At 42.7% G+C, this 144,179-nt stretch overlaps 3 protein-coding genes and 1 pseudogene across 6 annotated transcripts; 3 read left to right on the top strand and 1 right to left on the bottom strand.

Annotated features, from left to right (window-relative positions):
- Nucleotides 1-35,769: 35,769 nt before the first annotated feature.
- LOC147438542 (protein PHR1-LIKE 2-like) lies at nt 35,770-88,644 on the bottom strand. 4 transcript variants are annotated; one of them, XM_086484636.1, is made up of 8 exons: nt 88,409-88,644; nt 87,115-87,189; nt 86,832-87,050; nt 64,924-65,000; nt 64,774-64,831; nt 64,565-64,625; nt 64,404-64,473; nt 35,770-36,427 (listed from the first exon to the last, which is right to left on the bottom strand). In XM_086484636.1, the coding sequence occupies exons 3-8, from the start codon at nt 87,037-87,039 to the stop codon at nt 35,855-35,857; spliced, it is 1,047 nt and encodes a 348-aa protein (XP_086340762.1). In that variant the 5' UTR covers nt 87,040-87,050; nt 87,115-87,189; nt 88,409-88,644; the 3' UTR covers nt 35,770-35,854. The 4 variants fall into 4 exon arrangements, with proteins under 4 accessions (XP_086340762.1, XP_086340763.1, XP_086340761.1 ...); XM_086484637.1 differs by having other exon boundaries at nt 86,832-87,017; nt 88,409-88,643; XM_086484635.1 differs by having other exon boundaries at nt 86,832-87,189; nt 88,409-88,642.
- On the top strand, nt 40,812-41,599 carry LOC147438543 (uncharacterized; annotated as a pseudogene).
- Nucleotides 88,645-100,347: 11,703 nt separating the features above from the next.
- Nucleotides 100,348-100,671, top strand: LOC147438541 (uncharacterized). The gene has a single exon (XM_086484522.1). The coding sequence runs from the start codon at nt 100,348-100,350 to the stop codon at nt 100,669-100,671; it is 324 nt and encodes a 107-aa protein (XP_086340648.1).
- A 123-nt stretch (nt 100,672-100,794) lies between these two features.
- LOC147438540 (uncharacterized) lies at nt 100,795-104,635 on the top strand. Its single transcript, XM_086484521.1, has 6 exons — nt 100,795-101,277; nt 101,587-101,745; nt 102,035-102,688; nt 102,784-102,979; nt 103,393-103,568; nt 104,276-104,635. The coding sequence occupies exons 1-6, from the start codon at nt 100,795-100,797 to the stop codon at nt 104,633-104,635; spliced, it is 2,028 nt and encodes a 675-aa protein (XP_086340647.1).
- The last annotated feature ends 39,544 nt before the right edge of the window (nt 104,636-144,179 follow it).

Here is a 144,179-nt window from a genome sequence, read left to right as displayed (position 1 = left end):
TCAAGCAAGAAAGGGTCTAGATCTAGGCACGGGTTTTTTTTAGGAATGGTCTTTAAGGTAGAGTCTAATTTGTTCAAGAATCCTTGCATGTTTCTCTAGGTCTTGGATGACTCATGCGAGCAATCATTTTAAAGTGAGTGTGATCCCGAAAGATTATATATATAAAAAAGGGTTAGTATATGTGGATTATCCAACAATCCTAAAATTGGCAAAGTCAAAAAGACTACGATATCCATGAGCAAGAATCTAGAATTATAGTCTAAGAGGGATCCCCTAGCACCAGCCAACCTAAACAGGCTTTTTAGACGGTGGGTCTGACTTAGCTCTATAGTGCAAAAAAATCCCTAAAGCCAGCGTCCCAGTTCTCCCAAAAAAATTGATAGAGCCTTGTGTTTAGGATGTGTGCGTTGCTATTTTAGATTAATAAACTAGTTATACACAAACTAGTATGGGGCAGTTAGCTATTGTTTGAGTGTAAAGTGGTTGTCTAGGGTTAGGGTTAGCTTTGCCTCTCGATCTTGACAGGTCAATTGTAAGAAAAATGGGTAGTGCAAGGGATGCTCTTGAGGCTGCACCGGGCCATCCTATCCTAGAGTGCAAAGGCATGGTCTTAAAAGACTTGTATACCCAAAAGATGAACAACTCGGATTTAATGTATTTGATTGAGCAACCAGAAGCAGATTGTGGCAGATGTTAAACCCACTCATAGTAAAACCTCTAAGTATGAATTAGATAAACGTTTGCTAAGCGTAAATTAGGGAACAACCTACTCCTCGCATACTTAGGGTTGAGTCCCAATGCTATGTTCCCATTGGATACTGCCCAACTATCCCTGGCCTTATAATTCTAGCTGTGGAATAGCTGTCAAGTGACCAGCTCGGTCCACTGAGCTTCTTCAGACGAGTTGCATTCTTGTCAATAAGCTCAAAATCTAGCTTTCATCATGCTCAAACAATACTAGAAGTTGGCATCTGTGACACAATCCTTCACATTTCTAATACGGTATGGCTACACCATACTTAGTCAGAAACATTCGTACATTTTGTCGTTTTGAGATATGTGTGTGCATCCCTAATAAGACCCAACAATTGATGGCTATCTCGGTGTACCTCGACACTTGTTGTACTTGTAGTACTACCGCAAAAAGGAGTCTTGTTAGACCCAAAATTTGGCGCAATTTGCAGGCGCCATGCATTGTAATTACCAAAGCATCACAAAGCAACCTTCAGTATTAATAACCGACCTACGTGAGGTTTCTAAAACCATCTTCGATAATCCAAAACATATCGCATCTAATCGTAATTGATCTTGTAGCATATTCCAGGCGCTCATCAAAACAAGCACCTTCAAGCTCAGAATAACCAGTATCGTCAGCCTCATCCGGCTTTCCAATGTCCATAGGGTCCTCATTGACCATCATGCACCTTTGCACATACATGAGCCTCTACTCTCTTTAGCTACTCATTATCCCTATTCCAAACGACCTCGACAGGTCAACACAAAGCATATTCCTCTGGCCATACATTTCCTTTAACGTCACTCATGATGTAAGGTGCAGCGGAAGTGAATGTTGAACTTTGCTCAAGATGAGTGCTTCGAACTGTGCTCAAGGGTTCCTTTTACTTACGGAAGGGAGAGCCTTCCGTTCCTTTGGTGAGAGAGTGCAAATGATCACAAGCAAAGTGAATAAACACTGTGAATGAAGGTGCTGAGATTGAGAGATAGAGGTAGAAGAATACGACACCAGAATGTTTTCAAACCCTCCTCCGAAGGCCCCACTCTCTATGGCGAGAGCGGTCTACTATTGATTGCACAAATCTCTACAAGGCAATGGACTTGCCGACGATGTCGACGACGACGAGACGGGCTGGAATCTAAAATCGCTACGGGCTGAAATCTGCAAATCTTGTATCTGATAAATTTTGACTCTATGTCGATAACGACGGCGATGACGACGACGCGTTGAAAACGCAGATGCTGAAATCTGCGAATAACGGGCTGAATCTACAAACTCTGGCTGATTTGACCGTGCGACGAGGATCCATTGTGGGAAGGTGAGATCTGCGAGGTTTGGGGGCTACTCTGCAGTGTCTATATGCTGAAAACTGAAAACGTTGAAGCTACTGGGTGTTCTATCGCGGAGAATCTGCAAAACGCAAGGGGGATCTACAAGTTGCAAAAACACTAGGGATGTAGCTGCAAAAATGCTAGGCTGAATACTGGGATCTGCTAACGCCAAGGCTGATCTGCAACTACAAAACGCCAAGCTGAATCTTGTAGCAAAACGCTAGGCTTGATCTGATGAAGAAACACTAGTTGTCTTTCCAGGGAGTCTTGCTGAGAAGGTGCATTGTTGGACACTTGGCTCCTGCTGCCTCTTCTGCCAGAAAGTACTAGCGCTAGCTTTTCTTATATACGGACTTACTAGAATTTCCCTACCCATTTTCCCAACAAAGTCACTTATTTATAATAAGTGAAAAATGGCTAAATTAGGGAAAATAGGTTTTGTGCACTGTAAACTGCGTCTGATGGATTCTGATGGTAATGCTGATGATCATGCTATGTGCAACCAAAGGATATGCATCTACTCTAAGTGCCTGGACATGCACGGTCTGCGAACAGACTCACAAAAGTGCCAGAACAATTCCTAGGCTAGGCTAACTGAACCCCTGTCATGAAGTAGCTTGCCCACATGCACATAGGATTAGATGTGCATGTGACATGTGATACCTAGTGTGTTGTAAGGGATGCCATTCTGGAGAGAGAGCTTTCTGAAGTACACCACAACTGACATAAACGTCCATCAAGGTATTCCATCTCCAGCTCTTTCAAAGCACCTACGGCACCAATAGAGACTCCTTGTTTGATCTAGGACCGTCACCCCATGCATTCAAGATGCAAACGTAGGTGATTGCATTTGGAAATACACCCTCACTTTGCATCCACCGAAAACAACCCACAATTGGAGAGAGGCTCTCGTTTTGCATCAAGTAAAAACAACCCAGAGCGGGGACGCTTTGCCTAACTTAGGCATATGCCATAATCAATGTCCTCCAAGAGATGGCATTCTAAGCAAAAGAACTCCTTAATCATTCTTTTTCCGAGATCATCATGGTGTGTCTTGCCGCATGCCTTCAAGATGCAAGCATAGGTAATTGTTGCCAAAGAGATGCCCTTGCTTCACATCCGCTATCCTCACTTTGTGTCAGATGTTGTTCATTGTTGGGCATATCTTGCAATCAATGCACTCCAAGAGATGGAAGTACACCACATTTGGCGTAAAACATGTTGACCAAGGTAGTCTCAAGCACAACGTTTTCTTTCAACAGCCCCTGGAGAGACACCCTCGCTTCGCATTTGCTCAAAATAGCACCGAGGTTCATGGCCTTGCCCCTTTTGGGCTTTCTGAAGTACAACACATTTTTTGCACATGTTGACCAAGGCATTACAAATGACAACCTCTTTCTTCACTAGCATATGACTAACAATGTCATCGTGAAATTTTTTGCCCATATCAGCATTTTGTGTAGTGCCACATGCTTTGAAGATGCAAGCGTAGGTGATTTCATCTGAAAAGACACCCTTGCTTTTGCACTCACTGAAAATGGCCGAGGGCTTCCGGCCCTGCCTCTGTTGGGCATTTTCCACAATCAATGTACTTCAAGAGTCAAAGAACAAATCGGCAACAATATCGACAAAGGCATTGCCAAGGATGGCCTCTTTTTTCAACAACCCATGACTAACAATATCACCATCGTGAATTGTTTTGCTTATAGGAGCATCTTGCAAAAAACAAATGACTACATCTAGAGAGACACCCTCACTTTGCATCGGTGAAAACAGCACTGCCCCTATTGGTTGGTCAAATACCGCAATCAGTGCATCTAGTGATCATGACATGGTATTGAACTCAAGTAGTGCAGCTGCATCATTGACTTCAAATCAAGGTACAACTCCAAATTTTGGTAGATCAGGTTTTGTCCCAAAAGACCTATAGATCCCCTGGAGCAGCTTGGGATTTAAATCAGGTTGATGGAGTAGTAGGAGAGAGCCAAGCAAGGACAGATTTTGATTGAATTGAAGATCGGTGTTGCAAGATAGTGATGATGTTGTACTGTCAGGTAAGCATCATGGGAATCAGGCTCCATTTGTTTCTAATGTCTCAAAAACAGGTGCAGCAAATAGGGTGCCTTCTCACCCTCTTCATTCTACTACACCCATCATGATGCTTGCATTTGCCATGACCAAATTCTGGATTCTCTTACCATCTAGGAGTTGATGCTCCTTGGTCAAACTCAATTTTATTTCCCAGATCAGCGTTTTGCCTAGTACCACATGCCTTCAAGATGAAATTGCAGGTGATTGCATCTAGAGAGTTTCCCTCGCTTTGCAAAGCCTAGAGCTTGTGTAGTGCCACATGCCTTGAAGATGCAAGCGTATGTGATTGCATTTGAAGAGCGCTCTGCACTCACTGAAAATGGCCGAGCGCTTCCTGGCCCTGCCTCTGTTGGGCATTTCCCACAATCAATGCACTTCAAGATACAAAAGAACAAATCAACAAACATATCGACGAAGGCATTGCCAAGCATGACCTCTTTTTTCAACAGCCCATGACTAACATTAGCATCCTGCAAAACACAAATGATTACATCTGGACAGACATCCTCACTTTGCATCGGCAGAAACAACCCGACGCCTATTGGCAATGCCCCTATTGGGAAAATCCCGTAATCAGTGCATCTACTGATCATGACACATCCCGGTGGAAATAGCCCGACACCTACTGGCATTGCCCCTATGGGAAAAATCCAGCAATCAATGCACCTGCCCAGAGTGTGCTGGCCTTGCCCTTGTTGGGCAAATCCCGCAATCAGTGTGCATTCCAATAAAGGACATGCAGTCAATTACACTCGCCCATGGTAAAATCTTGCAAGCAAATAATATTGGATCAAATGCGAGCCTTGCAATAATTTGTGTCCAAGAGACCACATTTTGAACAAAAAGAAAGCTCATCAACAACTTTCTGCTCCTTCATAAAGGCACCACATCTGATAGACATCTCGACCTTAGGCCTTCAAGGTGCAACCATAGGTTATAGCATCAAGTAGGAAGCATAGGTAATTGCATCTGGAGAGAGACCTTCCGTTCGCAGCCGGTGAAATTAGCAAAGAGCTTCCTTCTTAGAGCCAATTTGGGGATAATTGCAAGCATAGGTGATAGCATCTGGATAAAGTTCTTCCCTTTGCATCCGGTGAAAACAGCGTTGAGCTTCCTTGCCACGGCCACGTTGGGCATATCCTATAATCAGCAGGAGACACTTCGGATATAAAGCTCATCAACAAGTTTGTGTTCTCATTAGGGCACCATATTTGGCATACATATCAATTATGCAGTGGAAAACACACCATAATTCTCCAACAGCCCCCCGACTAGCATCTCAACCTGAATTCTCTTACCCATGTCAAGGTCTTGCATACGGCCTTAGAGAGAGGCCTTGCTTTTGAACACGCTTAAAATATTCCAGAGCTTCCTTGCCACAACATGCTCAGTAGCATAAGGACACGTGCCTTCAAGGTGAAAGCATAGGTAATTGCATCTGCCACCTTTGGCATACATATAGAGCAAGGCATTGCCAAGCACAACTTGTTTTGCCAACAACCCTTGATTAACAATCTCATCATGAATTTTCTCACTCATGTGAAGGTCTATGTAGGGCCGGCCACATACATTTCAAGGTGCAAGCATAGGTGATTTCATTTGGAGAAAGTTCTTCCCTTTGCATCCGATTAAAACATCCTGGAGCTTCTTTGCAACAACTGTGTTGTACATATCCTGCTGCAATGAATGTATTCCAACAGACACAATTATGGACAGAAAGCTCATCAACAAGACTTTCCATGCTTTGATAGCGGCACCACATTTGGCATTTTTTTTGGTTCAGAGAAGTTTCCTTGTCACACCATGTTGGGCAACATAAGGGCACATGCCTTGAAGTTGCAAGCATAGGTGATTGTATCTATAGAGAGGCTCTCCCTTCGCATCTGCCAATGAAAGCAGCACATAGCTTTCTTGCCATAATCATGTTGGGCATATCCTGTGTTCCTAGACACAATATTTTGTACAAAGAGCTCATCAAGTTCTTTCACAAGGGCACTACATTTGGCACATGTGTTTCCAACACCCATTGGCTAGCAATCTAATCATGAGTTCTCTCACCCATGTGAAGATCTTGTGTAGGGCCACACTCCTTCAAGGTGATTGCATTTGAAGAAAGGTCTCACCTTCAGATCTGGTTAAAACAGCCTAGTGCTTCCTTGCAATAACCATGTTGGGCATATCCTACAATGAACACATTCCAAGAGAAGAGATTTTCAATAGACAGCTCATCAAGAAGTTTTGATGCTTTGATAAGGGGACCACATTTGGCATTTGCATCCCGTTAAAAAAGATCCCTGCCACACCATGTTAGGCAGCATAAGGCCACATGCCTCCAATGCGCAAACATACGTGATTGCATCCAAACAGAGCCTTTTTTTTCGCATCTAGTGAAAATGGCACAGACCTTCCTTGCCACAACCATGTTGGGCCAACAAAAGCTCACCAACAACTTTTCATTCTTTGTAAAGGCACCACATGTGGCATACAAAGTGAACAATGCATTTCCAAGCATGAGTTTTTCCAATAGCCCCTACCTAGCATTCTCCTCATGAATTCTCTCAACCACATGAAAGAGCCACATGCCTTCAAGGTTCAAGCATAGGTGATTGCATTTGGAAAAAGTTCTTCCCTTCGCCTCTACTTTAAGCAAACCAGGGCTTCCTTGCCCCTACTGGCACTGCCCCTCTTGGGCAAGTCTAGCAATCAGTGCATCTGCTGATCATGACACAGCCCGACAAAAATAACTCGGCGCCTACTGGCACTGCCCCTATTGGGCAAATCCGAAACTCACTGCATCTGCCCAGAGTGTGCTGGCCGTGCCCCTATTGGGAAATTCCCACAATCATTGTGCATCCCAACAAAGGACATCCCGTTGATTATACTCGCCTATGGTAAAATCTTGCAAGCAAATAATCCTAGATTAACTGCGAGCCTTGCAAGCACCATGCATCGTAACCACCAAACCATACCCCAAGCAACCTTCAGTACTAATCACCGAGCCACGCGAGGTTCCTAAAACCATCTTCGATAATTCAAATCATATCGCATTTGGTCGTAACGGACCTTGCAGCATATTCTAGTCACCCATCAAAATGAGCACCTTGTATTGGTTGGGCATAGCCGGCTATCTTGTTGTCACCAACATCTGATGCATTCTAGTCAATTTAATCCTTTGCTTTCCCGTATGCCGGGCCTTGTATCAACCACTCATTGCATGCATCGCATCATCATGTTGCCCACCTCATCGAGGGGGGATCCATTGGCCAACTACAGCCACTATCCACTCGAGTCCTTGCTGATAGGTATTGTCGCACCACTTGTAGTATTTTCCAAGTACTACACGCCTCTGATCGCCGACTAGCCATCTTCATCAAGGGAGCATACATCTCCTATCCAAGGCTTGCATAAGCATCAATCTTAGTTGCGTTCCATTTCACGTGGCCTGCATCAATACATAACATGCTCCGAACAACAGGGGGGCTGATTTGATCTCCCCAGCTTAATCTTCCTTTGACTGCAACTATATAGATGAACTGTTACTTCCATCTCTTCATACGTCTTGGTCACTTTGTATTCCACTATAGCTATATCGCCAATCCAAACCTGAGCCCCTTTTCCCAGGTCCCATACCAAGCCATTATGCCCATTGACTTTCCCGTATAATTAAGCTTGAGAAGTAATTGTCTCAACTCTGAGACCCTTGATATCACGCATCAAGTCCTTGCTGACATACATCAGAAAAGCCTCGCTTGTTCGGCCCTGTATTGTCCATTACAAGTGTGCATCGCATTATCATCCTGATCTCGTTGTCGAGCAAGGACCCATCGGTCATCTATGGCCCGCATTAGTAACATACTCTGATGTTCCATTTGGCATGACCTACCTCGACCCAAGCTCCAATTTGCCTAGCTTAGCCCTGCTTCAACTGATCATGCTTAGTGGCCCTTTTTCTTCCATTTCCTCATACATCCTGGTCGCTTTGTATTGTATTATCACTGTACCCACAATCCGATCATAGGTCCCTTTCCTTGGGTCCTATATTAGGCCTTTATGCCCATTGTCTTTCCCACATAACCCATCTCGAGGAGTCACTGTCTCAACTCCAAGACTCCCACTATCACACACCAGATCCTTGAGATCATACATCGGACAAACCTCGCATACATCCACCATCATTAGGCCTCTCTCAGCCCTATTGCATGCTCGTTTGGTGAGCTCATTAGCCGAAAGAAGAGCCAGCCCTGGCCGCCACTCTTAATCCCGATAGCACCTATCTCGAAACCTATCACAAACCCTCTATTTGGGGCTCAAAAAAGGGCTCCTGGCCCATCAGAGTTCATAATCAAGTGGGTCCAAAAATTGGTTCTTCCGTCCCTGCGACCTCAACTTCACCTTTAGTTTTGCTTCGAGAAAGCATCAGCTTCCAATACAACAAAACAAGCATACCCGAGGCTCCAAATCTATCGCTCAAAGCAGGCAAAACAATACATTTGCGAAAAAAAAATCAATTGCTCAGATCCGATACTTTCAAACCGCATATATACATCCCTAATAAGAACCAACAGCTGCTGGCTACCTTGGTGCACCTCGACACCTGTTGTACTTGCAATACTATTGCAAAAAGGGAGTTTTGTTGGACCCAAAATTGGGTGCAACTCGCAAGCACCATGCATCGTAACCGCCAAACTGTACCCCAAGCAATTTAGTATTAATGACCGACCCACGCGAGGTTCCTAAAACCATCTTTGATAATCCAAAACATATCGCATCTGGTCGTAACTGAGCTTGCAACAAATTCCAGTCACCCATCAAAACGAGCACCTTCAAGCTCGGAAAAACTAGTATCGTCATAGTACATTTCGATACATTTTCAGCCATAGCCAGAAATTGTTTGAAGCACATAAAAACTTCGGACTTCGCTTTAAGCGGAAATACCCATGCATGCCTAGAGTAATCGTCAGTGAAAGTCACGAAGTACAGGTAATTACCCAAGGATGGAGTTTGCATGGGCCCACAAAAATCACTATGCACAAGCTGCAACCTGCATGCGGCCCTAATTGAACCATCCTTTGGAAACTTAGAACGCTGCATTTTACCCAAAATACAGCCTTCACAAACATGTTTGACAGGTACTTCAAGAGGCGGCAAAGAAGCAACCATATCAGATTTCTGCAAACGCAGCAAACTGGCAAAATTCAGATGACCAAAACGTGCATGTCAAAGTTTTGCATCTGAAATAGCCCTTGCATCTGCAACTAGATTTGCAAAATTTTGTCCACACTTGTCATACAAAGTGAGCTTATACAGCCCACGGCACAAAAGGCCAGATGCAACAATTTCATCACCAAAACTAAGATCATGAACTGTACGTCTGTCATCCACAATTTGACTACAAGTCCAACTCTAGCAAGTGCAGATACAGACAAAAGATTCTTCTTGATCCCAGGTACATAAAGTGCATCAACAAGTGTGAAAGAACTGCCATTTGCAGCAGTAAGCACAATCTTTCCAACTCCCTGAACCGGATAAGAGGCATTGTTGGCACAAGTGACTAGATTCCCATGAGGGACAGACTCGAGAGAGGTGAACAATTCACGATGTGAGGTAATGTGCTTTGTAGCACCACTGTCGAAATACCACACATGTGAATCTGCAGCAACTAACAAGCATGCATCATGGACAGCAGGATTGTAAGTACACTCTGCACTAAAATCCCATTCTGCATCAACATCAGCAACACAGTCTCCTTTCACAGAAGACTCAACAATGGTTGCATTCGTAGTGGAACCAGCATTTGCATTGGAATCACCCTCTTTCTTCTTAGCCTCTTTGGCCTTCAACTTAGGACATTGTTTGATCAAGTGATCATTAGCTTTACAATAATTGCAACGCATCTTCTTTTTGCCCTTATCACCAGAATTTCTAGACAAATTACTACCAGCAGAAGCATTAGGAACAGAAGTTTTGCCACTCGTAGCAAAACCATAAGAAGTGGTTGCATTGCTGCTACCACCCTTTTTTTGAGAAGCAATAAAAGCCTGTTCAACTGCACGCTGCCTAGTTCTGTTTTTTCTGGAAAATGACTCTTGCAACAACAATGTGCATAATACATCAAACTTGCAACTTCAAGATCTCCTTGGGTCATAAGTCTCCAAGTACTAGCAAAAGTCTGGTAAGAATCTGGTAAGGCATCAAAACAGTCTGCACAAGGGAACTGTCTGAAATGACTTCACCTGCAGAAATAAGTTGCTCATTGATATCCTTGACACCTGCAAGGAAAGTGACCATATCATCTTCCTCATGCATAATCTTCGATTCCAGCTCCTTACGTAGCAAAGCAATTTTAGCCTCATTGCGGCTTGCATAAAGACCTGCTAGAATATCCCAAGCCTGTTTTGCAGATTTTGCTTAACGAATGTGAGGAACAATGGTGCGCTTCACAAACAACGCAATCAATGCATGAGCCTGCGCATCCTTTACATCCCAACGATCTTGTTCTGCCGTAGGCAAAACAACTCTAATAGCAGCAATCCTTGCAGCAAGACCTGCAACATCCTCAACATCACCTACATCTTCAGAACCAGGACGTACATCAATGCCCTGCACAATATTCCAGACGCCCTTTGACACAAGAACGTGTTGCATCATATAAGCCCACATAGGGTAATTGTCCCCATCCAACCTGTCCTCAGCAACAAACATCTTGAACACATCTGTGTTGTTGTCAACCATGGTAAATGCTACACCTGATGTGAAAACTGCCCGAAAATAGGAGAAACAGAGCGGGAACAACACGTGCTATATAGCACAAACCATAGAAGACTGTAAGATACCTGTTATACAAAAAACGGCACTGACAAAAATTCTGCACAAAATGACGAAATTGCCTGTGCAGACTTGCCTGTAGTGGAAACAGAGGCCGAAATAAGCCCGAATCAAAAATCTGAGCAGACTGAGCTCTATGAGTTCAACCCGAATATTTGTCGACCTACGAATGCTCGCCAAACCTCACTGAAATGGGAGAAAGCAAGCAGGCGTGTGCTGGAGCAGCTGGCGACTAAACCCGAGAGGACACAACCTACTCTGATACCAATTGTTGGAATTAGGGTTGCAGAGAAACGCACACAACTTGGAGAAGACGCAGGAAGCTCAAGGCACACAATGTAGAGTGTGTTACTTAGTGTGCAATGGAAAGATAGATAGCCCTAGAGTGATGGACGTATATACAATGCACGGGGAAAAAACCTCCTAAAGAGGGAAAAAATGCCCCGACGGTCCTAGTGTGTACACACACATCACTACCACATGTATATGGTAACAACTTGAGCCGAACATGGAGGGACCTCCAAGACTTCCACCTTATCACACATTAACTGGCAACTTAAATTCTTGCATATGGCTTTGAGATGTACAATACCCTAGTAGAGAGAGGAACATCTGCAATACAAACAATCTAGAGCAAGCTAAGCTGTCCCTAGACATCTATCAAGAAATAACACTATAGTCCACAAGAAACTAGTGCCATCGCCTACAAAGGGCTTATGAATGTGAAGCCGCCTGGTCTCCATAGAGCCAGAGCATGTTGTGCCATTGAGGAGTTTTGAAGGTCCTTTTTGCCATTCTCTGTCATCTGGGCAAGTACCAAGTTCACGTAATTCGTAGGGCCTTCTTACTATTTCCCAACTTTGCGTGTGCATATATAATTGTACTCCAAGAAACACAAGTCCACAAGGGAGGGTTAAATGTATCAAAACCATAAGCTTGACCCCTCGCCTGAACTGAATTACCTCAAACATTCTCAACATTCTCTGATACAAAATGCAAGCTCTCAGCCCCAAGGAAACGTGATGGTTTATTAACAGTCCTCCATGCATTGGACGTGACCAACTAGCATATAAGATGTTTTGTTGGTATCAACAACATAGGTACAAGGTCATAATAGATCCAGTGACACTCTAAAAGCTATACATTTCATCTAACCTCCTAGCTATGCAGATTATCTGGTCCTTTTTGAGAGTTAAAATTCAAACTTGAATAGAGAAAAGTGTCATGGGATCTCCTTATCACTCTGCCTAGAACAGATATTTAAAAATACAAAGCATTCCATTCAGTGGTAGAAATGCATACTAATCAGTAGTGGTTATGTGCATACAAAGCACCTGATAGGTAGACATACACACCCAAACAATTGTCCAGCTGCTTGTGACAATTGGTTTATGTCGGAAGTCAATGCAGTAACACATAATGCTCCTTCAGATATAACACCATCTTTTCATTTGCGATTTGGAGAAATTCAGCTCTACTCCAAGCAAAAACATTCGGGTGTTGCAATTGAAAAACACTTTCTGAGATTCATGTAAACTAGGTTTCCATGCCTAAATGATCCTTAACTGCCCTAACAAGCTCTTTTGTAGATCCATTAAGTAACAAAATATCCCACTACACAACACATGGAAGTTATCAAAATACACACAAGCCCTAAGCTTATGGTATACGAAAGTTAAATTCAGTAAGAGGTTATCAAAAGCAAAAATGCAATATGTAAGCATGTCTTAAGGTTGTATGGGTTCTAGATATGTTAAAGAGGGTTCTTCAGTGAATATGGTCTTTGAACATGCATTCTACGACTACCAATATAGACCACCACGATATGCACTCTTGAAACACCGTTTTACTTGCCTCTTTGCGTCTATCAGGGTTGGACATAAACTCAAACATGACATGCGGTAGAACAGGCAGCTAGAACGATGATGCGGCATTGAGGACCATGTTGAAAGTGTTATTAGGGTTCATAAGAGCAGCAATTTCTCTCATCATTATTCTTTCCTCAGTTTTGCCTTTGAAATAGCCCATCAAATTAACCCACAGCTTACATTGTAGCAGAGTTGCAACCTGTGGATAGTGTGGGCGTCCTGGTCATGTTGAGAGAGAGTGCTATACTAAGCGTTGCGAGCATCAACAAAATGATCGGCGTCCGCGAGCCCACTTGCAACAAGTGGAGGAACCTGCACCCAGCCAGTATGGTATGGAGACACTTCAAATAATTACTCTCTTCACACCTTAATAGCGCAATAGCGCGCGCCGATGCGTGCTCTCTCAGATAGTTTTTGAGAGTGAGTGAGAAATAGCGAGACATAGAGATCAAGTTCACATGCTTCAGACTCAGCGTTCGGGAAAAATCAATTTCACAAACATACACGATTTCCTTTAGGATAGATCCAAAGAAGAAAATATTCAAAATAACGAGCATCTTCTACAATTTAACTCTATTTTCTTGAATTTTCAAAGCAGATTTTTCCTTCTTTTCCTCCCTTCAACCTGAGGTTTTGATTTTTCAACCGGCTCAATGCTAAGCTGAGGCACACTTTTCCTGAACAATAGCTTCAATGGTTGAGCAAGGCCTTTGTCCCAACAATGTTTCAATGGCTTCCCTCCATCGTCCCAAAATATCCGTGTCGACACGGTAAGTTTCAAACAGATGTAGACTCGGTTTTATTTAGATATTATACTCTTGCAAATTGTCACAATGGCTAGTACTGCAAAGTGACTTAACAAGCACAAATGAGCAAGGCCTTTGTCCCAGCACAGTTTCAATGGCTTCTTTCAATCGTCCCAAAGTATCCATGTCAACATGGCAAGTTTAAGACAAATTTAGACTCGATTTTATTTAGATATTAGCTTTATCCATTTTGTTTCAACCACCCATCCCAAACCTTCATTGTCAACATGGCCACTTTCAGGCGGCTTTGACTAGGCTAAAAAAGAGACCAAACCTTCAAGAGCATGATTCCTTTATTAACATAAACCTTCATTTATGCCTTGGGGAGAAAAAGATTAGAAGGCATGTAGATGGCAGGAGTCGGGCAACAGCACGAGCAGGCAGGACAATAATTAGGTGGCACAGGAGCAAAGCAAGGATCTAGGAGTCAAGAGAGTTTGGTAAAGATCGCCATGCTATTTTTTTTAAGTGGTTGCACCATTGACACAACAAGGAGAAAGGGATGGGATGGTCAGACTAGCAAGTGTATCTTTAATCATGCACACCCAAGTTTGACTCGCATATTATTTTAGCTGTTTTTAGCTCCATGGACTATTGCCTGCAAATTTGAGAAGGGAATTTTTGGAGATTCTAGGTAATAAATATGAATATGATCTAGTAGGTCTCACTTCAAACCCTGTTCTTCTAAAAATTTCATATGGTACATTGTTCGACATCCGGATTGTTTAAAAATTGCAAATAACAAATGATCTAGAGAAAATGTCAATGCTCTTAACACTTGCTAGGTACTCGAGTACACAAAGGATGAGAATCGAAATTGAACTCTACTATACGAAAAAGTACAAAATATTTTGATTGATCAAAGATGAATACATTATTTCATAATTCTTAACATAAGAACTTGTATGACAAGAATGTAAATGTAGAGGCAATGATGTTTATCTCTGCAAGAAAAAGACGTCGGGAGAGTTGAGGGCTATCAATCACATCCATGCTTCTACCCACAAAGCTCCTCTGTTGGAAATTGTGTTGTTTTTTTTGAAACGGCATACATTTTGATACTGCACTCTATGGAGCCATTGTGATAGAATTTTATGTATATTGGTTGTGTCCTTGGTCCTTTTTTAGAATTAGAGTTTAGGATCAGGAGTTCTTTCTTTCAAATAGAGTTTAATGGTCATGGTTGCCCTTTCCCTGAGAGGTGCTATAAAGGATGCAAGGCTAAGAGAAAGAGGAAAAGGGAGGGGGGGGGGGGGGGGGGGGGGGGGGGTGGGGGGGGGTGGGGGGGGGGGGGGGGGGAGGGGGATCAATGTTTCTTTGCACTCCTATCCAACTTCCCCAATTGGCAAGGGTAATTTGAAATGGTATTGGAGAGTATTGAGAGTATTGAGGAGCGTATTGCAGTATTTTTAGTTTCCATGGGTGGATGTGTGCTTGTAATTTCCCTAGGGATCATGTGCCTGCCTTTGAGTTGTAGTTTTGTGGGAATTATTTTAATATGGTTTGTGGTGTTGATTTTATGTGTTGAAAACTATTGAGAGACATTGCTATGGAGGTGTCCCTTGTTCCAAGATAGTCTCAATAATACTAGTTATGAATCCCCTAGGTTCTTGATAGCTATGAATACTTTTGTGTTATGTCACAATCTTAATTTTCTGTATGTTTTTTCTTGAAAATTATTATGATGACATTTCCTACTTCATATGTGTCTTTGCCAAAAATTAAATGGGATGTTGCTTTCTAGTATATAATTTTTGGCCTTCCAAAGGAAAGAGTGTGCGAAGTGATTATTGTTTTTAAATAATTGAAAAAAATATGATGAGGTCTTGTTATAAGTTGAGAGAGTAATGATCCATGGAGCTTAAGCTACATATACATAATCAATACCATTGGCTAGAGGTGCAAACTAACTATAAGTTTTTGGCACAAGAAAAACTCCAGCTAATTCTTCTCATTCATTTGCTTGGATTTTTTCTCGCTCGTCACACAGTAGGACTCCCCCCCCCCCCCCCCCCCCCCCCCCCCCCCCCCCCCCCCCCCCTCTCACCTCTCTCTTTCCAATCCCTCCTTGTTACTATTCTCTCTCTCCTCTCACCTCACCTCTCTCTTCCAATCCCTCCTTGTTACTATTCTCTCTCTCTCTCTCTTGGGCACCCTCCTACCCCCATTCCTTCGTCCTCCCCTCCCCCCCCTCCTCCACCCCCCCCCCCCCCCCCCTCCCCTCCACCCCCCTCCCACCCCCTCCCCCCCCCCCCCCCCCCTCTCACATTATTTTATTTTATTTAGAAGTCGCGCAGGTGGTTAGGTCTCATAGCCCTCTCACTATATATTCCTCTCCCAACCTCTCTCTCTCTCTCTCTCTCTCTCTCTCTCTCTCTCTCTCTCTCTCTACAAGCACCCCCCCTCTCACCCCTCTCTCTTTCCAGTCCCCTCCTTACTATTATTCTCTCTCTCTCTCTCTCTCTCTCTCTCTCTCTCTCTCTCTCTGGCACCCGCGTACCCCATATTCCTCCGTCTCTCTCCTCTCTCCTCTCTCTCTCTCTCTCTCTCTCTCTCTCTCTCTCTCTCTCTCGCACCCGCGTACCCCCATATTCCTCCGTCCTCTCTCTCTCTCTCTCTCTCTCTCTCTCTCTCTCTCTCACACACACACACACACACTTACACCACCCATATTGCCCCGAACTACAAAACTATGTTCTTCTCTAGAGAAAGGAAACCGTACTCCCTCTAATATCCTTGAGACTATCCCCTTGTCGATGATACACACTATCTCAATCATTTGGTTTGGCTCCCACGCCCTATAAGATTTTCAACTTCTGCAATTAAGAAAAAAAAAGGTACAAAGCCTATTTAAAGAAACTCGATTTGAAAATCAATGATAACTTGCCCAATTATAGAAATGGTTGGTATTTTTTGAATCCTAATCACGACAATACTATAGCTAGAAATTTTCAGAACTGAATTCGGGTAAAACCCAACCCCGCTATTCCCTCTGGAATTTTTCATAGTTACTTTAATTTACTAAAAATTTTGAAAGCTTTTAGTAGCCATTAAAGCACAAGACTTTTACCATAACCTCCTAGATATTTTACAAATATTTACCACCAATAAAGGAGAAAATAGGCTTAAAAATTAGCACAGTTGAAATTAAAGTAGTTGAGAAGGGCCATCACTAACCTGTCAAGGATTGATTTAGCAGCATGTAGCGCTACCTAGAGCTGGAGGCATGCTTGAGCTGCAAGAAACTGCTAAAACACTGCCCTTTGTGCCTGGAAAAACTATAAATAGATCTTTAGGCTTCACAAATGTATTAAAACTCAGAGTCCTGACCAAAAATCTCTCGTGCTAAAGAGATACTTCATAAAAACCACTAAGAGAGTAAAAATTCTAGTGGTTAAGAAGGGTAATTAGTGCTAATCTCAGTTAATTAGTTAATTAGTTAATGACATTAATTTATGTCTAATTTTTCTAATTATCTTATTAATTAGAGAAGATTAGAAATTTATCTACTATTAATTACTCTCTTATATATTATTAGATTGATGATTACTTAATCCTTAGTCATGATTAATAATATAACTAATTATTGACATATCATGACTAAAATCGATTAATTTTGACCTTAATCTAGGAGAAATATAGTAATTAAGCTTAGTTAATTACAAATTAATTTTTCGAGCTTATTCACAATCATAAAAAGCTGTGGGAATTATGTCATAGCTTTTTAATTAATCTAATATTTAATTAAGCAAAATTTGTCTATTTTTAAGATTAAAATTGATGGGAAAATCAAAATATAGTTTATTAATTTATTAAAATTATTTAAGATATACTAGTATGTTAGAAACCGAGGATAAATATATCTTAAGTAGTTAATTAGTTTTATTAATTATCTTGGCTTAAAAACCTATTTTTTTTCAAAACAAAATCAAGATAATTAGAAAACAAGTTAATGAGATATTTATCAAAGAAATATCTAAATGCAAATAATTGTGGTAATTAGCTCATAAATAATTAATTATTTCTAGTAATTATATTGGCTTACAAACCTTGTTTTTGGCTAAAACTAATGGGGATAATTAGCAAACACGTTTAAAAATTAATGAGAAATTTATCGACAAATATTTAGGTGTTAATAACTTGATAAAATTAGCTCATAAATAATTAGTTTGTTTTAGTAATTATACTGGCCCTAAAATCATTTTTTTGATTGAAAATTAAAAAGGATAATTAGCAAACATACTTAAAAGATAATGATAAATTTATCCAAAAAATATCTAAGTGCAAAAAACTTGATATAATTATCTCACAATTAGTTAATTAGTTTTAGTAGCTATCTTGGCCTAAAATCCTTATTTTTGGTTGAAAATTAATCCAAATAATTAGCAATCATGTTTAAAAGTTAATGAGATATTTATTGGAGAAAGATCTAGATGTAAATAGTTTGTAACAATTAACTCATAATTAGTTAATTTGTCTTAGTGATTATCTTGGTTTAATCGAGATAAATAGTAAACCCGTTTTAAAAGTTTTTAAGATAATTACTACAGGTATAATACATTGTTATAAATTTGAGATAAATAAATCTTCATGAGATAATTCCTATAATAAATATCAAGCCAAAAATAATTCATTTTTAGATTTAATTGTTAAAGAAAAAATATATTATCTATTTAATCAATTAGGAATTAACTATATCTAGAAGTTACTATTTTTTACTATAGTTTAAAGAAAAAGATAGCAAGTTAGTTTCCAAACGTTAATCATGAAATTCTTATGGTTAAACTAAGGTATAAAGAGTTATGGGAATGATATTAAACCACAAGAATCTTCTGTGACAAATTAAAGTACCTCTGGGGTCTAGAAATTAGGTTAAGTCATGGAAGTACGTATAGAATGGAAAAATCTAATTTTAATAACTTACATAATAAATAGACGTCCTTTTTATAAGGATAGAATTCATAGCTTCCAAGAGGACTCAGGCAAACCAACTAACTGAAGAAGATGATAGTATTACAAAGAGGGGCCGTTAACGAGTGGATAAGGATTTAGGAAATGATAAAATTGGCCGAAAATCAGAAGGATATCTTCCAAGAAACAAATCGTACAATTGTTGTAAGGTAGGAAAGAAATGTTTTTGGTTAGATTGATTGAATTAAGAAAGTTATGATTGATCATCCTTAAGGCAGCTTATCTCAAGACACCTCCGACTCCTTCGTATATTTTGATGAATAATGATGGTTATAAGGCCACTAATAAGTCAATTACCCCCATGAACGATGAGTTTCTATTATGTCATGTCTTGATGTTTCTACATTAGGATATCGTTTCTTATCATAGGGGAGCCGCCCAATTGTATGGGCAATTGGTTTGGTGTATGGGCACCCCAAACTTTTGGTGATATATTCACCCCAAATTATGAATAACGAATGAGTGCCGTTTTTCACCCTTAGGTGATGTTGAAACAAGAAGAGTATTGGTCATGGTTATTATGGTAAATGTTTTTGATTGACCGTACCATGTTTTAAGTTTAAAGATGCTTGTTTGCTAAAATATGTTTTTGGATATTGATTTCAATACTTGTTTTAAGGAATCATTCTGCTAGAAACTTAAAATGAACTATTATTTTAAATATTGAAAAAAGGTGGTAATAATTAAATAACAAAGAAGCATGTGTGAGTGTGGGGTGGTAAGTGGAGATCGAATAAGGTTGTCGATCATGGACAAGTGGACTTGATCAGTCAAGTAACTTCCATCCCCGTGCAGTAACGTTAGAAGACTTCTTCAATGAAAGAAGAGTCCACCAACGGTTGTGCCCTCACTTATGTAGAGGGAAAAAATCGTTAGACGAGGATACCTTATCCCATTTTCAGAGTTGATAGGGCCAAAAAAGTATTGGGTCTTTTAGATTTTGTTCCGTTTTCACTTGCGAGATGGGACTAGGTCTTTTCCTAGGGCTATAGTCCCAAGCCATTGCCAATGGCAAAGGTCTATTCCCCGGATTGTTCTTACTCAACGACGGAAACAACATAACAACCAGAAGGGAGTATCTGCCCTTGTAAATGGGCTAAGTTGTAGTTCTTGTCAAATTGTCCATATCCAATTGCATCACCGTTGCAAATACATCTGATATATGCACCAACATTAACTTTCTTTCCAAGGGTCGTTGTAAATATCTTTGAAATTGAATCTACAAAACTTGCCAATTTCAGCAATGTCTAATATCCTTATTAGTCGCTTTATCTGTATGTCTAAACAACACTCTCACTCCATGTCCCCCATCGTAGAGTCTTTTTACCTCAATGTGTATCCTCTATATTTCACACTCACTCTCTACCTCTGACAAAGCTTTGTAAAGGGATCAAGGAGCCCACTTATGTAAATCTACAGATGGTAGAGTGCAAGAGCTATAACTACGTATGAAATTTTATTTCCTCTCAAACCTCAATAGCTTTTTTTCCTCTCTATCTCTTTGCAACCCTATCTCTCGCCCTCCTCTCTCTCTCTCTCTCTCTCTCTCTCTCTCTCCCCAAGGTAAGTGGGCACTTAGCACCCACTTAACATGGGGGGGGGGGGGGAGAGAGATCATCAGTTTTTGCATTACATTATAGAATATGAAAGACTATGAAAAAGGAATGCAATGTGTCAAGTGCTCATGCTCGTTCCATATCCACCCCCTTCAATGCACAAGATAGGATACGAGAGAGCGAGAGAGAGAGAGAGAGAGAAGAGAGAAGAGAGAGAGAGAGAGAGAGAGGGGGGGGGGGGGGGGGGGGGGGGGTTGTATAGAAAAAGTGGGTGAGAAAAGAGAAAAAGAGAAAGGAGGAGGAGGAAAGACGCATAAAAAGAGATAGTGTGTTTATTTATTATACTTAATACATATACACAAAAGAACATAACGTTCAAAAGACAATTGGCTTTAGATAAGAGATGTGTACAAAAAAGACTCAGTCTTAGATTCATTTTTATACAACATAATAAGAATGAGGCATCATCTCAATGATCCTATTTTAAAAATAAAAATAAAAACTAAAGAGTTGTGGATGTCATCCAGGTTGAATAGGCACAATTCTTCAAAGTCGGATAGCAGCAAAGCCAAAAAGATCTTAAGTAAAGATAGAATTCTCACCCGCATCCATATAAATAAAACAATAGATTCGTTAGCCTTGAATACATACTATAAGTGTCAACGAACCTATCAGTTGTTATCCATGTCCTACTTAAAAACTTTTTAGTGTAAAGTTTTTAGGAGATATATAACCTTTCCAAAAGTAAGTACATAAACATAAAGAAGTATATTTCCACATGAAAGAAGTGTATTGCCACATGTTTTCATTGATCAAAAGGCCACCACCCCTTCATATCCAAGTGTCCAAAGATCCCTCTAATATTTCTTCTTTTTGAAGTGTGGTGTATTCAAGAAAAGATATAATATTTTGAATTACAACCCCATTACAAGGGCATCAAAAGGTCATTACCCCTTTTGATGCATGTGTCTTAATAAATATTCTTTCCAAGTAGTCAAATTAAGATTATATATAGTCAACCCTTTTAATTGAGCCATAGCAAGGCCCCAGAGTTTTTAAAAAATTATGTAAGGTTTTAAGCAAAGCTTAAGAATTGAAAGATAACTTATGAGTTTCAAAATTTAATGTAATTGACCAAACTCTCAAGCTTTATAACATTAACAGTACATAGATAAGTGCTTGCTTTTCCTCATACAGCATTGCCCAAGTTTTGTCTTTGAAAAATCCTATCCAACACTACTCCAAAACCTTGATGTGGAGAGAGAGGGTGGAGAACGAAAAGGTGGGAGGAGTGGTGGGCTAGGAGGAGGAAGGGCGGAGAATGAGAGGAAAGAGCGAAGTTAGCAGTTTGAAGTCTCTGCCATGGCCATGGGCTCAATATAGAGCAAGGCAATTTCCTTTAGCCTGGCACCCATATTCTTCACCCACCTTCCCAAGCTCTCGATAATTATCTGAATGCCCGGATCATCTGGCCCCCATTGAGACTATCGCAGCTCAACGCGGCTTAAATAATTAGCTTTGCTTGTCTCCTCTTCTCTGTGAAGCTCCCTCGTAGCCAAGTGTGCAAGCACAGACTACCGCTCTCTAGTTTATAGACTTCGCTACCTGCCACTCTCCAGCTAGACTTCGTTGCGGGTTGTTCCCTCCTGAAACCTATCGAAACCGGTTTGCATCGACGCGGACTGGTTCGAGTAGGTTTTACTCATGCTTATATGGCCGATATATATCTTCTCCACAATAGGTCAGACACATTGTGAAAAAGGCTTAGTAAGCGGAATCTCGCAAGGTACTGCATTCGAGAGGTAGTAGGTGGCGGAGTAGCCACTAGCAAACAAATGGCGTAGATGAGGCTCTAGAGAGGTCGCAGGTGGTAACGCTTTTGTGAGCAGCTACCAAGAGCAGGAGGTGCACAAATGTGTGCTAGTGAAAACAATAGGGCAGGCCACGGCGTGTTTCTTGAGCACCTTCGCCCTCATTTGGCCACCCACCACCGACGCAAGCTCGACGTCGTCGTCATCGTTGTAATGTCGCGGTTGTTGCAACCAGCTTGAGACACAAGGGGACGATGACTCATGCATGCTTACCTGGTCCCTCTACAAATTGTCGCATGGACCCCTTTCTCTGCAGCTCCTTGGTCTACTGTTGCAACCAGTCCGCATCGGGGTGGAATGGTTGCAGCAGTAAACCAGGGAGCTTTTGTAGCATGCGGCTAGGGTAATCTTTTAAGAAAGAAATCGTTAGGATGATATCAAAGCTCACAAAATCAGTAATCTTAGAGCCAAGTCTCACCACAAGGTTGCAGACAATGTTCGGAAAAAATCATTTTCTGAAACATACAAAATTCCTTTCGTTGGATTTTTCAAGAGAAAATCAAAAAAATAATAAAGCTATTGTTTGGATTTTTAGAGTATTTTTCTCTATTTTGAGGTGGAATTTATCCTTTTCCTTGCCCTCAAACAGCGTTTCTAAAATTGAAAATGGCACGACATTAAGCTAAGACACAATTTTTCTGAACACTGGTTGCAAGAAATGCAAGCCATCCTCTATAATTAAAGAGGCTCGAGATGTTGGGAGACGCTCAAATATAGCTGATTTTTCAACATCATTTGTGAAGCACTGTGGAGCGTTGGAAGTTTTGCCTATTTTTGCAAATTTTATGCGAGTTGTAGTGCTTCAAGAAGCCCCTGTAACCATTGCATGAAATCCACGGGATCACAATGCTTTAGTGGCTCCAACCCCCATAGCTCCTGCAAAAGTGTTGGGCGAGACGGGGCTCTTATAAATTTCTTTTATCCAACTTGTCTACAAATGACAAGGAAAGCTCTCGAATGCTAGGTACTCTTAAGTGCTAATTGATTACGTTTTTCTCATTAATGCTTAGGTCCTTGGTTGGGGTTGGTCACCTGCTACTCTCAGACACCTTTTTACACTTTGATGAACTGCTACCTATAGGAGGGTGAATGCTAGAGCCCTACGCTAATGGTATAGATCACTATGTTGTATGCACTTTGGAGTCATTTGATAGGTGATAGGTTGGGAAAGTGCCCTTGGAAGAATTTTGGAGACTATATATGGAAATGTATTCCAAGTAGATAATACAGGTGGACAATGCTAGAACAGTAGACATAGATGCCTTCGGCTTGTTGCAAATATTGACAGCCCTACCATAACAATCCCACGTTGACGTGGATTGGTTCCAAAAATTGTCCAACAATTGCAGCAAGCCGGGGCCTTTCTTTTGTTCCATGATTACAGGGATTCGGACATTTTTTTGTTCCATTGAATAGATTTCTCTCATGTGATGAATGCTATTATTTTATTCTCACAGCTTTATAGCTAGACTTTACCTCAGTGTTCACAGAAAATGCCATATGAACCAATGGAAAAACCCTCTTCGAATCAGCCGAGATTTTCTCAAAGTAGCCGGTTGAGAAAGACTAGCCATAATTGGTCCTTTTTTTCAAGGCAATTCTAGGACGTAAATCATGTTTACAAGTCGCCAATTTTTTTGAAACGAGAGAGTAATCAAAACATTAACAGTGAAAACCCATTTTTAGAGAGACTCACACGAGTAGTACATAAAAACAGTGTAACACAAAAAAGGTAGTACACTTTGCACTCAAATGGGTGAACAAGGGACATGAATCGTCTTTTGAATAAGTTTTAACTATCACCAATGTTGAGATGATTTTCCTTTTAAAAAATGTACATAGCTCAATTCAACAAAGTTGAAGAAATAATTTTCTTTGTGAAAGAAACTCTAACGATGAGTTGTGCCACCATCGAACTCTCACTCATTTTGCAAAAATACTCCATGATTCATTCCATGTTATTCACCCTACAAGGTACTTAAAGCTAAAGCAAAATCACATAGATGATCCAAAGTCACAAATCTACATTTTAAACTAACCTTAGAGTATCACCATAGAGGTGTTTGCTCGTCTTTGTACCCTGATGCCACATCTTGATTGCATCTGAGAAATCAAAGCTTCGTAGTGGAGGACCTTCTATGGATATCCTCATCAAAGACTCAAGATTCCTTACATTCAAGTGATTGTGTAGCTTCAACTTAATCGAATTTTGTTTACTAAAACCTCTTTCTCAAGAAGTTATACTACAACACTGTAGTAAAGCAATATTGGCCAAGGTTAGCAACATGGGGTACTTTTCACGCATGGTAGAATTTCTAGCGATCGCGACCCATGTGTCTTTTAAACTCCACTCACTCCATTCATATTGGGCTTGAAGCTTGAAATATTGAAATTCTCGCTTTGTGTCATACTTTGTGACTAGTGCCCCATACTTCACTCCACTAGTACTCATTCTCTGCATGCCATAAAAGTTAAGTAAGCTCTCCACTTCCTCGTTTCCAAAGTCTTTAAAAATTTCCTTTTTTTTGGGAAAAGAGCATGGTGATAATGCTTTGAAGCAACTCAAGACATTATTGTCACAAAACCTTTCCCTTAAGTTTTTTATGATGCACCTCACAAAAGATTTTTGAAAAGTAATGCAATTGTCTAAGTCAGTGCCATCATGTTTTCTAGATATGGTAATGCTTCTAAATTCATGGCCTCTGATGGAAGTTCTGAAAGCATGCATTTGACCCCCTACATGCCCATACTCAGGAATGATGTGATAACTATGTCTATCTTGGATTGATGCATTCATATCTACTATAGGATCATCAAGAAAAAACATTTCCAATGCTCTTATTTCAATATGTATAAAACTAGTCACAGCGGTAACATCAACATATTCACTTTGAAAAACTCTACTTAGCATACCAAGACGATCCAAGACATCTAATAAAAAGTGTAAATTATACATGAACTCAAATTTTGAAAGCTTGTCAAAGAAAGTAGTGTTCTCAGTTTTAGTATACGCCAAAACTGCTTCATAAGTCACACACTTTCTTCACAACCATTTGTCTGCTCAACCAACGCACGGCATGGATGCGACTAAGATGCAACACAGTCCCATTACACTCTACTTGCAAAGCCTCTAGTGCTTTTGTCTTTATAGCACTTCGGGAGAAAATAGAGGCAATTGAATTCATGCATGCATCTATGCCTTGAGCCACTAGAAATTGTTTGACTGTATCATCCAAGCACAAGCTTGTCCTATGGGCAATACAATGAATGCTTGTCATGAAAGGGTTCAATCTTTTGAAGCGAGTAGCAACCCCAACATGACAACCAGTCATTGTTGCTACACCATCAGACCCAAAACACGTCATCTTACTGACATCAAGATCATACTTGGTCATAAAAGCCATACATGAATCAAATATACAAGATGTTGTCCCATTGTCTATTTCTATGAGTCCTAAGAACATGGTGACAGGATCACAATTCTCTATAAATGAGACATATACAATCATGTTCTGCTTATTCCCAACATATGTTGATTCCTCAAGCATAAGACTAAAGAAAGGAGACAACTTGATCCTAGATATTTGAGCCTTTAGAACAGGCTCACTTATATATTGCACAAACATAGCACAAGCTTTATCATTCCTATACATTTCTAATGGCACACATTCACAATCAACAACCTCTAATAGTTATAAATGGTGCTCATAGGAGCAAAAAGATGAATCATGCTTGGCCGCTTGATAAACTGAAGCAAAAAGAATTTTAGATGCACGATCTGCCTTGTCTTTTGTTTTTTCTAAAGTTTCAATAATTAGAATTTTGATTGCCCCACACTGATAGGCAGCCAGTTTATTTTAGCATGGTCAAATAATGCACTAATTTGAATGTTTACAGATCCCGATTTTCCAAACTCGCTCTTTGTTTTTGGGTCTTGTTTACAAAAATCACAAAACATACGAGCTCCTTCATGATCAAAAAGAGCCCAATCAAAGGTTCTAACCCATGCTTCATTCCATTCAGCTCTAGCACGTTGCCTTCTTAGCATTTCCCATCACCCGCAAGAAAATCTTTCTCCTTAAATTCATCATTAACCAAATCAACAACTTCGTTTTCACAAACGGTAGATACCTGGCTTTTAGAGCTTACCTTCCTACGCTTTGAGTTGGAGGCCCCACTTGATTTGGATTGTGTTTCATGAACAAAGCCTCACATCCCAAGCAAGGAAGATTGAACAAAGTTCCACATCCTACATGGAATATACAAGACTTTCTATCATTTGAAATTGAGCACGAAAAGCACGCATAAATTATTTTTCTTGTGTAAGTCTTACTTGGAATATTATGGTGTAACTTCCCAAGCTCTGATCACAAAACAATTCTTCAATATAACCTGCAAAACAACAAAATAGAGGTTTTCTCAAATGTGTAAAACTTTATGTCATATCAAACCTATGAAAGACAGAAGGATTTATTTGAAAAAAAACATATGGTGCACAAGAGGTTTTCTCATATACATGTGTGAAACTTAACATTAGGATAAACCTATGGAAGACATAAATAATTTGTTGGAAAGAAACCTATGGTGACTGGTCCACAAAAACAAAACAAATGCTAAAACTAAAGTGCTTAAATTTGAATGCATATGCCATGAAGTTTGAACCATGAACGTACATACTACATGTTTGTACGTATGTAATTTGTAACAATCTAAATACGATGCAATGTTGAATCATCTTCCAATGATAAAGGACTTGACACTTAAGACTCTACAGACATGTGATAGTTACCACATGGTACACACGATTATCAAAGTCCACAGTCCACACTCTAGCACTCATGTATGCAGGTACTGTGGTACACACGTCACTTTTCTCCCTTTAGGTTTTCCTTTTCTTAAGCTTTTGTTATACACACTACAGAGAAAACATTTTTGACAAATCCTTAACACACATAAGCAATTCATACCATGTGTCAGTTGAACATCGATTCTCGAAGCAAGAAAGGTGCATGTGAACTTGAAAAACTCCTCTTTCGATCACGATAAAACTCCTCGAAGGCTGACTCGCACAAACTTTTCAGGAAGGTTGAGATTCTCGACTCTCAAGCTTCCACTCTCAAGTCTCGAGTGTCGTGCTTCACAGCTGAAAATCGAAGGCTACAGGCCCAAATCCAACAAAGGTTGAAGCTTCAACTGTGAGGGTCGAGATTAGAAACAAGGAGACAAAAACCTTGCCAAAAATTGTAGCCCATGAACATTGAAAGTGAGTTCAAAAAAGGAGTTGCCCACTGCCATACACTCGCTACCCAATCGGAAATGTTAGTTGTGAAAAGAAAGAGGCCAACGGATTTATAAAAAAGTAGTCCTAGGTGCTGCAATCTGCAACGACTTTCTTTTCTTTTCGGACTGTTGGAGATAAAACGTTCACATGTGACATTCAGATCTCTTTATCTTTATATATATAGATCTATCATCTAAGATACATATATGATTAGATATGCCTGCAGCCACATTACCTATATATATTATATATATATATATAATATACCTAATATGTATAATGTATGTGTCCAAGTAAAAGGGACCCTTGTGTGGGCTCCTTTGATATAAGGATTTTTTTTTTAACCTTTTTTTTCCGGGCTTCAAAATACTAAGCCTTGAAAACAAAGAATAGCTCTTCACTTTAGACCTTTGGTAAAAAGGACACGTCTCCATGGGCACCCTTAAATTTCATTTTTAGCCTTGAAAAAATACACTAAAGGACGGTTTTTCGTGAACACTGCAAGTTTACCTCATGCTTGGCTTTCAACGTAGGATGAGTGTTTTATTACAATGAGTGTATTGATTATATTATTGTCCTTAGTGATTGTGCAGTGATTGAAGGAGTTGTTTATTTTTTTGAAAACTTTGGTGTAGTCCTTCAATTAGGAGGGTCTCTCAAAGAAAAGGAAGAGGGTCTAGGGCTCATGATCCTCTATGCAATGATCAAGTTAGCATTGTGTCAATCACAAAGTACTTTGATGACAATGATCTTCATGGTGATGAGAGCAAGCATGTAGACTTTGGCTTGAGGTCATTGAATGAAGTAGATGCTCACATAGCTAGGCAAGAGGCAACCTTGAAATTTGCTCCAATTTTGGTTCCATGGAATTAGTCACCATGGGATTTGAGTTTAGTTGTGGGATTAGTTTTCAACACTGGAAAACTCTCTTGCACTTTTGCAATTTTCCCTAAGTAATAAAGAATGTTTGAATGGACTTGCTTGATTATTTTGTTGCTCAAAAATACTCGCTAGTCAATTTGTATAACCCAGCCAATCAAATATAAAGTGGGTTTCTTTTTTTTCTGTCGTCTCGCTTGCGCGAAGTAGTTTTACAGGATTGCATCCACTTACCCACACCATGTCCGCAGGGGTTGAACCATAGTGGATTTCTAACATGTATTGATAACCATCGGCGAAGTAATGAATAGCAATGAGGGGCATGGTTTATATGTACTAGATTAATGCTTTCGATTATCCATGCCAAAGGAGATCAATACTCAAATTGCTTAGAGAAATAAACTATTTCCCAAATAACTAGCATCTTGGGACAAGCAAAGCATTAAGTAACTCACACAAATACTGACTTTGTTTATGAGAAAGCCTAATGTTCGATCTAACTCAAGGGCCAATTCAAAGTCAGCTAAAAGTACCACACAACAAACACTTTAAAAATTCTAGGAGCCCATCTGATCCGACATTGTTTAGAAGATACCAATGTAAATTAGGATAAAGATTTATCTTAACTTGTTACAAACCTAGCACTAGCCAAGGTCCAATATATCTATCTCTAAAGTAGGCTCACACGCCAGAACTTAAGCCATTAGTCAAAAAGGTTTATCAACAAGAAACAACCATCCGGAGTATTGTCCCCCATGGAAGTAAGTGTACCCAAAAATCTATAACCTAAACAGCTTCAAGGTAGAGCAGATCAAACATTTATAGGCCATACTCCAATAGTATATGCTGAAAATATCTGTAAAATGTAACTCAAGGATGTAAAATCTCAAAATTAGTAAAAATGGCATGAGAACTCTGTCCTCAAAGATCAACGGAACCATCAATATGCTAGTACAATTCATGAGAAATTAATCAAAAGTAAATCAGTAACCAAATGGTATCAAAATAGTATTAAAAATGTTTCCTCTTACAAAATACATGTGTCTTCTCAACTTACAGATTGTGGGTTTAAATCCCCCGTTGGGTCGTCTCTAGATGTGCTCACCTGGTGTTCACGTTGCTAGGGCTTTTTCCCTTGAACACTCTAGAGGGACACCTTGTGCTCACCTAGTGTTCACGTTGCTAGGGCTCTTGCCCTTGAACACTCAAGTGCATCCTCCTCCTAAGGTGGGTCACCCGAGGAGGAGGAGGTGAGCACAAGGTGTCCCCTCCAGAGGGAGACCTTGTGCTCACGTGGTGTTCACATTGCTAGGGCTCTTGCCCTTGAACACTCGAATGCATCCTCCTTGGGTGGGTCACCCGAGGAGGAGGAGGAGGAGGTGAGCACAAGGTGTCCCCTCTAGAGGGACACATTGTGCTCACCTAGTATTCACGTTGCTAGGGCTTTTTCCCTTGAGCACTCGAGTGCATCCTCCTCCTGGGGTGGGTCACCCGAAGAGGCGGTTCCTAGCTTGTTGCTACGGGTTCTCTCCGTTGTTCCCAGTACATGTGGTGCATCAATTAGGTGGCCGTGGTGATGCTACATATGGCTCTTGCCCGACCATGTTTCATGGCTAATATTTGGAAGGGATAATAGATGTGTCTGCTCAGCTTCTAGATTGAGTTGAACAAAGGTTATGATCCAAATTTTGTGATACAACAAATTGTCTACGTGGTTACACCTCCTCGTCATGATAACTACTCGTCTGCTTTCAATTGCCTTCGTTGCATTCATCATACCAGTGCATTTAAGCCCTTATGTCTAGCCACTTGTATCCCACTAAAGCAAAAAAGACGGACCTGAAAATAGTCATCAATTAATATGATGGCCATTCCAAATTGATGATATGGCACATAATCACGTGATCTTCACACCCACTTTGACTAGAAATTTAATCTTGTGATTGAAAAGTAGCGTTTGGTAAACTTAAGGGCATTCCTAACTAAATTAGGAATGTTTAAATTACTTAAATAGGGCCCACTACTAAGAATGTGTGTGTGTGTGTGTGTGTGTGTGTGTGTGTGTGTGTGTGTGTGTGTGTGTGAGAGAGAGAGAGAGAGAGAGAGAGAGAGAGAGAGAGAGAGAGTGTGCCCACAGAAATGAACCATGCAAGTAAAATTGTATTAAATAGTACATCCAATACTATAGTAGGGAGGTGCAATTTGGAAAACAGGCTGATTAGGGCGAATCTAGGGAGATGCCCGATAACCTTCTACTAATACTTAATTTGACAAATAGAATACATAAACAGTTGAAATATATTTATATTTTAAGAACTGAGTTATGAAATCAACTACATGGATCACTTACAAATCCCATGTACCCACTTCTTGTTCTACAATGACTACGTATATGAGGACAATGCCTACAGGTTTTAGAACCTAAATATCTTGCTTCTGAAAATAACCAAATTTGTTTTTCAAACCTAGCAGAAATGTAGAGCCTTGCAAATCAGGTAATGGATCCTTTAGCTACTCAGTTGAGAAATACTGAGTGCTTTGTTTCTAAATCAAGAGAGAGAAACTTATGCGCATGTGTGTGTGCACGCACATGGCACGTGCACGTGCATGTGTTTGGGGTGTGGGTGTGCCTTAGGACTAAAGAACACGACCGCACAATGGGATCCACGGCGACGAGCAATGCGCGCAAAATCGAGGTAGACTCGGCCGTCCGATTTTAAATGGACGTGTTTGAGTTTACCTTTTTTGTCTTAGTTTACTTTACCTGCATGCGTTTACTTTATAATATGTTGTTTGGCCTTAGTGGACAACCAAACGTACGTGCATGGGTGGTTAACTCGTCACCATAACCTACGTGATGGGTTAAAATCCCAGGTGGGCTTTGACTGTTGCCTTTTTGGTAGACGTCTGTTGTTCTCGAGATGTGTGCGTATGTTTGCCCATCGTAGATCCCATGGCAAGATCTTCATTGAAGATCCCATGTTCTTTCGTCACGTGGGTATGTGTGTGTGTGCATGCGTGCATGCATGAATCTCTATGCAATTCTAGTTATCATAAGGTGGGACATAGGTTTAAGTAGGTGCACAATGTGGCACATAATCTAACCAAAGCATTACAACTCCTTAAAGGGTAACACACTCTCATGGTTGTGAGGTCATCATTTATGCTATTGTTTTTGTGGAGGGAATGGTCCCCTGCTAACCATTCTCTGTTTTCAGGGCGATCGCATGGCGACTGGCGGATGCCAGGTGGCTTTGGCGGGAGCGCTAAAAACAGGGAATGGTCAGCAGTATACCAGGAGCCATTGGTGAGAGCGCTGAAAACAGGGAAAGGTCAGCAAGGGATTGATCCTGGCCGTCAAATGTTTAGGGGAGGGAGGCGAGAGTTGCGCAAACAGGCAGCCTCGTCACTATATGGCATGGTTCTAGGCCAGAGGGGATCTAGGGCCCAAATTTGGGGGCGCGAGACGACTTTAATCTCCGCCGTCGGATCACAAAGTGAACTAGTGGTGAACTAGGGATGGGTGAATTGGGGGTAAACTGAGGGTGGGGGTGGGTGAACTGAGGGTGAACTAGGGACGCTTAAACTAGGGTGTGATCCATGTGTCATGCCAACATGGACAACGACGTGCGCTAGCGTGGTGGTAGAGCGACCATCAAGTGACCTTTCTGCGGGCGACTGCATGGAGACCAGGCGGAGGCCGGGAGCGGGCGATTGCATGGAGACCGGGCGGAGGCCGGGAGCCATGCGGGAGCACGCATTGCAGTGGAAAGGTCACTTGGTGACCTTTCCGGACCGTCATGTGTCGGGGGGAGGGGGGCCAAGATGGCAGTCAGCGCACGCAAGCTCTTTGTTTTGGTTTGAGCGTAACCGGCAGATGGCAGTGAGGTTGACGTTTGAACAGCACTGCATGACTGCAGTCACAACTACGCTGACACCCTGACAGTGGCGAGACGGCAGTGTTGCAACTGCGCTGACACTGGCAATTTTGATTGGGCAATAGAGCTAATATTCCAAGGGATGACGTGTCGATGATCCAGCAGCTGCATGCAGCAGTGGATTCCGCAGAGGAAAGCTTAGCAGATGGACGGCTGTGGTGCGTAGCCCCCTGACCCCCGACCATGACGGTTTGCAAACTTCAGCCTACAACAAATACCGTCTGATAATATCAAAATTCCCATAGCTATGAATTCAAATTGGTTGATGAAAAATGGTGTAAAGCAATATTACTATGCCTGCACTTAGAAGAAAGAACAATATTACTGATATACAAGCAGGGCTCGCACCCCAAGATAAGGGCTGAGATAGCATCAACATAAGGGCTTTCTCATAAGGGTCTCCAGGTTTCAAGGAGCTTGTGCATAATTAAGAGGGGTAGGCATTTTCGATCCCTCAAATCACATGCTCCAAAATAGGCAACCTTAAACATGTTTTGAGGTGACCTTAAACATGTTTTGAGGGGGCCATACATGAGTAGATAAACTTGTCTAGATATTATGCTGGGAGCGCATGAAAGATTTTTTTTTATTTTTTATTTGTTTATTTATTTATTTTTATTTTTATTTTTTTTATTTTTTTTGGGGGGGGGGGGGGGGGGGGGGGAGTTGGCTCCTTTTGGGATTGTTTCTACGACGTTAACCCCTCTCTCTCTCTCTCTCTCTCTCTCTCTCTCTCATATACACACACGATATAAATTTTTGGCATCAAAACATCCCAAGAGGTCTCAAAAATCTACAAACGGGGAAGGAGGGAGAGAGAAGGAATGAAGAGGCTACCTTCTAGGTGTGAGCTAGTTGGAAGGCCGAAGCAAGTTGTCACACCCTAATAATACAAAGTGGATGGGTCTTCCTTGGTGAACTACATAGGAGATGCTTACACCCTAAGTCAATTATATGAAATAGTCATTCAAATTTTGTTTAGATAGAAATGAATACAATATCAAGATTATGGTGAGAAGTTCTAAGATGAAAAATTATACAACTTTAGTGCAATTTTGACAAAATTCTCATAATATGGTTATAATTCCTTATTAAAATAGGTTCTTCATAGTTTTAAAGATTTATGGATAGAGAAACAATTGTTATGACAAGAACTTATTCTTCACAACTTAATTCTTTCATCAAATATGCGCTATAAGCAAAAAAAAACGTGATTTCTTAAAAATACTAAAAAGAAGGTAAAATTTGGGCTTTCAAAGGCTCTTTCCTCAACAATATAAGGTCATGGGAAAAAAGTTAAGGTCTATGTCATATCTATATCCCAAGACCAATCAATTAGGCATATTTCAAGGGTTCAATCTCACAAGAATCTTGTAATTTAAGCTCAGTTGAAAGGTTTTGCGCCATGAAATTACTTCAAAAACCGATTATGGAAAACATATGAAAGTAAGCTTATAAGTTCCACCATTGTATCCATATGAAGTATTTATATACAAATGACTAATGTACATGAGAATATCTAAATCAGAAGTCATCTTTCATAGATGGAAATGAGAATTTCAACATTCACAGTTGGAAAATTGACACAATTCACTGATGTAGCTTGCATAAACATCAAATGATATCATCATTAGTAATGAATTGGTAAAGCTAGTACACACGTAGCATAAGGTAGCTTAAATGAGCATGAAGCACATGTTTTACTTTGCCATAAGTTGAATCTGTAAAGTTGCATATTGGACCCAAGCATTGCTACATATTTAAATCTTGTCACTTTTTTTTTGGTTTCATGTAAACCTTGCAAAAAAGTGAAGCACACACATAAATGGCTACCATAAATTATTGCATGCATCCTGTTCGTTTTTTTTACACTAGGGGACGCTTTTCGAGAAATGTCAACTGTTGTTTTGCATAGGTGCTTTAAATGTGTAGTTCTATTTGATTACTTGAGATGTTTAGTAGAATTCATGTGGCATTTTAGGAAATTTTGCACCGGGTTATCATGTTCAGCCAGAACAGAGATGTGGATGGCTATGTGTTGAATGCCAAATTTAGCCTAGAGGTAGCTCTGCAAAGTCTAGAGGCCTGTTGCACTTAGTGGTGCTCTACCTCATGGGCCGGCAAATGACTACCCAAAGCTTATAGGAGTGGGCGTATGCAGCGCTTAACAATAGAAACGCAATAAATCTCTTCACAGCAATGGACAAAGGCTTCAATGTGGCAGAATGTGCCTCTAAGTTGGGGGTGTTCTTATTTTGCGTATGCCATGCCGTGGATGCCACAATTCTATCCGCATGAAGAGTTTATAGATTTCTAAACCTCCCCGCTTTGGGTGCATAATCATGTGAACTCCATTGCCTCTCTGATGGGCCTTATGTTGTTCATATCGAAGCTGCAGCGGGTCAGACCTGGCTTGGATGTAAAGGTCTGCATTTAGAGCTGGCATTGCCTCCTTCCCCAACGCCTACTACAAATGCCGCAAAATTTGGTCATTATGCTTGGAACTGCCCTGAGGTGGTGGTGTGTAACAAATCGGTGGTCGAGTCCACGTGGAGGCGTGTCTCTAGAGATGGCAAGTCACCTACAAATAGAAGCATGCCAAAAGAAGATGGATATCATCGGGATGTGGAGCACGAAACGAGAGGAAGATGTTCAACCTACAGCAGGAACACATGAGGAAACAAGCCCACCAATGGGATCTATGGCTAAGGTTTTGACAGTTGTTGAAATCACAAACCACGGTACCAGAGCCGAAGACATCCAGGGGATGGGAAAGAGTGAGCCAGATGATTTCTCACATGAGATCGTATTGTATGATGGAACCCGAATCCATTAAGTCACGAATGAAGACAATCGTGGGCGCACAGCTTGTGGACGTCTCTGAGCCGTCCCACAGCACCAGTCTGCTAAAAAAGAAGAAGAAAAAAATAAGTGTCCCGATTCGACAATCTAAGCTACTGGGGGGTTGAGGGGGTTTTTACCAAAAACTGACGGTAGATGCATCACATCAAGCTAGGTATTTTGTTACTTGCATTTATAGCTTATCCGATACTTAATGCTGGTTTAAAAACTCTTAAAACACTAGTTTTTCCAAGCACCAGAACTGTGCCACTTTGAACCACTCAAATTCAATAAATTAGTTTCTGTACTAATCACTCTAGTCTTGCTTTACCACGACAAGGTTCTTCATTTCAATCTCTTAGCTGCAGAAAAGCCATCCTTACAGGTGGATCTCAATCTCCTATGAGTTGCTACACAAAAGGTAAGCTAGGTGAAAGAGAATGGAAGACCAGACAGAATGTTCGAGATTCCTCTGGAGGGTTGCCTCACAAAATCCAGCTTAATATGGACTGGTTTAAGCATTTATACATTCCCGTTCCCGCCCCATTAGTGATGATCAGCAAGGCTGCTTCCAAACTTGCGGGAGCTATGACATTCCATCACGTTCATAAGTGCCGTGATAGACTTCAACTAGAAACATACCATCACACACCTATTAGAGCTGAAGGGCAACTTTTTACGTGTTTGATGCTCATAACAATCTTCACATTCCAAGTTGTGCCCTACTCCATGGGGGAATGGAGTTTGATGTTGAGCAAACTAACCCGGTCATTAATTGATCAAGATCTCAACATTAAGATTGATTTGAAAATGAATACATCACAGTTTGGGAACCACAAATCTGATGCTTCATTTGACATTTATTTTGGGCAGCTGCTTGAAATGTCTTTCCAAGCTAGTCGACTTTGAGGAACCGTGCGCATATTACTGGGTATTTCAACTGTCCTAGTACAACTTCCTTGTGATTCATCTGCATTGCAACTGTGAGCAACACCCTTGAATCCGGCTTGCTCATTTGACCAAAACACAGGCATACCATCCCTTATATGTGATTGCAACCTTCCATTTCGAAAGGACCCTTCATCATTTCGCCCACTTGTTGAATTTTGTGAAAACGCGACACTAGGGCTTCGGTTTTCTGCCGCCGTTGCTTGCAGATTTGCAGCCACATTGTCATCCCCCCCACCACTCGTACAAACCATCTCAAGCTGCTGGGCTAAGACGGCGGTGGGTGACAACAGGGGGAAAGCCCCATATGGAGCTATTTCACATTCATTGGTGACATTTGAAGCTAGATCAGCAAGTTCCGCCCGAACTGTTTTCAGCTCTGCTGAAGCAGTTGCCTCATAAGCAAAGGCCGCCTCTGCCTTTTCCAGAATGGACTGCAAGTACCTGCTTTGGGCTTCTATGCGCATTTGCAGCCGCTTCTGGACCTGGGCAATATTGAAAACTCGGGTTATCGTTACGAATTCCAATTCTTGTATAAATTCAGTACTGCAAAATAACAGAGAGACCTCTTTGAGCAGTTATCTTCTGCTCCCTTTTTGCTGGTCTTCCATTCAAAAAAAAAAAGAGCCCCCCCCCCCTCTCTCTCTCTCTCTCTCTCTCTCTCTCTCTCTCAAATTTTGTTGTCTATAGCACCATGGAGCACATATGGCATGCACAGATAGGTGGGTAGAGCACATTGTGTATGCAAAGCTCGGGGGTGGAATCTACACAGGATTTGAGGAGGCCTAGATGGCGTCATGTTTGTCCAAGTGTGAACGCCCAGGCCAAGATTATACAAGCATGGGACTCCTATGGTTGGGTGGACAGTTCTTGGTAGTGCTCCCAAGGTAGAGAGCTCAAAGGAGAGCTCTTCCAAGGGATTTCCGCTACAAAGTTCTTATATTGGTATCAGAACAGCGACAACTCCTTGGATTCTTTCCGCAACGATGATTTTTCCTAGGAAATTAAGTCCATTCTAATTTGTATAATCACTGGTATTTTTATGTCATGAAAAAGTACTTCTGTTCCATTGCCATTTGGGAGGAGTTGTTATCTGTAGATTGTTTGAATTTGACTGTTATTTAGTTTGCTGCATATGTTTTCAAGTTGCTGCAAGAGTTATAAACGGGAAAAAGTTTTAAGAAATTGCTGTGAATTTGTATGAGAAAAGAAAGTTTCGTTGTGCTTGGTATTGAAGAAAGAGAAAGTCAATCGTCTATATGTAATTAAAGCTTGGAGCATGATAGGAGAATTCGAATTAATCAGTCTGAATGTGGCTAAGCGTCTCTCTAGTGTCAACCTCACACTCTCCTAGGAACTCGACAGGCCTCATCGCCGCTCGATAGCTGTCTGTCTGCAAGCCTGGGAAGACACATTGATGCATGTAGCCAGATGGTATGCGCGATCTGCAGAACCAGAACGTGTCCAAACATCTTGAATCAACTAAGACAATGAAGGTTCATTTAACACCAAGGCGGGTATGCGCGATCCTCGTCTAGGCATAGAGGAAGTCTCAGATCTCAAATGCAAAGAAATTGGAGCATGATCAGAGAGCACTTGCCTAGGCCAAATAATTGTCCCACCGTGAGATGCTGCCAAGGTATCCACATAAAATCTATCTAGTCCCTTGAGAAGACGACCGGACTGTCTTCGAAAACTCCACGAAAATTCCAATGACTGTGGAGTGCGAGCCATAGATGAAGTTTGCCAACGTCTGTACCGGAAACTGCAAAAACGAATTTGTCCCAAGCATCTCGCTCACCCAATGCTGTGCTGACATCGCACACTCACTTGTAGATTCCCAACATCAACTTCTCCAAAAGATAGCGCTGGCAATTCTGTGTGGTTGAGAGAGAAGGCTGGCTGAATTTATAGACACCTGGAACCGGTAGGAATAGCCGGTGCCGTGCCAGCCAAGTTACGTGTAGAGGTAGCACTAGTAGAAAGAGAGGGGTGGCAGCTGTTTTTGGAGAGAGAGAGAGAGAGAGAGAGAGAGAGAGAGAGAGAGAGAGAGAGAGCACGGTAAACCAGCCCAATAGCTAGCGCTAGTGTTTTATTTTTAAAGCCTCACCTTATTTCAATCATTGGCTGGCTGCACACCTAATACCGGTCAATGTTTAAAAATTGTGTATACCTATTTAAAAACTCGATAAAACTCAGTGAGCTGAAAACTGATGCCACAAAACACTTCCCAGGTATCCCCGGAGGCAATTCTCAGGCACAGATGCTATGCAGACACAAATTCCTCACCCAAAAGCATCTACCTTTCCCTCAAAACACTTAAAAATATTCCGCTTTTTAGAAAAAGCCTCTCAGGAACCGATCTTTATTCTTGTGCTTGCGTCTTTAAACATATTCCTTTTTTCAGTTCGGATTTCCTCCATACCAATGGAATATTCCCTTTCTAGTGCTCTCGTCACCCATCATGTGACCCATCAAGAATATCCACTTCCGGTCTCTCCCACCGAACTAACGGTACAACCCCTTAACGATGCTTAATGTCACCCATCACATGACACATCAGAGTTGTCCGTGCCTAATGGCATTTTATTTTCCAAAAGATCTACAGTTCTTGACCTTTAATGTTAAAGTGCACACATTTAAATATCCTAACTTTAATAAATAGAAATTACTCAAAAAAATAAGAAAATAGTCCATTTAGCAACAGTACTAGCCACAGAAAGCCCTTACACTCCCTCTCCTCAGCCTTCAAGATTCGTCCCCCTAACAACCAAAAGATATGGTAAAGATGGAAACTGAATGGTGCGCCAGTCCTCGTTGGTCTTTGCATTGTTGAAATCACAACCAACAACCCACAGATCCCTAGCATGCAATACATTGACAATCTACTGCCAAAACTTGGCTCTCGCTTGAGCTAAAGTGGGGGAATAGATGCACATCACACCAACCAAGGTATCGTCAATCTCTAGAGTAAGTCACGTCGCTCTACCATGCACTAAAGTACCATGGTCGCGTACACAATGGCACCAACGGTGTCCCATAGAAATGCATACACCACTACTAGAATATTGTTGTCCAATTGCAGTTTCCAGAAATGTATGGGAATCCCCAGGTAACAACTTGCCACAACTGCGATAATTGTCTATATATAACTTGAGCTCCTGCACAAGGAGTATATTCACATCTTTGTCTACATGAGAACGCAAATCTCTACGAAGGAAATTCTATCTGGGACCACTGATGCTAGTGTGATGCAAGCCATTGACATTCCAAGAGACAATATGTAAATCCATGTGTTAACCAATGATGAGTCAAGAATCTCAAAGGCATCATAACCGCGTCAACGGCTACAAGACTATTGATCACAAGACTATTGATCAATGTCGAGCTCTCTCGATCCCTGGCCAAAGCCGTGGAACAAGAGCCAATGGAAGCGCATCCTCATCATGTGGTAGTGGTCGTAGAAGATGTCCCGGGGCAAAGGAGCGAGCAGCTCAAAAGAGCATCGTAGTGTGGAGACTATTGCCGACTCCGACCATACTCGCATGGTGCGAGGGATCCGGGTGTTATGGTCCACTGACAGAACCAGTGGTAAACAATAGCAGTCCTATATGTGTAGCCACTATATAGCTCATATGCTCTGTATCTATAGAAATGCATGATGGAATGCCCAAGTTTGGATAGGTTGCAAGGTGTGGCGAAGAACAAAATCCATCACTAACACTTCTGTCCAAGTCTCCATGCCAGCAAAAGGTAGGGAGAGGGAGAGCATGGGACTTTGCCGACTACCTAGAAGAGAGAGTGCCTTCTGTGCACACCATAAAATGTGTACAGCCTAACCAATAACGAACCAAAGTTATCACCCTTGTACTCGACTCTAAAAAACTATCTAGCTGGCGGCGTGGAAGCTGTGAAGGATCAAGGAACATGAGGGGCTGGTGGGCCGCAGAGGAGAGGTGGAGTTGAGATGGAGGCAGTGGCGATAGAGCTGTAGTGGAAGTGGGTGGGGGGCTGTATGGGAGAAGGGGCTGGTGAAGATAAGATGGCAGAGGAGGCAAGTTAGTCTCCATAGCCAAATGCGACGTAGTCCTGGGTGGATGCCGGGAAGTATAGGGCATGTCCAGTAACGCAACTTGAAAGATGGATTGGGGCGATGGAAAGGAGAGAGTGACCACAGAACAAGGGATCCCTGCTGGCAGTTGAGATGGAGGCAGTGGCGATAGAGCTGTAGTGGAAGTGGGTGGGGGGCTGTATGGGAGAAGGGGCTGGTGAAGATAAGATGGCAGAGGAGGCAAGTTAGTCTCCATAGCCAAATGCGACGTAGTCCTGGGTGGATGCCGGGAAGTACAGGGCATGTCCAGTAACGCAACTTGAAAGATGGATTGGGGCGATGGAAAGGAGAGAGTGACCACAGAACAAGGGATCCCTGCTGGCAATCAAACTCCTCAACATCAAAGTCTGGTGTCCAGCGCTCTAAACCAACAGCCGGGTTCCTGCAACAATAGAAGAGCGACCGTAGAGAGACTCAGCACAACAGTCGTCTGAAAGCTGCACAAGAGATATACCACAGCCTAGCATGATGAGCTCCAAGATGCTGCCTTCGGATCCACCAAGGGCAGACTGGAGCCACTCCTGAGATGTGCCGCGTGAAGGGAAAGGCCCACCATGCAACTAGCCAATGTCCAGCCTAGGTAATGTCTGGTGGCTGCCTCAATTACTAGCTAGGTCCTCTGAAGTCAGGTCATATGTCCAAGTGAGGGGTGCATGGGCAGTTGTTGTGACGCCCTAAGCAGGTGTAGTGGTCACCATGGAGCAAGAACTGACCAAGGGTAGAAGTAAGAAATGCTCTCTCTCTGTATGTGTGTGTGTGTGTGTGTGTGTGTGTGTGTGTGTGTGTGGAAAAAATGGAGCATCGGGCCGAAATTGAAGACCTAAAGAATCAGATTTCAGCCCTCAAGAGAGACCTAGCCGAGGCAAGAGCCAATGGTGGACTAGAAGAGGGAGAAATCCAACCCTCAGTGATAGAAGAACTTAAGGTAATCAAAGAGCAAATGCAAGCCATTAAGGAAGAGGAGAAACAACAGGAAGCAAAAACGTCTTCATGGACAGATATGATTACCAAAACCCATAGGAAAGTGGAGGAGGCGGAGAAGTGGATTTCGGTCGCAAAGAAGGGCAAAGGCAAGGAGGTATCAATCCCCACTCCCGCCATCATCAACATGACACTTGAGGAGGAACAACAAAGAAGTATGAGGGCCTTGCATGTGAGGGTTACCGGCCTCAACGATCGGGACAAAATTGATGAGGAAGTACAAGAGCTCATGATACTAATGGGGATGCAAAAAGCGACACACACAAGAGCATGGAGAGTTGGTAAGAAAAGTGGAGGCACGGGGGAAACATCGAGACGAAGAGCTCTCACAGTGCGCTTCCCCTCTATTGAGGAGAAGAAGGGACTTTTTGAGGAGGAGACCCACTCTCAAAAAGACTGGTATCTTCCTTGGTGACGATCTCACCCTCTCACAGCTTGCCCACATGCAGGAAGTCATGCCAGAGATTAGGGCCGCAAGAGAAAAGGGGAAGACAGCTTTTTACAGAGAAGGAAGAGTGGTCATTATGGAGAGACGCCCTACATGACGGTGCGAGACCTATGGAACCACACTCAAGATGGCGGTTTGGAACTGTAATGGTTCGTATAGACTTGATGTGGGGGCCTTTGAGGACAGCTTCAGAGACAGAGACATTGTTTTCTACTCAGAGACTCATCAGGCTCCAGGACAGTTAATGCCACATATATCAGGATACATATGGGAGACACCTTGCCGAACATGCACCAGATCTGAGCATGGGACTAGAGGATCAGGAGGTGTAGCAGTTCTTTTCAGAGAGGAGCTCCAACCACTACTGCACATAGTTCAGAGAGATGATCAGGCGAGATACATGTGGGTGAGGCTAAGGACAGAGACTAGAAGTTTCTTGTACATCGCCATATGCTATTTTCCTCCCAGCACTTCAGTATATGCTTCACCCAGAGGACAGTCTCCTTACTCTGTACTTGATGATGATATTTGGGAGTTCTCCGGGGATGGAGACATCATACTATTGGGGGATTTCAATGCCCGTACAGGCAGTTCACAGACGGTTTTCTATGACACCTCAGAGGAAATGGGGCTTGAGAGATGCTCACATGTCAGAGAGTATACAGAGTATGGGAGATACCTCAGGGAGATGACGACTACTCACAGTTTAGCCATACTGAATGGCTTACCGACCTTCCTATCATCTACAGGTTTTACTTGTTTTCTACACAGACATGGGGCCAGTACTGTAGACTATGTTCTGACACATCCGAGCTTTATCTCTCACATTCAGGATTTTATAGTGGGGCCCAGGCCTGTTGGGATAGCAGTAGATCATGCACTTTTGACATTATCAGTCTCCTTTGAGTACAATACATCTCAGGCCTCACGTGGTGGTAGACATCCACGCTATATTTTTACACCAGAGACTAACTCCGTCTATGCAGAGGAGATACCTAGGCTTTTATGCACATCAGAGCCAGTATACACAGTGGAGGACATCACATCTATGCTAACAGTGACATTACATGGGGCAACGACAGAGGCATAACCCACACACTTAGCCTAGTCAGAGACGTCGTTCTGGGCAAATGCCTCAGAACTGCTATGATGAGGAGTGTCGACAGAGGAGAGCTCAGATCCAGCGAGAGCTTGCATTGGGAGTGATCACCTATAGACAGTCTCGTATAGACACAACGACGACTAGTACGACGGAGGAAGCGAGCTTTCTTGGCCCAAATGGGGCAGGATTTATATCAGCTCTTCCTTAGTAGAGATTCAGGAGAGGCTTGGCCTCTATTCCATGAGCAGTCTCCCCCATTAGTGATTACTTCTACGGAGATATGGGGACAGTATGCAGCATCATAATACACTGTACGTGGACAGCCACCAGTACCATATCCACCACAACCATGTCCGGCTACAAGCACCTTCTTTACCACTGAGATGGTAAAGGAGGCCATTGATAGGATGCAGACCAGACGGACACAGGATCATGAGGGTTTGGTAGCAGAGCACATTATACATGCTGGGGACTTGTCCGCAGAGATGCTTGCACGGTTGTTCAACCGTGTCATGTGCGAGGGCTTTCCTGAGTCTTGGAGATTGTCTACTATTGTACCTATCTTCAAGACAGGAGACCCCACAGTGCCGAGGAATTACCGTACTATCATGGTAGGACACACATTGGCACGGTTGTATGCATCCATCCTTCAGCATAGGCTGAGAAATTGGGCAGAGATTATGGCCATACGGGCACCTGGACACGCTGGTTTCAGGAGGGGTTTCTCCACACTAGATGAAACCGGCCTGTTCAATCCAAAAAAGGCGGTAGACTTTAAACTTAAACCTTATTTGCTTTCACCCATTTAATTTGTCGCCCACTTTACCTGTACTTTCAAGACACAACAAAGGGGAAAGGGATACAGGCTGCTAGATTGCACCTGTATGAGTAGACCGACACCAGATTGGCCCCTAACTTAGGCGCCCCTTTCGGTATTTCTTTATTGTTCAAAAGAGGGAATAAACGATGTGGTTCCTTACAAGCGCCCCGCACAAACTTGGCTGAATTTCAACTATTCCGGCCCGATTTCGACAACATAACTGTACTAGGACCCTTCACAGTCAGTATTCCCACGCATTGAGTGACTCTCCCGACGCATAACAGGCACTTTGCAAGACCTGGCAAGAATCTGCAGCACGCTGAATTCTCTGTTTTCAGCCCCGAAAATGCGCCAGATTACCTGTACAGCGGTCCCCTCGCGTCCCCGAACCTCCTGGGGGTATTAGGGACCGTTTAGGGCCAAAACCCTAAACCTGCAAAAATACACAGCAGGCTGTAATTTACTATTTCAGGCTCCGTTTCGCGTGCCGGTCACATCCGTAGCAAGTCCTCGAGCTCCCGCACCTGTAGGGCTACTTGCCCTTTGAATTGGACGAGATTTATGGCATGAAACCTCTCCGAATTCACCTGTACCTGCGGGGAATTAGCCGCTAGCTAATCCAGTACCTGTGCAAGAGGCTCTTGCCTCGGCAATCGCGCATGAACCCACACAACTGTACATTGGTCAATTGAAAAGCCCACTAGTGGGGCATAACATACTGCCATAGGAGAGAGAGAGGGCAGTGCGTAGCGTGCAGGGCATCACTCCTGGCACCGCACTGTGCATAAGAGGGAAAGCAAGCACTCCATAGCTCTTAACCTGTGACAAATTCTGCAAAACAGCCCCTCCTCCCTTCAAATTCAGCGCCAACTCTTGTTGCATGAGGAAAGTGAACCAGAAGGTGCCACTTGGCACATTTACAAGCATTTTCCCGTCTCGGGGTTGCCGCCTAAAAATCTCCCAACCGGCTGCCCAGTTGACTCCACGGCAGAGTAAGAAAATGTTCCCCTCGTCATTCCGGAGGTAATGACGCAAACACATTTTAGGTCCCACAATAGCACTTCCCTAAATTTTAGGAGATGTTGCCATTGTATCTTTCTAGGTCATCCGACCCTCTTTGTACATTGTGGCCACATCCAGAAGTGAAATGTAGCCTCTGTAGCAAAGGATTCGCTTTGGCTAGTCAATGATCCCACTTTGGCTAACCATAGTCCTTGTCCAACCTTAGTGCTCTCTTGCCCTCAGGCCTGGACTCCCTCTGGACAGTTCCACACTAGCTATGCAATGCAGGGCAGTTAGATTTCCCGAGGGGTGTTTCCAAAAAGTGAAAGTAAATAAATAATAAGAAAGAAATCAACAAAAAGGATAGATAGTAGTCACACGCTGGTGACATACCCCCCTCTTGAAATCTCAAATGTCCTCGTTTGCATCTATGTCGTACATGCTCACAGTCAACACTAATGTATTCAACACCTGTTGACACATGTACGACACATACATGCTCATTGTCAACCCTGGTGTATTCAACACCTTGTCGACTCATGTATTGCCTGCGTGTGAACCCTATCCCAATGACATAGTGGTAGCTTCACACTCTGCCATTGCTTTGAGTCACTAACTTTCCAATGACAAAATGGTAGCGACACATTTTGCCAATGTCTTATAGTACACGTTGGATCCCGTAACACTTTCGAGCATACCCAAACCGGCAGTTTAAGAATGCAGTTACACATGTACTCTTCAATAGAAGCAATTACTGTATCCTTGACAAACTGACAAGAAATACTCACTTCTATAGCACTAAGCACACTTTTGGACATTCCATAAGAGCAATTGCCAAACTGACAATCTGTACAGCTCTAACATTCATGTAACAGGTATTTCATTTGAGCTCACTTTAAATACCATGTACATCATTTCTTTCAGAAGCCATTGTCACATTGACAATCCATGTAGCTTTGAAACTCAAGGGGTCAAGGTAGGTTGCAAATCAAAGGCTTCAAGGTAAAGTGATAACACAATTGGTGACTCTGCAAGTTCACCTTCTTCCATCCACTTAGCATCCATTGGTGGATAGTTTCTGAACTTTACCAAGTAACACCTAGCAACCTTGCCTTTCACTTTTCTTTCCTTATGTGCCAAAATCTGTTCCGGGACCAAGATCTCGTCAAGTTCCTCGACTTCCGGCTGATCTTCAGCTGGCATATCTTCTGGCACATCACCCACATAGGGTTTGAGAAGACTCACATGAAACGCATTGTGAATCTTCCAACTGTCAGGCAATTTCAGCCTATATGCAACATCATTGATTATGTCGCACACTTGAAAAGGCCCATGGTAACGCATGCTGAGCTTTGGAAACACTCTTTCCTTGCCCTTCATCTTCTTTAACCTTGCCTTTTCAAAGCGCAAAAGCACCCAATCACCAAGTGAATATACCACTTCACGACGGTGACGATCACCTGCTTTCTTTTGCTTTGCCTGAGTCTTTTCTAAGGCCACTTTGACCTTCTTGTACATTTCATCCATGTCCTGAACATACTTATCTGCTTCAAATATCTTGTCCTTCGTATGCAGTATGGGAGGAACTTTCTTGCCACCTTCAACTATCTCAAAAGGTGCCTTGCAAGTTGATAAATGCATTGTATTATTGTATACATACTCCACCAATGGCAAATACTGTTCCCACTTTCCTTTATGCTCTGACACATAACACTTTAGCAGATCTAGGACAGTAGAATTTGCCTCTTCTGACTGCCCATCTGTTTGAGGATGAAATGACGAAGAGAATTTGAGCGTGGTGCCCATATTCTCAAACAAGCCTCTCCAGAATAAACTTGTCATGCGTGGATCACGGTCGCTAACAATCGACTGTGGCATGCCATGATACTTGAAAATATTGCTCATAAACAAGCGTGCCATCTGATCTGGTTTTATCTTCTTCCTGACAGGAATAAAATGAGCCTGTTTGCTAAATCTGCAAATAATGGTCCAAATACCATCGTTTCCTGTCTACGTTCTCGGAAGATCAAAGATAAAATCCATAGCAATACTTTCCCATGGTTTATCTGGAATAGGTAGTGGTTGCAATAACCATGGTGCCTTTTGCCTGTCAAACTTGACCTTTTGGCATATTATGCATTCTCGCACAAAGGCATCCACATCTCTTCTCAATGTAGGCCAATAGAAGAATGTCTCAACCGCTTTAACTGTAGCATCAATACCACCATGCCCTGCATACGGTGGGACATGACTCTCTTCCATAACTTTGCGTCGCAATGGCTTTGTGACACACAATCTGCCATGCATCATCATGAACCCATCTTTCAGAAGATAGTGTTCATGACGTTGTCCATCCATTAGCTGCTCGAAGACCCTTGCAAAATCTTCATCATTTTCAGACTCTTCCCTCATATCATCAAGTGCATGATGATAAGGAATCGACACAACTGAAATTTGTGGCTTCCTTGACAAGGCATCAGCCCACAACGTTCTTCTTGCCTTCCACATGCACAATCTGAAAATGGAACATGGACAAGATATTTGCCCATCGCATATGCTTCTCATATAACTTTGTCAGTGTCAAGAAGTATCGCAAGGTCTGATGGTCCGTTTGGACAACGAAATCTGCACCTAGCAGGTAGTGTTTCCAACTTAAGAGCGCATGAATCACAGCCAGTAACTCTTTCTCATAGACCTGCATGGTCATCTCTGGCCCTTGCAAAATTCTGCTCTCATAGGCTACTACCCTGCCATCTTGCATTAGCACTGCACCAATGCTACTACCACAGGCGTCACACTGGACCACAAATGACTTCCTAAGATCTGGCAACACAATGACTGGATCTGAAGTCAACTTTTCCTTTAAGAGATTAAAAGCTGAAATCTCTTTCTGTGTCCATCTAAAGGTGACTGCCTTCTTTTGAAGAGCATGTAAAGGTGAAGCAATCTCAGCGAAATTTCGGATAAACCTTCTGTAAAAGGAGCATAGTCCCAAGAAACTTCGGACATCGTGCACCGTCTTCAAATCTGGCCATGACTTGATCGCTTCAACTTTAGCAGGATCCATTCTGACACCATCCTTTGAGACGATGTGTCCGAGAAAATGAATCTCTTCCAAAAAAAATTCACTTTTCTTTGCATTGATGAGCAACCTATGACTGCGTAGCTCTTTGAACACAATGGCCAAGTGATGCCTATGCTCCTCTTCATTCTTTGAGTAGACTATCATGTCATCAAAGAATGTACCAACAAACTGCTGGTGTGGACGGAAAATTCTGTCCATCATTCTATTGAACGTAGCAGGAGCATTTGTGAGACCAAAGGGCATCACTAAAAATACGTAAAGGCCAAACGTTGTTCTAAAAGCAATCTTGTGCACATCCTCTGATCTAATGCGGATCTGATGATACCCACTCTTTAGATCTATCCTGCTAAACATAGCTGCTCCTTCTAATTTGTCCATAATATCATCAATTCTAGGTATAGGGAACCTATTCTTGATGGTATTCTTGTTCAGTGCACGGTAGTCGATGCACATACGCCATGAGCCATCCTTTTTCTGCACCAACAACACTGGAGAACAGAATGGAGATGAACTGGGCTGAATCAGCCCCTTTTCTAACAGCTCATGTACTTGGCCCATTATCTCTTTCTGCTGAGCCGCACTAACCCTGTACGGAGGCTTATTTGGTGGGCTACTGCCTGGCACCAAATCTATCGTCGGGTCTCTCTGGCGGTAATTGAGACGGTAATGAATCGGAAAAACAGTCACTATACTGTTGTAAAAACATTGACCTTTCTTTATCTAGCACAGATAAATTTGATTCATCACAATCTGACACTTCACGTGCAAAAACCAAGTACGCAGAAAGATGCTTTTTCATTATAGAAGTAATAGCAGAAGCTGATTCAGTGAGAATAGACTCCCCTTTAAGCTTTACATCCAGAATGTGAGTCTTTCCCCTGCTCTGTACAGTGATCTTTTTGTTGTAGGCATCCATGATTCCCTGTACACGAAACAACCAAGGAATACCTAACAACACATCACATCCGTCCAGTGGCATGATGTAAAATTCTTCAGCATCTACATAGGACTGAATATGTAGGCGCAACTTTCCAATGATGGGTGTCACAGCCTCTGTATGGCCAGGACATGCCAAACCTGCCTCTGCTGTATACCCCATCTCTTCAGGTCTGATTCCCAACTTTGAAGCCAATTCTGGGGAAATAAAGTTGGCTTTGGCACCTGGATCAAAGAAGATAAGCATTGTTTGATCCCTGACCTTTCCCCATGCTCTGCAAAGCTCACTTGCATCTGAATTTGGCTTGTCACCCACCATATCTGGCACTAGACCAGTGATGGGCTTCTTTCCTTTCCTGTCCTTCTTGTCTTCAGAATCAGCTGGCCTTTTCTTTGTAGGACAATTGTAAGCAATATGGCCAGGCTGCTGTAACTAAGTCAGACTTTGTAAATAATTAATTTATTTACGAGAAAAGAATTATCTAATTAGTTGTGTGCACACCAGAATAGACCTAGCAGTTCCAAGGCCTCAGGTGAGCCTAAATGCGGGCTAGAACACCTCAGAGGGACCTTAGCAGAAATTACCCTGAAGCCCTAGTGATTGGGAAATCGGGTCTTCAGAAAGGGGTAAGCAGTAGCCTCAGATTTAAGGCTCAGAAAAATACGCGCGTCAGTACAAGCACATGAATGAGATGGGGTCCTTAGAACAGTGACCCTAAGGCTAATAAAGCTAATAAAGCCTTAGGGTAAGTTTCGTTAAATTAAATTTAAGGGTCCGTGCCCGGGCGGGCGGCCAGACAAGTGTGAACAGGTAAAGGCGGTGCAGTGCCGGTGCGGCATAGCGCCGACAGACCTTTGGTGTTCTCATAAAAGAATCATTGGTAGCAGTTGTTAGTTAATTGCACATTTTTTAATTAATGAGCTAGAAGTTTTTAAAGTCAAAAGTTGAATGGTTTTTAAGTTTTTAAAGTAAGTGTGCCAAGTGGCACACTTACCAATGCAAACTAACTCTCTCACTCTCACTCTCACCCTCTCTCTCTTCCTAGCGCCCCCTCTCCCTGATGGCTATTTAGGAGCCCCCCCTCCCCCATTTTCAGGGCTGGCAGTGCACCTGCCCCCCCTAATGTGAGCGTGCTCTACGCGGTGGAGCCCTCCATTGAAGCTTGAGAGCAGCCCCTTGCGACATATGTGGTAGCCTTGTGCTCCCATTGTCAAGAACAAGGGATCTCACAGTCATAGACACCTTCTGGTGAAGTTTCATCGCGAGAAGCTGCCGTAGACGCTCTCTTAGCAGAGTGCGGCTGCTGTAATTCTCTGTTTTCAGCCCCTAATCACCTCGATTAGGGCTGTTTTCAGCAAATCAGCCATAGAAATTCTCTTCTCTTTCCTTATCCTAAGTCTACACCAAGTTTGGCGCGATTCCATCGCGAAGAAGACCTCTGTTTCGGCGTAGGGGTGTGCACAGGTAAGAATTTCAGGTTATGTACAGAAAATTACAGCAAGCATGTGCGTGTGCATTTTGCTTGTTTTCTCTTTTGTGTTCGATGCATGAATGAATGAGCATGAAGGCAATACATAACGGAAGATGGACTCTCCTCTGTGAGAGCTTCCGATGAGCTGTTTTGGAAGATAGACTCTCTTTTCGAGAGCTTCCAACCAGTCTCGCAGAAGATGGGAAATCCCCTAAGCAGAAAGAAAGTGGAAACACTTTCTCAGTCAGTAGTCAGAACAGAGCAGAAGAAAGAATAGAGGACGGGCGTATGCCCCGTTCCTGTGCTTGTAAAGATTCTCCCTTAGTAATAAAGATATTCTCTTTATGGGGGGGGACCAGCCCATCTTCCGGTCCCCAATGAAGTGTCAAGTTTTCTCGCTCCCTCTAATTCTCTTGAGTATTTGAAGTGCAATTAAACGTCAGTTTACGCTTCCGTATTTTTGTGACAGTGGTATCAGAGCAAGGTCCTCTCTCTCTTCCTGAAGGGATTGACGACTCTTGGCAGACTGCAGAAATGGAAGGACGCGAGATAGAGTTCTCTCTCCTTCAACAGCAGGTGGAAGAGTTGCAGAAAGCTCTCTCCCATCCAGAAGTCCAAAAGATTCTCCATACTCTTGAAAAAGGGAAGGAGAAAATGCCGATGGGGTCGGGAGAAATTCCGCAGAACCCAAAGGCGCCACAACCAAGAAAAGATCCTTTGATTGGAACTTCCCGCATGCACGAGAGGCAAAAGAAATCTCCAGAACGTCATGTGCGGTTTAATCCAAAAGTTCAAGAGCAGGATCCCCCTGATTCTCCTCAGTTCTCTTTCATGAAGGATCTGGAAGACATAGTTTCTCCGGAAGACATGTTTCTGGACGATCCGTCGCAGCAAGAAGTACATTCAAGGGAAAGGACTGCTGTCCCCAAGGAGTCTAAGCATCGAAAGAAGGAGCACCATAAGAAGAAGCACCACAGGCAGAAAACATTCAAGTCGGGAGATAAAGATGTGAAATTCGACACCTACAATGGACGGCGTGATAATGACAAAGCTTTGGCTTTCATCCGCCAATTTGAAGTTGCATTTGCTGAAGGGAATTTTAAAGAAAGATCCAAGCTTCGCCATGTTAGTTTGTACCTGAAAGGCACCGCAAGCAATTGGTGGTTAACCCTTATCCTGGAAGAGCGCAAACCCCAAGATTGGACCGCTTTCAAGAAGGAGTTCTACGCACAGTTCCTTCCTCCAGACTATGAGGAAGAGGTAAAGAAAGAATGGGATCGACTTTCACAGTCAGAGAACGAAACTGTTCCACGCTATGTGGATAGGTTTTGGGACGTTCTCTTGAAAGTCACTCCATTCAAGAAGATTGACGATTCGGAGAAGATGCGCAAGTTTGAAGCAGGTTTGCATGAAGCCTTGCAAAAGGCTATGAAGCTTTACCCTCGAGGTAACTTGCAGATACTTATGGAATCAGCCCGCATAGCTGATGGAATACATGACAAGGGTACTCCAAGGAAGATGGAGCAAAGCACTTACCATGCCAAGCAGAAGGCTCTCCATGAGCAACCTACCTCTTCTACTTCTTCTCAAAAGAAGAAAAGAACCGCCTCCAAAGCAGAAGCAAAGCCAAATCAGCCCAAGAAAGGGAGATATCTCTCTCCTGCTGAGTTGCGAACCTACATTAGTGAAGGAAGATGCTTCAAGTGCGGACAAGTTGGTCATATGAAGGGTGACTGTCCAACCAAACCTCCACAACCACCCTCCTCCAATGCAGTCCCAGATGTACAGAGAAATACAACCAAGGATGGAAAAGAAAGAGCTCTTCTCAAAGCATGGGGTAGTATCAACAACCAGCGGGCTCTTATTTTGTTTGACCCTGGTAGTACAGACAACTTCATCTCTACTCAGCTAGCTGACGACCTGAACTTGCAGCCCAATCGTTTTGGAGTCTCTATTCAAGCGCAATCTGCTTTCAAAGGGCAGAACTCAAACTCTACCCCAATCATAGGGAAGTTGAATCTAAAGGTCGACGACTACAAGGATCAAGAGTCTTTTTTACTAGCTTCACTTGAAGGATGCGATGTTATCTTGGGAATGCCTTGGCACTACAAGATGCATCCCATTCCTGACTATGTTCAGAAAACCTTATCTTTTGCTCATAAAGGAAAGGAGTATCTTGTACTTGCAGATGCAGGTGATTGGCGTATTCCTATCGCCAACCACATTGCCATCAAGAAAGAAATGAAAAAGTGTGTTTCAGCGTACTTGATTTTTGCAAGAGAGAGAGATGTGTCTGTTTCACAACTTTCTTCCTCTTTAGAGCAAAAAAGACTTAAGTTAATAGAAAGATATAAAGATTGTTTTGCAGATGAACTTCCAAATGAACTCCCACCTTCGCGACCTGAGGATCATACCATTGATTTGATCCCAGGAAGTTCTCCTCCAAATCAGCCCCCTTATCGAGTTAGTCTAATGCAGCAAGAAGAAATTCTCAAGAACTTTTGGAGAAGCTTAATAAGGCCTAGTACTTCTCCATATTGTTCACCTGTCTTGCTAGTACAGAAAAAGGATGGCACATTCCGCATGTGCATAGACTATAGATCTCTAAACAAGATCACAATCAAGAATCGATTTCCAATCCCTCGGATTGACGACATTCTTGACAAGTTACAAGGAGCAAGTGTCTTTAGTCGTATAGACTTGAAGAGCGGTTATCATCAAATCCGCATAGCTCCTCAGGATGTGCATAAGACTTCATTTAGAACAACCTTCGGGTTGTATGAATTCTTAGTGATGCCTTTTGGACTCACTAATGCACCAGCTACATTCAACAGAATGATGGATAGAATCTTCCACTCATATAGAAGTTTTACAGGCGTTTTCTTTGATGACGTCTTAATCTTCTCAACGACGGAAGACGAACACTATAAGCATCTCGCCTTAGTGTTTGAAGAATTACGCAAACACAAATTATTTGTGAATGCTAAGAAGAGTGAGTTCTTTTTAAAAGAAATCCACTATTTGGGCCATATAGTATCTCACAACCAGGTGAGAATGGACCCTGAAAAGATTCAAGCAGTTGTAGAATGGCCTACGCCAACTACAGTACATGATGTACGAAGTTTCCTTGGCCTCTGTTCTTATTATCGGCGTTTCATTCGAGCTTTTGCCGCGATAGCAAGTCCCCTCCATGACCTGACAAAGAAGCGGATTCCATTCCATTGGGGGTCTGGACAAAAACAAGCTTTCGAAAAGCTTAAGTATCTACTCAGTCACGGACCTGTTCTCACCGTCCCTGATCTTCGCAAACCTTTCGAGGTATACTGCGATGCATCTGGAGATTGTGTAGGAGCAGTTCTGAACCAAGAGGGTCACGCGATAGCCTATGAAAGTAGGCGCCTTAAAGATGCAGAGTTGCATGCCTCCATATACGAAAAAGAGCTACTGGCAGTAATTCATGCTCTTTCCATTTGGAAACACTATCTATTAGGAGCTGATTTTATTATCAAGACAGATCATCAAAGTCTTCGCTACTTTCTCACACAGAGAAAGTTATCAGAAAAGCAGATGAGATGGCCAAACTTTCTTTCAATGTTTCATTTTCAGATTTTACACACGTCTGGAACAAAGAATGCAGTTGCAGATGCTCTCTCCAGGCGTCCAAAGATCAATGCACTAACAACAATTTATCATGAGGAACTAGAATCTCTCAGCGAGATGTATCCTCAAGATCCAGACTTTGCCACAATTTGGGCAGATCTTCAAGCTGGTCACTCAAAGCCACCTTATTCTATCAGAGATAATACACTCTATCGTCAACAAGCAATATGCATAGCTCAGCCCTTACGACAAAAGGTGATGGATGAAGCACATAATTCTCCTTATGCCGGGCATCGGGGAATTGCTTCCACCACTAGTGCCCTCGAAAGGTATTTCTTTTGGCCAACACTCCGTGCGGACATTGAAAAACATGTACGTGAGTGTTTAGTATGCCAAAAAGTGAAATATGACAGACATAAAGTTTATGGCAAGCTTCAACCGCTCCCTGTGCCTAACACGCCATGGGAAAGTATTGCCATGGATTTTATTACGGATCTTCCTCGATCCAAGAATGGAAATGATGCAATCTGGACTATAGTAGACAGATTCAGTAAGCAAGCCCATTTCCTTCCAGTAAAGAAGACGATCAAAGCTGATCACATGGCTAGAATATTTCTAGCTCAGATTTTTAAACACCATGGATTGGCAAAGACTATTGTGAGCGACAGAGATCCCCGCATGACTAGTCTATTTTGGCAGGCATTGTTTGAAAACTTGGGAACTAAGCTTGATTTTTCATCAGCTTATCATCCTCAAACAGATGGTCAAAGCGAAATCGCTAATGCCACTGTTTTAGATCTCCTCAAGTGCTATGTTTCGGAACGACAATCCGAATGGGAACAGTACTTACCGATAGTTGAGTTTGCGTATAATAATACCATACATTCCTCAACTGGTAAAGCTCCCTTTGAAATTATTTATGGGAAGCCACTCTTACTTCCTATTATGGTGACCAAAGAAAACATCTTCGCCGCAGATGAATTTGTGCGCAATATTGATATTGCCCATCAACAAGTAAAGCAAGCGATTCTTCGAACTCAAGAGCAACAGAAGAGAAAAGCAGACAAGCACAGAAGGAATCTCAATCTTGAAAAAGGACAATATGTCCTGCTTCGGTTTGAGAAAGCTAGATTGAAAAAGCGGGTCGGCAAAGGGAAAGTTGTCAAACTTTCCCATAGATTTTACGGCCCTTTCAAAATTACAGATAAAGTCAATGATGTGACTTTCAGATTGGATTTGCCTTCTAACTGGCGCATCCACAATGCTTTTCATGTCAGTCTCCTCCGACCATATGTTGGACCTCCTCCAGTGACGCCCGTACAAGAAGATCCTCCAGAAATCGAAGAGACTGAGGAAATCCTTCAACCTGAACAGATAATACACCACTCGGAGAGACAACTCAAGTCGGGGAGTCTACATCGAAAGTATTTAGTTAAGTTCAAGAATTACACTCCTTTAGATGCAAAGTGGATGACTGAGTCCGATCTCAAGGACTACCCTGACATCTTGCACAGTTATGTTGACGCTCTACAGTTGAGGTCAACTGTTTAAAACCAAGAGGGATGTAACTAAGTCAGACTTTGTAAATAATTAATTTATTTACGAGAAAAGAATTATCTAATTAGTTGTGTGCACACCAGAATAGACCTAGCAGTTCCAAGGCCTCAGGTGAGCCTAAATGCGGGCTAGAACACCTCAGAGGGACCTTAGCAGAAATTACCCTGAAGCCCTAGTGATTGGGAAATCGGGTCTTCAGAAAGGGGTAAGCAGTAGCCTCAGATTTAAGGCTCAGAAAAATACGCGCGTCAATACAAGCACATGAATGAGATGGGGTCCTTAGAACAGTGACCCTAAGGCTAATAAAGCTAATAAAGCCTTAGGGTAAGTTTCGTTAAATTAAATTTAAGGGTCCGTGCCCGGGCGGGCGGCCAGACAAGTGTGAACAGGTAAAGGCGGTGCAGTGCCGGTGCGGCATAGCGCCGACAGACCTTTGGTGTTCTCATAAAAGAATCATTGGTAGCAGTTGTTAGTTAATTGCACATTTTTTAATTAATGAGCTAGAAGTTTTTAAAGTCAAAAGTTGAATGGTTTTTAAGTTTTTAAAGTAAGTGTGCCAAGTGGCACACTTACCAATGCAAACTAACTCTCTCACTCTCACTCTCACCCTCTCTCTCTTCCTAGCGCCCCCTCTCCCTGATGGCTATTTAGGAGCCCCCCCTCCCCCATTTTCAGGGCTGGCAGTGCACCTACCCCCCCTAATGTGAGCGTGCTCTACGCGGTGGAGCCCTCCATTGAAGCTTGAGAGCAGCCCCTTGCGACATATGTGGTAGCCTTGTGCTCCCATTGTCAAGAACAAGGGATCTCACAGTCATAGACACCTTCTGGTGAAGTTTCATCGCGAGAAGCTGCCGTAGACGCTCTCTTAGCAGAGTGCGGCTGCTGTAATTCTCTGTTTTCAGCCCCTAATCACCTCGATTAGGGCTGTTTTCAGCAAATCAGCCATAGAAATTCTCTTCTCTTTCCTTATCCTAAGTCTACACCAAGTTTGGCGCGATTCCATCGCGAAGAAGACCTCTGTTTCGGCGTAGGGGTGTGCACAGGTAAGAATTTCAGGTTATGTACAGAAAATTACAGCAAGCATGTGCGTGTGCATTTTGCTTGTTTTCTCTTTTGTGTTCGATGCATGAATGAATGAGCATGAAGGCAATACATAACGGAAGATGGACTCTCCTCTGTGAGAGCTTCCGATGAGCTGTTTTGGAAGATAGACTCTCTTTTCGAGAGCTTCCAACCAGTCTCGCAGAAGATGGGAAATCCCCTAAGCAGAAAGAAAGTGGAAACACTTTCTCAGTCAGTAGTCAGAACAGAGCAGAAGAAAGAATAGAGGACGGGCGTATGCCCCGTTCCTGTGCTTGTAAAGATTCTCCCTTAGTAATAAAGATATTCTCTTTATGGGGGGGGACCAGCCCATCTTCCGGTCCCCAATGAAGTGTCAAGTTTTCTCGCTCCCTCTAATTCTCTTGAGTATTTGAAGTGCAATTAAACGTCAGTTTACGCTTCCGTATTTTTGTGACAGCTGCTCACAAATAAAGCATTTGTTCTATGACCTCATGACCTTCTTTTGCTCCTCCGACTTGCGAGGAAATCGTCTTTCCCATTTCTTCGCTGGTCCCTTTTCTGATTCAGCCGTAGCTTTGTCTTTCCCTGCATTGGCTGGCTCCTGAGTCCCTTTCGGAGCCTCCTTGGGAGAGGACTCATGATGCTCGAGGGAAAGCCCATGCGGTTGAGCAACTAGCGGTGTCCAATGATCCAAAGCAACTTGCTTTAGCTGGACAGGAACCGTTTGTGAATGGTCAAGGGAGCAATGAACAGGCTATGCGTCAGACCCTTCCATTACCTAATACTTATTCTGGTTATTTTGGAGGTGGTTCAGTGTTTCAAGCTATGGCTGGACCTTCCACAGGTTATATGCCAGGGAATGTGTTCGGGACAATGCAAACAGGCATGGGTAACCCTATGTACGCGAACATGGGTGTCCAACCAAGTTTTCAGGGTGCCTATGGCCAGTTTCGAGTGCCTGGAACACAATTTGATATGGCTGGTTTTTCGCAGCCATACGTACAAAATGCAGATATGACAGGGAAAACAGTTGATGCGAGTGCTGGAATGAACACTCATGGAGCACCCCTGTTACAAGCACCTGTTTATGATAATGTGGCTCCTTTGAGTCAGCCTAAGGATTACAAGGAAGGTGGGCAGGGAGTGAAGTTTGAAACTTTCAGAGGAACTGAGGACCAATTAAAGGCTTTGACCTTCATACAGCAGTTCGATGCAGCTTATGCTGTAGGCAACTTCACGGAATCTTCAAAGATACGCAAGGCTGCCACTTTCTTGAAAGGGAATGAGCTTCAATGGTGGACCGCATTGTTGAACCAAGGTCAAGCCCCAACAACGTGGGTCCAATTCAAACAGCTTTTTGCGCCTGCATGGTTGACAAACACTTTTGAAGTGCATGTGATGACAGAATGGCACGAGTTGAATGCTAAACAGTGTGCGAACTTGGAAGAGTACAATAAACAGTTTTGGGCCGCACTGTTGCCAGTCACCTCTTACAGGTTTGTGCCTTTGTCAGAACAAATTGAGAAGTACTGTTGCGGATTGCCCAAGAAAATCAAGGACTACTGCACAAAGACTACTGTCATGAATATGTTTCAATTGATAGAGAATGCAAGAGTGGCCAACAATCTGTCGAAGGGAGATTCCAATGGATTTAATAGCCACAAGAAAGGGGCCCAAGGCAAACAGTTTTCAGCCAAGGGCAATGTTGCAGCAAAGCCTTCTGAGTCTCCTGCAAAGAAGCCCTCCACTGAAGAAGGTGATAACTCCAAGAAGCAATCTAAATCTTCTTCGCGACGAGGACAAGGACAAAAAAGGCATTTCTCTGGCAAAACTTTTGAAGAAAGGAAAGCTCTTAGGGAGGCCAAGAAATGCTACATTTGTGAACAGGAAGGACACTTTGCAAATGAGTGCCCACAGAAGAAGTCACAGGATAAGGATGACAAGTCAGACCATAAAGGGAAGAAGCCAAATCGAAGTGCAGGACTTGTTCCAGATTTGGTTGGAGACCAGCCAAACACAGATGCCACGGAGCTGTGCAGAGCTTGGAGCAAAGTTAGAGACCAGACAGTGCTGGTTTTCTTTGATCCAGGAGCCCGTGCAAATTTCATGTCACCAAAATTGGCATCAAAGTTGGGCATTCCTGCAGAGGAGATGGGTATGACAGGCGAAGCAGGTTTGGCATGCCCAGGACATTCAGAGCCTGTTACTCCCATTCTCGGAAAGCTTCATCTACACATTCAGAGCTATGTGGATGCGGAAGAATTTCATATTATGCCGCTTGAGGGCTGTGATGTGTTACTGGGTATCCCATGGTGTTACAGGTTGCATGCTATGGTGGATACTTACAACAAAAAGATTACCCTTGTACATAGAGGAAAGACTCATGTCCTTGAAGTAAAGCTTAAAGGCGAGTCTGTTCCAGTTGTTTCTGCTTCTGCTATTTCATCTGTAATAAAGAATCATCTTTCTACGTACTTGATCTTTGCAAAAGAAGTACCTCAAGTTGTATCTAAATTGTCTACCTTAGATAAAGACAGGTCAACTTTTTTGAGTGGTTTCAGTGATTGTTTTTCGGACTCTTTGCCAGGGGAGTTACCTCCTGAGAGACCTGAGGATCATACTATAGATCTTGTGCCAGGTTCTAGTCCACCGTAATTCTTGTTCTGTAAACATCCTTGGTGAAGGAGGTTTCTTGATTGCCAGTTTGATGAATGGTTCTGTGGCTTTCTGCCACTGAGTGTGCACTTCTGCAATGGATTGCTGAGACAAAAATTTTGTAAACTGAGGGTCCTTCGCAAATTTTATCATCTGCTTTGTGCACTCGTCAACCTGCTGTCGACGTTCCATCTCTTGAAGTTCGTACTAAGTAGGCCGAGGTGGCTCGTACTCTTCCTCTGTTAAGTCATTAAAATCTTCTTCGTAATCGCCTTCCGCATCAGCAGATGCAAAAAAGTCGACTGATCCTTCTTGGAATCCATAAGTGTCGCGAAATAAGGATCGGATTTCCCGATAGAAGAGAAATCGGCCACGATCTGATACCACTGTAACAAACTTTGACAGCCCAAGTCAAGATTCTACCGCGACACAACAGAGATTCCTTTAAAACGGTTCTCACAAAAGACTACACGGCCCTGCTGAGTTCGGTGCCAAGAGGTACTGGCCCCAAAGACTTGGGTCCCTTTCGGTATTTCTTTTTTTATTAATCTGTGTGCAAAGTACAAGAGAGTCCGCGGGAACCCACACTCACACTCTGCGTCCAGATGCTCTGAGTAAGAAGCCCAAAAGACTTATTTATTCTTACAAGGGATGCCCAAGAGCAGAGCCCCAAAAAGTTTAAACTCAAAAGCAACTGTAACCCAAAAGCTGCCAAAATCAGCCAGCGTAACTTTCGAAAATCCGTACGTTCTGCCACGTCAGCAACTCAAAAGAAATTGCGGAGAATCTGCCACGCTAGCAATCAGCGGAATTTGCGAGCGTCTGTACAGTTTTCCATGTCAACCTATTGGCGCATTTTACCGAGCCTATCTGCTATGTGTGTGTGTGTGTCTCCGAGGGCCTGCCACGTCACCAGTTTGTGACAAATGGCCTTGATCTTGAGAGCCTGCCACCTTTCCAATATGACCCTGACTCACCCCAAGTTCATCTCTCACGCAGTGAGAGAAACATAGTGCTCTAACAAGATCTCTAGCAACTATATATCAAACAGAGTTGAATCACATCTCCCCTTCAACGGAAGATGTCACACTATAGAGATCATTTCCTTACCATATTAGAGGATGGGTTCGTACAGCAACCACGCTATATGGACATCAACATACCACACAACTCACAAGTGGCGATTGGCCAGCTCAAAGTATCATCACACAGGCTGGAGATAGAGGTGGGGCGAGAGAGTCTGCCGAGTATGCAGAGAGGAGGTGGAGAGCGAGGAGCACTTTGTTTGCAGATGCAGTGCTTATGATGATATTAGAGGCGAATACGAGTCACTCTTCAGAGGGTAACCTACCCTCCGTGAGACCATGCACTCTCAAGATCAGAGACAATTTGGGAGTGACCTGTTGAAGATACAGAGGCACAAAGATCCACTTCTACATCCACCTATAGAGACGCGAGGGGGCCGGGGGGGGGAAACAGTCATAGTTTACAGATTTTTTCCAGAGAACCACACCCCCCCCCCCCCCCCTCCACTCCCAGATCCACCGAGGGGAGTGACTCCCCAGCAGCATGATACGAGCCGGGCCAAACGACACCCACGTGTTACTGGATGTCGGGCCCCACGACTCCACTGCAGACAGATTGAGGAGATCAAGACCCGAGCACATCGAGCAGCTGAGGAGAGACGAGCCCATCTGATGGCTCATCCAATTGCGCTCATCCGAGCAGCCCTTGCTCACGATCCTCCCATGAACCACATGTTACACCCTCCTATTGACACGCGATCAAGCAGCTGAGGAGAGACGAGCCCATATGATGGCTCATCCAATTGCGCTCATCCGAGCAGCCCTTGCTCACGATCCTCCCATGCACCACATTTTACACCCTCCTATTTACACGGGATGGAGCTAGCTAGCTTGATGCATTTGCATGGTTGTACTACCTGAGCATATAGACATGCACATAACCCTAGTACTAGAGCTCCATTTCCCCCATAAATCCCATCACAAACCAAGGTTTCTATCCTTATCCTTATCCTTAATCAATACCAGTTTGGATTGTTTTTTCTTTTCCGATAGATGGAGGACATACACACATGTATACTTGATTTGTCTCATAGGCCAACTTCGGCCTCACATAGACATTAAAACTAACTCTCTCTCTCTCTCTCTCTCTCTCTCTCTCTCTCTCTCTCTCTCTCTCTCTCTCTCTCTCTCTCTCTCTCTCTCTCTCTCTCTCTCTCTCAGAATTTGTAAAGGATGTAAGCCCAACACGCTTTTGATGTTTAGCTTTATCAAGCTAGGTAACAAGGAACCGGTAAGACGCGGTCTCAATGTTCAGAAACAGCGTTGCGCATGGGTCCAGCTCTTGAAACGGAGTCGGGAACGAAACGCCATTCCAGAACGGGGTGTAACTAAAACGGTGACCCGGAACTGGGTGGAACGGCGTCCACAACGGCAGAATGGGCATCCGGAATGGTCACTAAAAAAGTCAAAGTTTTTTTTAACTAGCCATTTGGGGCATATTTGGGGCTGTTTGAAGGGTAGATTTGGGGTTGTTTGGGGGCCAGTGGACCGATGTTTTCATTGGGGAGAGCAACAGAGAGTAGATTAATGAGAGCTTCCACAACCTTGGGATGATTGTAGTAGATGTGTTCGCACGTTCAGTTTCAGGAACCTTGAACAAAGCTGTGGCTTTACGGGGTTCAGATTTGGGGACCCTCGATGGACCACCATGGCAGATCTGGTACCACTGATGGATGGAGATGTATGGAGAGGCCTCTAGTCTCTATGATCTCACGGATGATTAGGGCTAAGGCCTCAATGCCACATGAGATTATTCGAGCCGAGCTAGCTGCCCCCCCTCTCGTGGTCGAGGCCCTTACTAGATCAGTATCCTTCATGCATAATTTATGGGACCTCCCCAGAGATAAATATGCTCGGCTAGCCCTTGAGTCATCCAAACAACTAGCGCTACAGGGGGACACAGCATGTTGGTATGGACAGATGACATCATGGTTTGAGTCACATGGCTTCAACATGGATAGACTGTCTCCGTTCCCGTACTCCTTGGATGCACCCTCCCTATCTCTCACACAAACAAAGATCACTAGACTCGTACGTCAGGATCTGATTAAGCTAGAGACCAGGAGCACATGGATACAACCGACACACGAGTTGGGCACGTAGATGGCTTTCTATACAGAGCATCTTCTCCAACTAACAGAGAATGGATATGTGATCAGACCTGCCTCAATGGATACTCATTCATCCCATGCGATACAATGTGCTATTGGTCAAATGCACACACCATCACATCAGCTAAAGATTGAGATTGGCAAGGTTCTCTCTCTCTCTCTCTCTCTCTCTCTCTCTCTCTCTCTCTCTCTCTCTCTCTCTCTCTCTCTCTCTCTCTCTCTCTCTCTCTCTCTCTCTCATAACAGGTCTTGAGTTCAACTCTCCTCGTCAGATAGATCTTTAAGGTCTCTTGGGATAGTTTCCTACGATGCTAGAACAATCTTCTTCACGGGTGTGTGTGTGTGTGTGTGTGTGTGTGTGGGTGTGTGTGTGCGCTAATAAAAAGAGGAAAATGGTATAACCTTTCTATCACCCAAGTGTGGTAGATTGGTTATGCCATTTCCCTCTTGAATAACAGGTCTTGAGTTCAACTCTCCTCGTCGGATAGATCTTTAAGGTCTCTTGGGATGGTTTCCTACGACGTTAAAACATTCTTCTTCTCGGGTGTGTGTGGGTGTGCGTGGGTGTGGGTGTATGTGTGTGTGTGTGCGCGCGCGCTAATAAAAAGAGGAAAATGGTATAACCTTTCTATCACCCAAGTGTGGTAGATTGGTTATGCCATTTCCCTCTTGAATAACAGGTCTTGAGTTCAACTCTCCTCGTCGGATAGATCTTTAAGGTCTCTTGGGATGGTTTCCTACGACGTTAAAACATTCTTCTTCTCGGGTGTGTGTGGGTGTGCGTGGGTGTGGGTGTACGTGTGTGTGTGTGCGCGCGCGCACTAATAAAAAGAGGAAAATGGTACAACCTTTCTATCACCCAAGTGTGGTAGATTGGTTATGCCATTTCCCTCTTGAATATAACAGGTCTTGACTCTCCTCGTCGATAGATCTTTAAGGTCTCTTGGAATAGTTTCCTACGACGTTAAAACAATCTTCTTATCAGGTGTGTGTGTGGGTGTGGGTGCTAATAAAAAGAGGAAAATGGTATAACCTTTCTATCACCCAAGTGTGGTAGATTGGTTATGCCATTTCCCTCTTGATAACAGGTCTTGAGTTCAACTCTCCTCGTCGGATAGATCTTTAAGGTCTCTTAGGATAGTTTCCTACAACGTTAAAACGATCTTCTTCTTCTTCTTCTTCTTCTTCTTCTTCTCTCTCTCTCTCTCTCTCTCTCTCTCTCTCTCTCTCTCTCTCTCTCTCTCTCTCTCTCTCTGTGTGTGTGTGTGTGTGTGCGCGCGCGCGCGCGTGCCAGATACAGCCAACACACGAGTTGGCCACAAAGATGGCTTTCTATAGAGAGCATCTTCTCGAACTAATAGAGGATGGATATGTGATCAAACCTACCTATATGGATACTCATTCATCCCATGCGATACGATGTGCTATTGGTCAAATGCACACATCATCGCATCAGCTAAAGATTGAGATTGGCTAGGTTCTCTCTCTCTCTCTCTCTCTCTCTCTCTCTCTCTCTCTCTCTCTCTCTCTCTCTCTCTCTCTCTCTCTCTCTCTCTCTCTCTCTCTCTCTCTCTCTCTCTGTGTCTGTGTGTGTGTGTGTGTGTGTGTGTGTGTGTGTGTGTGTGTGTGTGTGTGTGTGTGTGTACCTATAGTAGCCATGAAGTTTCGAAGCACTTTGTATGAAGCGTTTTTATGAAACGAGTTTATGAAATGCCACAATAGAAGTTTCGTCAAAATTTTTGAGTGGCAAGCCATAAATATGTATGCTTAAGAGCTTAACATTCATAACACATGTACACTGTAGCAGACTTGGTCACCCCAAGTCGAGAATCTGACCGCGAGTCGAGAATCTGACCCCTTTCGGGATTTCTTTTTATATTAATTCTTGGCAAAGTACAATGTCCGAGGAACCTCTCTTTGCTCAATGCTCCCAAGCCAATCTAAGAGAGAATGAGGCCCTGGAAATCTTTTTAAAGGCTCTTGGCCTTCCAAAAGCAGTTACATGAAAAGCTTCAGGTCCAAAAGCATCTGGTCTCAATTCCCTAGCGCCAAAAGCACACGGACAGACGATTAAGAGCCTTTCTCTGTGAAGACTCAGCGGTACATGTTGATATATACCATCTTAGCCATCCACAACATTAAATTTCTATCAGCTCCATCATGCAAACTATTGACCAAATACTGCATCCCCACTAACATCCTCAGCGCAGATATGTATTCTCGAAGCATTTGAGCTGTCTATTATCAGCAGTTCGTGCCTCATACCCAATTTGAAGCATACTAACCCAGTGTTTACAACCCCCCATACCACTTACACCCATTTTCACCAAGAGAATGGAAGCAGTTCGAGGAGGGCTCAAAGTCACAACCTGCGGCTCCATGGAAAAAAAAGGAGAACATACAAGTTCACTTGAATTTCGGATCTGCATGATACCTCGAGTTGTTCCTGAAGCTGTTTTTGCAAGTCCATCTGTGCTTTTAGAGCATTGGTTATCTCTGCTCCTCTGCAAAACATGGCAATTGAAATTGTAACAAAAAGCACCAACAGGTATCTTGTTGATGGACATTGAGTTCAGACAAAAAAAGTATGCTCACTCATTTGATTTTTGAGCTCCAAGAGCAGACTTAATCACATGCGCATCCTCTGATGTTCCAGCTGATGAAAACCCAGTCAGAACAACAGATTTAGACAAAAGTGCCGAGTTTTTCAATGAATCACACAAAGTTTGTCGCGGTTGCAACTGTTGGTTAAACAGATTATCAACCTATCCTTATTAGAATAGTGCACAAAGTAACACACCAACCTTCTTTCGTAGCCTCTCTACTTGGATCTTTTTGAGGCTGCTTACTGAGCCTGTACTTCTGTACTCACATCAGCGTGCACTTTAGATCTTCTTCAGGAGAAAAAAAAGAATCAACGGAGGGCTCATGATATATATTTCCAATTTACACACCTGCAGATGACTTTTGAGATGGTATAGGGTAAGCCCTTTTACATTCATTATCTTCATCACCGACTTCGGAGTGGCCTCTATATCAAAGAATCCAAATCATAAACCGGTAAAATAATCATGTCAGTTTCCAACAACACCATGAACACAAGCACAGATGCTTCAAGAAATGCTACAACCACTATATGGCCATTCTAGAATTGTAGGAAAGCCTGTCTAAACTTTATATTTGCGATGCAAAAGTACACACCTCTGCAGTCTGCACAGCGTGGCAGCAATTGCGCACAAAGCATAAAGCACAGGTGAACGGTTACAGCCCCCCCCCCCCCCCCCCCCCCCACACACACACAGACGTACGATGAGCAGCTCAACACAACGTGTAACCTCTATAGCGTACGATTTCATTAATTTGTAATGTGAGGAGGATTTTAACCAGAAGCAGAGAGACAGCTTCAAGCAGAGGGCTTGCTTGCTTGCTTAGCTTAAGCAAGGGACCTCCTTGACCAAGGGGTCTCCTTATCGAGCAAAGGCAAGCTTTCTGCAGTTCCAGGCTTTCATTCCCGTGCACACTTCCTCATGCTCACGTATGATAGAGGGAGGTCACTTCAATCGAACACTCGCATGAAATCAAGCAAGAGATGGCAAAGGACGATAGGATGACGAGGGATGAGGTTGACAAGGACGTCAAGCAAGCCATTTTGGCACACAAGAAAGAGACGGATAGTGGGAGCCGAATATATTAAGGCGCAAGTGCTCATCATCCAAGTGGAGGAGGAGAAGAAGGCAGGGGAAGGAAAACTCTTCATTGGTAGAGGTACTCACCCACACCAAGAAGCAGGTATAAGAAGTGGACCAATGGATCCAAGTGGCCAAAAAAGGTAAACATGAAACCCCTACTCCCACCTCTATCATCAACATGACAATGACAAAGAGCAAAGGAGGAAAGCACGCGCTTTACATGTACGAGTCACTGGTGTCAAAGACGCCAACAATGTGGAAGAGGAAGTGAAAAGCCTCTATTCATGTATGGGAATCATGGAGCCAAGGCCCAAAACACACCGGAGTATGGAGTGTCACAAACAGCTGACGTGTGGACCAAGGAAACCAAGAGGGTTAGGACTCCCTGAGCCTAACCCTAGCCAACCTGCAAATCTCGGCCGAGAGGCCTAAACTATAATAGGAGCAGCAAAAGAAGAAGTCCTCACCAACTTACAGATTCCTGTTGAGTAGCCAAAAGATACGAAAGGGGATCGGATGTAAAAATCCTAACCCAACCCAACCTATAGGAACCGGACGAGGAGCCTAACCTTAAAAAAGCGCGCGTGCACACACACTGCACAGTTTGCATAAAAACTGTTGATCTAGCATGTTGTATGAAATTCCGCGATTTGCGTTGCAGGCTGATGACATGGCAACGCTGTACGGAAAGCCCTTTGGGCACTAGGTGGTGCCGTCCCGTTACAGTGGTATTAGAGCTTCAGTCATGTGTTTTTCTGAAAGTATACCGGTCCTTCAAAAACAGACAGAGCAAGTTGGAGTTTCTTGATTCTACAGTGTACCTGCAAATTCTCCTCGACGAGCTTCGCAATATTTTCTTGAAGCATCCTTTGCAAAATCTCCCGGTTCCGCAAAGCTACTTGAATTACATGTTGCCTCCTCTGTTGCCTAAAAATGTTCCTCCTCCTCTAGCACCAGAAAGCACAAGGACTTCAAACCGACAACCTAGTCACTCCTTGATTCCGATCAGGGGAGTTTTCAAGAACATGGTTCAATCACCTCATCTCTACCTAGTGCAACCGTCCCTTCCACCGCCCTTGCCACCACCTCAGCCGCAGTAGGAGGCCTCACAGATAAAATCCCCATGCAAAAGGTGACTTCCCCAGCGCATATGAACACTTTCCCAAACCAGGCAAGACTCTGCAACACGGTGAATTTTCTGTTTTCGCCTCGAAATTGCATCAGATCACCCATACAGCGATCCCATCGCTTCCTTGAAGCTCTTGGGGGTATTAGGAATCAATTAGGGTCAAAACCCTAAACCTGCAAAAATACACAGCAGGCTGTATTTTACTGTTTTGGGCTCCATTTCGCGTGCCGGTCGAATCCGTGGCAAGCCCTCGTACTCCCGCACCTGTAGGGCTACTTGCCCTTTAAATCCGACGAGATTTCTCGTGTGAAATCTCTCCAGATTCACCTGTACCTACGAGGGATTAGCAATTAGCTAATCCAGTACCTGGACAAGAGGCTCTTGCCTCGGCATACACGCATGAACCCACACAATTGTACATACAGATGGAAAGCCCTTGAGCTAAGGATTACAATTCTGTATTCAAAGGGGGAGAGAGGTGCATGAGAGAGGAATCATCGTGCTACATAAGACAAGGGAGAAGGCAAGCTTTCCATTAAAGCTGTCATCACCTGCACCCACTGCTCACACACTCTTGAGTTCACTTCTCTAGTCAAAAATCAGCCCCCTCTCTCAAAATGGGCGCCCCCTCTTGGGATGAGCCTAGCAAGTGCAATCGGAGCCACCATGTGTCTAGTTTGCCTCTTTTAAGTTAATTCCTAGTACCCACCAACTTATAAAGTGTAGCAAGGAGCCTAAATGACTCTAAACTGAGCCTAGACACCCTTTTACTGCTCAGATTTCAGTGTCGACTCTCTCGACCATCTCGTGGCCACCTGCCCTTCCCGACTACGGCTGAAACTCTCGGCCATCGGCCATTTCACACTAGCCACACAATGTCTGGCCATTTGTGACTTCAAAAAGAGGGTCCCTAAAATTAAAGAAAAATCAAGGGAAAGAAACCAACAACTAAGTTTAGTGCTTTCCACAGCCTCATGACAGATACAGAGTGAAGAGACGGATGTAGGCTATTCCATGCGGGACGACTATTTGATGCAGAATACGATGTATGTTACACAGCCTTTGAGGGAAAAGGTTTTGACAGAGTGCCATCGTCCACCTTTTTTGGGCCACCGCGGCATACATACCACTTTGAAGGGTGTTGAACGTTACTTTTATTGGCCGAGGCTCAAAAACGATGTGGACAAGTTTGTTTGCAGTTGCTTGGTATGCCAAAATGTCACGTGACACATCCAACCCTATGTGTCCGTGGACAAGCTCCAGCATGATCAGGGTTCAGTCAATCCAGTCAAGTCTAGATTAGAAGTGATCTGGCACTTTTGTAAGTCTATTCGTACACCGTGCATGCCCAGTCACTTAGCATAGATGCATATCCTCTAGTTGCACACAGCATGATCATCGATATTCCCATCAGAATCCATTAGAATCAATTAGGGGATTTCTCCAGTGATTTTAGCCTATTTTTCCTATTTTTGACATTTTTCACTTATTAATTTAAGTGACTTCCCAGCAAAAGTAGGTAGTGCAATTTTGCTAAGTTTGCATATAAGCAAACCCAAGTTAGCACTAAATGGCAGAAGAGGCAGCACGAGCTTCCCGCTCAACAGGCATCTTCTCAACAAGAACCCCTCAAGCACCTTCCCGCACCAACACCTAGCCCTAGCGTTTTGGTTTTTCCTCTCATCCCTGCCGTTTTTGCATATCCTCAGCACCTCCCACAATTCCTTGGCGTTTTCAGCTTGCATCATCTCCACAGTCCCAGATTTGACTAGCGTTTTTGCAAACGCTACCCCATTCTGCCAGCGTTTCCATTTTCAGCCATAAATGGAGCAAATGGACGGCATTTTCAGCATGCATGATTTGCATCAGATTTAGCCATAAAGACTTGCAGATATCCCCATTTTCAGCCCTCGAAAACGCAGCCAAAACAGAGATTTTCAGCCACCGAAACAGTCCCGAAATTCAGCAATTAGAAGACAGATTTCAGCCCTAAAGTCGTCGTCGTCATCACCGTCGTCGTCATCGGCATAGTCACAGATTCCATCAGTCCATTGCATCGTCATTGTACCACTTTGTGCAATCAAAAGTAGACCACTCTCACCGACGAGAGTGGGGCCTTCGGAGGAGGGTTTTACAACGTCTCTGGTGTCGTATCTCTCTTCTCTCTCTATCTCTCAGTCTCATACACGCACGCACAGTGTCCATTCACTTTGTTTGTGATCATAGCACTTTCCATTAAGAGCGGAAAGCTCTCCCTTCCATAAGAACTAAAAGGAACCTTGAGCACAGTTCGGAGCACTCATCTTGAGCAAAGCGCAAACAATCACTCCGCTGCACCTAACATTGGTATCAGAGCTTTGGCAGTGTTCTATACCACTCAAGGAAAGAACCACAAGAATCACAAGAATTTTTTTGCTTGTTGAGGTCGCACGAACCCACGTTCGCTTGGGCGTGTCGATTCCTAATCGTGTTTTTTGAAGAGTGACAGGAATCCCAAGAAAGAAGGGCTTGTCCAACCTCCCCTTGTGTCTCTTTTCACTCATTGAGAGCGGACCATGCACTTAGCGGCCAGCCAATCGACGTGAGGTGGGAAAAAGCAACCTTGGTGTGAGCGCAAGGCCGCCAAGGGGTGCGCCCGCAGAAAGGAGAAGAACTCGGGTGAAGAGAAGATCCTTCTCGAACACGATTTGCAAGAGAAAAAAAACCCTCAAGAACCTCAAGAACCCCAAGAACCAAAGTTCCTCGTGAACTTAAGAACCCACAAGAACCCACGACTTCAGAATGGTCATCACTCCAAGCGGAATGAATACTTCGCTTAGAGGTGGTGAGCATGAGAGAGGCGAAGAAGAATTTTTCCCACCAGGTGGTTTTTCGGACCCTCCCCCTTCCCCATCTACGACAAAGATTGCACTAACTCCTATGGAGGAGTTAAAGCACTTGTTTATGGAAAGGAAGTTAGAACGCGAAGAAAGAAAAGCAGAAAGAAAAGCAGAAAGAAAGGCCTACGAAGAACGAAGGGCAACCATAGATCGTGACTACAAAGAAGAAATGGCAGCCATAAAGCGTCAGTACGACTTGGAAGAAAAAGAAAGTCAAGCCAAATTTGATCGCGAGAACAAAGCAACACAAGCAGAATTTGATCGCCAGAACATAGCCCTCAAAAAAAAGAGCGACCAACACATGAAAGAGTTCTTGCGACTCTTTTCTCAAGTTCAAGCACAGATGCAAGAGATCCAGGAAAAGGAGACTCTCCGTCTCTTCTTCTCCAAAGCATGACACACAGGATTTGCATGATTATGAGAAGCATGATGAATTGAATGACAATGATTTGCATGATGATTTGAATGACAAGCATGATGATTTGGATGACAAAGATAAGCATGATGATTTGAATGATATTGCTAAGCATGATGATTTGGATGCCAATGACAAGCATGATGATTTGCATGATCAAGATGTGATTTCTCACAAGCCTGATGAGTTGTATGAAGATGATATGATTGTTCACAAGGATGATGTGTTAGTAGATGCTTTTTCTAGCGAAGCTAACCTCGTTGCAGATTCGATCAATCACGCAGAACCGATCTTGGCTTTCGAGTCGAGGTCCAAAGAACCCCCACAGGACGAATCGATCATTCAGGAAGCACCGATCTTGGCTCTCAAGCCTAGGTCCAAAGAACCCTTACAGGAAGTATTATGTGTTCGCATGATTGATACGCACGCATTGTTCGAGTGTTTCATTCGTGATCGTTTCCTGTATTTTAGTCAGCGTCTTTATGTGATCCCTTTTCCTAGGCATGACATATTGTACATTGAGCACGTTTCACTCATGAATGAGCACGAATGTATGCAGATTTTTCATGAAAAGCTGAAAAGTATGCCTTCACATTCCATGTCTCTTCCTTGGCATGACACATTCGTAGAACAAGCACATGAAAGTATGAGCACCAAGCGTGGGCATTTCCATTGTGTTTTGCCACAGTTGATTGCTCTAGATCAATGGAGAGAGATTGGATCTCATTGTTTGCATGTATGTGGTGAACGGTTTAGCACTCCATCTATTGGTTCATTTACATTGCATGCACAGGCTTTGAGGAAGACACGATTTTTTCCATTCACTTTACATGGAATAGGTATGTTCATGGTTTTGTGTTGGAAATGGTTTCAGGAATTTTCAGCCATGGAGATTCTTGAAGAAGAAAGAAGCATGACTCTCGACGAAGTTGAAGCAAGGAAGGAAACTCAGAAGACTTTGTGTCGCTTTCGGCGCCGCCCAAAGAAGCAAGCATTGCAGACCTTTATGAAGTTCAAGTACCGCACGACCCACACATCACAATGGGCCGGCGAAGAGTCCCTTCCAGAATTCCGGATGCTATTGGCGATCTCCCTCGACGCCATACAGTTCGGTACCAGTACCTCACTTTAAAAAGGAGGGGATGTCACGGTGACACATCCAACCCTATGTGTCCGTGGACAAGCTACAGCATGATCAGGGTTCAGTCAATCCAGTCAAGTCTAGATTAGAAGTGATCCGGCACTATTGTGAGTCTATTCGTAGACCATGCATGCCCAATCACTTAGCATAGATGCATATCCTCTAGTTGCACCCAACATGATCATCAGTATTCCCATCAGAATCCATTAGAATCAATTAGGGGATTTTTCCAGTGATTTTAGCCTATTTTTCCTATTTTTGAAATTTTTCACTTATTAATTTAAGTGAGTCCCCAACAAAAGTAGGTAGTGCAATTTTGCTAAGTTTGTATATAAGCAAACCCAAGTTAGCACTAAATGGCAGAAGAGCCAACAGGAGCTTTCCGCTCAACAGGCATCTTCTCAACAAGAACCCCTCAAGCACCTTCCCGCACCAACACCTAGCCCTAGCGTTTTGGTTTTTCCTCTCATCCCTGCCGTTTTTGCATATCCTCAGCACCTCCCACAGTTCCCTGGCGTTTTCAGCTTGCATCATCGCCACAGTCCCAAATTTGACTAGCGTTTTTGCAAACGCTACCCCATTCTGCCAGCGTTTCCATTTTCAGCCATAAATGGAGCAAATGGACAGCGTTTTCAGCATGCATGATTTGCATCAGATTCAGCCATAAAGACTTGCAGATATCCCCATTTTCAGCCCTCGAAAACGCAGCCAAAACAGAGATTTCCAGCCACCGAAACAGTCCCGAAATTCAGCAATTAGAAGACACAGATTTCAGCCCTAAAGTCGTAATCGTCATCACCGTCGTCGTCATCGGCATAGTCACAGATTGCATCAGTCCATTGCATCGTCATTGTACCACTTTGCGCAATCAAATGTAGACCACTCTCGCCGACGAGAGTGGGGCCTTCGGAGGAGGGTTTTACAACGTCTCTGGTGTCGTATCTCTCTTCTCTCTCTATCTCTCAGTCTCATACACGCACGCACAGTGTCCATTCACTTTGTTTGTGATCATAGCACTTTCCATTAAGAGCGGAAGGCTCTCCCTTCCATAAGAACTAAAAGGAACCTTGAGCACAGTTCGGAGCACTCATCTTGAGCAAAGAGCAAACAATCATTCCGCTACACCTAACACAAAAGGTCAAGTTTGACAGGCATAAGACACCACAACTTTTACAGCCTTTATCCATACCCTCTCGCCCATGGCATAGCGTTGCTATGGATTTCATTTTTGATCTTCCCAAGACCCAAAGTGGGCATGATGAGATCTGGACAATCATTGACAGATTTAGCAAGCAGGCTCACTTCATTCCGCTAAAGAAGACAGTTAAGCCTAACCATTTGGCAAGACTATTCGTCTCACGAATTTTTCGGTTACATGGCAGGCCCGAGTCTATAGTATCGGACAGAGATCCTTGATTCACGAGTTTGTTTTAGCGGGCAATTTGGGAGAACATTGGCACGCGGTTGCAGTTCTCATCCTTATTCCACCCACAAACAGATTGGCAATCTGAGATAGCCAATTCAGTGGTTTTGGATTTATTACATTTCACATCAGAAAAAGTACTTGCCCTCGGTGGAATTTGACTACAACAACACGGTTCATTCATCGACAAGGAAGGCACCATTTGAAGTAATCGAGGGTTGCTAAGAAGGTTCCTTCATTTCTAAGCACCAAAAGATACGATTTTTGAAGCACATCAGTATACAAGAGATTTGGACACTGCTTTTGCCGAGGTTTGTGAGGCTCTTGAGAAGTCTCAAGCACGGCATAGGAAGACAGCTAATAAACATCGATGAGACTTGCAGTTGAAGGAAGATAATTGGGTGCTTTTACAATTTGAGAAGGCACGCCTCAGGAAAAGAAAGGGAAAGGAGCGGCTTTTTCCCAAGCTAAGTATGAGACATTATGGCTCTTTACAGATTCAAGAAAAGATAAATCCTTCAGACTGAAGTTGCTAGATACTTGGAAGATTCACAATGCATTTCGTGTAAGTCTCTTGAAACCTTTCAAGGTGAAGTGCCAGTCGACAAGGAGCCTGACGAGCAACCTGAAGTAGAAGAGAGCAAGGAGACTCGTTCCTGAACAGATACTAGCTCAAAAGGAAAGGAAAGTGAAAGGTAAAGTAATACGACGGTTCTTGGTGATATTCAAGAGTTATCCGGCATTGGATGCAAAATGAATGGAGGAGGAGGACTTGGCAGATACTCCTCAGATATTGGAACTTACCTTGAGGCTTTCGATCTAGCTGCGTCTATTCCGAGAGACCCCACAGATTAGCAACGTTGAAATTGATGCAGACCGGACTACACAAGAGGGGAGTTACTCCGCTCCTTTGTCACAGATTACCCGGATGGAATAAAGTCACTGATTTTCCTTTGGATTTCATGATACTGATGTGCTTACATTATTCTCCTGTATGACTTTATGAATAAAGAACTTGGACATGGGAATCCCCGAAAATGAATCTGATTTAGAAGTACTCTCTCTCATTTTGTTTGAGTGCAGATTTGAAAGACGAAATAACTGCAGCATTTCAGTCTTGAGATTATGTGGATATGATCGTAATAAGAATTAGTTTATCCGACATCAGTAATGTCCGGTGTGGATCTAGATGTGATTTGCTAAACACATTGCCAGGAATCATGGTCCTAGATCTCAATGGATTCTATGTGATTTGATGATTAGTGATTGTTGTCTTTGTGGAAGTGTTGAATGTGTCGTCTAGTGAGTCGATACTTAAGAGTCAATGTCTACTGAACTGGTTTATGGCTTAAGTCTGTTTTTGCAGGCGTAAACGAGGGCGACTACAATTCTTTCAAGAGGGGGGTATGTCACAAACAGATGATGTGGCAGTCTTGCCCGATGACGTGGACAGTTGTAAAGAGAGAAAGGAGGGCAGCAAAAGAAAAATTCAGCGAAGAAGCCGTTTGCGAAAACGGCTCCTGAAGCGTCACAGGGGTCAGAAAAGGCCACCAAAGACAAGGATTCAACCGAGACTTCTGGAGCGCAGGCAAAGAAACAGAAAAGGAAGCCTTTTGTGCGTAAGTCGCTCAAGAAAAGAAGGTCCTAATGGCTGAAAACAAATGCTTTATATGCGAGCAGACTGGTCACTTTGGTACCAATTGTCCACAAAGGAAAAGACAAGCTAACTCAGATGATAAAGAGGACCAGAGAGGCAAGAAGCCTAAACCCACGACAGGTTTGGTGTCAGATATGGTGGGTGATAGGCCCAGTACAGATGCCAGTGAGTTATGCAGGGCATAAGGTAAAGCTAGAGATCAGACGGGACTCATCTTCTTTGATCCAGGTGCCAAAGCAAACTTTATCTCACCAAAGTTGCTATGAAGCTGGGCATCAGAGCTGAAGAGATGGGGTACACAGCAGCGGCAGGGTTGGCATGTCCTGGCCACTCAGAGTGTTACTCCCATTATTGGAAAGCTCATCTGCATATTCAGTCATATGTAGACACAGAAGAGTTCTATATCATGCCATTGGAAGGTGGGTGAGATGCGTTACTTAGAATTCCGTGGATGTTCAGAGTACATGGCGTGCTGGATGCCTTCGGCAAGACGATCACCTTCAACATAGGGGCAAAACTCATGTTTTGGATGTAAAGCTCAAAGGGGACTCTGTCCCTATTGTATCTGCTTCCGCTATCACTTCTGTAGTAAAGAATCATGTTTCTGTGTACTTGATTTTTGCAAGTGATGTCTCAGATAATTGTCAGTCAAATTTATCTGTGTTAGATAAAGAAAGGTCAGCAGTTTTGCAAGAGTTTAGTGACTGTTTTTCTAATTCATTACCGTCGCAATTGCCGCCAGAGAGACCTGAGGACCATCAGATAGATTTGGTGCCAGGGTGTAGCCCACCATATAGACCTCCCTACAGGGTTAGTGCGGCGCAGCAGAAAGAGATTATGGGCCAGGTTGAGGAGTTATTAGAGAAGGGGTTGATTCAGCCTAGTTCTTCACTCTTTTGCTCCCCAATGCTCCTAGTGCAGAAAAAGGATGGCTCATGGCGCATGTGTATTGATTACCGTGTGTTGAATAAGAATACCATCAAGAATAGGTTTCCTATTCCTAGAATTGATGATATTCTCGATCATTTAGAGGCTGCTGCAATTTTCAGCAGGATAGACCTTAAGAGTGGGTACCATCAGATTCGTATGAGGCCAGAGGATGTGCACAAGATTGCGTTTAGAACGACATTTGGTCTTTATCAATTTCTAGTGATGCCGTTTAAGCTAACAAATGCTCCTACCACGTTCAACAGAATGATGGACTGGATTTTTCACTCGCATCAACAGTTTCTTGGGACGTTCTTCAATGACATGATAGTCTATTTGAAGAATGAAGAGAAACATAGGCGTCACTTTACCATTGTGTTCGAAGAGCTGCGCAGTCACAAGCTACTTGTCAATCCTAAGAAAAGTGAATTCTTCCTGGAAGAGATCCACTTTCTTGGCCACATAGTCTCAAAGGATGGTGTTAGAATGGGTACCGCAAAGGTGGAAGCTATTAAGACATGGCCAAACTTGAAGATTATGCACAACGTCAGAAGCTTCTTGGGATTGTGTTCCTACTATAGAAGGTTTATCAGGAATTTTGAAGAGATAGCATCGCCTCTTTACGCTTTGCAAAAGAAAGAGGTCACTTTCAGATGGACCCAAAAAGAGATTTCAGCTTTTAGTCTCTTAAAGGAAAAGTTGACTTCAGATCCGATAATTGTTTTGCCAGATCTCAGGAAGTCATTTGTGGTCCAGTGTGACGCGTGTGGCAGTAGCATTGGAGCAGTGCTAAGGCAAGATGAACGGGTAGTAGCTTATGAAAGCCGAATTTTGCAAGGGCAAGAAAAGACTATGCAAGTCTATGAGAAAGAGCTCTTGGCCATGATTCATCCGCTTTCTAGCTAGGTGTTGATTTTGTTGTACAAACACACCATCAGACCTTGCGATACTTCTTGAAACAATCAAAGCTATCCGAAAAGCATATGCAATGGGCAAACATTCTTTCTATGTTCCACTTCCAGATTATGCATGTGGAAGGCAATAACAATGTTGTGGCTAATGCGTTATCAAGGAAGCCACAAATTTCAACTGTGTCAATTCCTTATCATCATGAGTTGGATGACATGAAGGGACAGTATGCTACTGATGAAGATTTTGCAAGGATCTTTGAACCATTGCAAGACGGGCAGCATCATGAGCACTACCTCCTCAAAGATGGTTTTATGATGATGCATGGCAGACTTTGTGTCGCAAGGCCATTGCGACATAAGGTCATGGAAGAGAGTCGTGTCACACCGTATGCAGGGCATCGTTGTATTGTTGCGACAGTTAAAGCGGTAGAGACATTCTTCTATTGGCTTACCTTGAGGAGAGATGTGGATGCCTTTGTGCAAGCATGGGTGATTTGCCAAAGGTCAAGTTTGACAAGCAAAAGGCACCACGGCTGTTACAACCACTGCCGATTCCGGATAAGCCATGGGAAAGCATTGCTATGGACTTTATATTTGATCTTCCAAGAACGCCAATAAGGAATGATGGTATATAGACCATTATCTGCATGTTCAGCAAGCAAGCCCAATTTATCCCTGTCAGGAAGAAGATAAATCTGATCAGATGGCACGCTTGTTCATGTACAATGTGTTGAAGTACCATGGTATGCCACAATCAATTATCAGTGATCGTGATCCTCGCATGAACAGTTTGTTCTGGAGAGGATTATTTGAGAACATGGGCACTACGCGGCACTACGCTCAAGTTCTCGTCTTCATTTCATCCACAAACTGATGGACAGTCAGAACAAGCTAATTCTACTATCTTAGATCTGCTGAAATGTTATGTGTCAGATAATAAGGACAAGTGGGAATAGTATTTGCCTATGCTTGAGTATGCATACAAAAATACAGTGCATTCGTCGACTGGCAAGGCACCTTTTGAGATTGTTGAAGGCGGCAAAAAAGTTCCTCCCATTTTGCATACAAAGTACAAGATCTTTGAGGCAAATCGAAATGTTGAAAACATGGATGAAATGTATAAGAAAATTAAAGTTGCCTTGGAGTAGACCCAAGGAAAGCAAAAAAAGGTTGTTGATCATCACCGTCGTGAATTGTTGTTATTACCTGGTCATTGGGTTCTGTTAAGGTTCGAAAAGGCAAAAATTAAGGAAGATGAAGTGCAAGGAACGGTTGTTTCCTAAGCTCACCATGCGTTACTATGGGTCTTTTCAAGTGCTTGACAAGATTAGCGATGTGGCCTATAGGCTGAAATTGCCTGATGTGTGGAAGATTCATAATGCGTTTCATGTGAGTCTTCTAAGGTGCAGCGGAAGTAAATGTTGAACTTTGCTCAAGATGAGTGCTCCGAACTGTGCTCAAGGGTTCCTTTTTACTTACGGAAGGGAGAGCCTTTCGTTCCTTAATGAGAGAGTGCAATGGACACAAACAAAGTGAATGGACACTGTGCGTGAAGGTGCATGAGATTGAGAGAAAGAGAGAAGAGAATACGACACCGAGAAGTTGTAAAACCCTCCTCCAAGGGCCCCACTCTCGATGGCGAGAGTGGTCTACTATTGATTGCACAATCTAGTACAAGATGTTGATACAAATCTAATGGGCTATGTCAAGGTCGACGGTGTGGACGACGATGACGAATCTAATGCTGGAACCGGTTCTTGTCGTACTGTTCTTTCTTGCTTGGAGTCACTGGATCTACTACCCTTCTATCTGTTGAATTGGTTGTCCATAAACGCTGGCTTGCTCGCATGAAAAAGCTGATCCTGATGTCATGAAAAACGCTACTGAGTGGCTGCCAGAAATGCTGCTGTACTGCTGTCCTAAAACGCTAAGTGTGGCTGAATTCTGCTGCTTCAAAACGCTGAATAAGCTGCTGTAAAAACGCTGGCTGAGGTTGTATTTGCTGATGCAAACAATGCAGCGGGAATCACCCATGTGCAGGGCTGAATACTCTCGTGGAAAACGCTGCTGGAATCGCCCAAGGCAGGGCTGAAAACACGAGTGATGCCTGGTGGAAAAACGCTGGCCTTGTTCATGAAGAATATGCCAAGCTGAGGGGTGGTTCTTGTCTTGCTTGAGAATCGGCCTGTTGAGCAATGCTCCTGTTGCCTCCTCTGCCAGAAAGTGCTAACTCTGGTTTGCTTTTACATTATCTTAGCAAAATTGCCCTACCTAGTTCCCAACAAAAGTCACTTAATAAATAAGTGAAAAATGTCAAAAATAGGGAAAATAGGTTTAATGCATTGGAAAATTCCCCTGATGGATTCTGATGGGAATGCTGATGATCATGATGTGTACAACCAAAGGATATGCATCCAATCTAAGTGTCTGGACATGCACGGTCTGCGAACAGACTCACAAAAGTGCCAGATCACTTCCTATTCTAGACTGACTTGACTGATTGAACCCTGGTCATGTTGTAGCTTGTCCACGGACACATAGGGTTGGATGCGTCACGTGACATCCCCTCCTTTTCAAAGTGAGGTACTGGTACCAAATTGTATGGCGTCGAGGGAGATCGCCAACAAGGTCTGGAATCCTAGAAAGGACTCTTCGCCGGCCCACTCTGATATGTGGATCATGCGATACTTGAACTTCATAAAGGTTTGCAACGCTTGCTTCTTTGGGCCGCGCAGAAAGCGACACAAAGTCTTCTGCAGCTCCTTCAATGCTTCAACTTTGCCTATGGACGTAGGTCCATCTTCTTCAAGAATCTCCAAGGCTGAAAATTCTTGAAACCACTTCCAACACAAAAACATGAACATACCTACTTCATGTAAAGTGACTGGAAAAAATCTCGTCTTCCTAAAAGACTGTGCATGCAATGTAGATTAACAAACAGACGGAGTGCCAAACCGTTCATCACACACACGCAAACAATGAGAGCGAATCATGTCTTTCTAATCTAAATCAATCAACTGTGGCAATTGGCAACGGAAATGCCCATGCTTGGTGGTCATACTTTCTGGTGCTCTTTCTACAACTGTGTCATGCCAAGGAAGAGACATGAAATGTGACTTCCTTGAATGCTTACTTTTCAGCTTTTCATGAACAATCCGCATACATCCGTGCTCATTCATGAGTGAAACATGCTCAATGTACAATATGTCATGCCAAGGAAAAGGGATCACATAGAGACGCTGACTAAAATACAAGAAACGATCACGAATGAAACACTCATACAATGCGTGCTGACTAATCATGCGAACACATAATACTTCCTGTGAGGGTTCTTTGAACCTAGGCTCGAGAGCCAAGATCGGTTCTTCGTTTTTGATCGAATCTTCATGTGGGGGTACTGTGGACCTCGACTCGAGAGCCAAGATAAGTTCTTCGTGATTGATCGAATCTGCAATGAGGTTAGCTTCACTAAAGAAAGGTTCAACTAACACATCATCCTTGTGAACAATCACGTCTCGATCGTACAAAGCATCATGCTTGTGAGAAAACACATCTTGATCATCATACAAATCATCATGCTTGTCCTTAGCATCCAAACCATCAGGCTCATCGTTATCATGCAATTCATCATGCTTATCATAATCATGCAATTCCTGTGTATCATGCTTTGGAGAAGACGAGACCGAGAGAGTCTCCTTCTCCCGAATCCGTTCAATCTTCGCCTGCACATTAGAAATGAGAGATGGAGAATGAACAACTTGCTCTCCACGAATGACAATAGGAGAGTCACTTTTGGTATTGAAAGTGAACGTATTTTCCGCCCAATCAATGAGAGGGTTATGCTCACGAAACCATCGAAAACCCAAAACCATATCACATCCTGAGAGAGGAGAGACTAAAAATTTTCTACGGAAAGCAGCTTGTTGAACTGTAAACAACACATCAAAGCACTCCTTCGTGATGAGAGAGTCCATACCAGGAGCGAAGCCAGAGATCTCGAGAGGGGATTTCTGACTAACCTCTAGGCGGGCTCTCTCAACAAGAGAGGGACTAATGCATACTGCCTGGCTCAAACAATATGACAAAACACTGCCCCGTCATATGACCATAACATTTAATGAGAGACTCATCAATGGGAGGGTCATGAGAAACTTGGGGCACACTCGTGTTGTCATTTATTGCATTGACAAAGAAAGTGGGGTCTGTGGATTCTTTAGATTCATTCGATTCAAGCTTAGGACATGTTCTTTTTATGTGACCCTTAATGTGACAATGAAAACAACGACCTTCCTTAGAATAAGTGCTTTGCTCTTCCGACATGATGTATCCTCCTAAAATTCCCTGTGCTACCTTTTCATCTGGAGTGAACTTTGGTTTGACAATTGTGTTAGCTTTACCCTTAAGTTCATTTTGAGAGTTCTTTCCTGAGAGACTATTGGCAGATTGGTTAGCAGAGTTACCGTTCTTACCATTCTTACCATTCTAATTATTCTGAGGGTTCTGAGAAGTCTGAGAGGTACTTGTGGAAGTCTTGTTTTCCTTGGGCTTTCCCTTGTTGTGCTTCATCTCCTATGCGATAGCAATCGCTACCGCCTTGTTGAGATCAATTGGATCGAGCACCTCGACATCGTACTTGATATACTCGTCCAAACCATAAAGGAATGCCTCTTTGCGCTCCGCATCCGATTTGCGGAACACGATTAGAGAAAGGCATAACTAGCATACCATTTTGCTTTAGACCGTGCCAATCGTCCTTCAATCGTGCGAGATATTGAGGTGGCATAAACCGCGCCTTGAACTTGTCTTGGAAATCAACCCAATTGAAAGAAAGGGGCGTGAATTCGTCGGCTTTCTTTAAGTGCACGGCTAACTGATGTCAACCTTATGAAGCTTACCAACACCATCACATATTTGAAAGAAACACCCCTTGATGCAAGGGAACAATATACTTCTTACTTTTTGTTGTGTTCTTATTTTCATAGACTATGAAGTCTAAGGTCTTGCCTCTACTTGTTTTGTAGTGCTTGGCACAAAGGTTGCTTTTGTGTTAAAACTTGATGAGTATTAAATAGTGAAAGGTTGAAGGTTAGAGAGGTTAAATTCACCACTTTTCCTCTAAAACAACCTTCTTTGTTACATCTTGCAGGTAGGTACTTCCAATCCATGATTATTAGAGGTGTGTAATCTCATCATAATTTATATTTTTAAATTGTTTATTCTTAGTTGGATAGAAATATTTGCAAATTTGTACAACATACTTAACAAGTATCGTTACTATATATCTTGCAAATGTTTAATTCATACATGTTTTTGTTTAAAGAACAGGTCTCTAACGCGTCATGGTACAAGGTGACCTCTTACTATGCTAGTTGAGTGGTGGTGTTTGCAACAATGGCTCAAGAAAGGATTTGGTACAATCCGTGGCGTAGATAGGGAAGGAGGGTCGGGAAAACCTCCTGGTGGGAAAAACTCTTCTTCGCCACTCCCATGCTCACCCCACCTCCATGCAAAGTATCCATTCCGCTTCGGGTGATGACCATACACTATGATCTTGGTTCTTAAGTTCTCGAGGAACTTGGCTTCTTGTGGGTCTTGGGTTCTTGGGTTCTTGGAATCTTGGGGCTCTTGAGTTCTTGAGGTTCTTGAGGATCTTCTTTCGCTTGCAATCTGTGTTAGAGAAGGATCTTCTCTTTACCCGAGTTCTGCTCTTTTCCGCGGGCACACCCCTTGGTAGCCTTGCGCTCACACCAAGGTTGCTTTTTTCCACCTCACGTCGATTGGCCAGCCGCTAAGTGCACGGTCCGCTCTCAAGGCACATGGGGAGGCTGGACAAGCCCTTCTTTCTTTGGTTTCCTGTCACTCTTCAAAAACACGATTAGGAATCGGCACGCCCAAGAGAACTTGGGTTACATGCGACCGCAACAAGCAAAAAAAATTCTTGTGATTCTTGTGGTTCTTTCCTTAAGTGATATAGAACACTGTCAAAGCTCTGATACCAATGTAAGGTTCAGCGGAAGTGAATGTTGAACTTTGCTCAAGATGAGTGCTCCGAATTGTGCTCAAGGGTTCCTTTTTACTTACGGAAGGGAGAGCCTTCCGTTCCTTAATGAGAGAGTGCAATGGACACAAACAAAGTGAATGGACACTGTGCGTGAAGGTGCATGAGACTGAGAGATAGAGAGAAGAAAATACGACACCGAGAAGTTCTAAAACCCTCCTCCAAGGGCCCCACTTTTGATGGCAAGAGTTGTCTACTATTGATTGCACAATCTAGTACAAGATGCTGATGCAAATCTAATGGGCTATGTCGAGGTCAACGGTGTGGACGACGATGACGAATCTAATGCTGGAACTGGTTCTTGTCGTACTATTCTTTCTTGCTTTCAGTCACTGGATCTGCTACCCTTCTATCTGTTGAATTGGTTGTCCACAAACGCTGGCTTGCTGGCATGAAAACGCTGGTCCTGATGTCATGAAAAACGCTACTGAGTGGCTCCCAGAAACGCTGTTGTACTGCTGTCCAAAAACGCTAAGTGTGGCTGAATTCTGCTGCTTCAAAACGCTGAATAAGCTGTTGTAAAAACGCTGGCTGAGGTTGTATTTGCTAATGCAAACAATGCTGCGGGAATCACCAAGTGCACGGCTGAATAATCCTGTGGAAAACGCTGCTGGAATCGCCCAAGGCAGGGCTGAAGATGCCAGTGATGCCTGGTGGAAAAACGCTAGCCTTGTTCATGAAGAAAACGCCAGGCTGAGGGGTGGTTCTTGTCTTGCTTGAGAATCGGTCTGGTTTGCTTTTATATTATCTTAGCAAAATTGCTCTACCTAGTTGCCAACAAAAGTCACTTAATAAATAAGTCAAAAGTGTCAAAAATAGGGAAAATAGGTTTAATGCATTGGAAAACTCCCCTGATGGATTCTGATGGGAATGTTGATGATCATGTTGTGTGCAACCGAAGGATATGCATCTAATCTAAGTGTCTGGACATGCACGGTCTGCGAACAGACTCACAAAAGTTCCAGATCACTTCCTATTCTAGACTGACTTGACTGACTGAACCTTGGTCATGTTGTAGCTTGTCCACGGACAGATAGGGTTGGATGTGTCACGTGACAAAGACCCTTCGTGGGTGATGTGCCAAATGAGGATCAGCCAAAAGTTCAAGAACTTGATGAGATCCTGGTACCTGAGCAAGTTTTGGCAAATAAGGACAGAAAAGTTGCAAGACACTATTTGGTGTGAAGTTCAAGAACTTTCCACCTATGGATGCAAAGTGGATGGAAGAGCATGAACTGTCAGAGTCACCAAATGTATTGCAGCTTTACCTTGAAGCCTTTGGGTTACAACCTACTTATGCCCCAACCCAATGTGTGCAAAGGAGGGGTAATGATAGGTCTAGCACATCAAATGTACATATGAATTCCGTGTAATAGATGGAAATGACAAAACTATGAAGGTCTCATTAAGTCATTTGTTTCTATGTGTTACGACCTTTCTTGCGGATACATGCGATGATCATTGATAAAAGAGTGCTAACACAAGATTATCAGTGACGTGTATTTATGGTATGCAATCGAGGACGTTTGAGATTTCAAGAGGCGTGTATGTCACGAGGACGTGGCAACTGTTAACTATGTCACGAGGACGTGGCAACCGCTAACCTTAGTTGTTGGTTTCTTTCCAATGATTTTTGTTTTATTTTTGAGATCCTCTTTTTGAAGTTGCAAATGGTCGAACATTGTATGGCCAATGTGAACAGTAGTTTCACCTACAGACGGGAAGTTGGTCGGCACTGGAATTCGTATAGTAAGAGCATGTCTAGGCTCAAGTCAAGATCATTTAGGTCCCCCCGTCGCACTTGACAAGTTGGTGGATACTAAGAAGTGAACTCAATAAAGGCATAAAGTCAAGGTGGGACCACGAAAGGAAAATACCCGACGGTTGGGCCACATTGCATTTTTGAATGCGGTCCCAATGGGGATAGATGGTCAGAAGAACAGTGGAAGCCCAACGGAGGCATCTCCTAAAAATTAGGAAACTGCTATTTTGGGTCATGAAATGTGTTCGCGTCATTACCTTCGAAATGACAACGGGAACATTTTAGAACCCTGCCGCGAAGTCAATTAGGCAACCAGTCGGGAGATTTTTAGGCGAAAACCCCGAAACACGAAAATGCTTGTAATCGCGCCAAGTGGCATATTTTTGTGCACTTTCCTCTTACAGAAAAATGGGCGCTGAATTTTGTAGTTGGGAGGGCTCATTTGTGAAACCTGTCAACAGGTTAAGAGCCATGGAGTGCATGCTTTCCTCTCTATGTGCAGCATGGTGCTAGGAGTGATGACCTGCACACTACACATTGCTCTCTCTCCCCTAAGTGCAGTTATGTGATGCCCCACAAGAGGGCTCTTCATTTGACTGATGTACAACTGTGTGGTTTCATGCTTTTGTGCCGAGGCAAGAGCCTCCTTGAGCAAGAACAGAAGTAGCTAATTGCTACTCCAAAGCAGGCACCGATGAGGGTCATAACCTCACCAAACAGGTGTGTTTTCAACACTGTGTAAACGTTGTTTTTGGACTATTTTGCAGCCGCAATGACGCTAGAAGCATTGGGAACCGTGCCCCACTATTAGACGACAGTTCGGGGGCTGTTTAGGGCTGAAAACAGATGAAAAAGCAATAAATACATCGTGCTGAATTTACTGTTTTTGGGCAGGAATCAGAGGGTTTATGCCAGTAGAAGCGAGTACCAGCAGGGAAATTGGTTTTAGGCAAGTTTTGAGGTTGTTATGCTGCCGAAATTTTGCCAAAATAGGTGGTATCTAGCAAGATATAGTTGTAGGATTCCCAGGACTCTTCTTTGTAATTTACCCTCCTAAAGAATAAAGAAATACCGAAAGGGGCGCCAATTTTGGGGCCTACAGGTTGTCGGTGTGCGCTCGAAGCATTCTAGCTTCCGAGCCATGTATGTGCTTAAGTGTTAATTCCCGTCGCAGGTTACCCTGCTAAAGTGCTCTCTGTGTGTGTCTAAAGTAAAGAATTTCGGGTGAAAGCCAAAGGCTACCGCCTTACAGGCCGGTTTCAGGAGGGGAGCAAAGCTTATAAAATGCACCCCCCTCACCCCTTTCTTTCACTCAAGCTTTCAACCTCTCCATTGCTCTACAGTCTACCCTCAAGCTCTCAAGCTCTCTCTCCCTTACTCTCAAGCTCTCTCTCCATTGCCCTCAAGCTCTCTCTCCCTTGCTCTCAAGGAGTGAAGCCTCTCTCTCAAGCTCTCAACCAATCAAGCTCTCTCTCTTTCTCGGATAATCCATGGCCTCTTCTTCTTGTACAACCCCCTCCGTTCATGCAAGCAACACTAAAAAGCGGAAGGAATGGTCATGATCGGATGAAGTGACTTTAGAGGGCACCTTGTAGGCGGCAGGAGGTGCTTGTGCATGGGCATGCAAGCTATGCTCTTACACGCAAAAAGGGGGGCATGACAAAGTGAGGGCACACTTTAATCGGGCGCCGGGACATGAGGTGAGATTTTGCACCTACGTAAGCATCGAGAAGAGGAAGGAGCTTGAGGAAAAGGATCGGCAATTCAAACATAAATCCGAGCCCGCACGCAAAGCTATCGACCCAAAGACCCTCATTTTCCTACCCGATGCCGATGGCAGTGGATCTTCATCCGGTCCAATTCATCGCCAAAGGACCCTTGCCACCTCTTGGGACCCAAAGAAGAAGGAAGAGGTGGATGCCGTCGTTGCCTGATACTTTTATCACGACCATATTTCATTTGCCACACATCACAATCAAGTCATAATATGGTTGAATGGTCTTCAAATCATGTTCTTTGTGGGTATTAGAGTCAAAGGACTCTAGTACTACTTGTATTCAAACACATAACACTAAAATTACATTATTCGGGTGCTTTTTCTGCCGTTCCCGTTCCGGACCCCTTGCCGTTCCCCCGTTTCGTAGGGAGGCCCGTCCCCGTTCTCGTTACGCATAACTCTGGCGCAGGTTTAGGGTTAGGGTTCGGCAGGGTTAGGGTTAGGGCTAGGGTTTGGTAGGGATTCGACAGTTTGCAGCTCTCTCTCTCTCTCTCTCTCTCTCTCTCTCTCTCTCTCTCTCTCTCAGCATGGCACCCTTCATATTTCTTTCAAAAGAAATGCCCAAAAGCAATATAAACACACGAAGTACATCTACATCAGTGACAATAGATAGAAACTTTGTCTGTGAGATGCCTATACGGGTTCCTTTGGCACCAAGGGATGTGTCCACCATCCTAGCTACGTCCAAACTGATATACACCTGCTCAAGAAAACCATGAAAATTTGTACCTGAACTCACATTCTCCTAGGAACACATGAACCCGACGCCTCTGTTGTAATCATATGTTACATCCATTCTGTAAGCTATATCAAAGAAAGATGTCTCTCCTCTGCCTCCACAACTCAGCTGTGGGGAGAAAGGAAATCAGTCATCCTCGAAAATAAAAATGAAGGGAATGTGCCAAAAATGTTAAGCCTCTGAGCATACCAACCTCCCCATCGCATCATCAAACTGCTTTGTGATATGCATGAAATACTCATATCTAATGAGCCTCATAAAGAAAGTCCACAAATATATGAATACACACACTTATGCAACCAGCCTTGCACAACACGAAACAGTTGCAGATGAAATTTCACAACCGAAATCTTACTCTCTGCTCCTCCCAACTGTGTAACTGCATCAACAAAACGATCGTGTAAATCAGGTGTCCAGCGAAGGCGCGGCTTTGGGTCAGCTGAAGTACCCATGGTTGCATCACCAGGTAAATTTGTTCCAGAAAGTAATAATTGCTTGTGATGGCTTGGAAGCAACTCATCATGCATCGCTACATTGGCAACTGGAAAAGATGGCGGGTACATCTACTCACCCACTGACATACACAGAAATAGCTTCAATGAATGTTATTTCAGCTTCTCCTCTTCATTGATGCTCACCATTTGATGCAGCTCACAGAAAGTGAAACGTTTTCTAGTTGATAGCTTAGAGCCAGTCCTTGTGCAAAATTACATCTGTACAAAAATCATTGCAAGACCACAGATTGATATCATCCGCATAAAAATCATCTATTATTTTCTGGGAAAAGAGAACCATTGAAACTAAGCAGGAGCACAATCTTGAAGAGCGATGAGAAAATAGTACAAACCTTTGACATAACAAAGCCACATAATTAACAAGAGTTATCTTTGTCCTTTGAAACGATCAAGGCATTCAGTAATGCCAAAAAAAAAAAATCACAAAAATACCATCAAACAAGGTGTTGTAGAAGGAGAGACTCCCCCTACCCATAGCAAAATGCTGCAAGCTATCCCTAAAAATTCAAAAGCCCAATAAAATACTGCCCTTCTGCTTCATGTTTCTACGAAGTATCACCAAGAACGGCCGATTATATAACCAGGCCCTTCTCCTCTAGCAAAAGACTGTGACTACCAAGCCAAGTCTAAAATCAAGGGCAGTAGCCACATTGTAAACTATCCAGTATGCCGGTTGAACTTGTTATTGTCAGGACATGTCGTTTAATTTAAAGAAGAGTCAAGTGTGGGCAATGAAAATAATTCTTGTTGGGCAGATTGTTTGCACTACATTATACAGAGAAATTTAAGCCCTAAAGCAACAAGAGGCCACGGGCAATGAGCTGATCATCTGTAGACAACGAACAGACTTACAAAGGATGATGCACCCTCAAACTCATGCAGTTCAGTATAGCAGAAGCGGGAGTTCTTAAGCGCTGTCCAAAGAGGAAAATGAGGCGACTAGTACAAATCTCACATCCCAGTTCAAGCCTTTCAATCTGTACCACTCAATGCCCATATATGAGCTGCACCACTCTTCTTTTTCCAGTCACACTTCTGAGGGAATTGACACATTTTAGAGAGAATTAAATGTGCCCTCACTGCTCTATTTGTTGACCTCTGAGAGAAGCTTGTACCTCTAAGAAACAATCAAATGTTTTGCGTAGTACCAGGCACTCTTCCAGGTGCGAAAATCCTACACATGATAACGCCCCGGGAAAGGGGGAAGGGGGGGGCGGGTTCAATCACCCTCGCTTTCATCAAATGAAAGGACAATTCTCTGCTCAATTTTCATGGCTCGTAATTATAATCGAGTTCCTCGCCTTAGAGGTATAGAATTTTCAGGAGGTTCGAGATTGAGAGGGAAAAATGTACATGAGAAATGCATTTCCTTGCAAGCTTAAGAAACAGAGAATCATGGTGTTCAAAGACTACAGACCTAAGGAGAGCTCGAGATCTGAAGCGAAAACCCAAAGAGGAGCCTTCTGCAGCGCCACCCAACAAAGCCTTCGTTTTTATCTTATCTTCCAACTTAAACACAGCTCCCGAAAATAACAGTGGGCATTGAACCACTCTTCCGTACGGAAGATTATTTCCTCGTCTCGATGATTAGTGTGAGCTCGTGCGATTAGTATTTAATCCAAGTATGGGCGATGACAGCTTGCCAGTTTCAGAAGCGAACTCATGCAATATCCCGGAAAAGTGACACAGAAGTAACTTTTACACTTTCGAAAAACTCCTTTTCCTGACCATATTCAATTGTGCATATTTACTAACATAATATGGCGCTTGTGAGACCCTTGTTGTGACGACCCGGGAGTTGGGCCGTCAATGCGGAGAAGCGTGGTGGGCGCGTTTGCGAAGCTTGCGGAGAAAAGGGGCCCCGTTTGGACGGGACCGGCTCAGGGCAAGGTGCTTTTGTTTTCAAGCGGGCCTGGCTCGGACGGCTCGGACAGGACCGGCTCGGGCGAGTTGCCTTCAAAGGGGCCCGGCTCGAACGGGGCCGGCTCAGGTCGAGATGCTTGTCTTCAAGAGGGCTTGGCTCGGACGGGATCGGCTCGGACGGGACCGGCTCGGGTCGAGGTGCTTGTCTTCAAGAGGGCCTGGCTCGGACGGCTCGGACGGGACCGGCTCGAGCGAGTTGCCTTCAAAGGGGCCCGGCTCGGATGTCGGGCGTGGTTGCGTTCCGTGGGTCGACAGCCGTGGTGCGTTTCGCGGGTCTTGCGTTCCGGGTCCCTAGCCCCACGTAGCCTCAGGCTCCCCCGCACTCACGGAGGGTCATAGCATGCCCTGGGGAACCTTGCGTGGAGTCCCCACGGTGCACGAGTGCGTGTAGTGAGGCTAGCGTGTCTAGGTGGGGGGTCCCCTCCCGTGGCCGTTTTCGGGAGGCTCATACCCCTTATATACACCCCTGGTTGAAGAGAGTTCGACGTCCTCGTCGAACGAAGGGAAAAGAGAGCTTGGCTATGCATGAGGCCAAAGGTCTAAGGGGTGCATATAAGTGCAAAGTGCATGAAAACTGTACCCGAATGCAAGTAGGTAGCATGCTTTGTTTTTGTACTTTTGAGAATAAGGTGTGTGTATTTTTGGATTTTTGGCAGAAGGCTGAAAAATGTATGCTTTGAATACCCAAGTAGAATTCCCCATACTTGAGCATTCCCCAAAAGGTAACCCGGAGTGCGCGAAGCCACCTACTGCGTTGGTCCGCGCGGAGACTTCTTGAAAGTCGAATTTGAAGTAGAGTCCGTCGCAATGCAGCCATTGCGAAGTTGCAAGGAAACTTACCGTCATTTGGACGCGCGTTGTAGACTTAGGCTGACACCAGCTTTGGTTTCCAATCGCCGAATCTTGAATCGGGCAAGGTTACTTGGTTAGATGCAGTCTTTGGGTTGAATTAGCTTTGGTCGTCATGACACCATGAAGGCTTTGGCTGAATCTTCAATCTTCAAACTGATCCCTGTTTGTCCCTGTGTGGACGTCATTTGGAGGGCTAGCACGGTGCCCTGTGGTCTCTTGTAGACTTGAATGGGTCTTCAGTTCAGCATGGGCCACAAAAGTGGCCGGGGCGCGACGAACTAAGTCGAGTTAGTCCATCGCGTTTTTGTCGTTCTGATTTTGATATAAAGAGCCTTGTCTGGCTCGCATCTTTCCTTTGTGTTTGCAGAAGTGGTGACGGCCCGGGGGTTGGGCGCGTCACGGGGACGGGGCCGTTCTGGCTCTGATACCAAGTGTGACGACCCGGGAGTTGGGCCGTCAATGCGGAGAAGTGTAGTGGGCGCGTTTGTGGAAGCTTGCGGAGAAAAGGGGCCCGGCTCGGACGGGACCGGCTCGGGGCAAGGTGCTTTTGTCTTCAAGGGGGCCTGGCTCGGACGGCTCGGATGGGACCGGCTCAGGCGAGTTGCCTTCAAAGGGGCCCGGCTCGGACGGGACCGGCTCGGGTCAAGGTGCTTGTCTTCAAGAGGGCCTGGCTCGAACGGGATCGGCTCAAGGGGCCCGGCTCGGGCGAGTTGCCTTCAAAGGGGCCCGGCTCGAACGGGACCGGCTCGGGCGTGGTTGCGTTCCGTGGGTCGACGGCCGTGGTGCGTTTCGCAGGTCTTGCGTTCTGGGTCCCTAGCCCCACGTAGCCTCAAGCTCCCCCGCACTCACGGAGGGTCATAGCGTGCCATGGGGAACCTTGCGTGGAGTCCCCACGGTGCACGAGTGCGTGGAGTGAGGCTAGCGTCTCTAGGTGGGGGGTCCCCTCCCGTGGCCGTTTTCGGGAGGCTCATACCCCTTATACTTGCAAGGTGTAGGAAGCTCCGAGCTGAAGGCTTGAGACAAAAAAAAATTGACCGTTGGCATTAATGGTGCCTTCGAATGATTAGCTAAGGCTTGGTGGCGGCTCTACCAGGCTCTCAAGTACTAGATGGTAGCAGCTTTGCCAGGCTTTCAAGCCGAAATTCAAATTCCTTGCAAGCTCATAGAGTCATATTCTTTGCAAGCTCATATTCCGCGAAGTACAGCCACGAGAGAGAGAGAGAGAGAGAGAGAGAGAGAGAGAGAGAGAGAGAGAGAGAGAGGCAAAGAGCATGTCGAAACAGGTTGGTATTTTGTGTGTGTGTGTGTGTGTGTGTGTGTGTGTGTGAGTGAGAGAGAGAGAGAGAGATAGAGAGGCGCGATTCTACAATAGACTCAGGTCCGACACTTTGAGTGAGAGCAGGCGCGATTCTACAGGTTTAAGGTCCGGCAGTTTGAGCTCACTAGAAGGGGTGCACATACAGTGTAGGTCTGCTCTGCACGCACACACATAGTAGGTCTGCATGTTGTTGTTGATGGAGCAGAGTTGGGGTGTGTTGCATTGGGTTGATTTGAGTGTGTATGACAGTGTATCTGCTCAGGCTTTTTGGAACAGGTCACCCTCCTCTCTCTTCGCTCTCTCTCATTCTCTCGAATGAGAGGAGTTTCTTCAGGAGAGCAACGCCTTCATGAGAGCCTTGAGTCCTTGACCCCTTGAGGGCCTTGAGCCGACGTTCTCTCTCTCTCTCTCTCTCTCTCTCTCTCTCTCTCTCTCTCTCTCTCAAAAAACGCAGCCGTTTTTTTGACCTAGTAGACAGCAGTCCACTCTTTTGATCATAACTTCTTCATCCGAACTCCGATTTGGGTGATCTATAGCTTCAATCGAAGAGCACGAAGTCCTCTACGCATTGATGTAAAGATAGAAATCTTCAGAGTTATGGAAAGCGTTTCTGTAACAGCATTTCCGAAGTGAATAGGTTCAACAAAATTGATTCTCATCTCCTATTTTACATACAATGTCTTCCGGCACTCGCAAGGGTTCTTCTTCTTCAACAAGGTCCACAACCATTGTGGAAAATGATCCAAAATCTCCTAAGTGTGGAGATAGCAACACAACCACCCAACCAACGACATCGAAAACCATGATCATGGCGTACTTGGTATCATTGCAAGAGACCGTAAACAAACAAGGCGAAGACTTACGAGCACTTGCAATGGAGAATGGCACACTAAGGGTACTTGTGGTTGAGAATGAGAATCTCAAGAGGACACTTGAGATGCAAACAACACGTTTGATGCAACTTGAAGAGAAAGTCAAGGAATGTAAACGCTCTCTTGTGGACTTAAATGCTTTGAAGGAGCGGATGAGCAAAGTAGAGCATGACCATATATTGAAAGAGGAGAAATTTGACACTATGAGCCGGGATGTATGTGACATGAAAAATGTATGCACAAACAAGTCTCGGGCTGATGTATGTGGTAGCAATGTGGTTTCTAATTCCTCACTCATGCAAGCTATGGTTCAAACAAAGAATGTTGAGAATGTGGATGTGGAGGAGTTGAAGGAACGGGAGTGACGTTCCGAGAACATTGTTATTCGTGGAATTCCCAAAGAGAAGTTAAAGACACCTCCTTCTCTTGCCATTTTTATTGAAGATTTCTTCAAAACCCACTTTGGCATGTCCGGAGTTATGGTCTATGGAGCACATAGAGTGGGGAAGCAAGGAGCTCCTCGCTCGGGAGAACGGCCAATTGTATGCACCATGCCAGATGAGACCAAGCAAAAGATTATCCTTGATAATAGTTGCATCTATTTGAGGGATACAAAATGTTTTGTATGTGAAGATCGCACTATTAAGCAACAAAATATGCGTCGCAAGGCATATGAGGAAAAGAATAACAAAAACAAGGAGATCTCTCATGAAGAAAATGTGCCCAAGGAGGAGGCAAGTCTCTCAAGCAAATAGGGATGCGTGACAATTGAAAATATGCTTTTGGAATTGTAATGGATACCCATGGAATGCGGGGGTTGGCATTGATGAACTAACAAGCAAAGCCGATGTTGTACTTCTTGTTGAAACTTGGGAGCATGATACACAAAGGATTAACGGCTTGGAGGATTACAATGTACATTCATTGATGTGGTCAAAGAATCTCAAGCAACGAAGAGGACAAGGAGGGGTACCATTATGCACCCAAACAACTTTGCCATAAGAGACCCAATCATTATAGTCCGGTAGTTGCTTACATTCTTTACATCCCCTCCTTTATGCAAAGGCTTAACCCAATTAGTACTCCAATCATAAGGCATACCATGTTGAAGTGCAAGGTTGAACATATCACACATCCACTCATGGGTAAAATCTCCCGTCCATTTGATCATCTCCGGCTTGATACCTCGAAGATCTCCTGCTTTGCGAGTGGCCAACTTTTCAAGCCCACCGCATACATCCTCAATAGTAAAAAAAGAGGGCATACATGGGAGTGAACCATAAAATGGTATTTTTTCAGCATTTGCTTGCTCATATAATTGCCTACAATGTGTGTACATATCCACTAGACTCAAGTTACCAAAATTATCAACCCGCTTGCCCCTCAAGTTTCTCCAAAATCTTCCACATGCATGTGCCTTTTCTTGGACTTGAAATTCTTGTTGCTTTACTTCCCATCTTCTTCTCTTCTTTTGAATCAATGCCCGGTATGCATGCAAATGACTTTGATAGTTGTCTTTGTCCATAGTTGCATCAAGCTTTATCAAGGACTTTCGAGCATCTTGACATTCTTTATTAAACCACCTTTTGTGTGATCTATCTTTGTTGATACCATGGAGATGCTTTATGGCAAAGCATTCTTCCGCACAAGAACAAATAGCTTTCTTGAAAGCTTCCCATTTAGTTTCCAATGGTGCATCACATTGAAGCTTTGTCATCCATAGTTTTTTCTCAACCATTTCAATGTACATTGGTGACCGTTTGAAATCCATACACAGTGATAACTTCTCTTTCCTTTGGCTGAGATTATCATGCTAAGTTGCTTCTCCACATGAAAGGTCAATACATAAGGTGCGATGGTCGGATTCCGGGGTCCATTAACCAAACATAAAACTCTTTATGCGATACATGATGGCTTCAGAGAGTAGCATATAGTCAATCACACTATCCCCATTATGTCTCCTACATGTAAATCCATTGGTTCCACTCCACAAAGATACACCATTGGCAATGAGCATACCCGTGCTATTACACATGTGTAAAAGTAACTTTCCATAGTGATCCGGCTCTTTCTCATCCATTGAAGTACGATCATACAAGTGAACTTCCTCCAACTCCCTTGAAATGTATGGCATATCAAATTGTTGAGTATCATGTTGCAATGTTTTTGTGCGAGCATTCATATCCCCAAATACAATAACATCACCTTCACCTTTGAAATAAGCAATGTCCTCTTCCAAATCAGAAAATGGTTGATCTCTATCCATGCAAGCATAAAAGGGAGAATCATGATGAGGAATGTAGCAACCGGCCACAAAAATGGGTGCTCTTTTTGGTGTCATAATTTTCAGCCATACATAACGTTTGTACTTGTCATCTTTCACAATTGATACAAAATCTTCCAATCCTTTCTTAACCAGACATGATGAAATTGAGTGATTGGGCTGAAGAGAATGACAAGCGTGCAAAGGGACAAGCGGGTTTTCGTCGATGCCATAGCACCATTGATCATCTTGTCACTCTTCGTGTTCTCATGGAGGAAAGTCGGTTGAAAGGCAAGCGATTGTATTGTTGTTTTGTGGACTTTAAGAAAGCCTTTGATATGATTCCACGTAACAATTTGTGGAGAAGGATGGAAGAACTCCAAGTGCCAAGTGAGTTTATGCTTGCGGTTTCTCGAATTTATGAGAAGGTGATTTGTCAATTGCGCATGGGAAGAGAAATTTCAGAAATTTTTGTAAGCACTATTGGGGTTAAACAAGGATGTCCATTGTCACCAACTCTCTTTGGTCTATGCATCGATCAATTGGAACAAATGGTACTTGACTTTATGCAAGAAGAAGGCATTGAAGAGGTCACTATTTGCAATGAGGTAATCATGCTTTTGTTGTATGCGGATGATGTAGTGCTTCTAGCACACACTTTAGAAGATGCACAAAAGCTTATGGTTGTCCTTGAGAACTTTTGCTTGCATAGTGGGCTGATTGTAAATGAATCCAAAACAAAGGTTATGCTTGTGAAAACCAACCATAAGGAGAAGCCATGCATTGTGTACAACAACGAGACGCTTGAAGTTGTTGAGAGCTTTAAGTACCTTGGCCTTGAGGTTCCATCCAATCACAAGTGGCATGAATGTGCTATGCGTCGTTTGGAAGCGGGAAAGAGAGCATATTATGCATTTGAGAACATGTGTAATGCGGGAAACATCAAGTGTTGGGTTCTCAAGAAGTATCTTTTTGATGCATTGGTGACACCGGTTCTTCTTTATGGAGTTGAAGTGTGGGGCGGGAGCATCTCAAAGTCTACTTGGAAAGAGTTTGAGAATGTCCAAAAGCGTTTTCTTACAAACTTTCTCCAAGTTAAGACACAAACACCATATATGCTCCTACTTCTTGAGTCGGGATCTCTTCCAATTGAGGTTATGGGCATGGAAAGGGTTGTGGAGTACATGATAAAGATGCGTCAAAACCCCTCACATCGACTTCCTACAATTGCAAGGGAAGCAAGCAAAAAAGTTCAAAAGACGCATAAAAGCAAGATCTTGAGCACGGGATGGATGCAAGACATAAAGAAGTGGTTTGGGAGATGGGATGCATTACACTTGCTACATGATGCTTCAATTGACTCTCAAGTGAATGAAGCTTTTCTACAACGCCAATGTATTACGGCTTGGGAGAAATCCGGTGGGTCACGTTTCATACATTACACCACCTATATTGCCCCCAACTACAAAACCATGTTCTTCGCTGAGAGAGGAAACCGTACTCACGCTTACATGCTTGAGCCTATTCCCTTGTCCGCGATACGCACTATCGCAACAATTCGGCTTAGCTCCCATTTCCTTCGATGCGAGATAGGGCATTGGGGCAATGGAGAAGAGTCAAATCGATTGTGCACATTATGCTCATTGCAAGTTCGAGAGTCTGAGTACCACACACTACTAGAGTGCTAAGCTTTTGATCACATCCGAACTTGCTTCTCTCACATTTTCAGCCATAACTTAGACCTACACACTTTCCTCTCCCAGCCAAAGTGTGGGCTCTCCATTGCGACTCTCATCACTACAATTTTGGAGCATCGAGAGTCACTCATCAACCATACATATACTACATCACATGTAACTTTGGTCCCATAGGTCATATTTGACCTCCGAGTACGATAATAAAATCTATCTCTCTCTCTCTCTCTCTCTCTCTCTCTCTCTCTCTCTCTCTCTCTCTCTCTCTCTCTCTCTCTCTCTTCTGCGTGACACTGTGATGCCATGAGCGTAGAAGGTCCATGTCTTGCGTACTCCCTTTTTCATTTCGCAGGCTTTTCTTGCCCAGCTACAATGCACACTCCTCAACAATCGAATCAGTTCACCACCGCTAGGGGAGTTTTCGTAGGCTTTTCTTGCCCAGCTACAATGCACACTCCTGTGCAATCGAATCAGCTCACTACCCCTCCATTGCATACGTCTCCTCTTCCCTCGTTGCATGCATGAGCTCTAGCAAAATGTACCTGCACTCAAGAGGAGAAAAACGTTCTCTCTCTCTCTCTCTCTCTCTCTCTCTCTCTCTCTCTCTCTCTGTTGCATGCAGAGCTCCAGAACACATCAGCACCTTAGGACGTATCAAAAGTATTCTATTCAATATGAAATGAAAATTCACTTAACAATTCTATATTCTTATTGTAGGCAGCAAGTGTGCAAGCCAAGGCAAGTGGAGTGGAGGTGTGTGTGAAGCAGCTCAACCAGGTAACTTTTTAACTCGGTTAATTACTTGATTTGTTTATTTAGAGAGAGAGAGAGAGAGAGAGAAATGACAATGATATGAAATGTTAAGGTAAATTAATGTTATGGTTAACTTTTTAATTCAGTTTAATTATTTGATTGTTTATTCACACACACACACACACACACACACACACACAGAGATGACAATGACCTAATCCATTCATAAATCAATGACAATGACAATGATTGATGTTATGGTAAATTAACCTGATTCATACAAATACGAGAGAGAGAGAGAGAGAGAGAGAGAGAGAGAGAGAGAGAGAGAGAGAGAGAGAGAGAGGAAAAAGACCAAAGAGAATAAAAAAAATTGGGTGGAGAGAGAGAGAGAGAGAGAGAGAGAGAGAGATGAAAGTGAATTGAAATAGTGAAATGGCTTATGAGACCAGAAGATTGCGTCCATAAATGTTCACACACACATGGGTCCACAGAGAGAGAGAGAGAGAGAGAGAGAGAGAGAGAGAGAGAGAGAGAGAGAGAGAGAGAGAGAGAGAGAGAAGAAGAAGAAGAAGAAGAGAGTTTTAACGTCGTAAGAAACTATCCCAAGAGACCTTAAAGATCTAGCGGACTAGGAGTTGAACTCAAGAGGGAAATGGCATAACTAATCTACCGCACTTGGGTGATAGAAAGGTTATACCATTTTCCTCTTTTTGTTAGCGCGCACACACACCCGAGAAGAAGAGAGTTTTAACATCGTAGGAAACTATCCCAAGAGACCTTAAAGATCTAGCCAAAGAGGAGTTGAACTCAAGACCTGTTATTAACGAAGGAAATGGCATAACCAATCTACCACACTTGGGTTATAGAACGGTTATACCATTTTTCTCTTTATATTAGAGCACACACACACACCCAAGAAGAAGAGAGTTTTAACGTCTTAGGACATAAAATTGTCCATAAGGCTTCACACACATAGAAATAAAACACACATAGAGAGACAGAGAGTTGAAAATGAACTGAATTTGAAGGGTACTTACACACACACAGACACACATAGACAGACAAAGAGATGAAATTGAACTGAATTTGAAGGGTACTTACACACATACACGTACACATACCACACACACACATAAACAAAGAGAGAGAGAGAGAGAAGAAAGACTAAAGAGAATCAAAAGAATTAGGGGGAGATAGAAAGAGAGAGATGACAATTAAATGTAATGTTATGGTAATGTGCTCAAATGAGTACATCCAGTGACCATGTTCACACACACAGGGGTCCACAGAGAGAGAGAGAGAGAGAGAGAGAGAGAGAGAGAGAGAGAGAAACACACATAGAGAGACAGAGAGATGAAAATGAAATGAATTTGAAGGGTACTTACACACATACACGCATGCATACTACACACACACACACACACACAAACAAAGAGAGAGAGAGAGAGAGAGAGAGAGAGAGAGAGAGAGAAAAGACCAAAGAGAATTAAAAAATTGGGGGGGAGAGAGAGAGAGAGAGAGAGAGAGAGAGAGAGAGAGAGAGAGAGAGAGAGAGATGACAAGGGGTTGAACTCAAGAGGGAAATGGCATAACCAATCTACCACACTTGGGTGATAGAAAGGTTCTACCATTTTCCCTTTTTATTAGCACGCGCGCACACACACACCCGAAAAGAACAGAGTTTTAACGTCGTAGGAAACTATCCCAAGAGACCTTAACGATCTAGCCGATGAGGAGTTGAACTCAAGACTTGTTATTCAAGAGGGAAATGGCATAACCAATCTACTACGCTTGGGTGATAGAAAGGTTATACCATTTGTCTCTTTTTATTAGCGCGCACACACACACTCCCACACACACACCCGAGAAGAAGAGAGTTTTAACATCATAGGAAACTATCCCAAGAGACCTTAAAGATCTAGCCGACGAGGAGGAGAACTCAAGACCTGTTAATCAAGAGAGAAATGGCATAACCAATCTACTACACTTGGGTGATAGAAAGGTTATACCATTTTCCTCTTTTCATTAGCGCACACACACACCCAAGAAGAAGAGAGTTTTAATGTCGTAGAAAACTATCCCAATAGACCTTAAAGATCTAATCGACGAGGAGTTGAACTCAAGACCTGTTATTCAAGAGGGAAATGGCATAACCAATCTACCACACTTGGGTGGTAGAAAGGTTATACCATTTTTCTCTTTTCATGAGCATACACACACCCTCACACACACACACCCAAGAAGAAGAGAGTTTTAACGTCGTAGGAAACTATCCCAACATACGCAAAATTGTCCATAAGGCTTCACACACAGAGAAATAAAACACACAAACACACACACAAACATGCATAGAGAGAAAGAGAGATGAAAATGAACTGAATTTGAAGGGTACTTACACACATACATGCACACATACTATACACACAAAAATAGAGAGAGAGAGAGAGAGAGAGAGAGAGAGAGAGGAAGAAGAAGAAGAAGAAAAAGACCAAAGAGAATTTTAAAAAAGATAGGGGAGGGAGAAAGAGAGAGATGACAATAAAATGTAATGTTATGGTGATGTGCTCAAATGAGAACATCCATGTGACCATGTTCACACACACACAAGGGTCCAAAAGAGAGAGAGAGAGAGAGAGAGAGAGAGAGAGAGAGAGAAACACACATAGAGAGACAGAGAGATGAAAATATTGAATTTGAAGGGTAATTACACACATACACGCACGCATACTACACACACACACACACACAAAAAACAAAAACAAAAAGAGAGAGAGAGAGAGAGAGAGAGAGAGAGGGAGAAGAAAAAGAAAAAGACCAAAGAGAATAAAGAAAATTGGAGAGAGAGAGAGAGAGAGAGAGAGAGATGACGAGGAGTTGAACTCAAGAGGGAAATGGCATAACCAATCTACTACGCTTGGGTAGTAGAAAGGTTATACCATTTTCCTCTTTTTATTAGTGCACACACGCACCCACACACACACTCGAGAAGAAGAGAGTTTTAACGTCATAGGAAACTATCCCAAGAGACCTTAAAGATCTAGCCGGAAAGGAGTTGAACTCAAGACCTGTTATTCAAGAGGGAAATGGCATAACCAATCTACCACACTTGAGAGAGAGAAAGGTTATACCATTTTCCTCTTTTATTAGCACACACACACACACCTGAGAAGAAGAGAGTTTTAACGTTGTAGAAAACTATCCCAAGAGACCTTAAAGATCTAGCAAACGAGAAATGCGAGAAGAGACAAAAGCAACAAACTTGCAGAGATTAGAGAGTGAGGCATACTTGAGAGAGAAACTTTTTCAAGTTGAGGATTCTCAACAGATAATATTGGCATCTATTGAGAATCTTTGAAAAGAGGTCTCAAGGAGTTGACGTGAATCAAAAGGACAAATTCAAGACAATACGAAACATCGTGCTAGGATTGAGAAGTATTGTCAACAAGCTGGGTACTTTGACAAAGGTTCAAGGTTTAAGACTTTTAGATATCCGAGCTACCTCAAATAAATTAAGTGCTTTGGCTAGATTAGTTCCACCAAAGCAACGTCAAGTTTCTCAAAGATCTAATTCTTCTACTGCTTCTTTGTCTGGAGATGCTTTGGCTAGATTAGTTCCACCAAAGCAACGTCAAGTTTCTCAAAGATCTAATTCTTCTACTGCTTCTACCCAATATGAGGATGGTTATTGCGGAGCATTGTTGTGATGGTTGGCAATATCTTGCTCCAAGAAGTTATGAAGTTGTTGCAATTATGCTAGTACAAGGGGATGATAGAAATATTGGCTATCGCAACATTGTACTGAATTTTCGACATGGGGGCTTGAAAAGAATCTCCAACATGAATCAAGCTTACATGCCCTTATTGTATGTTTTATTATTTCCAAGTGGAGAGGATGGGTGGCATCTTTATTTACAGATTAGTGATGGAAAAAAGTTGAGTCAAAAGCAATATTATGTCTTTCGCTTACAAATAAGAGATGATATAGTGGAGTGTCTTCTTTGAGGGGGTAGGCTACTACAACAATATGTGGTGGTTACTTATAGTACTATAGAGGAGTCGCGGCTATTGTGGATGCGAAATAACCAAAGAACACTTCGTGTTGAAGTGTACCAAGGATTGATTGACATGGTTGAGGTTAGAGATGGCTTAGAGAGGGCTGAAGGTCAAAATGTTGGCCGTAGAACTGTTTTGCCTTCGTCATTTGTTGGAGGTCCAAGATATATGTGCCAACTATTCCAAGATGCAACGGCAATTGTTCGTAGTAGGGGTAAACTGGATCTCTTTATCACATTCACACGTAATCCACGATGGAAGGAAATAGATGATGCATTACTACCTGGACAAAATGTCGTCGGTCGTCCTGATGTGACTACACGTGTGTTTTATCAGAAGCTCCAAGATATGATGCATTTACTTATCAAGCAAGCCGTATTTGGGGAGGTGATTGGACATGTATCAATGATTGAGTTTCAAAAGAGAGGTCTTCCTCATGCTCATATATTGTTGATACTTGCATCTAAATATAAGCCCATAGACACATTCCACTATGATAAGTTGGTTTGTGTAGAGCTCCCTGACAAGAATGTGTTTCCAAAATTATTTGATGTAGTGAGCCATTGTAATGTTCATGGGCCATGTGTCCTTTGAGCCCAACTTCTCCATGTATGGCTGATGGAAAGTGTAGATTCAAGTTTCCACAAACATTTTTTACGTCTAAACGAATGTAAATGAAAGTGGATATCCTGTGTATATGAGACGAGATGATGAAAGGTTTGTTCCGTCTAAAAATTACAATTTAGATAATCGTTGGGTTGTTCTTACATCCCTCTCTTATCACTAAGATACAAAGCCCATATTAATGTGGAGATATGCTCAACTGTCACTGCCGTTAAATATCTTTATAAGTATGTCTACCAGGGACATGATCGAGCCACCATTGTTCTTCAAGATTTTGAAGGAGCTACTGATGAGATCAAGAGTTATCTCAATGCATGTTATGTTTCTGCATCTGAGGCTATGTGGAGAATATTTGGCTTTGACATGCATAGTGAAAGGCCAGCTATTCAACGATTGCAAGTACACCTTCCATTGCATAATATGGTTACATTTTAAGATGGCGATAATGTATCAGATTTGCTAGATAATGAAAAAAAAAACTACCTTGACATAATGGTTTGTTGCAAATCAAAACTATCCAGAAGCAAATAGCCTCACATATACTGACTTTCCAAGTGGTTGGGTATGGAATAAAAGTCCAAAGGCATGGTCTCCATGACAACATGGTGTTTCTATTGGAAGAATGTATAATATTGTCCCTACTATTGGTGAGGTTTATTACCTACAAATGCTACTCAATATTTGCAAGGGATGTAAATCTTTTGAAGACTTGCGGATGTATGATGGTCACATTTATGATACATACAAGGAGGCATGTATAGCTAGAGGATTATTGCAAGACAATGAAGAATGGTCACTTTGCCTCCAAGAGGCATCTTTTTTTCAAAATGGAATGCTGTTGAGACAACTCTTTGCAATCATATTAGTCTTTTGTGAGCCACTTCATTCGACTGCTTTTTGGGACATATTTTGTACCGAATTTTGTGAGGACTATGTTTATGCCCTAAGGATGCTTATTTCAAATGCAAGTGTACGATTTGATGTGGAAAAAAATCGAGCTTTGCTTCATATAGAATGCTTTTTGCAACAACATGGCAAGAGGCTTTGCGATTATACGTTGCCTGCAATAGACTCAACAATGGTATCCTTAAGTGAAACCAGTGCTATGACTGACGAAACAATGTTTAATGTTGATGAGCAGCGTAATATAGCAGATCGTATGGAGACTTCCTTAAACGAGGATCAACGAGATGCTTATCACCAAGTACTGCAAGCTATTGACACGTATTCAGGGAAGGTATTTTTCTTAGATGGTCGCGATGGCTCAGGAAAAACTTATATAATTTACTTCTTGCACAAGTGTGAGGAAGTTGTAGAGTTGCTCTTGCATGTGCATCATCAGGTATTGCAGCTTTACTTTTGAGTAATGGAAGAACTGCTCATTCTAGGTTTAAGACACCTTTGGAGCTTCACTCTAAAGAAACTTGCAATATAAAGGTAAATAGTCAACTAACAGAACTTCTAAGGAATGCAGCTTTACTTATATGGGATGAAGCTCCCATGACACATCGATATGCATTTGAAGCAGTGGACAGAACTTTAAGAGATATTATGCAGCGAGATACTTTGTTTGGTGGAAAGGTCATTTTGTTTGGAGGTGACTTTCGACAAATACTACCTGTTGTATCAAAAGGTAGTCGTACAGATATTGTAAATGCTTCATTGTGTCATTCTCACATATGGAAATGTACAACGATATTGAGGCTTACCATAAATATGTGTATACTTGATTGTGGTTCAAATTCGCTTCAACAAAGTTTTTTGCGTTGGGTGCTTGATATTGGCAATGGGGATATGGATGACGGAGGAGACTTAGATAGAGTTAAAATACCTTCACACATGATGCTTCCAGGAAATAGTTTGGCATATCTTCTAAGCTTTATATATGGAGATTTGTGTCATGTGCAAGATCATGCAAGTTTTTCAGAGATAGAGCAATACTTGCTCCACAAAATAAAGAGGTGGATTTAATCAATGACTATGCATTGCAAAGAATGCATGGAGTGTGCAAAGAGTGTCTAAGTGCAGATTCAATTTGTATGTCAGAGGAAAACACAAATTTGCACACAATTGAATATCTGAATAGCCTTACTCTTGGTGGTGGTTTTCCACCTCATGCTTTAGTCTTGAAAGAAAATGCTCCTAACATGTTGCTGCAAAATTTGGATCCAAGTGGATTATGTAACGGAACCAGATTGATATGCAAGCAATTTCATCATAAGGTAACTGAGGTAGAGATAGTTAAATGATCTAATATTGGAGAGAGAGTTTTTATTCCAAGGATTGACTTTATTGTTGGAAACCATCAGGGGTTTCCATTTCAAATGAAGCATCGTCAATTTTCAATTAGGCTTGCTTTTGGGATGACTATGATCAACAAAGCACAAGGGCAAACATCGGGAATTCTCGGTCTATATCTTGCATCATCAATCTTCTCTCACGGACGATTGTATGTTGCAATGTCATGTGTGCGAAGTGCAGCTACTATGAGGATTATTGTCAATATTAAAAACACTCAAGAGGAGTGTTACTACACTCCAAACATTGTCTTCAAGGAAGTATTACAACTAGAAAATTCATAACAATAAGTTCAAATTAACATTGTGGCTCTCACTTAAAGTCAGGCACACTTGATATTAAATTTTATTGATATCTCTTAGATCAAAGTATTGGCCACAAATGGATCCTCGACGCAGTGCATCCTATGTAGTGGGTCACATCACTGAATTCATTCGATGTATTTATCTTCTTTTTTAAATTAGAGTATTAACTTGACCTATTATTTTATTGAGAAGATTAGCTTATACATTGACTTACTTTGTTGAAGATCCACCACAATGGAGGGGAAGAGTTCTTGCTATGTTTTTGGTGATCTTATTTGATTTAATTCATATTATACTGTAAGAGTTTTTATGTGGCATGTTGGTAGTTTAAGCTTTTCTTGCTCTACATAATTCATGGATGCCTTTGTAGTGATCACTGCCATCGAGGATTTATCATTGTAGGTGTTTATGAAATGCTATACTTAGATAGAGATATGTCTATGGAAGTTCTTGGATACTACCATGTTGCCTTTTCTTTGGACCACGAGCATCGTCAAATTCAAGTTAATATTTGGTTTGTGAGTGATGAAAGGCCAGTCAATGCACAACAGGTGGGGGTTGCTGGAGACCTCACTACACCATATCTATCGAGGACATTTACTCAAGTTGAAACACCCCCTTGTATCTTGCAAAATGTATACAACACAGGTCCTTGGACTTACAGAATCCCTAATGTAGTCTCTTGAAGTCTACACTTTGAATAACTCTTTTGTATTGTCTCTATTACATTCAAAATATTCAAATAATCTTTGTGAAGTTGTGAAATTTCAAAGTCTTTTGAATTGCTTTCATTCCTCCCTCCCTCTCTCTCTCTCTCTCTCTCTCTCTCTCTCTCTCACACACACACACACACACACACACACACACACACACTCAATATTTTAAATCCTTCTTTTAAACAAAAGAAAGAAGGACACGATTCTCTATGGTATGATTGTCAAAGTCTTCTTTATTCTATTCATCTCTCTTCCTCTTAAACTTCTAAATCTCCATTGTTATAGTATATAAATAATGGCACAATACATCATGATTTCATACACCCTCAATGATATACCTTCTTATATTATTAGAGGTATGTAAAATCTTATCTTTGATACTTACTTTTACCATGACTGAGAAATTTATGGTCCTTATTTTGTGTATTTACACGTGTGACATCTTTTTTTCTAGATCCTCCATTGTGGAGGGGTCCTGCACATGTTGAGGATATTGTTTGTACTATCGAGGATTTTGAGATCCTTCGGTGTGTATAGCTTGAACTTGAATCCACATGACGCTAAATAAGTTGTTAATTTTATGCCTGAATGGCTGGTTGTTGTCTCCATTGCAGGCTTCATATATTATTGCAGACATTCTATCTTGGCATTATATGAAGCACGATATTTTAGAAGTGTTGTAGGTTGTTATCACATAGAGTTTGATATAAATGATATGCGAATCACTGTATGAGAGTTAGGTATGCAACGGCCTCTCAATTACAACTTTTCATACAGTCCATATGGAGTGAATGAATGAATGTTTAAAATCTATTCTTTGGGTGACTCACCTTGACGCCTCGATCACAGTGTTTGACGTGTTGGACCTTGGATCTTGAGAGTTCCAAGTAGAGTGTGTCGTAGGCTCAACTTTTCTAGATGATCGAACACTCTGATCCATTGTCTATGCATTCTAAGAACAGTATTTTTTTACTTATTGTTGGCCTATCGAAGTGGGTTTTTATCTATTACATAGGTTAATGAGTGTGTGTGTGTGTGTGTGTGTGTGTGTGAGAGAGAGAGAGAGAGAGAGAGAGAGAACTTTGCTAATTGCTAATGTAGGTTAACATGGGTCATGATGTATTGGCTATTCTCCCAATGCATATAAATATGCTTATTTATTTGAAAGTTAAGGATGAGTACATTTGTCAAAGAAATGGTACATGGTGCTGGTGGCATCATTGGGTGTATTCATATGTAGATGGGTGGTATGAAACTTGTGGACGCTTAAGCATTTCACTATGCAAAGTGTCACAAATATCGAGTGAGATAAAATTGATGAGAGTGCTACAAGAACTACATATGGTCGTATTTATTATGTTAATGTTTGTGGTTGTGATATTCAGTTGTGAAAGATGTATCACAATCATAAATCTTATATTTCAGATGAAGAGTTTGAAATTTTGAAATTAATTGTGAAGTTTATCAACGGGATATATTGGTGTGGACGCCCATGTGTGAATGGGTCCGATTCTTATAAAAGGTCTATTTTGACCTAAAATCCTCATTCTTCGAGGTACATGCTAAGAAGTGCTCTTTCTCTACCTCTATCTCCTTCTCCTTCACGTGCTCACATGTGTATGTGTGTGTGTGCTTGAGAGAGAGAGAGAGAGAGAGCATTGTGTAGGCATCGGCCGCGGCAAGGCGGTTGGATGTGGTGGCAGCGACGACTCCTTCTTTCCTACAGATGATCCTTCACGATGGAAAGCATTGAGCAGTGAGTGACATACCATTGCCTCTTTGAGCTTGCTAGGATTGTCTAGTTGTGTGCTTACAGCCATTCGTGGCTTGCACACGGTGTTTGACAAGTTCCCTGCCTTCGACACGTGCGACAAAGTGCACATTTTTGGGGCCGATGTTGGGGACTGCCTTGCTCTAAGCATGAGGAGCACTCAATGCTACCTCAAGAAGCCGTTCACTTCTATCACTTCTGGTTTTTTGCTAAGTTGTGTTGGATCTATTAAGTCGCTATAATGTACAGGTTTAGCAGGTTTTGTTAGAATCTGTTAAGTGTTGCAATGTGCAGGTTTTTGTTAGATCTTCTAAGTTCTGTAATGTGCAGGTGTTACTAGGTCTGTTAGTTAGTGTTACATTTGTTGTGTTAGGAAGTGTAGACAGTGGGCAGTAGTTAGTGTAGATAGTGTGCAATAGACATTGTGTAGTTTACTGTGTTAGGCAGTGTGTGAGCAGAGATAATTAATGTTAATAGCTCTGTTAGATGTGTAGGCAAGTTAGGCAGAGCTATAGAAAAGTTTTTTTCAAAAAGTTTTATATTAAAACTCTTATTTTAAAAGGAAGGATCCGAATCATTCCCCAAGCCCGAGCCCGAGCCCGAGCCCAGGTTGTAGTCCTCGGTCTTATGATATAATATAGACACTACTATATATATAAAGACTAGAACCTCAGGTAAGGGGAGGGCATGTAGGACAAGCCCTTCAAGTCCTCCACCATTCCCTTCACACTTACCCCTTGAACTTAATAATTTTAGCCTTCTTCTTTATTAGGAAAAGATTATTTTTATGATTTTGAGGGCTTTAAGTAACAGAATTGGGGGCTGTAAAGCACGGCACGTCCCTCTAACCAAGACGCTTGCTTTGAGCTATCACACGTCATATTCTGTGACTTGGTTTAAAAAAAGGACCAAAATATTTTTAAAAAAAGATCGATTGTAAACACCTAAAAAACTAGGTGAATGGCCTTCACAGACACTCACCAACACTTCTAGAGTCTTGTGGTCACATGAACCTATGCTCTGGTTGTGTGCTAGAGGACAATCAATAGAGAGTGTCTCCATTTATGCGGGCACTCATTATTCCTCTACATTAGGCTCTAGGTCCTCAACAAGAACCCAAGGTAGTACTTGATGGTAGAAGCCTTGCCGAAGTGCAACAGGTTCAACAATATATCATTGCAACTAGGGAAAGGGAAATCGAGAGCCTACGCAAGGTAGAGCAATGAAGAGAGCTAAAGGCAAAGGCCCATATGTCAACATCCATGCTAGTCGAGCAATCGAGTACTCCTGACTTAGTACTCTTGACTCTAGAGAGCAACATTGCATCTAGTTCAAATGACACCCCTAGCACCTCGACCCTAGATGGAGTGTTTCTAAACAAAAACTGGGAGGATGAACTACAAACAGAGACTTTAACTGACCTATACACTTGTCACACCTATCACGTGGGTTGGTTAGATGTCCTACAATCCACAACGGGTGCTACTAGCATAGAGGAGCAACAACAAAGAGTTTGTGATGCCATCTGTATGGTTATTGAGATGGAGAGGCAGAACAAGGGGATCCACATGCCTTCAACGGGTCTCGTGAGATTCTTGGATACAGGGAAGGCTGAGCAACCAACTTTATCACAAATGGAGACTCCCTCGGTAAGTCCAGTGGATCCTCCATATGTTGTTTCCCCAGGGGTCTCAGTACAATCTGAGCCCACAAGTGATAGCTTTACCTTTCCAAGTCTAGCTTATCTTTCTATTGATGACACCATGGCTACCATGCCTACCCCAGTGATGGGCATGACAAAAACACGCCATGGACCTCATTTATTAGTAAAGTGCCGCTACATGGTGGCCCAATGCCTACAATAGTAGCTACAAGTGTGTATCAATCATATACATCTTGTTAGGAAATAAGACGTAGCTAAATAGATAATTGAGTAGATTACTTAATGGAGAGAGACAGATTTATATACACGGGATTATAGAGTAGAGAGAGAGAGAGAGAGAGAGAGTACACACGATATACGTGGTTCACCCAATGTGGGCTACGTCCACGGGAAAGCAGCCACTCAATGGCTTTAGTACTTCAAAACAAGAAGTAGTCTACAAAGGGATTATACCCTTAATGGAGCTCCCGCCTTGCTTCACTCTCACCACCTCACACTCACCTTGTTGCATCAACTTCACACTATGAAATGTGTGTAGAAATGGCCTCCTTTTATAGGCCAAAAGGGTTGCCCTCTCTTATGAGAGACAGCCATGTGTAGCCGCCCTTGTGCGAATAAGTCCAAATCGGACCCTCCAATCCGCCCATGTGTGGCCGCCCTTGAGAAGACAAGTCCGCCATTGAATTCGGCCACCGGCCACCGGCCATTGACTTCGAACCACTGGCCATCGGCCATTGACTACCGACCACCGGCCAACCGACCGGTTGTTTTCCGACCACTTTCTGGCCGCCGTCCGGCCATAATATTCCGGCAAAAAAGAATATTCCGACGAAGGGCCTCCGCCCCCGAGGCCTTTAAAGTTGCCCCTGATTCTTGTCCGTGAAAATTTTGGTTTCCGGTGAGTGATTTTCCTTCACGCACGATGGCTTCTCCTCATAATGGGGGCCTTACAAATGTGCGCTTTTACCACAAAAAATTACAAGGGTAAATCAGGCTCCATACTTAACACATCTATGGGTCCTCGTGCTCATGTAGCTCCTACCCCTCCCATTGTTTCAACAACTTATGCTCCACGACCACAACATCCAAGCCCTTATTTCAATGGGACCATACCAACTAGCATTAGCATGTCACATCCCATGTCTGCTATGCCCAAGGCCACACATATGAACTTTGGGCCACCACATGGCACAACATCATACCCAACTTGGAACCCGAGGGTTTTCTATACGCCAAAACCAATGTCAACCCCATTCCACATGCAGTCCCAAGAGTGCTCGTCCCCACTATACCTACTCGCTTGGGTGACTTGGCAACATTTGCTCAAGCTATCAGTCGATCTACTGCTGAAAATATGTGTAACGTGACTAATAGAGAGCCTAGAAGTAAGGCAGTACAAATAGCCAAGCTCACATGAAAATTTAGTGGAGACGGGGATATGAGAAATCATATCCAAGTATTTGAACAAATATACGATTCCTTAGGAGAACATAATGACCTGCATAAGAATAATGCTTTAAGCCTGACCTTGAGTGGCAAGGCTGGGAATTGGTACAGAACCCTAAGGGTGGAAGAAAAAACAATTTACCCTACTCTTAGGAGAGTATTCTTGAAAGAGTACATACGAGAGGGAGTACTTTGGGGTGTATCATCTCAGCTCCAGAAAGCCCAACGAGAGGAAGGAGAGTCCGTGGGATACTTTATTAGTTGCTTGAAGGATTTGAATTCTCATTGTAATCCAAATGAGCGCTTCAATAATAATCAATTGCTTGATAGATCTATCTTTAGACACCCAGATTTGATCATTCCCTTCATAATAGCTTCGGGCTGCTTTTGTGGTAGCCCAACTTTCAGTTCTCCATTGAGGAAAGCTCAAAGAGCTAAGAATAGTTCGGGGTCTCCATATAGTTTGGACATGATGGTGATTCTAACTTTTGAAGCCATGAAATCCATCAATTTGGCAATATTTAATGGCACTTTATGGGCTTCAGTCCCTTGACGTGGGAAAGATGGGATCTCCATTTCTTTGATAGGGTCAGGTAATCCCTCTGTAAATATTCTCTCCAATAAGGGAGTACACCCACTACCCGATGACTTAAAGTCACTTTCTTCTTAGATGACACCAGGTATGGCTAGTGGTCTATGGTCTTTGTGAGGTTGATTTTGCGTAGGGAACACTGTGTCGGTAATCTGGCCTATGTGCTGTCTCTAGATCCCTTTGGGTCTCTTCTACCAAACTCATTAATTGCTTGACTCACTCGATCTCCTTTTTAGGGTTTGGGTAAGTTCCTATCTTCTTCTTGGGTCCTGGCCATTGTGGCTCATGACGATCTTCCTTGTTTGTTTCTTTCCTAGTGGTCGTTTTAGTCTCCATGGTCTCACCTGAGTCAGAATCCTCTTCAAAGGAATCAAATATTTGTTCAAATACTTCGATATGATTTCTCACATGCCTGTCTCCACTAAATTTTTGTGTGAGCTTGGCTATTTGTACTGCCTTACTTCTACGCTCTCTATCAGGCACGTTATGCATATTTTCAGCAATAGATCGATCAATAGCTTGTGCAAATGTTGCCAAGTCACCCAAGTGAGCAGGTATAGTGGGGACAAGTGCTCTCGAGATTGCATGTGGAATGGGGTTGGCATTGGTTTTGGCGTATAGAAAGCCCTTGGTTCCAACTCGGGTACGATGTTGTGCCATGTGGTGGCCCAAAGTTCATATGTGTGGCCTTGGGCATATCAGACGTGGAATGTGACATGTTAATGCTAGCTGGTATGGTCCCATTGAAATAAGGGCTTGGATGTTGTGGTCGTGGAGCATAAGCTGTTGAAACAATGGGAGGGGTAGGAGCTACATGAGCACGAGGACCCATAGGTGCATATGATTGATACACACTTGTAAATATTGTTGTAGACATTGGGCCACCATGTAGCGGCACTTTACTAATAAATGAGGTCCATGGCGTGTTTTTTGTCATGTCCATCACTGGGGTAGGCATGGTAGATGTGGTGCCATCTAGAGAAAGATGAGCTAAACTTGGAAAGGTAATGCTATCACTTGTGGGGTCATATTGTACTGAGACCTCTGGTGAAACAACGTATGGAGGATCCATCGGACTTACCGAGGGAGTCTCCATTTGTGATAAAGTTTGTTGCTCAGCCTTCCCTGTATCCAAGAATCTCATGTGACCCGTTTGCAGGCATGTGGATCCCCTTGTTATGCCTCTCCAGCTCAATAACCCTATGGATGGCATTAATTGTATATGAGAATGCAAATATTGTGCCAATTTTGGTTGATTTTGCAGTGTTTGAAGAAGGCTAAGGACATTCAATCTCATATGCTCTTCCACCTCGACAAACGGGCTTCATCTCAATAGCTTCCAAGGACGGAATCTACATCAGGAAGGGGGGCATGTTAACTCTTATGGACACCCTATCACCTTTGACAGATGCCTTATTAGTTATTTGAGACATGGACCGGACTTGTCGGTCCTATGTGTGTGTAGATGATCGCCGATAAGAGCCGCACCACTTACCTTATTTTTACAGTATTTTTGCAACGATCGGCCATTGTGGGCACCCATGTGTGAATGGGTCAGATTCTTATAAAAGGTCTATTTTGACCTAAAACCCTCATTCTTTGAGGTGCATGCTAAGAAGTGCTCTTGCTCTACCTCTATCTCCTTCTCCTTCGTGTGCTCACGAGTGTGTGTGTGTGTGTTTGTGTGTGTGTGTGTGTGTGTGTGTGTGTGTGTGTGTGTGTGTGAGAGAGAGAGAGAGAGAGAGAGAGAGAGAGAGAGAGAGAGCATTGCGGTGGCATCAGCGGTTGAGCGCATTGGCGGTGGCGGCTCCTTCTTCTTCACAGCACAAGATGCTTCACGAGGGAAAGCATTGAGCAATGAGTGACACACCATTGCCTCTTTGAGCTGCTAGGACTATCTAGTTGTGTGCGTACAGTCATTTGTGGCTTGCACACGATGTTTGGTAAGTTCCCTGCCTCCGACACATGCGGCAAAGTGCACACCACATGTGAACTATGGCCATGTGTCCCCTCCCCACTATGCTTGACCACTCTACCTGCATATATTTAGGAAGTTGGGAGTCATCTTGCCACTACTCCATAACCACCCATGCACTGCATACTCCATTTGTTTGGCTAGTATGAAGCCATACCGAGTCTAGTATATAAAGGTGGTATCCTTACAAGAGTGTAATGCCTATGGTGGATAGACCAACAAAGCATCCATCATAATAAGGGATTCATTGCTTGATTGACCACGTGGGAAAATGTTAAGTAGCATATGGGCTACACCAAATAACATGTGACTATAATTGTGTAGCATGTGTGAGGCTTACAGATTCTATGAGAAAAAAGTGACTACGCACATAAATGGTGCATGCTTGGCTTAAGGGTTTGTTCTCACTGTGAGTACAAGCTACATGCTTACCCCAAGAAATGCGCGTGTAAGCTGAAGCTTACACAATATAGCATGGATTTTGATCAGGGAGTTTGATATGGGTTACATTGGGTAACTGCATAGGGCTCACAAAGATCAAATTTTAGGCAAGAAATAACAGGTCATCACTTCCTTTAAGCAACTTTGTTAAGGGCCTCATCTCCCATGCATTTATTTCCTTGCTTTGGGAATCTTTAGGAGTTTGATGATGGTGCACATGTGGGTGCGCTTGCTGTTTGAACCGGGTTTGGTGCAAATCTTCTTCTCGTTATAGTGAGGGTACACCTTGGTGGATGTAGTGCTTGTATATATGCAAAGACGGATGCAATAGGTTTGTACATAAGGTGGAAATAAGCTCATGCAAATCCCAGGGCTTGGGACTACAAGGGTAATCTTAGGATTGGATAAGACATACATTGCTTTTGTGCTTAGACTTTGTGGAGACTTTTCTATGGAAGTGGCAAACTTTCTTCACGCTAGTGCGTTGGAACTGTTGGTGGCAAGGGAGCGTGACCTTCAATGATTTTGACTTTCAAAATGAAAGCCAAAAGGTTTCAATGGGAAGGGCTGCTTTGAAGGAGATCGCTTTCAAAGTTAAAAGCCTCCAAGATTTAGGTTTTAGCAGAAGGGTAGTTGGATTTCAAAGATCATAAGGAAATAAAAAGTTCATTTGGATTTCAAGCCACACATCCACACACTTTCAAAAGAAAAAAACAGGGGAGAAAACACACACACACACACACACAAAACAAAGATTTATAAGCAATGTGCAACAAAGAAATCAAGCATAAAACATATAAAAATATTAATCAAGATGTCTTTGTTTAATGCTTGGTCCAAATGCGACATAAATTTGTGCATTTGAAAAGTTTGCAAAAAGGCTATGCGTATAAATGCATTTCAATAGTTCAATCAAGCAGGGTAACTCGGCTTGGAGAAAGTAAGAAGAGCAAGAAGCAAAACATAATCAAGCAAGTCTTGATAAATTAAAAAAATCACACACATTTAACTTCTCAATTCCAAATAAGCTCTAATCACTTGGTTAGGGAAGTGGCCATGTAAACGTACCCAAATCCAAGGAGAGATAATTATGCTTGAGCTTAATTAGCCTACCCTTCAAGAGTTATGAATCAATTTAGTGCTTAAAGAGAGAGAGCACTAACTTCAGCATAAGGATCTAGCCGGTGTAATTAGGAAATATACTAAGCTATTGTTTTTATGCTTTGTGATGGTTGCAGATAACATAATCAAGCTTGCAAAAACACTCTCCCCTCCCCCTATAGTAAAATTCTTTTGATGTTATTGGTGGTGTCATTAATACAAATAGTTCTTCTTCTTTCAAAGTTTTTGGTTTTTATGTGGCCTATACATTGTTTATTTGTATTAAGCACCATACCTTAACCTACACACACATATCCATCGTAGCATAATACAAACATAATTAAGATATCATTTTACTATACACAACACATATACACACAAGTAGATATACTCATAGACGTGTAAGGGAGTAATCTAATACTCTTTACTTGTTGAATATTGAAAAATTAACTATTGCCAACAAATAGAGGCCCCTCTTCTACATGCCCAACCACAAGAGGTGGCTCTCATTTTTTGTAATCTTCACTGGCCTATCATATATAATTGAGCTAAGGTTCTTGCTTATTGAAGGAAATAGCTAATAAATATTGACCCAAGGCAACTCGCATAACAAAATATTGCCAAATCATTGAGAGCAAATAGCATACTCTCACCACAAGAGGGGTTACATCAATTTGGAAAATGGATTTTGAATGAATTGGAGAGTACATGGACGGTGTGGTGTGAACTCTCTCTCTCTCTCTCTCTCTCTCTCTCTCTCTCTCTCTCACACACACACACACACACACACACACACACACACACACACACACACATTGGCAACAACTTTCCCCCCTCTATTAGGCTAAAAGAGTGAACTTTGTGTGCATAATAGAGGAGGAAGAAATTATATGGACTGTGCTACAACAATTTTAGGATACATGGATATGGTTCACCATTCTACTAGATGAACTTGTTCGACTCTCAGAACCCTTCTCTCTTCCCTCTAGCATACAACCAACACTTCAAGCCTCTTCTCACTTTGTCTAGATTCATCTTGCCTTGGCTCAAGATTAGAACTTGGCATGGTTTGGTTGCCACAGGAGCTTAAAAAGTGAGAGGGCCCTTGTAGACAACCCTTGAGAGTGTGGTGGATGAGGTGTTGCTCTTTAGGCTGTCGAGTGAGAGGGATAAATGTAGTGGAGGGGAGGGAGGGGGTGCGTATGGATAACATAGAAAGGGGACTTTAGGAGCTTATAAGGGAAGGAGAAAACCTTATGTTAGCAAATTTAATTTGGAAAAAAACAAAAAAACCATCTAAGTGGCCTTTTCAAATTAAGACCATGAGACTCTAAGGGAAGCTTAATGAGAGGACGGACCAAGAAAAATGCCCATCGTCACCACAAATTAGATAAGCACAAAGGCTTTGCGAGTAGTGAGTAGTGAATGCTTAAAAGAGTGCCGAAGCGTCATGTAAGATCAAAATTGAGTGGAGAGGCTCTCATGCCTCTAGTTGTTAGGTTACATGCCAGTGGCCATGGCGAGTTTGGCTGGGCGCCCGTCCATTTCTCTTATTCTTTGGTTATAATGAGAATAAGGAGTGTGAGATCATTGTCTCACTAAGCTCCATCAAGCCTGTGTGTTCTTCTTTCTTCTCTCCCTTCTCTCCTTTTACCATATACATGTGGTAGTGATGTGTGTAAACACACTTAGAACCGTCGGGATAATTTTTTCCTCTTTAGGAGGTTTTTCCACCCGTGCATTATATATACGCCCATTCATTCTAAGGCTATCTATCTCTTTTTGTTGCACACTAAGTAATACAGTCTCTATTGTGTGCCTTAAGCTTCCTTCATCTTCTCCAAGCTCTATGTGTTTTCCTGCAACCCTATTTCCAACAATTGGTATCAGAGCAGGTTGCGTCCTCTCGGGCTTAGTTGCCAGTAGCTCTAGCACATGCCTGCTCACTTTCTCCGATTTCAGTGAGCTTTGGCGAGCGTTCACAGATTGACAAAAATTTTAGGAAAACTTGTAGAGCTTAGTCTGCTCAGATTTCTAATTCGGGCTCATTTCGGCCTCCGTTTTTGCTACATGCAGTATTGTACAGGCTACTTCGTCATTTTGTGCAGAATTTTTGTCACTATCATTTTTTGGAGAACAGGTCCCTTATAGTCTTCTACGGTTTGTGCTATATAGCATGTGTTGTTCTCGCTTCGTTTCTCCTCTTTTTGAGCAGTTTTCATATCAGGTGCAGCATTTACCATGGCTGACAACAACACAGATGTGTTCAAGATGTTTGCTACTGCTGAGGACGGGTTGGATGGGGATAATTACCCTATGTGGGCTTACATGATGCAACATGTTTTTGTGTCAAAGGGCATCTGGAAATTGTGCAGGGCATTGATGTATGTCCTGGTTTTGAGGATGTAGACGATGTTGAGGATGTTGCAGGTCTTGCTGCAAGGATTGTTGATGTTAGCGTTGTTTTGCCTACGGTAGAACAAGCTCGTTGGGACGTAAAGGATGCACAGGCTCATGCATTGATTGTGTTGTCTGTGAAGTGCATCGTTACTCCTCATATTTGTTCAGCAAAATCTGCAAAACAGGCTTGGGATATTCTAGCTGGTCTTTATGCAAGCCGCAATGAGGCAAAAATTGCATTGCTGCGTAAAGAGCTTGAGTCGAAGATTATGCATGAGGAAGATGATATGGACACTTTGCTTGCTCGTGTCAAGGATATCAATGAGCAACTTATTTTTGCAGGTGAAGTCATTTCAGATAATTCCCTTGTGCAGACTATTCCTGATGCCTTGCCAGACTCTTACCAGGCTTTTGCTAGTACTTGGAGACTCATGACCCAAGGAAATCCTGAAGTTGTCAAGTTTGATGCATATTGCACATTGTTGTTACAAGAGTCGCTTTCCAAAAAAAATAGGACTAGACAACGTGCAATTTAACAAGCTTTTATTGTTGCTCAAAGAAAGGGTGGTAACAACAATGCAACCACTTCTTATGGTTCTTCTGCGAGTGGAAAATCATATGTTCCTAACGCTTCTACTGCCAGCAATTCGTCATGAAATTCTGGTGATAAGGGAAAAAAGAAGATGCATTGCCATTATTGTAAAGCTAATGATCAATTGATCAAGCAGTGTCCTAAGTTGAAGGCCAAAGATACTAGGAAGAAAGAGGGTGGTTCCACTACAAATGCAGCCATTGTTGAGTCTTCTATGAAAGGAGACTGTGACGTTGATGTTGATGTAGAATGGGCTTTAAGTATAGAGTGCACTTACAATACTGCTATCCATGATGCATGCATGTCAGTTGCTGGAGATTCACATGTGTGGTATTTTTCACCTCTCTCGAGTCTGTCTCTCATGGGAATTCAGCCAGCTATGTCAACAATGCCTCTTATCCTGTTTAGAGAGTTGGAAAGAGTGTGCTTACTGTTGCAAATGGTAGATCTTTCACACTTGTTGATACACTTTATGTACCTGGGATCAAGAAGAATCTATTGTCTGTATCTGCACTTGCTAGACTCGGTCTTGTAGTCAAATTTGTGGATAACATATGTACAATACATGATCACATTTTTTGATAAAATTGTTGCATCTGGCATTTTATGACGTGGGTTGTATAAGCTCACTTTGTATGATGAGTGTGGGCAGAATTTTGCAACTACAGTTTTGAATTCAAAGGCTATTTCAGATGCAAAACATTGACATGCACTTTTTGGTCATCTGAATTTTGCCAGCTTGTTGCGTTTGCAAAAAACTGATATGGTTGCTTCTTTGCCGCCTCTTGAAGCACCTGTCAAACATGTTTGAGAAGGCTATATTTTGGGTAAAATGTTGCGTTCTAAGTTTCCAAAGGATGGTTCAGTTAGGGCCACATGTAGGTTGCAGCTTGTGCATAGTGATGTTTATGGGCCTATGCAAACTTCGTCCTTGGGAAATTACCTTTACTTCGTGACTTCCATTGATGATTACAGGCTTGCATGGGTATTTCCGCTTAAAGCTAAGTCCAAAGTTTTTATGTGCTTCAAACAATTTCTGGCTCTGATTGAAAATGTCTCAAAATGTACTATAGGCACCCTCCGTTCGGATAGAGGGGGGGAGTATATGTCTCATGAATTTAATGCATTTTTGGTTAGTCATGGGATAAAACAACAATGTACAGTGACTTATATGCCTCAGCAAAATGGTGTTGCTGAGAGGAAAAACAGGTCACTTACGGAAATGGCACGATGTACGGTCACAAGTCAAGCTTTGTCGCATTCTTTTTGGCTTGAGGCCATCATGTGTGCCACTTATGTACTAAACAGGTGTCCTACAAAAGCCTTGCAATCTACTACTCCATATGAAGCATAGCATGATAGAAAGCCTTCTATTGAGCACATGCGTGTTTTTTGGTTGTTTGGCATATGCTTTGGCGCCACAAACACAACACAAAAAATTGTATGATAAGGCTATCAAATGTTGGTTATAGTGCTGAAAGCAAAGGTTACATGTTGTATCATCCACAAACAAAGCGTACTTTGGTTTCACGAGATGTTCTGTTTGTGGAAGATTCTGTTCAGCCCTTGCTGTCATGTACTAGAGACAGTAATGTAAGCTCACGGGACATTTATGACACTTTGTTGCCTCGTTTCAGTGGTGGAAGTACGAATGTAAATTCCAATGAGGCAAATGTACAGCCTATGGGGGTTTCTAAAAATGCTACATATTAGCCTATTACTGATGCATATGTACATGATGTACTTGATGAGGAAAGGGCTGAAAATGAGCAGGCTAGAGGTATGCCTAAATGGTTGGTGCATACTTTGCGTGGCAGCAAATTGGATGCACCTTTGTCTAGTCGCACTCATTCAGGCTCTTGCCATGCATCTTATGCATCAGATTGTTATGCTTTGGCTGTGTCTAGCTTACATGATGTTGAGGAACCTCTATCTTTTGTGATGCACAAAATTCATAAAATTGGATGGCTATGTCTTGCTTACATGATGTTGAGGAACCTCTATCTTTTGATGAAGCACAAAATTTAGAAAATTGGATGGTTGCCATGCAATCAGAATATGATGCACTTATAGAAAATGACACATGGACTTTATGTGATTTTCCTCTTGGCAAAAAGGCCATTGGTACAAAGTGGGTTTACAAGTTGAAACGCAAGCCGGATGGTGAGATTGATCCCTATAAATCTCGACTTTTTGCAAAGGGTTATGCACAACAAAAAGGCATAGATTGTGAAGAGACTTTTTCTCCCACTTGTCGTATGACTAATGTACATTTTCTATGTGCATTGGCATCTCATTTTGGTTGGGATGTACATCAATCAGACATTGTTACTGCTTTCTTGAATGGTGACATATTTGAGGAAGTTTATGTAATGCAGCCTCGCGGTTTTGTCAAGAAAGGACAAGAGGATAAGGTGTGCAAATGCAACAAAGCTTTGTATGGGTTGACGCAATCTCCTCGTGCTTGGTATGAAAAGGCTGACACTCATTTGGTCAAATGAGGCTTTCGTAATAGTCCAACAGAAAGCACATTGTATGTAAAGCGTGAGGGTGATGTACTTCTCACTGTAGTTCTTTATGTAGATGGATCTGCTGATCACTTGACCAAATGTGGAAGGTATGGCTTTGAATGAGATGAAAGATTCTTTGGATCGAGTAAAAGTATAGGATTTGAAATTGTTTTTTAATTTTATAAGCCCTAGGTCCCTTTCATGGGGAATTTTTTTTATGTTCAAATTTAAAGAAAGGAATGTAAAAATCCAAGTAAAAGGAAATGGAAAGTGGTCTAATCATTGTTGGTAAAAGGAGATCCGAAAACAAAGATAGGCCAAAAAACACAAAGACAAGGCCAAAAACACTAAAATGAGACCAATTTTTTCCTTTCAAGTCCAAATTTGCATCAGACTTCACCAACAGGCTTAAGATGATGTCTATAAGTATGTGCATGAGTCTCATCCCCAAGCTAAAAAATAATTGAATTGCAATTCATGTTCCCCTATAGAGTATAAAGATGTAGCCTACTTGAAGAGGTTGATAATAACATCCTAGACAGAGTCTATTACCCACCATACTTGGATTTTCAAGTGGTAGCATAACAAGGATTTTTGGTTCAATATGTGATCTCTTCATTTTAGTGAGGGTATGCAAGTCTTGAGGATGCATGCCATGATAAGTGATGCTTGAGAGAAGCAACAACCTGAGCCATGAATGATCCATCTTTATACATAGAGCATATAAAGATGTAGCATGCTTGGGGAGGTTGATAATAACCTCATAGATAGATTCTATTACCCACCATACTTGAATTTCCAGTGGTAGCATACCAAGGCTTTTTGATCTAGTATATGAGCTCTATGTTATAGTGAGGGTATGCAAGTCTTGAGTATGCATGCCATGATAAGTGATGGTTGAGAGAAGCAATAGTTTGAGCCACATGTGATCCATCTTAAGGATTTTTTACCAGCTTTGGTATGTAGCCATGAGACTCCCATGAGATAGCGAAGAGGTAGAGAATTGCTACAACCAAATTCTACTAGAGATGTGTCTAGAGTACCTCTATAAGGGTTGAGAGTGACTTGGAAGTCATTTCCCATCAACCCTCTTAGCTTCTTCTTGTAGATCCGGTGCCTTACAAATAAAAACATGGTTATTGACTGCTTTGTCTCCATTAGATATGTAGTACATGTCCTTGAGAATATGAAAGTCCCTTTCAAAAATGTGGTATATTTTTTATATGCTCCTTTTTGAGTGGATTTAGAGTACAATATTGAAAGAAATAGTGTCTGGCTATGTTAAAAGACACTCCTTGTAGAAAGGTGACAATTTTTCTTAGCTAGTAGTACTTGTACCATTTGCCATAGTTCTGTGGTGGCATTATGCAGGCAAAAAGGCCTAGGCATGACATGATCGAGTCTTTTTCAAGAGCTATTTTGGGTGGATTTAGAGTACAATGCTGAAGGACATAGTGTCTGGCTATGTTAAAAGGCACTCCTTGTGGCAAGGTGACAATTTTGCTAGCTAGTAGTACTAGTACCATTTGCCACAGTTCTGTGGTGGCATTATGCAGGCAAGAAGGCGTAGGCATGACATGATTGGGACCTTTTTCAATAGCTATTTTGATAACAATATTACTAAACATCTCAAGCTAAAAAAAAGAGCACATGTTCACATTCGTAAACCATGGGACAAAAAACTGCAAGTACAAGTACTATTGCCTAATATAGCCTTGGCATTACATAAAGTTAACTTCAAAGGTTGACAAAAGATCCAACCAAACTGGCATTTAAACCATAAAGGGGGGGTGTGCGCTAAGGATGGATACATCCATGATGTGGCTCTAGTAGTTTATAGGGTAATAGAAGATTTTATGTTGATGGGACTTGGGCATGAGTATATATCTACCATTTTCATCCTTAGAATTTTTTTCCTATACATTCAATTATACATTATTTTTTTAGCACTGCTTTGACACATGGGGTTAAATATAGTGAAGGAGTACGAGCGGAAGTGCGACGCGAGAGAGAGTGTGAGAAGAAGAACACGACGATATGGTGAACTCGCTCTATTGTAATGTGTAGAGCATAGTGAGTTCTTATTAGGTTTTAACAAAAGAATATGTGTACATACCTGGCAGCCCGCCCACTTACCTGGGCGACCACATTGGGCTTTATACCCCAACAACCTCCCACTTAAAGTCCAATGTGGTACTTTAAGTGTGAGAGAAGCTACTATACAAGCTAATATACAACAGATGTAGAGAAGTGATGTACTACCCTACACCTAACTGCTTGCGAAAATGCGCAAAGCTCTCCAAGGGAAGTCCTTTTGTAAGTAGATCAGCAGGATTTTCTGTGGTGTGAACTTTGACAAGTTGAAGTTGCTTATCCTCGAGCATTTCCCTGATGAAATGATACTTCACATCCACATGCTTTGTCTTTGAGTGATAAACTGGATTGCGAGCCAATTGTATAGCACTTTGACTATCACAATATAACACAAGCATCTCTTCTTTGATTCCCAAATCTGTTACTAGTCGATTAAGCCAAATTGATTCTTTGCATGCCTCTGATGCTGCAACATATTCAGCCTTTGTAGTAGACTGAGTAACACAATCTTGTAATCTAGAACGCCATGATACTGCTCCACCAGCCAATGTAAAGACATACCCAGACGTAGGCCTTCGGTTGTCTAAGTCACCTGCATAATCTGAGTCTGTAAAACCCTTTACACTTAGCTCCTGACTCCCATAGCATATACGCATACTCTTTGTAGCTTTCAGGTATCTCAACATTCCTTTCACTGCCTCCCAATGTTTCTTGCCTGGGTTTGACATGTATCGACTTACTACTCCCACTGCAAATGCAATGTCTGGGCGAGTAGCAATCATTGCATACATCAAACTACCCACTGCAGACGCATATGGAATCTTATCCATTTCAGCTGGTTCTTCCTCAGACACAGGACAATCTTGTTTGCTAAGTTTCACATATGGTGGCAATGGAACACTCAATGCCTTTCCCTTCTCCATATTGAAACGTTGCAAAACCTTGTCAATATACTCTGTTTGAGATAACCAAATCAACTTCTTTGATCTGTCTCTCTCAATGCGCATACCAAGTATATGACTTGCCTCACCCATGTCTTTCATGTCAAAGGATTTTGCCATCTTTGACTTCAAAGCTGAAATTTCTTCCAAGTGCTTGCTAGCAATCAACATGTCATCCACATACAAAATAAGGATCAGCCAACTGCCATCCTTAGCCTTCTTTGTATATAGACAGTGATCGAACTCACTACGTTTGTAGCCTTGAGAAAGCATAAACTTGTGGAATTTATGGTACCATGCCCTCGATGATTGTTTTAAGCCATAAAGACTCTTTAACAACTGGCATACCCAATCTTCCTTGCCTTTCTCAACAAACCCTTCTGGCTGCTGCATGTAAATTTCCACATCTAAATCACCATGCAAGAACGCTGTCTTGACATCCATTTGGTGCAACACCAAATCTAATATGGCAACCAATGCAAGAAAGCATCTCAATGTAGTCATTTTGACCACCGGAGAGAAGACTTCATCAAAGTCAATGCCTTGTTCTTGCTTAAAGCCCTTGGCAACAAGCCTTGCTTTGTACTTTGGCTGACTATCATGAGCGGTGATCTTATACCTGTAAACCCATTTACAAGGTAGAGCCTTTTTGCCCTGTGGTAATTTAACTAGCTTCCATGTCTTGTTTTTATGCAGAGCTGTCATCTCTGACTGCATGGCCAATTGCCAATTACCGGAGTCCTTCATTTGCACTGCTTCCTTGTAACATGAAGGCTCATTGCAATCAGTCAACATGACATAGTTCATAGATGGAACAAACCTATCAGGAGGTCGCGTGACACGTCCAGATCTACGCACAATAGGTGGCTCAGGCTCGGCCACAACCTGTGGTTCCACTCTATCCTCTCCTTGCTCCTCTTGAGCCCTGACATTTTGTCTTGCACGTGCAGGTCCATCTTCTTGGAAAACAACTCTTCTAATCTCCTCAACCCTCTCTGGTTTAGAATGATATTTGGATTCATTAAAGTGAACATCATTGTTGCGGACAACCTTTCTGGATTCGGGATCCCAAAGTCTGTACCCCATCTCACCAGAATTACCATAGCCTAGAAAGATGCACTTTCTACTCTTTGGCTCAAGTTTGTTCCTAAATTCCTTTGGAACGTGAGTATATGCCTCACAGCCAAAGACTCTGAGATGCTTGTATGAGGGCATTTTGCCTGACCATACCATCTCTGGCACTGAATCCTTCTGCAAAACCTTGCTAGGAGATCTATTTACAAGATGAACAGCTGTTGATACAGCTTCAGCCCAAAACCCATTTGGCAGCTGTGCATTAGACAACATACTTCTGACCTTCTCTTGTATGGTCCTATTCATCCTCTCAGCAACACCATTTTGAGGAGGATTGTAAGGAGCAGTAAGTTCACGTTTTATAACTTTTGACTCACAAAAGTTCTGAAAGGCCTTTGAAACATACTCTCCACCATTGTCAGTGCGTAAGCATTTAAGCTTCATCCTTGTGCTTGAGAAAGTAAACCCATACTTTCCTCGAGTAATCATCTATAAATGTCATAAAGTAAGAAGCTCCCCCTAGAGATAGGTTAGGCATAGGTCCACACAAATCACTATGAACAAGTGCCAACTTTGTATCTCTTCTACTGCTTCTATGCTTATGTGGCTGCTGTGTTTGCTTACCATACAGACAATGTTCACAGAATTCAAAATAATTAAATGAAAAGCCAGGCAAATAACCAGAACGAGACAAGATTTCCATTCCCTTCTTGGACATATGTCCTAACCGGCTATGCCACAAAGAAAGGCTCGGCTGCTCGGTTACATTGATTACATTTTTAGAGACATTTGATACATAAATCATGTAAAGTCCTCCAGACTTTACTCCATGTGCTACTGTCATAGAACCCTTGGATATCTTCCACATGTTCTGTCCAAAAGTGGTGACGTAGCCAGCATCATCAAGTAAACCTGTGCTGATCAAGCTCTTTGTAATTGCGGGAACATGTCTCACATTCTTCAGCGTGAAAGAAGAGCCATTCTGAAACTTCAATTGAACATCTCCAACACCTAAGATTTCACATGTCTGCCCATTGCCTAGCCGAACATGATCTTTAGTGGTCACATAAGAGGTAAACCACTCCTTGTTTGGAGACACATGAAGTGATGCCCCTGAGTCTATAATCCAGTCACTCAGTGCATTTCCATCAGATGCTGTAAGAAGATCTGAGTTTATTGTATTCTTCAAGAAGTAGATGTCTCCTGACACTAGACTGTCATCCTCTGCAACAGTGTTTGTCACATTTATTTCTTGAATCTTCACTGAGGACTTGTTCTTCTCACCATGGTCTTCAGCTTTCTCTTTGCCTTTTTCTGCTTTCCATTCTCTGCAGTCTCTTTTCATGTGACCCTTCTTGCCACAATGGTAGCATTCTATGTCACTCTTGCCGTTAGCACTGCGGGACTTGCTACGAGACTGATTCCTCTTTCCACCTTTGTACTTTTCTTTGGTCCTTCCCCTGACAACTAAGGCTGTTCCTTTGCCTTTGTCCATTGTCTTTCTATTGGTTTCTTCAGTAAGCAGACTTCCTTCTACACCTGCTATGTTCAAACCATCTGGAGGTGCAGAATTACTCAAAGCTGTGCGAAAAGTGTCCCAACTTTCCGGCAATGTGATCAACAGGAACATAGCTCTAACAGGTTCATCAAACTTGACACCTTGAGCTTACAACTGACTGTAGATTGTGTTGAATTCATTCAGATGATTGGACATAGGTGTCCCTTCTTTCATCTTCAAGTCAACAAGCTTCTCAAGCCAATATACCTGTGAAGCTGCACTCTGCTTCTCATAAAGATCACTCAGCTTTAACCATGCTTGATAAGCTGACATCTCGTCTACTACATTGAAGTAAACGCTTTCTGCCAAAGTCAGCATAATGGTAGAAAGTGCCAATTCATCCATTTCGCTCCATTCATCTTTGTCCATATCTTCTGGTTTTATCCCCTTGAGCTTTATAGGTTTTATCTGCTTCTTTTGTACCAACACGTGCCAATTTTGCTTCTTCCACAATGGGAAATTGGTTCCATCCAGCTTCTTGATATTGTAAAGAGCAGTGTCCTGTGATCCAGCCATAGCTACGCTTCACAGTCGTTTACTTTCCTGGGAAAAATTCGGCAGAGTTTCCCCTGTAAACTGACCTCTGAACCAATATCAACCTGTCAAATGAACCAAGAAAGCTTCAGATTCTGCTGAAATTTTGGCAGAGTCTCCTTTGTAAAATGGCTCTGGTGTACTAAAAACAGACCAAAAAACAGCTCAAAAAACGACTGTCTCTCTGACACTGTAAGCTGCGGGTAAACCTGTCCTGCACCTATACTGTCTCTCACTGTCCTGTCACTGTCTTGTAAGCATAGCCTGTGACAATGCCTCAACGACAGTTAAGCAAAGATGCAATCCCAACTGTCTAACTCACAGTCAATACATCCTAGCTGCCTATCTAAGGGTGCTCGAGGGATAGCTCCAAGACCTGTATCACCGAAAGGATCTCAATATTCGAGAATCCCCCAGCTCAATAAAACCTCACTCGATCCTCAACAAAGGCTGCAGTAAATCTGACAATACATAGACTTCCCACAAAGTCATACATCCACAAATTTCCCACTATATGCTGTAACCGCTGCGGCGGTTGTTTGCTGCGTGACTAACAACCAGCAAACCCTCAACAAACATACATCATCTCTGACAATACATCCCATGTGGAAGTACCTGCAATGTCAGGATGAAATCTGGAATATCAAGCAGCAAACACAAGCTACCTGATGAACTAGTGGATGTCTCCTACAGTCTGTGTGTAGATGCGTCCATTTCGTATGTGACACGCCTCCAAGAACTGTGAGCCGTCCTTCGATGTGTAGACAGCCACAAATCAACACTCTGGGAGTGTCGATATCCTCAGCAGCTGCAGTCGTAGGCCGAAAACCCCAAATTTGCAGAGTCGGATCTGCACCCGCCGAGACCACGTAGTCGAAAATGGCCTGCGCAGATCTTTGTCGAAGCCGTATGGTCGCCGAGATGACCTCAGAATGAAATTCTGAGAACAAAAAAATCAGGCTGTGTCTTCGCCTGTCAAATTTCACTCCAATCTGAGCTGGTGACTCTAGCCTCCTGCAGTGCTGCTCCGAGCCTCGATCTGAGCTCTGATACCAGTTGAAGGAGTACGAGCGGAAGTGCGACGCGAGAGAGAGTGCGAGAAGAAGAGCACGACGATATGGTGAACTCGCTCTACTGTAATGTGTAGAGCATAGTGAGTTCTTATTAGGTTTTAACAAAAGAATATGTGTACATACCTGGCGGCTCGCCCACTTACCTGGGCGACCACATTGGGCTTTATACCCCAACATATAGACCTAGCATGTGGGGGAGGGGTTTTTTATCCATAGATGGTGGGGTTCTAATAATATGAGAAACTTCATGGGACATGCTATCAGATGAGTCTAGGTGAAGATTCTGCTAGAGAAGCAAGAGGGGTTGATGTTTGTTGTGGGGATGATGGAGGTTGGGTGAGGAATCTAGGGATAGACATCTACTCTTTTCTCTTACTTTGTGAGGTTGTCCTCTTGCCCTTTTTCTAGCTTTGTTTTCATTAGGATCACCTAAGGGGAGTACAGCCTTTTGAAGGAAGAGCTCTAAGTGATTGTTGGGGTAGTTAGGGGGTATCTTCTAGTAGAGAGCTACATGCTTGGCATAATCTTTGAGTCTTTTTTTGTACCACGGATGAATCAACAATGACCCTTCTTTAGCTATCCATTTGAAGAACTTGCTAGTAGATAGCCTAAGGAAGCATATAGGGAAAACAAATATCGTGCGCAACATGAGCCAAAGCGAGGCCAAAGGGCATGGTCAAATCAAAGGACATTGTTGTCCTTACAGAAGTCCCCTTCTCTAATGAAGTCACAACCACAATTTATAAAATATTTGTGCACATTCCAAATTTAGGTGATGATGAGTCCCTTCTAGTATATGAAATCACCCCTTTTACTCCAAGAATACAGCCATGATTGGAAGAGCACCTCCGAGTCTCAAAGTTTCTCAAGGTGAAAGGGCATACAATTAAATAAGACTCCATGATATTAGATGCATTGGTGCTTAGGATATGCATTAAGCCAAGTTTAGTTGCTACCTTGTCTTGGTCATTGAGTAGAGTGAGTAGCGCCCTTTATTGAGTGGGGCATAGTTTTTAAAGGCCCAAGTCTTTTGGTTGGCATCCAATAGATGTAGTACATTAGTATTTTGTAGAGCTCATAAGGCTTGGAATCCTTTTGCTTGACTAAGACACGTGAGATGAAGTCATGGTCTACAATTATTTGTGAGGTCCCCACCCCATAGTATCAAACGACGGATCTGATGGTGAACTTGGTGGCCACTAGATGTATAGCAGAAGCAAACAAAGTGGTTGAGGGTTCAACTAGCGGACGATCTCTCATCACAAATGAGTCGAGTTCGAGCCTACTAGCAAGCGATCTAGCTCCACCTCACAGGGGAAGCGTACTTATCCTATCTAGCGATCCTAAGACCCACCTTCCAAGAGGAGAGAAAACCTCGAGTGCCTTTTTCTCCATGTTTCAGAGGCACGTACACTTGAGACTTCGCCGCTCTAGGGGCAATGAGTATTACTAGTATCGATTTAAACACTATGGGGACAGAGAGTTCTTGACCAATCGGGACCACCCTTCTCATAGGCATTGGCAACCTGAGCCAAGCCCCCACTTTCCACCCCCACACTCACACTTCCTTGTGTGTCCTAATTACTACCACAATGGTTGTGCAACATAAAAAAAATTCCTTGATTAGATTCTGAATCACAATGTTCGTTAAGACAGCCCTTCAACCAGTATTGCAAAGAGGCACCAAGACAGTATTCTAGTAAAAATTCTACTCAAACTTATTCATTAAAATTCCAATGTTCTGGAGGTACAACATCCCCCCTCCAGCGAGAGTTTACTCCTCCCGTTGTCGCCTAGCTACCCATACAACTAGGGATGTCCACCGCATAGAAAGCACGACATGGACATTCCCACCGCATAGAAAGCAAGACGTGGGTTCCCATCGCATAGAAAGCAAGTCGTGGGTATCCATCGCATAGAAAGCAAGTCGTGGATTCAAGAGCCCTTAACGAGGAACTCTGCCCCCTGTGATCAGTAGGGGGGTCTGGACTAATTCAACATTGGAAATAGAATGAACATGTCGAGCTAAATTTTCTCTAGCAGACATTCTTTCCTATTGCAACAGTATATCCATCAATCATTTCTTTCCTACCTTAGACTTAAATGTACAATGAATTCAAATGCCGAGATTTCCGTCGGATTTCTCCAACATGTTTGGGGATATGTTCTTTCCTAACTAAACGTGTGCAATGTTAATTAAACAACTGAATAAAATTGTGACCTACCTCTTCTATTTCTTCCTCAATGGCTCGTGAGATGACCGGTGCTTGTTCGTCCATGGGAGCTTTTCCCTTTCCGTTCACATTGCTCGTTCCCGCCTCGCGGTCGTGGGCACCACCGAAGCGAGTTCTCTTAACCGGGGCCATTTTACTCACTACTTTAAATGATAAACTTGAAGAAAAGAGCTAAAATCCGAGGGCATCATAACAAACCAATTGGCAGATTAGAATCATTAATAGATTTTTCCTTCGAGACCTAGCAATTTTATGGGTAATTCTTTACTTGCCCTATGGGAACTGTCTCTAAAGTTAATCACTTGGCTTAGATGATTAAGAAATTCAGAATTTTACTAATTGATTTACAAGAGAGATGAAGTAAGCAAGCTCAATCACTTTCCTGGTGCAATTTGAAGATGCAGAATTACCGCAGGCATGTGTGATAGAAAATTCTCTTCTTATTGGCCTAATGACTGTTTAATCTTAGCCTTAATCACGTCTTAATGTGAGATAAGTTTTTGAATCTAATTAATTACATTACTATTGAATGGTAAAAGGGTGAATTTCATCAAATCTACATTATTATCGGCTGACAATTCAATAACTATGCTGCCTAAAGAGAGAAATCTCTCTTAATCATGTATTAATCATTGATTAAGAATGATTAATGGCTGCATAAATTAATTAATTGAATGATGATTATGTAATGGAGTATGGCTATGTAAACTTAGAGAGCAGCTATTGGGAATTATAGCTAAAAGTAGGCATAGTAAACGAAGAATTTGGGAGAATAATGATGAGAATTAAGAAGAGCCGGAATTAAACCATATTTACCGTGATCAGGGCTGAGAATCCTCTTGATTTTCTGATCCAATGAATCCTCAAGATGAGAATTTCAGCAGCACCTCCCTCCTTGCTTCTCCTTCAAAACTATGTGTGTACCGGCAGCACCTCCCCAAGGTGTGTGTAGGTGTGTGTGTGTGTATTGGGTGTGTGTGTGAGCATGTGTGTGTGAGCACACCTTTAAATAGGCCTCCTCAAGCTGAAAATCGACCCTGCTTGCTATTTGCATCTGGGAGCTACTCCAGTTAAGCATGGCAAGTCCAGTCTCCTACCCACCAAGTGTCTAGTTGGCTTGGTTAAGTGGATCTCACACTTAGTTGCAATCTTGGAAACTCTCCCAAGACTCCCACAAGGACAAAAGGCGCCCCCTAGCTGCTAAAGCTGACCCGGAGTGGCCTGGAGCCTGTTCCCACACAGCCTCGAGCCCCCGGTGCCTCCCTGAACAATTTTGGGAAAAATTGATTTTAGGCTAAAACGGGTCATACGAGTCGGAATTTGATGCCGAAAATTGCTATACCAAGCCCTAACTAAGGCGTACTGGCCCGAGTACCTGCCATATTTAGCAGCTCCCAGGGTCCGAAAATGCATTTTTTTCAAATTTGGGATACGTGTGCAGTTTTTCGAGACGGTCAAAATTGGACAGGTCGGGTGACCAAAAACTTACTATTTTTGGATTTTTTTAACAAAAATTATTTTAATTCACATTTCGAAGCTTTAAAATATTCTAAACATCATGGCACTGACAGAATTTGAAAAACTGCTAAAAATAGTAACTTTTTTCATTATGTTCATTTCAAGGTACAATGGTGCTCTTTTTGATCGGGTCAGAGACCTTACAACCTCCCCAACGTGAAAAATTTGAGATGTCCTCATCTCAAGAATGTGTTTGGGAAATCTTTATAAGCGTGGTTAGTCCTCCCAAGTTGCATCTTCTTCAGGGTAATCCTTCCACTTTACCAGATGCTCCATGATAGTTCTGTTGCGTAACTTTCTTTCCCTTGTTTCCAGTACATAGTCAGGTTGGAGCTCAAGAACTCCTGGTGCTGGCATGACTATCTGATCTGAGTCCAAGAATTGATCAGGGTTAGGAATATAGGGTTTGAGTAAGCTGACGTGGAACACCTCATGAACCTTCAAGTTTGCAGGTAACTTTATCTTGTAGGCCTGATCACTCACAACCTTAACGATCTCGAATGGTCCACAATACCTTGGGCTTAGCTTCTTATATCTGCCTAGTGATAAGTTGCTTTTCTTTGGTCGGACTCGCAGAAAAACCTTATCCCCTTCTTTGAAAGTTCTTTCTGAACGGTTCTTATCTGCATAGTGCTTTTGCCTATCCTGAGCTGCCTGAATGTCCTGGCGAATAGCTCTAGTCTGAGCTTCCATATCTTCTAACATCTTCCTAGAGGCTTCTACCCTGATGGTTGGATCTGAGAAGTTCAGTGGTGCTAAACAGTCATGTCCATAAAGAGCTTTGAAAGGTGATATTCCAATGCTTCCGTGTTCGGAAGAATTATAAGCATACTCCACCAAAGGTAGATATTGTAACCACTTCTTTGGTTCTTGTGAACAATAGGCTCTGAGAATGTCCTTGATGACTTGATTAACTTTTTCAGTTTGCCCATCTGTCTGCGGATGATACGCTGTACTAAAAGCTAATTGTGACCCAATAGATTGGAAAAGAGAAGTCCAAAATTTTGATGTAAACTTGGCATCTCTATCACTGACGATACGCTTGGGTAGACCATGTAGCCTAAAAATCTCCTTGATGAATACCCGGCTAACATCTGAAGCAGTAAAGGTTGTCTTTACGGGTATTAGATGAGCCACTTTTGTGAGCATATCAACAACCACGAAAACAGAATCATAACCTCCTGTAGAAGGTAATCCTGTAACAAAATCCATACTGATGCATTCCAATTTCATCTGGGGTATGTCAAGAGGTTGAAGTTGCCCTGGTAATTTGATCCTTTCGGCCTTTATCCGCTGACAAGAAAGACATTACCTCACATAGAGAAGTATGTCTCCCTTCATTCCAGACCAAAAATAACTCCTCTTGACAGCATGAAGAGTTTTAGCATATCCTGGATGTCCAGATGTAGGGCTATCGTGTGCTTCATACAAAATGGCCTTCTTTAAGGCTGGATCTCTGGGTACACAGAGTCTATGTCTGTAGTAAAGACATCCTCCCATAAGAGAGTAATCTTTAGCTTCATGCATCTTATTCTAATGAACTAATGATACTATATGTTGGTACTCTGGATCTACCAAGGATGCTTCTTTGATTCTATCCCAGATAGGGTTATTTGGAATAGAGATAGCTTCGAGAAAGGATTTTTGGGTAAGACCATCTGCAACTACATTTTCCTTCCTTGGTCTATACTTTATGTCAAGGTCATATTCCTGTAATAGCTCTATCCATCGCCGTTGTCGCATATTGAGAATAGGTTGAGTAAAAATCCATTTTAAGCTCTTGTGGTCTGTAACCAGCTGAAACTTGCGTCCGAGAAGATAATGTCTCCATAACTTCAGTGCATGTATAACCGCTAAAAGTTCCAAATCGTGAGTAGGATAATTCTTCTCGTGATCCCTCAGCTTTCGTGAAGTATACGCCACTGGTCTTCCTTCTTGAAGAACTCCGCTTAGAGCAAATTTGCTAGCATCTGTCGCTACTTCAAATTCTTTACTGAATTCTGGAAGCTTTAAGATAGGAGCTGAGACCAAGAATTCTTTTAGCTTAGCAAAGCTAGACTCGTGCTAGGTCTTCCATTCGATCCTCATTCCTTTCTTCAGGAGTTCCGTCAAAGGTGTAGCAATACGTGCATAATCCTTGATAAAAATCCTGTACCATCCCGTTATTCCAAGAAATCCTCTTACTTCGTTGACGGTGGATGGTTGAGGCCAATCAACGATATCCTTGACTTTGTCTGGGTCTACTGAAATCTCTTCAGCCGATATGACAAATCCAAGATAATTGACCTTTGGTGAGCAAAAGGTGCACTTGCTCTCTTTAGCGTAAAGTTGGTGTTCCCGAAGAAGATCAAGTACTTTGCGAACATGTTCTTCGTGATCTGCCTTGTTCTTAGAATAGATCAGAATGTCATCAAAGAAAACCAAGACAAAATCATCCAGGTAAGGTCTGAAAATATCCTGCATAAGTCGATTGAAGCTTGCAGGAGCATTTGTTAGACCAAAAGACATTACTGTGAATTCGTAGTGTCCATACCTAGTGTTGAAAGCCGTCTTTGGAATATCTGATTCCTTGATCCTGATTTGGTAATATTTTGACCTTAGATCAATCTTTGTAAACATTTTGGCGCCGTGGAGCCTGTCCAAGATTTCGTCGATCCTTGGAATTAAATATTTGTTCTTGACAGTTACCTGGTTTAGTCCACGGTAATCTATGCATAGTCTTAAGGTTCCATCCTTCTTCTTCTAAAAAAGAACTGGTGCACCCCAAGGAGAAGTACTGGGTCGAATGAATTCTTGCTCAATGAGTTGCCTAAGTTGTTCCTTGAGTTCGATGGCTTCTGGAAGTGACATTTTATAAGGTCTTTTTGAGATAGGTTCACATCCAGGGATAGTCTCAATCTCATGATCTATCTCTTTATGTGGTGGAAGATTCGTAAGGTCTGCTGGGAACACATCATCATACTCCCTCAACCAGTTTGGTCGAAGTGAGGTATCTGATTGGTCCACCTTGTTGAGCTTTACCGCATAAATTTGCTGTCCCTTTCTTAGTCCCTTCAAAAGTCTGCTGGCCTTAACTAGAGTAGCCCTAGGTCTCCCATTTTCCCCCTGGATTAATGCTTCATTACCCAAGTTATCTGTAAAGGTAAAGTTTCCTTGTGCACAATGTATGTGGGCCCTATTTTGCCTTAGCCAGTCCATCCCTAGTATCCCATCAAAGAATCCTAAGGGTAGGGTTCAAAATTGGGCAGAAGTTGGGTGTCCTCCTAGATCAAAGTCGATTTTTTGTGCAAAGTGCTGAGATACTACTTCCTTGCCGTTCGCTAATTCTACAACTAGCTTGCTTGTTGGATACTTATCTAGCTTTAGCTTCCTCATGCATCTGGGTGAAAGAAATGAAAGAGTACTACCACAATCTATAAGGAAGTTAACTTGTTCACCTCTGAGAGATCCGGGCGTATGAATGACTGCGTATTGCTCGCAACCATTGGGGTTGTCAATTGCAGCATGCAAGGTTGCTCTCTCCACTGCTTCATCACCCACAGTTGGCTGTACCACTGCGGCATTCACTCTGGCGGTAGCTGCACGCCCTCGCCCTCTGTTCATCCTTCCTCGTCCTCCTCTTCCATTAGCTCGGCCACGCCCATGGGTATTCAAGGGTATGGCATTGGCGGTGGTTGCTTGGGTGTTCCAAGGGCACTTGGATATATAATGTCCATATTTGCCGCAACCATAGCATCGAACATCTGGGAACTCCATGGTTGTGGTGGTATCCACAATAGGGCGCTGGTCATATGCTTGGTTGGCTGGTCTGTTATTCCAAGCAGTTGTCTTTGCCCTCTTTGCCCAATGATTCCTCATGTTCTGATTAACCTTTTGTACTTCAAGAGCTAGAGGTTTGGCCCTCAACAAGGCATCCTGTAGTGTCGTTGGCGTGAGAGCTTCCAATCGAGTATTCAAAGGGTCGATTAGCCCTTGGCAGAACCTCGCCACCTGTTGTTCCAAGGTCATCTTAGGAGCATATCTCCAAAGAGTGACAAACTTTGCATAATATTCTTCGACAGATGAAGTCAACTGCCGAAGTGAAAAGAATTCATTCATCTTCAAGGTCCTATAGGCAGGTGGTAAATAATGCCCCATTATCGCAGCTTTGATGTCTTCCCAGGATTGGGAAGATCCCTTAATATCCAGGTCCCTACAATGTTGCTTCCACCATATCTTGGCATCGCCAGTCAAGTGGAACATCGCAAGCATGGTCTGATTTACGGGTTGGGTCCCCGCAGCTTCAAAGTAGTCGTCCATGGCTTTCATCCACACTTCGGCATCTCTCTCCACATTTGCCCCCTCGCCCTTAAAGAGCGGAGGTTGGGCTTGCTTAAGGAGGAGCTTCTTCTCTTGCGCTGCCGAGTACAGAGCAACAGGCGGTGCCTACATGGGTTATACGAGATTCTTGATACCATTACTTGGATTTCAAAATAGACACGAGACTTTAAATAAAATTCAAGATTCCACTTTATCAAGAGACAGAGATTCAAAGACAAAAAGCACTTTATTGATGAAAATTTATTACAATCGAAATCCCTCAAGGTTTAGGATAACTAATGATCAACTTATAACATGGCTTTTTGGATTGCATATAAGATACGCCTAGGAGATTGTGCTCACATGATGCACTACTTTGTTCGTGAAGTAGTTCTTGTACTCATCCTTGAGTGGATAAAAACTAAGATATCAAGCCGGGATTCCTCTTTTCGTACTCCAAAAGTTCTGACTCTGTTCGCTGGGATCACCTCGGTGACCTTTTCCAAGAGCCACTCGTTGATGGTTTGATTGGAGTCGCCTGAGACAGTCAGGTCCAATCGGGTAGGCAGCAGGTAGAATAACTCCACTACCCTCAACTCTTCTCCCCAACGTATCTTCTTCAAATCGGTAGCCAGGCATCCTAGCTTCCGAGCGTTGATGTAGTAAACCCCTCCTGCAAGTGTCCAATCAAGCCCCCATCCTCTATCGATGCAAGTGGAGTGTGGCGTATGAGCCTTCATCAGTATCTCCATGACATCTCGCTTGAATTGGTAAACTGGGGATCGTCGAGCTTGCTCATAAATAAGCTCAAACACTTGGAACTTCCGGTATTCTAGCACGGGGTCTTCCTGCAACACCAATGCAAGGAATTCGGATCAGCTACCTATATACTTTCAGTTCCTTTTAAATGTTCAAACAATACGACTTTATTTCTCAGCCTAACCTAGACTCTGATACCAGGTGTGAGGTCCCCACCCCACTGTATCAAACGGCGGATCTGATGGTCAACCTAGTGGCCACTAGATCTATAGCGGAAGCAAATAAAGTGGTTCAGGGTTCAACTAGCAGATGATCTCTCATCACAAAGTGAGTCGAGTTCGAGCCTACTAGCAAGCGATCTAGTTCCACCTCACAGGGGAAGCGTACTTATCCTATCTAGCGATCCTAAGATCCACCTTCCAAGAGGAGAGAAAACCTCGAGTGCCTTTTTCTCCATGTTTCAGAGGCACGTACACTTGAGACTTCGCCGCTCTAGGGGCAATGAGTATTACTAGTATCGATTTAAACACTATGGGGACAGAGAGTTCTCGACCAATCGGGACCACCCTTCTCATAGGCATTGGCAACCTAAGCCAAGCCCCCACTTTCCACCCCCACACTCACACTTCCTTGTGTGTCCTAATTACTACCACAATGGTTGTGCAACATAAAAAAAATTCCTTGATTAGATTCCGAATCACAATGTTCGTTAAGACAACCCTTCAACCAGTATTGCAAAGAGGCACCAAGACAGTATTCTAGTAAAAATTCTACTCAAACTTATTCATTAAAATTCCAATGTTCTGGAGGTACAACATCCCCCCTCCAGCGAGAGTTTACTCCTCCCGTTGTCGCCTAGCTACCCATACAACTAGGGATGTCCACCGCATAGAAAGCACGACATGGACATTCCCACCGCATAGAAAGCAAGACGTGGGTTCCCATCGCATAGAAAGCAAGTCGTGGGTATCCATCGCATAGAAAGCAAGTCGTGGATTCAAGAGCCCTTAACGAGGAACTCTGCCCCCTGTGATCAGTAGGGGGGTCTGGACTAATTCAACATTGGAAATAGAATGAACATGTCGAGCTAAATTTTCTCTAGCAGACATTCTTTCCTATTGCAACAGTATATCCATCAATCATTTCTTTCCTACCTTAGACTTAAATGTACAATGAATTCAAATGCCGAGATTTCCGTCGGATTTCTCCAACATGTTTGGGGATATGTTCTTTCCTAACTAAACGTGTGCAATGTTAATTAAACAACTGAATAAAATTGTGACCTACCTCTTCCATTTCTTCCTCAATGGCTCGTGAGATGACCGGTGCTTGTTCGTCCATGGGAGCTTTTCCCTTTCCGTTCACATTGCTCGTTCCCGCCTCGCGGTCGTGGGCACCACCGAAGCGAGTTCTCTTAACCGGGGCCATTTTACTCACTACTTTAAATGATAAAATTGAAGAAAAGAGCTAAAATCCGAGGGCATCATAACAAACCAATTGGCAGATTAGAATCATTAATGAATCCTCCTTATGCAAGAGATTAGATTTTTCCTTCGAGACCTAGCAATTTTATGGGTAATTCTTTACTTGCCCTATGGGAACTGTCTCTAAAGTTAATCACTTGGCTTAGATGATTAAGAAATTCAGAATTTTACTAATTGATTTACAAGAGAGATGAAGTAAGCAAGCTCGATCACTTTCCTGGTGCAATTTGAAGATGTAGAATTACCGCAGGCATGTGTGATAGAAAATTCTCTTCTTATTGGCCTAATGACGGTTTAATCTTAGCCTTAATCATGTTTGAATGTGAGAGAAGTGTTTGAATCTAATTAATTACATTACTATTGAATGGTAAAAGGGTGAATTTCATCAAATCTACATTATTACCGGCTGACAATTCAATAACTATGCTGCCTAGAGAGAGAAATCTCTCTTAATCATGTATTAATCATTGATTAAGAATGATGAATGGCTGCATAAATTAATTAATTGAATGATGATTATGTAATGGAGTATGGCTATGAAAACTTAGAGAGCAGCTATTGGGAATTATAGCTAAAAGTAGGCATAGTAGACGAAGAATTTGGGAGAATAATGATGAGATTTAAGAAGAGCCGGAATTAAAACATAATTACCGTGCTTAGGGTTGAGAATCCTCTTGATTTTCTGATCCAATGAATCCTCAAGATGAGAATTTCGGCAGCACCTCCCTCCTTGCTTCTCCTTCAAAACCGTGTGTGTAACGGCAGCACCTCCTCAAGGTGTGTGTAGGTGTGTGTGTGTGTGTGTACTGGGTGTGTGTGTGAGCATGTGTGTGTGTGTGTGAGCACACATTTAAGTAGGCCTCCTCAAGTTGAAAACTAACCCTGCTTGCTATTTGCATCTGGGAGCTACTCCAGTTAAGCATGGCAAGTCCAGTCTCCTACCCACCAAGTGTCCAATTGGCTTGGTTAACTGGCTCTCACACTTAGTTGCAAGCTTGGAAACTCTCCCAAGACCCCACAAGGACAAAAGGCGCCCCCTAGCTGCTAAAGCTGACCCGGAGTGGCCTGGAGCCTTTTCCCACACAGCCTCGAGCCCCTGGTGCCTCTCCGGACAATTTTGGGAAAAATTGATTTTAGGCTAAAACGGGTCATACGAGTCGGAATTTGATGCCGAAAATTGCTATACTAAGCCCTAACTAAGGTGTTTTGGCCCGAGTACCTGTCATAATTAGCAGCCCCCGGGGTCCGAAAATGCATTTTTTCAAATTTGGGATATGGGTGCAGTTTTTCGAGCAAGTCAAAACTGGACGGGTCGGGTGACCAATAACTTACTATTTTTGGATTTTTTGTACAAAAATTATTTTAATTCACATTTCGAAGTTTTAAAATATTCTAAACATCATGGTCCTGACAGAATTTGAAAAACTGCTAAAAATAATAACTTTTTCCATTATGTTCATTTCAAGGTACAATGGTGCTCTTTTTGTTCGGGGTCCAGAGACCTTACATTGTTGCTTCTTCTTTATCAAGCTCCATACAAATGAGATCAGTGCTAGTTCTGCATTGGGGGCCATATAGATAGTGGGAACGTACCCTAATAAAAAACCAGACAGTAGTAGAAACTGGAAATTACCAAATGGAGTTACCATAGTAATTGTGCGTGTTAATTGCACAATGTATAGTTAGTCAGAGGCCTACCTATAAATAAGCCCCATTAATTCATTTTGCCTGCTAGTCATTGTGGAGCCCAATGTTACTTCTTATACTCATTAAGCAATTGCTTTGAACACCATTTAGATCTCTCGTGGTTGTATTTAATGCTAGTTGTACACTTTTAGTATCTAAATACACATAAGTTCTAGCTCCAATCTCTTTTTTTCTATTTCTAGTTCAGTCTTTGTCACATCGTATGCTATCTAAAGTCTTAATTTGAAGTCTATCTATCTAATATGATCTTACTAACTCTAACTCTCCAACTTGAAATAGCTGTCAAAAGTGACCAGCTCGTTCCATTTTGGAAATCATGGTGGTGAGATGAATAGATCTTGACACGGAATCTATCTCCCAGTTGGGGCTTGGAGTTAGCTACAGTTAGCCATGATGCCCAAAAGAGTTGAACGTGGAAGAAGACCGCCTACCACTAGATTCATGGAAGACGAGGATCGTGTCAATACCATATTGGAGGAGTCGGAGTGAGGCTTTGACACTAACAATGAACCTGGGAATGAGACGAATGTACATTTGGACCAGAGGGATGCTAAGGAACTTGGGGATTCCCAGCTTTCGGTTTAGTCCTAGAAAAGGCATCCAGTTCCTTCAGTTTGTTGTTAGTAAGATGTAGAGCTACAAACCTAAAAGATTGAACTAGCATAATTGAGCTAGGTCATAAAGATTCATGGTATAGTCTGAACATCTAGTAATTTGTTAAAGTTAGCATTCCCGACTTGTCGATGAAAATCAAAAGAAAATACTCTCATGCTTAGCACCTAATAAGCTTCCTCATAGTCCCTTTGCTTCTAGATAGCCCAAAAACACTCAACTCTAGCCTTATTCTAGGCCTCAGTTAAGACTCATATTTGGTCTCCTACGAGAAATTGCTTCCAATTTAAGGGTTTATTTAGGACCTGCAATAGGGGGGCCAAAATGTGTCTACTATGAAGACAATTGATGAAAAGGTGAGGAAGTTTCTCTTCCTTCCTATTACATCTATTGACCCTTGAAGAGAGGTTAGATCTAGCAAGTCTAAGACATGTCTAAACTACTTTATGAAGAATAAGTTACAATAGGACTAATTTTTGGGGGGAATCATAGGGCTCTACAAATTTTCAAACCTAAACATCCATAGATTTTTAGTGAGGTTGACTTGCGATTCCTTATTAAGCTTCACATGTAGGGGAGGAGGGGGGGGGTTGGGAGGGGGGTTGGAGCTTGAAGCGTCCTTCCCAAACGAAGGTTGAATGTCTAGGAGAAATAGATAGCTATACTATCTATCGTATGTCTACATGGAAGACTTTGAGCCTTTCTCTCAGGATCCCATTCCCAAGCAGTCAACTAATATTTTATTGCTATTTCTCCTTGGGTATGGAATCTCTATTCATTTTGTTCCACAAGCCTACCCAACATTGCACTCCTTTTTTGATGAGCTTCCGGATCAATGGACATTGTGCTTCTAGGGAGGGGGGGGAGTAGCTCATGACAAGTCACCAAACAAAGTCTTTAGAGATATAGTAGACCCAATCTTTTCCTTCTAGGTTGATCTTGATTTTGTGTTTATGTTTGCATGAGACTTTCATTAGTGACTTAAGTTTAAGTCTGATCACATTATGTGAATATCTATTTTAGTGTATAGCACAATGACAAGGGAAACTGGAGCCTTGACCCCTCTTACTTGGTAGTTGTGAACATGTATGAGTAGGAGGGTGCCCCAATCCTCTCTAGGCCTTGAGATGGCCCTAACCATCAGCTTAAGAGCCAAGTTGTCAACTTTCAAAAGAATATTAATGACTCCTAACCCTCCTTGGTTCCTAGGGAAATTGACAATTTTGCATTTGACTTTTGAAGCTTGGCTTCCATTGACATCCCCATCCCATATAATTTTTTTGCATACTTGAGTGATTTGTTGAAGGTGAGAGTCTAGAGAGCGCCATAAAAAGAGAAAGAATAGTCCATAGGTCATTAAAAAGTGTTTGTTAATGAGTATTATTCTCCTGACTATAAACCTACCTATCTCTATATTATGTTGCTGCATTGTTATAGGGCACAATCCCATCTTTGTTTTAGAGTTTCCTTAAAGCCCATGGGTATGCCTAGCATCTTGAATACAGAGCCCTCCTCCATGACCTTGCATCCTTGGTTGAGCAGCCACTTGGGGAGGGGAGAGGGTTGTCTTGATGTGTGTTTTTAAGTGATCGATATGGGAGCCAGATGTCAAAAGCAACCCAAAATTTAGCTATTGGCAGGGGCTCATTGGCCACCTGAGTATTGGACGATTTATTTTGTAAGGATTTTCTAGCGAGCGTTTTTTCAAATCCAACAACCAGATTCCAAAAAGATTTTAGAAAGAGGATGTGGGGCAGAGAGAGAGAGAGAGATAGATAGATTGAATTATCGTCCTCGAAGGTCAGATATGACCTATGGGACCAAAAACACACATTACAACGGGTGCGTTTTTGTGGCAAATTGCATTGATACATATCAGTTAAGGATCGAGGGCCATTGGGAAGATGGAAAAGAAAAAGGGGGGAAGATAAAAACCTAGGGGGGGTCATCTATGGGGGGAGCCGGTTTGGGATTTTGAAACTCCTAGATGATAGCTTTACCACCTCGGTAGACTGCCCATTTACCTTGTTTGCATGCTCCATGTACCTTCTTGAGCTCTTCACTTTTGCATTTGAGTTGTAGAGGAGTGAGTTCTTCTGCGATCAAAAACTTGGTACCTTTGAGAAGACGTGGTTGTTGGAGAAGCTTGAGCTGACCTTCCCTACTTCCGAATTCTAGGATGGCATGCCCATGTGGTATAGGCTTGTCAAGGCCTCTCAAGGTGATACAATCTACTGCATTGTAGTCAAGCGTGATAGTCTTGAGAGTCTCGTTGAGGAAATTGATGCGCTCCAAGAAGTTGTTCTTGGTTGTTTCCCATGCTTGAGGTAGCCCGCCAATGCGGACCTTGAGGGTATTTTCTTCTTGTCGTTGTTCTCAAAGCAAGTGTTGCCGAGTGTGTTTCGATGGCCTTGGCTTCGACTTCTTTCACTTTGTTGGTTGTAAGATTGGCCATGGACTCAAATCGTGCTTTAAGCTTGCTAAGGTGAGTTTTGAGATTGTGATTCTCTTCCATGACCCGATTAAGATTTGCTTGAAGGCGCTCGATTCGATCGGATTTGCTCGATGCCGCTAAGACGGCAGCAAAGCCTGATCGTGTTCGCCCAATGATCTTGGGGTTTTTTCTTGTTGGTCGTCATGCTTCCAAAGGAAAGCCTCTTTCCGCTGAGTGCTCACACAAAACCATGAATTGTGGGAACCCCTGCTTATGTTAGGGTTTCTTTATGAAGCGTCGAAACACTTACTTGGCTCTTGGGGGAACCCCTGCCTAAGGTAGGGCTTTTTATTATGATGAGGTGTTGATTCACTACCGAGTACAAGTACTTGGGCGGGCTGACAGTGGCGGCGACGGGCAGCTACAGAAGCTGATGCGGGCCGACAACGACGTTGATAGTGCAGGGCGACGGTTGCAGAAGCTAACGTGGGCCGATGACGAGGACTGTGAAAGTGTCGACAGCAGGGCTGACTGTAGAAACTAACGCAAGCCATTGACGAGGATTGTGGGCGTTTTTTGCTTGAGCAGGGCAGGGCTGGAAGCTAACGCCCCCCCACAGGGCCGCCCTCGCCCGGAGAGAGAGAGAGAGAGAGAGAGAGAGAGAGAGAGAGAGAGAGAGAGAGAGAGAGAGAGAGAGAGAGATGCATATCACAAAGATCTCTTCCACCTATTTTTGTGACTATCCCTCCCTCTCTCTCCATCTCCATTGGGGGGAGAGAGAAAGAGAGAGAGAGAGAGAGAGAGAGAGCATACCACAAAGATTTATCTCCTCAAGTGTCCAAGTCAAACAAATATCTAATACATAGGTCACTATGGTGAGAATGATAGCTTACTAGATACATATATATATTTATTAATATATATATATATATATATATATATATATATAGAGAGAGAGAGAGAGAGAGAGAGAGAGAGAGAGAGGAGATATATTGTGTAAGAGATAGGTATACATATCATAAGGAACAAAAATCTTTTTCACTCAAATCTTGGACAACAATAATAAAGCTTCAAAAAGATGGACATCCACTATCCATATAAAGCATTACATTTTATATTTCTTATAGGGCATAAGGCAAAACTTTATATGTTGCACTCTTAATCAATTTCTTGAAGGTTTGGGTTTTGTAGGAGTATTGTCCTCTATAGGCAAGAGATTATACACCACGCACCCCAACTGCTCCTCTAGTCTCCCCTCATCCTCCTCTAAGATGCTCCCAACTGTCTTCTAGGACATGGCGAATTGTCCCTTTTCATTCAAGCTTAGCAACGAGTGCATCTTGAGCTTCATTCACATTCAATAAAGGCCATACATTTCTACTATTGCATTGGCCACCTACTTGAGCCATTGGGCTCCATACGTTGCTTCACAATTGGTGATAGTGTCTAGGGCATCCCAATTAGACTTGATGGACATTTCAAGCTCATCAGGCATTGTGGGGAGAGAGTACTACTCTACGCCAACTATTAAGTGTATACCTCAAGAAAAAATTCCATTTTATAGCACTTGAGAGGCTATTACTTTAATACTAACTTTGAAAAGATTGTTGATGTGACATCTCAACCACCTCATACCCTATAGCATAATGTAAAAGAACATCACAAAACATTGTACTGTAATGTCGAGAAGACAAAAAAGATACATTACAAAATCGTATAAAAAACTAGAACTGTTCATAATCCTTCATCATTGGGATTCCAATCCTGCAAATACTTCGAGAGGAAAGAGTCTAAAAAAAACATATATTGTTAAAGGGGGAAGCAAATTAAAGCACTATTACATGTCTATGGTAGGATAAGTGTGCTCCCTACTAAGTGCATTGAAGATTTGAACATTGCCAATAATTGGTTGGTGAATAAACATATTCTTGTTCTAGCTTAAGACCGACACACACAAGAATACAAAGTAAATGTGTTTACATGCAATATATGATTGCTTGCTTGCAAGAAAATCTTAATAATTTGAGCACGTGCAAGTAAGCTTTTTGCAAATTTGAAATTTGTACATATTGCTATGGTTTCCTTCTCCATGTGTTTTGACCTTGAAAACTTTATTCACCCCCTTTGGGTCGACAAATCTCCTCTTTCACTCTTATGTTCGAAGCAATTTTTCAAGTTGTCTCCACTGAAATTTTTGTGCACTACTTTGTTTGTACCCTAACTCAAGTATTGTAGCAACCAGTTTGATTTGGAGTATGTGATGCCTTTGTCACATACTCCTTGGTAGCTAGACTCTCCACATTAGCACAAGCACACTCCCCTGGAACTTGCTCCACTCAATACCCACCTTCATACAATTTCTACACGTCCTTGAGTAAGGTTTGTGCCAATTTTCATTAGCCAAAACGATTGGTAATATCCCAAGATGTGTGTCAATATTGCTATCCAAGATATAGCAATGTAAACGAGATCAAGAAAGAAGAAAAACCATTGGCATACCATTCTTTTAGGATGTTTGTGCTATTCTTGAAAAGAGGGAGCGGGGACCTCCACACTAGACCTTGCAATGAACCTACCACATCTTTGTCCACCACCATTAGGCATTTCACTACTAGACACTTTGCTATCTATGCGAGTGTGCCAAATATTCGACATTACTTCATCAATCCTACTCTCCTATACCATAGGTCCTCCACTTCATT

Source organism: Adiantum capillus-veneris, chromosome 16 (genome assembly GCF_014529385.1).
Source record: "Adiantum capillus-veneris isolate H3 chromosome 16, ASM1452938v2, whole genome shotgun sequence".
Classification (NCBI taxonomy): domain Eukaryota; kingdom Viridiplantae; phylum Streptophyta; class Polypodiopsida; order Polypodiales; family Pteridaceae; genus Adiantum; species Adiantum capillus-veneris.
Note: the sequence above shows the minus strand (reverse complement) of the source record. Positions and strands in the feature narration are given on the sequence as shown.

What these genes read in the sequence shown, in the direction of transcription:
- LOC147438541 (XM_086484522.1), top strand. Translation starts at nt 100,348, where the DNA reads ATGGTTATTGCGGAGCATTGTTGTGATGGTTGGCAATATCTTGCTCCA.
- LOC147438542 (XM_086484636.1), bottom strand. Translation starts at nt 87,039, where the DNA reads ATGTACCCGCCATCTTTTCCAGTTGCCAATGTAGCGATGCATGATGAG. An exon ending in TAGAGAGGCTACGAAAGAAG is followed by an intron (nt 64,626 to 64,773) that starts GTTGGTGTGTTA and finishes GGTTTTCATCAG; the next exon opens with CTGGAACATCAGAGGATGCG. An exon ending in AGCTTCAGGAACAACTCGAG is followed by an intron (nt 36,428 to 64,403) that starts GTATCATGCAGA and finishes AATATTGCCCAG; the next exon opens with GTCCAGAAGCGGCTGCAAAT.
- LOC147438540 (XM_086484521.1), top strand. Translation starts at nt 100,795, where the DNA reads ATGGTTGAGGTTAGAGATGGCTTAGAGAGGGCTGAAGGTCAAAATGTT. An exon ending in TTCCAAAATTATTTGATGTA is followed by an intron (nt 101,278 to 101,586) that starts GTGAGCCATTGT and finishes TATGTCTACCAG; the next exon opens with GGACATGATCGAGCCACCAT. An exon ending in ACTACCTGTTGTATCAAAAG is followed by an intron (nt 102,980 to 103,392) that starts GTAGTCGTACAG and finishes TTTGTATGTCAG; the next exon opens with AGGAAAACACAAATTTGCAC.